This window comes from Drosophila elegans, unplaced genomic scaffold, assembly GCF_018152505.1.
Source record: "Drosophila elegans isolate 14027-0461.03 unplaced genomic scaffold, ASM1815250v1 contig_758, whole genome shotgun sequence".
NCBI classification, from domain to species: Eukaryota; Metazoa; Arthropoda; class Insecta; order Diptera; family Drosophilidae; genus Drosophila; species Drosophila elegans.
The window spans coordinates 55,873-190,481 of record NW_024546112.1 but is presented as its reverse complement, the minus strand read 5'-3'; the positions used below and the strand labels follow the sequence as shown (position 1 = coordinate 190,481).

The 134,609-nt window shown below is 42.2% G+C and overlaps 25 protein-coding genes across 41 annotated transcripts; 10 read left to right on the top strand and 15 right to left on the bottom strand.

The window, feature by feature from the left end:
* Positions 1–10: 10 nt before the first annotated feature.
* Positions 11–1,102, bottom strand: LOC108143652 (protein lin-37 homolog). The gene has a single exon (XM_017268164.2). It carries the CDS (start codon positions 999–1,001, stop codon positions 195–197), a length of 807 nt encoding a protein of 268 aa, XP_017123653.1. The 5' UTR covers positions 1,002–1,102; the 3' UTR covers positions 11–194.
* A 443-nt stretch (positions 1,103–1,545) lies between these two features.
* On the top strand, positions 1,546–14,390 carry LOC108143696 (putative uncharacterized protein DDB_G0271606). 3 transcript variants are annotated; one of them, XM_017268224.2, is made up of 6 exons: positions 1,546–1,867; positions 8,500–10,180; positions 12,307–12,510; positions 12,567–13,184; positions 13,817–13,870; positions 13,938–14,390. In XM_017268224.2, exons 2-6 carry the CDS (start codon positions 8,530–8,532, stop codon positions 13,964–13,966), a joined length of 2,556 nt encoding a protein of 851 aa, XP_017123713.1. In that variant the 5' UTR covers positions 1,546–1,867; positions 8,500–8,529; the 3' UTR covers positions 13,967–14,390. The 3 variants fall into 3 exon arrangements, with proteins under 3 accessions (XP_017123713.1, XP_017123711.1, XP_017123712.1); XM_017268222.2 differs by lacking the exons at positions 13,817–13,870; positions 13,938–14,390 and having other exon boundaries at positions 1,547–1,867; positions 12,567–13,724; XM_017268223.2 differs by lacking the exons at positions 1,546–1,867; positions 13,817–13,870; positions 13,938–14,390 and adding an exon at positions 7,588–7,856 and having other exon boundaries at positions 12,567–13,724.
* A 238-nt stretch (positions 14,391–14,628) lies between these two features.
* On the bottom strand, positions 14,629–16,545 carry LOC108143697. The gene is made up of 5 exons (XM_017268225.1): positions 16,466–16,545; positions 16,306–16,397; positions 16,101–16,237; positions 14,932–16,037; positions 14,629–14,836 (listed from the first exon to the last, which is right to left on the bottom strand). Exons 1-4 carry the CDS (start codon positions 16,488–16,490, stop codon positions 15,440–15,442), a joined length of 852 nt encoding a protein of 283 aa, XP_017123714.1. The 5' UTR covers positions 16,491–16,545; the 3' UTR covers positions 14,629–14,836; positions 14,932–15,439.
* Positions 16,546–18,600: 2,055 nt separating this feature from the next.
* On the top strand, positions 18,601–19,597 carry LOC108143716. Of its 2 annotated transcripts, XM_017268251.2 has the most exons (3): positions 18,601–18,697; positions 18,801–19,114; positions 19,173–19,597. In XM_017268251.2, the coding sequence occupies exons 2-3, from the start codon at positions 18,804–18,806 to the stop codon at positions 19,579–19,581; spliced, it is 720 nt and encodes a 239-aa protein (XP_017123740.1). In that variant the 5' UTR covers positions 18,601–18,697; positions 18,801–18,803; the 3' UTR covers positions 19,582–19,597. The 2 variants fall into 2 exon arrangements, with proteins under 2 accessions (XP_017123740.1, XP_041566026.1); XM_041710092.1 differs by lacking the exon at positions 18,601–18,697 and having other exon boundaries at positions 18,985–19,064.
* A 247-nt stretch (positions 19,598–19,844) lies between these two features.
* Positions 19,845–23,003, top strand: LOC121467803. Its single transcript, XM_041710093.1, has 2 exons — positions 19,845–20,195; positions 22,696–23,003. Exons 1-2 carry the CDS (start codon positions 19,854–19,856, stop codon positions 22,732–22,734), a joined length of 381 nt encoding a protein of 126 aa, XP_041566027.1. The 5' UTR covers positions 19,845–19,853; the 3' UTR covers positions 22,735–23,003.
* On the bottom strand, positions 20,406–22,428 carry LOC108143714 (very long-chain specific acyl-CoA dehydrogenase, mitochondrial). Its single transcript, XM_017268250.2, has one exon. It carries the CDS (start codon positions 22,376–22,378, stop codon positions 20,495–20,497), a length of 1,884 nt encoding a protein of 627 aa, XP_017123739.1. The 5' UTR covers positions 22,379–22,428; the 3' UTR covers positions 20,406–20,494.
* Positions 23,004–23,387: 384 nt separating the features above from the next.
* Positions 23,388–25,646, top strand: LOC108143655. 2 transcript variants are annotated; one of them, XM_017268167.2, is made up of 5 exons: positions 23,388–23,495; positions 23,572–23,663; positions 23,738–23,871; positions 23,923–25,279; positions 25,344–25,646. In XM_017268167.2, exons 1-5 carry the CDS (start codon positions 23,471–23,473, stop codon positions 25,554–25,556), a joined length of 1,821 nt encoding a protein of 606 aa, XP_017123656.1. In that variant the 5' UTR covers positions 23,388–23,470; the 3' UTR covers positions 25,557–25,646. The 2 variants fall into 2 exon arrangements, with proteins under 2 accessions (XP_017123656.1, XP_017123657.1); XM_017268168.2 differs by lacking the exon at positions 25,344–25,646 and having other exon boundaries at positions 23,923–24,469; positions 24,528–24,616.
* A 699-nt stretch (positions 25,647–26,345) lies between these two features.
* LOC108143711 (endophilin-B1) lies at positions 26,346–29,927 on the bottom strand. 4 transcript variants are annotated; one of them, XM_017268247.2, is made up of 6 exons: positions 29,735–29,927; positions 29,117–29,614; positions 28,967–29,002; positions 28,701–28,891; positions 28,328–28,532; positions 26,346–27,305 (listed from the first exon to the last, which is right to left on the bottom strand). In XM_017268247.2, exons 1-6 carry the CDS (start codon positions 29,810–29,812, stop codon positions 27,177–27,179), a joined length of 1,137 nt encoding a protein of 378 aa, XP_017123736.1. In that variant the 5' UTR covers positions 29,813–29,927; the 3' UTR covers positions 26,346–27,176. The 4 variants fall into 4 exon arrangements, with proteins under 4 accessions (XP_017123736.1, XP_017123732.1, XP_017123737.1 ...); XM_017268243.2 differs by lacking the exon at positions 28,328–28,532 and adding an exon at positions 27,878–28,118; XM_017268248.2 differs by lacking the exon at positions 28,967–29,002.
* A 244-nt stretch (positions 29,928–30,171) lies between these two features.
* Positions 30,172–32,763, bottom strand: LOC108143717 (mediator of RNA polymerase II transcription subunit 16). Its single transcript, XM_017268252.2, has one exon. It carries the CDS (start codon positions 32,708–32,710, stop codon positions 30,257–30,259), a length of 2,454 nt encoding a protein of 817 aa, XP_017123741.1. The 5' UTR covers positions 32,711–32,763; the 3' UTR covers positions 30,172–30,256.
* A 792-nt stretch (positions 32,764–33,555) lies between these two features.
* On the top strand, positions 33,556–39,625 carry LOC108143700. Of its 2 annotated transcripts, none has more exons than XM_017268228.2 (2): positions 33,556–33,657; positions 38,490–39,625. In XM_017268228.2, the coding sequence occupies exon 2, from the start codon at positions 38,499–38,501 to the stop codon at positions 39,537–39,539; it is 1,041 nt and encodes a 346-aa protein (XP_017123717.1). In that variant the 5' UTR covers positions 33,556–33,657; positions 38,490–38,498; the 3' UTR covers positions 39,540–39,625. The 2 variants fall into 2 exon arrangements, with proteins under 2 accessions (XP_017123717.1, XP_041566021.1); XM_041710087.1 differs by lacking the exon at positions 33,556–33,657 and adding an exon at positions 35,065–35,351.
* LOC108143699 lies at positions 33,769–36,748 on the bottom strand. Its single transcript, XM_017268227.2, has 2 exons — positions 36,431–36,748; positions 33,769–35,142 (listed from the first exon to the last, which is right to left on the bottom strand). Exon 2 carries the CDS (start codon positions 35,140–35,142, stop codon positions 33,889–33,891), a length of 1,254 nt encoding a protein of 417 aa, XP_017123716.1. The 5' UTR covers positions 36,431–36,748; the 3' UTR covers positions 33,769–33,888.
* Positions 39,567–42,098, bottom strand: LOC108143698 (F-box only protein 42). Its single transcript, XM_017268226.2, has 3 exons — positions 41,672–42,098; positions 40,228–41,612; positions 39,567–40,170 (listed from the first exon to the last, which is right to left on the bottom strand). Exons 1-3 carry the CDS (start codon positions 41,850–41,852, stop codon positions 39,730–39,732), a joined length of 2,007 nt encoding a protein of 668 aa, XP_017123715.1. The 5' UTR covers positions 41,853–42,098; the 3' UTR covers positions 39,567–39,729.
* A 488-nt stretch (positions 42,099–42,586) lies between these two features.
* Positions 42,587–44,437, top strand: LOC108143690 (tRNA pseudouridine(38/39) synthase). Its single transcript, XM_017268216.2, has 5 exons — positions 42,587–42,944; positions 42,998–43,089; positions 43,148–43,630; positions 43,701–44,264; positions 44,327–44,437. The coding sequence occupies exons 1-5, from the start codon at positions 42,661–42,663 to the stop codon at positions 44,404–44,406; spliced, it is 1,503 nt and encodes a 500-aa protein (XP_017123705.1). The 5' UTR covers positions 42,587–42,660; the 3' UTR covers positions 44,407–44,437.
* A 2-nt stretch (positions 44,438–44,439) lies between these two features.
* LOC108143646 lies at positions 44,440–89,874 on the bottom strand. Of its 2 annotated transcripts, none has more exons than XM_041710085.1 (10): positions 89,832–89,874; positions 88,552–88,795; positions 72,156–72,209; positions 56,175–56,973; positions 54,009–54,224; positions 47,385–48,948; positions 45,421–46,691; positions 45,028–45,198; positions 44,851–44,968; positions 44,440–44,783 (listed from the first exon to the last, which is right to left on the bottom strand). In XM_041710085.1, the coding sequence occupies exons 4-10, from the start codon at positions 56,947–56,949 to the stop codon at positions 44,753–44,755; spliced, it is 4,146 nt and encodes a 1,381-aa protein (XP_041566019.1). In that variant the 5' UTR covers positions 56,950–56,973; positions 72,156–72,209; positions 88,552–88,795; positions 89,832–89,874; the 3' UTR covers positions 44,440–44,752. The 2 variants fall into 2 exon arrangements, with proteins under 2 accessions (XP_041566019.1, XP_041566020.1); XM_041710086.1 differs by having other exon boundaries at positions 89,838–89,852.
* LOC108143692 lies at positions 54,271–55,313 on the top strand. Its single transcript, XM_017268218.2, has one exon. It carries the CDS (start codon positions 54,415–54,417, stop codon positions 55,243–55,245), a length of 831 nt encoding a protein of 276 aa, XP_017123707.1. The 5' UTR covers positions 54,271–54,414; the 3' UTR covers positions 55,246–55,313.
* LOC108143691 (vicilin-like seed storage protein At2g18540) lies at positions 84,675–86,778 on the bottom strand. The gene is made up of 3 exons (XM_017268217.2): positions 86,351–86,778; positions 85,961–86,284; positions 84,675–85,417 (listed from the first exon to the last, which is right to left on the bottom strand). The coding sequence occupies exons 1-3, from the start codon at positions 86,394–86,396 to the stop codon at positions 84,861–84,863; spliced, it is 927 nt and encodes a 308-aa protein (XP_017123706.1). The 5' UTR covers positions 86,397–86,778; the 3' UTR covers positions 84,675–84,860.
* Positions 87,397–87,848, bottom strand: LOC108143693 (ribonuclease kappa-B). The gene has a single exon (XM_017268219.2). It carries the CDS (start codon positions 87,767–87,769, stop codon positions 87,452–87,454), a length of 318 nt encoding a protein of 105 aa, XP_017123708.1. The 5' UTR covers positions 87,770–87,848; the 3' UTR covers positions 87,397–87,451.
* A 2,480-nt stretch (positions 89,875–92,354) lies between the features above and the next one.
* Positions 92,355–99,661, top strand: LOC108143645 (cuticle protein 16.5). The gene is given in 4 exon segments (XM_041710091.1): positions 92,355–92,414; positions 97,746–97,925; positions 98,596–98,919; positions 99,322–99,661. Coding segments are annotated over 4 exon segments (840 nt in total). The 3' UTR covers positions 99,598–99,661.
* Positions 99,662–99,750: 89 nt separating this feature from the next.
* On the bottom strand, positions 99,751–103,578 carry LOC108143719 (neuronal acetylcholine receptor subunit alpha-4). Its single transcript, XM_017268255.2, has 8 exons — positions 103,227–103,578; positions 102,341–102,472; positions 102,119–102,271; positions 101,404–101,591; positions 100,810–101,347; positions 100,566–100,706; positions 100,009–100,175; positions 99,751–99,949 (listed from the first exon to the last, which is right to left on the bottom strand). The coding sequence occupies exons 1-8, from the start codon at positions 103,525–103,527 to the stop codon at positions 99,827–99,829; spliced, it is 1,743 nt and encodes a 580-aa protein (XP_017123744.1). The 5' UTR covers positions 103,528–103,578; the 3' UTR covers positions 99,751–99,826.
* Positions 103,579–104,321: 743 nt separating this feature from the next.
* On the top strand, positions 104,322–107,243 carry LOC108143705 (golgin subfamily A member 2). The gene is made up of 4 exons (XM_017268237.2): positions 104,322–104,513; positions 104,615–105,610; positions 105,674–106,186; positions 106,242–107,243. Exons 1-4 carry the CDS (start codon positions 104,457–104,459, stop codon positions 107,043–107,045), a joined length of 2,370 nt encoding a protein of 789 aa, XP_017123726.1. The 5' UTR covers positions 104,322–104,456; the 3' UTR covers positions 107,046–107,243.
* On the bottom strand, positions 107,234–108,903 carry LOC108143707 (shugoshin). Its single transcript, XM_017268238.2, has 2 exons — positions 108,359–108,903; positions 107,234–108,296 (listed from the first exon to the last, which is right to left on the bottom strand). The coding sequence occupies exons 1-2, from the start codon at positions 108,827–108,829 to the stop codon at positions 107,499–107,501; spliced, it is 1,269 nt and encodes a 422-aa protein (XP_017123727.1). The 5' UTR covers positions 108,830–108,903; the 3' UTR covers positions 107,234–107,498.
* A 380-nt stretch (positions 108,904–109,283) lies between these two features.
* On the top strand, positions 109,284–128,024 carry LOC108143681 (WAS/WASL-interacting protein family member 1). 8 transcript variants are annotated; one of them, XM_017268195.2, is made up of 10 exons: positions 109,284–109,407; positions 109,591–109,925; positions 119,659–120,052; positions 120,127–120,410; positions 121,189–121,376; positions 121,825–122,205; positions 122,424–122,578; positions 123,730–124,172; positions 125,042–125,369; positions 126,802–128,024. In XM_017268195.2, the coding sequence occupies exons 3-10, from the start codon at positions 119,659–119,661 to the stop codon at positions 127,119–127,121; spliced, it is 2,493 nt and encodes an 830-aa protein (XP_017123684.1). In that variant the 5' UTR covers positions 109,284–109,407; positions 109,591–109,925; the 3' UTR covers positions 127,122–128,024. The 8 variants fall into 8 exon arrangements, with proteins under 8 accessions (XP_017123684.1, XP_017123683.1, XP_017123685.1 ...); XM_017268199.2 differs by lacking the exons at positions 109,284–109,407; positions 109,591–109,925 and adding exons at positions 119,431–119,475; positions 124,823–124,966; XM_017268194.2 differs by having other exon boundaries at positions 109,285–109,925.
* LOC108143685 (ficolin-2) lies at positions 115,975–117,430 on the bottom strand. Its single transcript, XM_017268202.2, has 4 exons — positions 116,986–117,430; positions 116,861–116,931; positions 116,285–116,792; positions 115,975–116,233 (listed from the first exon to the last, which is right to left on the bottom strand). The coding sequence occupies exons 1-4, from the start codon at positions 117,096–117,098 to the stop codon at positions 116,050–116,052; spliced, it is 876 nt and encodes a 291-aa protein (XP_017123691.1). The 5' UTR covers positions 117,099–117,430; the 3' UTR covers positions 115,975–116,049.
* LOC108143683 (ficolin-1) lies at positions 117,463–118,560 on the bottom strand. The gene is made up of 4 exons (XM_017268201.2): positions 118,473–118,560; positions 118,346–118,407; positions 117,717–118,292; positions 117,463–117,649 (listed from the first exon to the last, which is right to left on the bottom strand). Exons 1-4 carry the CDS (start codon positions 118,542–118,544, stop codon positions 117,490–117,492), a joined length of 870 nt encoding a protein of 289 aa, XP_017123690.1. The 5' UTR covers positions 118,545–118,560; the 3' UTR covers positions 117,463–117,489.
* A 10-nt stretch (positions 128,025–128,034) lies between the features above and the next one.
* LOC108143682 lies at positions 128,035–131,552 on the bottom strand. The gene is made up of 6 exons (XM_017268200.2): positions 131,353–131,552; positions 130,795–131,294; positions 129,283–129,996; positions 129,049–129,212; positions 128,464–128,986; positions 128,035–128,392 (listed from the first exon to the last, which is right to left on the bottom strand). The coding sequence occupies exons 1-6, from the start codon at positions 131,480–131,482 to the stop codon at positions 128,249–128,251; spliced, it is 2,175 nt and encodes a 724-aa protein (XP_017123689.1). The 5' UTR covers positions 131,483–131,552; the 3' UTR covers positions 128,035–128,248.
* Positions 131,553–134,609: the final 3,057 nt, after the last annotated feature.

Here is a 134,609-nt window from a genome sequence, read left to right as displayed (position 1 = left end):
GAAAAATCCATAGTTTGAAAATAAAATTTTATTTTATATATAAAATGGAAAATCATATTAGAAATAAACAATTATTCAAGTCAATGGTGACAGGATCAAGCCTTATGATGATCCTTCCTAGATTCCTCTTGTAATAATCTGTCCTGTTCGTTTTGCGTTCCCCATTTCCCAACCAGATTCCTATGAATGCCTTTTCAGTTCTTGCAGACCACGTCCATAATCTGATCAATAACTTCAAAGCGCTCTTGCTCGTATGTCTGGGCATGCTTTAGCCAATGGCCGCGCACCTTCTTCCAGCGGGCCACATTGGAGGCCAGCAGATCGGCGGCACTAGCTCCCTCCAGAGCCTTCTCCCGCTTCTTGTCCTCCTGACCGAACTCCAGACGGGGCGGGATGATGGGCAGATCCGTGGACTTTGGCTGCGGCAACTGGGTGAGCACCTTAATCTCGCCACTGCGCAGTCTAGACAGGATTTCCTCACCGTTGTCCTCGCGTTTGGCGGCGGCCAAAGATCCATCCGTCTGAAAAGCGGCTACGGCGGGATTCCTGGGCTGATTGGCCATCCAGGCTCGACAAATCGGGTACAAGGGAGTTCCATCCTGGTACTTGGAGAGGTCCAAACTCCTTTCGAAAAGGCGCATCACATAGGACTCACCGGGAGCCTTCTGGGCGACTCCACCGCTGCCCGCGTTCTTCTTATAGAGCATTCTCCTGGCCTTGATGCGTCCTCCACTTCCGCCAATGACGATTCCCATAGCGGAGGTCGAAGCTGTGGCGGTGGCTCCAGCCGAGACCGCCTTTATCTCCGGCTCCAACTTTACCTGGTACTGGCGCTGCTGTTGCTGCTGGAGCAGCAACTTCTTCGAGGGACGACCCCGAATGGGCAGATCCGAATCCGCATCGTCGTCCGGCGGTTGGTAGCTCGTCTCCGACTTTTGCTCCTCTCGGCGTGACTCCCTCAAGCGCAAGGACATCTCCTTCTTCTTTGGTGTGGTCTTCATCTCTGCTGATCCCTACTTTTTGTGCAAAATTGAGGAAAAACAATTTCGAATGTCAAACTCGGAAATCAAACTGGATGGCAGTGCTATACAGCACTAAAACGCGAATCTGTTGTACAACACTGTGGAGTTCCGTCACGACAAAAAAAATACCTCTTAACTAAAAATACTAAAACGTAAAGCGCGTTATATTGTGAATTTGAATTTTGAACAAACATTTTTAAATTACCCGAACCTTCTGTTATTTTATTGGATAATGTGTATGCCTTTGCTTTTACACAATATGAATTTGATTTTGTAAAGCTTAATAGCTATTGATAAATTATTTCAATATATTTTGCTTACTTAAGGCATTTTGTGCATACAAAAATATGTAAATTATCCGGAATACAGAACGTAATAATAAATTTTAATAAAAGTATGTGAAAAAATTAAAAGCATTTTAAATTTTTTTTGGAAATGTTAGATTTTGGTATATTGGTAAAGTAATATTTTAATACTATTGTAATATTTACCAACAACCTTTTTGGTAAATTGATCCTCTTCAACTCTGGCCACACTGCTGTATTGTGATCGCGATCGAAAGACGTGAGAAAATTCGTATAATTAAGTTTAGTGCGACAAATAAATTTAATAAGCAACTTGAAACAAAGCCGAACTTTTAAGTTGATAGTTTGTTGAGTTCTGAGTGCGTGAGATAAGCGAAACGGAAACACGCCATCGAAAAAACCGAGCCAGAAAAGTGAATAAAGCGACTGAGTGAACGCACCAAAATATCGAAATCACAATATTGAATGCCAAAAAAACAAACAAAAGGTCGCGGGCAACAAAGAAAAGTCAGCGAACGTACGTGGAGTTTTAATTATTTGGTGAGTGCAATGGAAGGAAAAAGGATGCAAATTGCGAATCTCTGAATTTTGCTTCTCCTGCTGACACACACATACCACTCATGCGATTTGCACAAGTGTGGGTGGCTCTGCTCAGAGTGCAAATAACAAAATGTGAAAAATAACCCACACACACACACGAAGATCGTTGTGAGATAGTGCAACAAATAAAAGCAATAAATAAACACATTTAGACACAGGCAACAAGTTGTGAATTCGTTTTCCAAGGGGGAGACGTCTCCAAAGTTTCCCAATAGTTGGCTTTTCGAATCGATCTCGTTTTTTTATCTACTATTGCGTAGCTGCCAATGTCACCTGTTTTATGCGCTCTCCCTCCCTCTCTCTCGCTCACACACTGGACGTAGCTGGTTTTTATCTTGTGCCGTTAACACAGCCACTACGTGTCCCTTTCGCACTCGCGCACAGCATATGGCCGTGTTTGTGAAAGTGTGCAAGACAGCACGTAACTGTATGTTACCCTATACGTATACGTATTTCCGCCTGTTGATAACAGCTAAAACTCCCTCGAAATGGCCTTAATTCTTTTCGAAATATGTAAACGAATCGTTAGGGTACATCCCCCTCCCACTACCCTCTTCTCCTCTCCCCGCCCATTCGCCCACACTTCTTATCACAAAGTGCAAATATTGATTTTCTGTGTATGATTTGAGATTTTCTACCGCTATCAATAACAATTAAGCGGTTTATGTTTGTTGTTAATTCGGTTAAGTTTTCGTATTGAGAAAACAAGTTCACAAAATTCATACACTTGTGCGTTACAGAAAAAACATATTTTTAATAAATGTATAATTTAGACCTAATGTCAGATGAACAAATTTTAATTAGAAAAATGCTAATACTAAATACTTTGAAAATTCATTGCTGAGCACAAGGACTTGAACCCTGAATACAGTACGATCTATGTACCTACCCTATTACAATCGATTTAAATATATTCTCAAATCAAAAGACTATAAAAACATCGTTTAAATTTAAAATCGACCTTATATTTCTGCGTGCATATTTCAGTTTCTGTTCCGTTTTGCGCCTTTGTTTATGTGGCAATTTTGTTGTAATTGCGGGAATTTCCCGGCATTTGCACAATTGAGAGTGCAAAAATAAAGCCGAGAGAGCAAGCATCATCCGTTTACTAGTGTTATCTCTATATACTTATTTTATTTTTAACAGTAGACTCTCCCTTGGGATAACAATTAACTTTGAGGCATAAAGACATTGTACACAATCTAAAATTAACCCGTACTCTTCGAACATTAATTTTTCCAAATTCTTTATTACTAGATACTTAATTACTTTTAGTTAGAGCACTTACACTAACTTGAATTTTTTTTAATTGCTTTTATGATTGATGTCTGATATCTGGTATTATAATTTTACTCAAATATTTCAACGCAATGAATAATACATTTCCGAATCACAATTTTTATTTTATTAAAATCTGCTATTAATTTTTGTAAGCGTAGTTCACGACGATAGTCTAAACGGCTGAATAAAATGACTAGTGGGTTGATGCAAGTCTCGGATATACATATGTACTTTGATATTATTATTATTTCCTTTACTTTATGAGTACCTTTTTGAAATATCATGCTGACATGTTAGAGATTAAACGCTTTTCTGATTTAATGTTTATTCTCTCCCTGAAGGTTTGATCTGGAATAAATAATTGATGAATGACGACTGTATCTGTACAGTAGATACTCGCGCCCCCAACAATTATTTTTCCATCAATTTTAATACGTATGTATGTATATGTAACTTATCGCGTTCCACCATGAAACTGTGTTCATTTTTGGAAGGGGTCTACTCGTGTGAAATATGTATATGTGTATGTTCACTGTTGCGAGGAGACACAAATGTCGCGATAAGGCGGGCTTCCCCCCCGCAAAACCCCACCTCACCTGTTTGGATTTGGACACTGCCTAAATATAACTTTACTTTGATTATTTGCCCATTATTAAATCGAAAAGAGCGGCGGCCAGAGGGCCGATAATAAATAAATAAATAAACCTAGTACTCATACTCTTAATAGAATAGTGGGCGCAGGAGGTAGGCGAAGAGATCCACGTTGACTTTCTATTCCCGAACCCATCCCAAGTTCCATATCCCCTCCGATTCCGATTGCGATTCCCATGCCCATATTCCAATCTCGAAATCGGCAATGACGTCAAGGCCTGACGTCTGCAGAAAATTCCGCAAAACGCCTCTTCAAATTATTGGCGAGGCAAGAAAAGCAAAAGGAAATCGCCGAGCACCAAAATACAAATAAGAAATACAAAAAAATATTATTTTCGTTCCATTTTTCGTCTTTTGGTATTTTGTGTGCTGCTTCCATTTCATTTCATGTCTTTGCATTTGATTTATAATTTTCACAATTCACATACTTTTCGTTCCTCTCTCTTTCTTTTCATTTAATTTCCAAATCGTTTTGTTGTTTCAACGCAAAGTGAAAGTTGTTTTCCATGTTATTTACTGAAGACTCTTTTTGGGTTTTATCTTATTTTGCTAGTTCTTAATGTCCATATGTTTTGTGTTTCAAAACCAAGTTGAAGGCGCGGGAAGGATGCCTTTAGTACGTAGTTCCTTTCACAAACTTATTTTTGTATACAAAAATATTTTTGGCAATTTTTTGTTATTTATATATATTTATTTTTTGACATGCCAGACAGCGAGATTTCCGGTCAATATGCATCGATACCTCAAAGACTTTGAGGGCGCCCGGTTTCCATTCAACTGACGGAATGGTAAATCCCCAAGTCAAGCGAAGATTTTATCGGGCTTATGAGATTGATAGTCAAAAAGATTAAAAATTTGTTTGACTTTAAATTCGACTGGATTGGGAAAACACAAATAGCCTTCGTTCGAGATTAAATTAATTCAAATTTATTTTTTTGTTCATAATAGTGTAGAGTGCCGTCGAACATACCGAACAATCCATATTTGATGGCTTTCTTCGCTAAAAAATAATATATTTAAAATTATAAATTTGTATAATATATATATATATAAACTTTAAACTTTTATTAACTACATTTATAATGCGGATTATCTGTGTGATCGAATTTGGATTGTTCTCAGATGTATGAATATAAATATGTCGAAAATGCATAGGAAATTCCCAAAAGACAATTTCATGTAAATGAGCCCCACAACACGCGCTCACATCGCTCCCCATTTTTCCGCCTCCCACCACTATTTTTACAAAGGCATTTTAATGAATGGAAATTTTGCTCAAATAATTACAAGAGTTTCCCCTGCAGCAAATTCTTACTACCTCACAATCCAAAATATCTACACAATCGTGGGCTGCCATAATTTTAATGACTTTGTAAACTTTTTTGGTTGTTTTTTTTTTTTACTTTTGTATGTTTTGGCACACAGTAAGAACTTTTATTTGTTTTTTTCTTATTATTATTGCTCTTAGCAGGTTTTTTGTTTGTTTTGCGTGTCCTCGAAAAAAAACACAAAAAATAAAATACGATCTATAGAAAAAGACAAATGATCTTTTACCTGTGGAATTAGTATATTATTGAAACAGTGCGTAGCAAAAATATAAGTATCAAATTTTAGAAACAGAAATGCGGAAGTCAATAGTGGGTTTGTTTTAAAAAAATAATATAGTTTTTTATTTAAGTTGTTATATTCGTTGTTGGAAAACAATAAATAACTTGTTTATCTAATGTATTTGCGAAACAGATAATGATCTTCGTTGTTTCTGCTTCTCGTAACCAATTAAAAGTTTTGTTATAATTTAGATTTAAACATTCCCCACTAAAAAATGATAACATTTTTCTTTGAGCAATTGCGATTTTTAAAAAATGCAACCAAATTGCTCTGCACCTAAGCGTTTGTATACCAACTTATGAATTATTTTTTATACCTGAGAACCACCTCCAGATAGTCTACCTTTTAGAAACGTAACGCAGTGTACTTATGTGTTTGCATATGAACAAACCATATGTATCCATAGCACTATCATTCCACACGAGTACTCTCAATTTCTTATATGTGTATACTAGTGGCTGCGAAATATTTGACGTCGATTTCCGATTTTCTGCCTTGTGCATTCAGAGCTTTCAGTCTGTATGGGTGTATCTCTATCGCGTCTATCTGCCCTGCATATATCTGGCTAATTGTGAAGGTCGTTTACGTCTGCAGTCGATCGCCCCATTTTTGTTGTTGTTTGTCTGCCACCCGCTATAAGGCAAAAAAAAAGTGTGGGGGGAAAAAAAGTCAGACGAAGCTGGCAAACAAAACGAAGCAATCGAAAGAAAACACAAAATGAATTTTCATTGCCTCCCATCAACCCTCTGTCTGCCCCTCCCCTCAATTTGATCTCTTTTCCTTAAGAAATTCCTACCAAAAAAAAAAGGAGAACTTGTTTATATTTATACGCTAAATATTTTCAAATATCAGATCGCAATTTACGTGTTCCGCTCATCCGCCTATAAGTACCCCACAGAATGATGGTGGATTTTTATGGAACAACGAGAAAACCAAAAGACAAGAAGAATTGTTTTCATAATTTTGTGGGGTTTATCTTTAATGGCTTCTTAATGTGCCAGGCAACTTAAAAATGTTGTTATCACAGGCGAATAAATTCGTTTGCTTTGGTTTTAAAATAAATACCAACTGGAAAGTGGGAAATATAAATAAAGTTATAATTTATTATTTAGGTTTTGCTGTCCAATTTTAAAGGCGCCACCGCTGCGAATTTTGTGGTTTATATTTTTAATGAGTTATACATTTTTTCTATAGATTTTGTGTCTCTGACATGGTTTGGATTCGGTTTGTTATTTGTTTTTATTTATTGTGCCAGAAATAAGTGGAGCTGCGAGGGCGGTTCTAATACTTCGCTAAGCCATTGGCTAATTTAAACGATTTTCATTTTGTCGCTGATGGACAGCAATTAAATGTTTATCCCCCTTGATGGGTTTTCGTTTTTTTATTACTAATTTCCTTCGTCTTTAACTCTTTCACCTTAGCTAGCATATCATTAATTTGTTGCCTATAATTCCTTTTTTTTAGATTGTTTTTGTATGGACGAGGCTTTGTTGTTGCTGCGTTTTTTTTTTTAAATATTTCATTCAATTTTCGTAGCTTTGCAGTGTTAGTGTGAAACACCCACACAAAAATTTATTTTTATACAAGAGAGGCAAAGAGAAAGAGCAACATTTCTTCAACAGAATGGTATTGGTGTGGCAAAAATATTTAATGATTTAATTGATTCGTTACGGGCTCTTTTATTTTCCTTGCAATTATTCTGATAATCCCACCGTAACAAATTGTATTTGTTCCACGGTGCGTATGTGTGATATTTACCATTTTCATGTGCATTAGTTCGAATTTCAATAATTTTTTTTGGGAATAAATATCTATCTTTTGTTTATGCTCTCTCAAACCTTTCCCCACACACAAGCATAAATATATATTCCCTATTCTCATGATCAGTTCAAGATCTTTAGGCTTTTCATTCTCGCAAATGCCTGATATTTGTTTTTCAGTTCATCGCTGGCATTTAAAGCGTTCAAACGCGTTCAAAGCAAATAATAATATTGTGAAATATTCGAAATTATTCGCTGCGCGAGAACTGCGTGAGATTTTTGCAATTAACGAAATAAAATCATAAAAAATAAAATAATTTATCTTTTGTGCTAAACAAGACAAAAAAAAAAAAACAAAACAATTGATTAAGACCAGAAAAAAACGATGAACTTGATATTTATGCATTATATTGAAAAACTACCAAATTTTGGGGAATAAAAATAACATTTACTTAAATGAACAGAAATGAAAAAGTGTTTTTGTGATTGTGAAACGAATAAATCTAAATATCGCAAAAATTAGCATAAATATATTTCTAAAAATCGACCAAAAAACATATAGAGAAATCTCTTTTTAGTAGAGACACTATAGATTCTTACTTAAGATCGTTTTTCAACATTAAAAAAATGTAAGTTCGAATTTATTTAAATCATTTAGCGACGCTAAACAAATGTTACACTTTTAAAAGTAATATTTATTTGTTGACGGCTAACAAACTTTTAAAACAGTTAATACTAATCAGTTAAAATAATTAAAATTTTTTACGCACCTTTTTAAATTGCATAAAGTTTTTTAATAGTCTAGGTACGTATAAATGTATTGGTAGATTATGTATAGTATCATTGCAATACGGCGCCAGTGGTTTATCTATTTCAACCATTGATTGTGTTTACTATATAACGCAGCTGATTATTTATCTTCGCCATCCTTGACAATGGCCGAATCCGTTGGTCAGTCAAAGCGAGATATAGACAATATGGCACGGCTAGGGTGTGTCATAAATATTTTTAAATATCCCATGTCATTTCGGTAGAGAAATCTCACCGCCTCTGCTTATCCGCAGCTTTTTATTATTTCGAAAAAAAAAATAATATTATAAATGAAATAGAAAAGATGCTCTTAACTTGCTTAGTTAGTGTTCTAAATCGGGCAGTGGGGTAACCGTGAGTGGGTGAACCAAAAAATCGATTTGTTTTCCTCCCCCCCCCCCGTCCCCAGTAATTAAATTAGAGACAAGCACCTGACTAATGTCTGTTTATGCATTTCCCCAGGTCTCCAGCTGTGACAGATGATGGCCTAAAATGGCGGCTACACCACCAATGCCGCCCGGATCAAGCACCCACCAATTGAATGGCAAACCGATCGGCAAGGGCAATCCCCTAACCGAGGCGATCAATCAGCACTTTCTGCGAAAGAGCCAGAACCAGAATCAGCATCCGCATCAGAATCAGAACCAGAATCCAAACCCAAACCAAAACCCGAACCCGAACACAAACAGTCCCGCCAGTCGCAGCGGGAGCAATGAGCAGCTGGAGCTGCTGGAGCACCCAACGCATCCACAGCAAGAAGCCACCAGTGGCAAGGCCAAGCCGAGTTGTCATTGCACCAACATTAGTATTATGCACCTCTTCCATGAGATGAAGCAGGAGTTCCCCACGATACCCGATGCCATTGTGACGCAATGCGTCAATGAGAATTGCCATCAGCGCGACAACTGCATCCAGATGTTGAGGAAGGAGCTGGCCCTGCATCCCATCCCAGTGCAAAGCTATCCGGCCAAGGTGTTGCAGCAGCAGCAGCAGCAACAGCATCAACAACAACAGAACCACCGGCAGGCCAAGCCTCCCACGCCGCTGAAGCCGTCGCGAGTAGCACCACCGCAGCCGGAGTTGGGCCAGAGCAATGGAGAGGCCACGCCGCCAAGTGTTGGCAATGCCCAACCCAATCCGCCGGCCAGGCCACGACCCACAACGTTAAACCTGCAGCGGCAGTTTAGCACCCAGCTGCAGCAGAAGATTCAGCAGCGCCAGCAGCGGCAACAGCACGATCACCAGCCGCCCCAGCTGACGCCCACGTCCTTGAGCAAACCGCTGCGCCGGGCACCGCCGCTCCCGCCGCCGACCAAGCCCAAGCCCGGCAGCTTCTCCAACGATTCCTCCTGTCTCACCAGTCCCATGAGCTCCAGCGAATCGGAGCTTTCGCTCAACACGGTCCCCTTATCGTCACCAGTGACAGCGCCAGCGCCAGCGTCAGCGGCAGCGTCAGCAGCAAGCGTCGCACCAGTCCAACAACAACCCTCGCCCGTGCGACATCGCTCAGTCATTACGCTTCAACCGGAGCCGCCGTACGCGCGCGACTTTCGCAGCAGTGACTTTCCGACGCCGACGCCGCCGCCGCCGCTGCTTCCCTCGCCCAGTTCGGCAGCGTCACCCGGGTCCGCTGGTGGCCGCAAGAGCTTCACATCGCTCAACCTCACCTTGCGCCAGCCGACGGGATCGGCGCAATCGGCCATCGACATCACCGCTGGTCCGGCGCCCAGTGGTCAGGGCAGTGGTATCACCTACTCCAGTGTTAGCTTCGACGCGCGCCGCGGAACACACAAGAACTTTCAGCTGACGGTGACGGACGAGGGCAGCGTCTTCAGTGCGGGCTGCATCCGCCCGAGGAGGCCGTACACCGCCGCCGCCTGTGAGCCGGTGGCTAGTGTTCCGGCCAATCAGTCTCAGCCTCCGGCGCCCGCTGCAGTGGTGGCCGATGGCCTTGGTGACACCGAGATGACGTCGGACGTGTTCCCGTATCCCACGCAGGAGCAGAACCACATTGTGGCCTCCAACTACAGCCACAACCATGCAGCCAGCAACAACAACAACAACAACGGGATCAGTAGCAGCGTGGACAGTAGTCCCACCATGCCGCTCTACGAAGGAGTCCTGGAGGATTGCGATCGCGAGGGTAGGTTTACCTGTTATTTATGTATAAACATATATATTATATATGCAGCTCAGGAATTATTGATTCTATAAAGGCACATGTGCCAGTTCAAGTGTTTTTTTTTATGGCCATTTTCTATTGTTTTACTCTAGAGAAAGGTGTTGTAAACTGTAGAACAAGTTGACAAACCGAAAATGCTCAGTTAATCTACATTTATGTCTATCTGATTGGTTTCTCTGCAAGCAATCTTCTTGATTTTGATCAAACACATTTTTTATTAAGTCTGGTTTGGCATATAAACCAGCAGATATAAGAGCAAACAGTTGTTTAAATATTTTAAGAGAATTTCATCACAATATGCAATTCGCACAAATATTATTATTCATTTATTTTTTTTGCTAAATTTCACCGAATTCCCACCTGCAAACAACTGACACTGATCACTTTTTTATTTCTTTAAATATTTTAAATTTTAAATACATATTAAATTGACAAGAGTATGCGAACTTTCGTCAACTCAATTTGGACCTACACTCCACTCCTGTTATTATTGTGTTCCAACGCGTGTTGGATTCCATTGCTTATCGAGCCAACCAGACGACGTCGCAGTTGGGCTCCTCAGTTCGGTTATCAGGGAGCAGGTTTGTCCAATATTGTTTACACTTGATAAGGAAATTGAATTACGCCCCGAAATAGAATTAGCGGGAACTGGGCTGTCTTATGATCCGCAAACATGGAAAATATGGCTGACCAGCTTTATTGTCAGGGTTAAATGCCTTAAGGGAAGGGTTCACAAGCGCACACGTTCAAGGGTTTACCCGAAGTCAAGATCGATAAAGGGGGTGATTCAAGATAAGGGGAAACCAACAACACTTCCGAAATCACTTTAACAATAAAGGAAAGGCACCATATAATAGATGAAGAAACATATTGACGTCATAAAATGTGGGAAAGAGCCCGTTATCAGCAGGAGATAGTGCTTGCGCATAATGAAAAGTCTAGTAAAGAAGAGTCTTTACGGCGATGTATATAAACTAACACTTATTTAAAGGCATTTACCTGAAATTATTGATCTGTTGCATTTGAAATTCCCGCTTGCATCTTACAGATAAATACCAAACCTAATCCATATGGGACGCCCACGCGTTCGAAATGTTATAGATTGAAATGTCTTTTGTCTGGCTTCTGGCTTTGGCCATGTTTCCCCGTTTTGCCACCTTCCCCCCCCTTCTCTCACTTTTCACTTTATTTATACGCTGTTTGCTTTGGCCACTCTTTCTGCGACGTTTTCAATTTGTTTTCGCCGCGAGACATTCAAGTTCAGGGCGAAATGTGTGGGTGGGAAAACCAGAGAGAGAGAGAGAGAGAGACAAAGGAAAAACGAGCGCTACGGAAAACATCTCCGTTTGATCGGTTAGGGTATTAAGCATACGCAGCGTGGGCCCAAAAGTCACTTACACTTTGACATTTAATCACGCGACGCGATCACGAGAAAACACTTTAAATGTCGTTTAGATTGGCAAATCAATTTCCACTTAGAGGGAAATTTGGAATTACGGAATTTGGAAAAGCGACGACCATTAATGAATTAATTTATCAATTAAGATGCCAGGCGAATGCCATCTAATTATGTGCCGTATTTGGCCACATACACATACACATAGATCGCAGGGAGATCCCTTGGCCCACTGCCCTGTTGGCTATTTCCGTTGGAAATCTATCAAGCGTCTAAAAATATTCAAATGAACAGTCGCCCAAATCAAAACACAGAATGCATTTGAAGACTTTGTCTCTTCGTTTTTTGTTTTTATTTATTTTTACCTATTTTTCGCCGGAATAAATTATTATTAGATTGATTTTTGGTTGTGCTTGCTTGCGCATTTTCACTAAATTTATCTATTTAAATATAAATTCTGTTTATGAACCTCTCGCACTCGGTTGGTGGGGTTATTATTTTTAGCAACAAAACAGAGTAATAAAGTGTGAGGTATTAGACAGTAAAAATAAATCTAGCCGTGGGGAATATTTGCAAACGCCAAAGGCAATCACTTGTTGCCAGACCAAGGCATGCCCACCCGGACATTCCGATTCCGATGCCGATCGATTGATCAGTTTTCGTATGTATATCATCTCTATCTCTATTTCAGCCCATGCCGCCACCATCGAGCGGCAGAAGCATCGACGCGACAAGCTGGCCAATGCGCTGAGGGACAACAAGAAGAAGCTGCTGGTCCTGGAGCAGGAGATCAACATCCTGACCGAACCGGTGCCGGTGGGCGAATCTGAAAGACTGGATAGAGATATCATGCAACTGACTGAGGACTGTAAGCGGCTGCTTGACTGCATAAATGGTAAGTGCGTTTACTAAGCTCATGCATTCCAAGGTTAATCTCTGCGTTCCCCACAGAGCCGCCGGCGATGGACTCTGGTCCTGCGGCCAATTCCGCCATGCGCCAGCACCCCTCGTCGCCCAGCAATGCGCCCCAGCAGCAACAGCAGCAGCCACAGCCACAGCCATTCCCGCGCCAGCGCCAAAATGTTCGCGCTCAGCCGCCGCCCAATTCGTTGCGCCTGCACTCGGTGCCGGCGGCGCCTACCTCGCAGCCGTCCCTGGACTTCGGGCAGCACCACAGCAGTGCCCCGACCTCAGCCTGTCTGACGCCCCAGCTGCAGAGCCAGCAGCAGCAGCTGCAGCAGCAGTTTCAGCTGCAGCAGGAGCCGCCGCCCACGTACGCCCAGTACTATCAGTTCCAGCAATATCTGCAGCAGCAGCGCCAGCAGATCCATCAGCAACAGCTGCAGCTGCAGCAGCAGTTGCAACAGCAGGCGCAACAGCAGGCGCAGCAGCAGTTGCAACAGCAGGCGCAACAGCAGTTGCCACAGCAGGAGGAGGAGTTCCTGTCCGATTCCGATGTGGACGAGGAGGAGGAGCCAATGGACTCGTGGGCCTGCAACATGTGTACATTCCGCAACCATCCGCAACTGAATATTTGCGAGGCCTGTGAGAACGTTAGGATCCAGCCGGGTATGATACGCATTGTTCCTACCGGTGGTGGGGCCGCTGCTGCTGCTGCTGCTGCTGCCACGCCCCCCGGCAGCATTGAGCAGGCACAGCAGCCGCCCCAGCAACCGTACGCCCTGCATACATAACCCAAAAGCTGCTGCAAACGATCCCAAAGTTCTCTTAACATGCATGAGCTCGCTTCCGACTGTTCCTGCATGCTCGACTTTGACACTGTGATAGCATTTAAATTAGTAGGCGGCAGGCGGCTTATCCACTGCATGGCTCAACCTGACAAATGAAGACATGTCCGAAACGAAAACGAAATCGAAATCGAAATCGAGAGGACGGGAACGAATTGCTTAAGCGCGACCTGTTTAAATTATTCTATTTGATTTGTGTATGTACATACATATATGTATATTACTTGCAATCGCCTCAGCCTCAGGCCGTTAACTTTACCAATAACCCCTAACCGTTAAACTATCTTTAAGTCAACGAAAAACAGAGTTTACTATTTTTAGCCACCTTAAAAATAAATAAAGAACGTTATTTAAATATTTACACAAGCTTCGCACGTTGTTGTCTTACACGTTGATTGGTAAAACGCAAAAAATACATGTGTGTGTGGGCTTTGGCCAAATGTTTACTTTTAGCCCCTGTGCTGAGTCGGGAGGACATACACATAACACTCTCGCCAGGCGAAAATCGTGAGTATATAGCCCTAACCATCTGATAACAAATCCGAACTGATCGATTTCCGCCCCCGCTGTGCAGGTATTATACACTCCTGGATACTCTCATGACAGTCGGCCAAACGCTCACCATGAGAACATAGACAGCTCCAGAGATATATATCCTAATTATCCTATATCTTAATTACAACTCTATTTCGTTTTGTATTCGGTAACTTATCCTTAGGAATTGGAAAAAAATGTTAGAAAATATTTAGCCCAAATGCTGCTGGCAGCAACTATTGTATTTTCTGTACTAGCTAAGCCAATACCACATAATTTGAATCTGTAAGAAAAGACTTTTAGTAATGTCGCATCAACTGAAACTAGCAAATATTAATTGTAAAAAGGCCGTGTACATTTTCTAAATATTAAGCTGAGAGATAAATGAGTAAGCGCTTTTCTAAACGATAAATAGAAAAGATCAACTGGCAAAGAAAACTTTTGTAAGCTTTTTAAAAGGTAGCACATTTAATGAAACTAAATTGCAAACTAAGAGAATCCTGTGTGTTTTCTATTTTGTACTGGACCATTTCAAGAGGTAATGAAATATAGTCAAATATTTCCTACAGATTACAATTGAAACAATTACATATATAATTCAATTTGAAAGAGTGCAACTATATGCTCATACCTTTGCTGAATCTTTTTTAAATGCTAGTAAAGTATTTGTATCGGCTCTAACGGGTTTTAAAATCTTGTTATTCTAATTTTAAAATAAAGTGGTCAAGTAGTTCTTTTCGACACAAAATTAAAATATTTTGCAAACAGTTTTTAACAAATTTTCTTAAAGTTTTGAGCAGCATTGTTATGTTAACTAAAAGCAAAAATTCAATCCTCTTCGCTGGAGATCATCCCTCAGAAATAATTTTTTAAAGACATCTCAAAATCGAAAGCTGTGCATTTCATTTGAAGTATACCTTCGAACTCCGTTTTTGGAACCTTAAATAAAAAAAAAGTTGTTGTTTATATTTGAATTAAGTAAGGACTAATAGAGTTGGTTGGAAGTTCAACTGAGCTACCAAAATGATCGTTACCATTTCCAGGTGCTCCCCGTCCATAAGCGACCACAGTTCGATAGGCAACTTCCTCTGATTCTCATTGCTTGCGATTTCCCGGCGCACTTGGGCTACGATGTTACGTATCACACTTGCGTTCGGCTGGGAACAATATTCCAGCCGCAGGTGGCTCAATCTAGGGCAGACGCGGAACAGGTGGAGAATCGCTGAGTAACTTTCGCTGCGGTGCGTGTAGCTGAGTTTTTCCAATTTCTTTAGATTCGCGAGCTCCTTGAGCACATCGTCGGTCAGGACTGTGTGGAGCAGGTGTAGGACACGAAGTTCACCAAGCTTGGCAACTTGTAGAAGTTCTTCCCTGGGTAAACAATAAAAGCCAAGTACTTCAAAGTGCTCCAGCTGCTGCGACTTGTGTTCAACCAGTTGAGCAATAAGAACTTGGAACTTGAGGTCTTCATCAACACCGTCTATAAATTCGTTACTGCTGCTTATGGTCAGGCTCTTCAGGCTAGGCAATTGGGACACAAACTCAAAGGTTGTATACGGACCGGCTGTAATCCGAAGCACCGCCAGCGAAGGACAGGTCTTGCAGATCGAAAAGCGCTTCGTCGTCTATATCTGAGTTGGACAGCTGTAACTCCTCCAGCTGACTCTTATTGGCAATCATAGTGTGCAAGTGAAGACCGAGTTGAGGGTTGCAAATCACCTGTATGCTCCTCAGACTGCTGCAATAATCTCGTATGAATTCGGCCAGCCGTTCCGAGTGTTCCGTTTCAAAGTCACCGATCAGGGTCTGTATATGAGCCCCAAATAGTTGAAAGTAGTCTCGAATGTCCCATACGGTCAAGCGCCTGAATTGAATCAAGTCCAGAGATGTGTGCAGACTGGCTGAGGCCTGCAAGATCGCCCTAAAGCGCAGGCACGACCTAGCAAAACGCAGTCGATCTTGCAGTCCTAGCTTGGCCATAATGTGCTCCAAACAATCGTCATTGAGGGCCAAGATGGGCGACGGTCCCTGGTGGTTCACCTCTTCCTCAGGGGTTCCGTAGGCGTCCGGCTGCTCCCAACTGTCGCTGGGCTGTACCATGAATATGACACCATTCAACATGTGAGTGCTCATGAGGGCCCTGGAAATGGGTTTTTGCAAAACTGAGGTCTTAATAAGCAAGCAAGAAGCAAGTCACACTTACCTAGCCGCATCTTTATCGTTGGCATAAAGCACAGAGCCACTTTGGAACATTGATGCATCCATTTCAAACCGAACCGTCTGGATTTGCAGCACGTGTCCAAATTCGGCAAAGTGAGAGCACAAAGTGCTCTCCTCTAGCTGCAGCAAAAAAAAAATCGAATTTAAAAGGGATCTCAACTAAATCTGGACAAACACTAGCTATGAACCTTGGATGGGGCATCGCACCAGCATAATTTCCTTACGCGAATGTGATCCTCTGTGTAGGCAATTGAGTCTTCGAAGTAGTAGTTTTGATCCGCTGCAACGGTGAATTAGTTGTTTTACATATGTACAACATGTTTTTAGTAAGCCATTTGACTAACTTACTTGTACTGCTGACGAAGTATGCCATTTCTAATTGATAAATACGCAGCTATCGATTGACCAGCATGCATCTGTTTGGTTTTCTTTAATTAAGGGATTAATTAGAAATTGCTTTGTGAATCAAGTTCCAAAAAGAATACAGCAGTAGTTAGTAGTAGTAAGCTATGGATAATTAAAAAAAAAAGTTCTCAATGCACAATTATCTCAAACCGGATTACATATGGGAATTTAAAAATCTACAACATAACCGTTTCAATGTTTGGACCCAAGACAAAAAGACCTTCAAGACACTCGATGCAACATAGACATAGATTCCAGATCTAGCGCCTTCAAGGTTTTATGATGGAATATCTCTTAAAGTGGAGAATGTTTTCCATTTTCACTGTGATTACCGATTTCAATGGAAAAATGACTATGTAAATAACTTGTTTAAAACAGGAAACCTTTTGAATTGTAAAAGTGCCAAGTGATACCCATTACTCAATTTAACAATTTCTTTTTATACCCTTGCAGAGGTTATTATAATTTCAGTCAGAAGTTTGCAACGCAGTGAAGGAGACGTTTCCGACCGTATAAAGTATATATATTCTTGATCAGCATCACTAGTAGAGTCGATCTAGCCATGTCCGTCTGTCCGTCCGTTAATATGCAAACTAGTCTCTCAGTTTTAAAGCTATCTGCATGAAACTTTCCCAAAAGTTGTCTTTCTATTGCAGGTAGTATATAAGTCGGAATTAAAAAACAGCTAAGTTATAATTTTTTTCATTATTTTTTTCCGATTGTTCCTATGGGAGCTATATGATATAGTCGACCGATTTTGATGAAATTTAAACCGTAATTCTGAAATATTTAACTATTACTAAATGTCGAAGAACTAAAAAAAAAATTAAAAAACCTCAGAGTTATAATTTTTTTTCATTTATTTTTCCGATTGTTCCTATGGGAGCTATATGCTATAGTCGTCCGATCCGGCTCGTTCCGACTTATATACTACCTGCAATAGAACAATAGACAACTTTTGGGAAAGTTTCATGCAGATAGCTTTAAAACTGAGAGGCTAGTTTGCGTAGAAACGAACGGACAGACGGACATGGCTATATCGACTCTGCTAGTGATGCTGACCAAGAATATATGTATATATGTATATATATATAGGGTCGGAAATGTCTCCTTCACTGCGTTGCAAACTTCTGATTAAAATTAAATACCCTCTGCAAGGGTATAATAACATTTTGCAGAACCGATACAAATGTTTCAGTTTGCTGCGGGTGACCATCGATTATTTTCGCCATTATCGATACATCGACAAAAATCGATGGCTGCGGACTAGACCAAATATTTTTTAATATATGTTATGTTTTTTTTACTTTCCAAAATATGGATCAAATTTTTGTGTGTACTGATCTAAATTTATTTATATTTTTTTTCTAATAGGGTAATTCCACACAGATCCATCCACCTTCTACCATCTGTTGAAGGGATGGTCTATAAGGTTTTGCCGTTCCAAAAACTTCCCAGTTAGTCCGCCGTTAAAATTTGACGGACTTTGACGGACTAATTCATGCGATAGTTAGTTGATGTTTTTGCGGTGCAGCCCTGTTCCAACGCAGTCCTTCTTTAAGAAAAACATAAACAAAGATGGTTGACCTGTTGACTTTGCTTAAGTTTTGGCGAGCCACAGCTGTTCAGATCAGCTCTGTGTTTTGTAAGAATCGGAGTTTCACATCTGTTGAAAATTCCAACCGTTTCCAACAAATGGACTGTGTGGAAAGAGGGCATTACATTCCTTAAGTTTCCAAAGAACGGTTTTCATTGTTTTGTTATGCTTAAATTCATAATAACATTAATTACTATCGAATGTTTAAACTCTCACTATCGAAATTATCGAGTGGGGCACTATCGAGGTTTTTACAGCTCTGTTCCGCACTGATTACATTAGCTTCGCTATTCTGTCGATTCCCAACCCTATCTTCCAGAATCAAACTCCGTTCTAATTTCCAAATATTTCGATATACACAAATTCTCCTGAATTTAAAATTTGGAATGGTCAATTCTCGAGAAACGTCTGATTGGTGTGTCATTTTTGCGAGCAGCATTTGGTCACACTGGCACTGTCAAACGTCGGTTGGCGCTTGAAATGAATGTCGAAATCCGAGTCTAGATTGATTTTACAAGTTTAACAAGTAATTAGAAGCAAAGCAGAATCGAATATGGCTCGGTTTGTGAGTAAGACGTGTAAGTAGACATATGTATGGCAAGTCAGTTGCAGCCTTCGCTTTCCGGGAAATGCACATGTGACGATTGCTGCGTAAAAAAGTAATGTGAAACTCCTTTGCAGCCCATGACAACTGCTACCTCAAGAACTCGATTGTCTACACCGAGGACCACATTCCCGTGCAGAAGCTCTACTTCAGCAAGGTGCCTCCGGAGGTTGCGTCTTTCTGGCCACGTTGTTTGTCCTCTGTGTGCCTGGCTAACCCACTGTCGAGCCCTTTTGCAGCTGAACCAAAGCATTCTTGAGCATCACTTCCGGATCTATGTGCGCGTGCTGCGTTTGCAGATCTTCAAGCCCCGGATTTTTCCGCGCAATGGACGCAAGGACGTCCAGAGGACTGGCTTCGTCCACTACGCGCAGAAACTAGACGCAGCCAAGTAGGTTCGCGAGCACTCTTGAACTCCCAGCTCCACCCTTCTTTCCACTCTTTCCCAGGGCCCTACACAGCCACATCCACCATGTGAACGGGCACAGGTTCCTTGTGCAGGCCAGTTACAGCTGGCACCAGCCGGACGCCTATGGAACACCCCGTGATCCGGCGGTGAGGTTTCCCAACACGGAGCCCCCGCCGCAGCCAGCCATCATGGGCCTTAACGACCTCTGCCTGGAGCATGTGCTGCAGTACCTCGAGTTGGAGGACCAGATTCACTTCGCCAGAAGCTGCCTGCGCTTCAGGGGCGTCTACCAATTGGCCATCGCCAGGCGTCACAAGACGATGCGCCTGACCCAGTTCAAGGGCATGACCGTCTGGGACATGCGCGACTTCTTCAGGCTGTCCTGTTGCCATGTTCAACATTTGGCAGACTTTCAAGGCGCTTCCCCAGCTAAAGGAGCTCAGCATTAAGAATGCATTCACCATTGGTTCTGAGTTCTTCCAAACCATTATCAAGGACAACTCATGTGCTTTGCTGGAAACCCTGCGAATCTCTGTCACCGGGGGCGGAAACTAGGGATTGGTAGCCCAACTGCCCAGCCTGAAGCACTTGTTTGTCTGTACAGGCACGTATTTATGATTATAGCCCGTTGCGCAAGGTTCTCTTCGAGCAGCTGGTTAAGCACAAGGCGGAGCAATTGGAGCGACTGGAAATAACTGGTAAGGCGGTGCTGACCACGGAAATGCTTGTTCACATTTCCAAACTAGTCGGGCTGCACACTCTCTGCCTTAACCGTATCTGCCTGGACAGAGTTCTGGGCGAGTTCTCTAGTCTCGTCAAGCTGGAGCAGTTAACCCTCGGGCAATCGTATGGCGCTAGCGAGTCTGCGCTCCTGAAGTTGTTCAATTCCTGCCGTAAGCTTAACATTTGGAAGGTGGATAGGGAACTCAACTTGGACAAGCTGCTTCCCGGCATCGTGGCCCAGGTGCGCAAGGAGATGGCCAACAAGGCGCTGCTCCGGAAGCTACCTATCCAGCTAAGGACCTATTTCGTAAGCAGCAGCATCAGGAATTCCATCCAGGCGGTAAGTGCTCCAAACCCATTGATGTTTTTTAACTTACCGGCTAGTAGCTATTAGCTAGATACCCTGAAAAGGTTTATCAAGACTTGACCACAATGGTCAACTTCTAATATGAAATTAAAACCTAAAGTTAGAGACCTATTTTGACTAGTTCAAAGTCCAACCTTAAAACGTTTTTAATTTTAGCAAATGAGCGCAACGCACTTCGTTGTATAATTTTTCATTATCTACAGTATTTTATTCGCAAACTTGTTAAAAAAAGAACATTCAAAGGCTTTAAATTCGTATCAAAGTACATTTTTCTAGTTTTGATCTAAGACACCAGTCGTGTTTACACCCCCATTTTCCAGGGTAGCTAAAGCGATTGTGGCTATTTTGTCATTCAGAGCCTTGTGGTGCCTGGAAGTGGCAGCCTGCAGGTTCTTGATCACTCGATCGGAGGCCTGAATGGTCAGTGCCTTGGTCATGTTGAGCTCGTGCTGCGCAGTTGGAAGGTTGAGAGTGACGGCGCGAGACGATCGTGATTGCGTCACGACCATCGAGTATATATCAATGGCAGCGTTCGCCAGTCGTGTTAGCAAAATTTGCTCGTTTACTATATTTTTGTTGTATCGCAGCAACAGTTCTTCCACCGACTGACCGAATAGATCGATGCAGTGAGCCGTTTTCTTGGCATAGGGTAGAAGTTCATCCACCACATGGACACTCAGATCGGTGCCACCCAAACCGACCGTCGAGGCAGCCCGCTTCGAGGCTTCCTTGAAGATCAGTCCCAAATTGGCGGATGGATTCTTAAATGCACGCTGCAGTTCCTTGAGATGCGACCCCGCATACTGGATGCCAGTCAGTGCAATGAACAGCCGAAGAATGTCGTTTGTGCCCTCGAATATGCGGAAAATACGCAAGTCCCGCAGGACGCGTTCCAGGCCAGTGTCCACCATATATCCCATGCCGCCCAGAATTTGAATAGCCTCGTCGCAGACGTACCAAGCGCTCTCCGAGGCATAGATCTTCGATATCGCGGCCTCCAAGTGATAGTCCTTGCTGCCGGCGTCCATGTTCTGCGAAATGGTGAACGCCATCGACTCCGTGGCGTATTGCAGAATGTTCATTTGGGCCAACTTTTCCTGAATGGAACCATAGTTCTTTAGCTTTTGGCCGAATTGAACGCGATTGTTGGCGTGATCGGTGGCCAGTTCGATGCATTTCCTCATGGTTCCCGACAGCGTGGCACCCATTCCGAACCGGCCGTTGTTCAATATGTTCATGGCCACCTTAAAACCGTCCCCTTCCTTGCCGAGCACATTTTCGATTGGAATTTTCACATCCTCGAAGTAAACTTCAGCCGTGTTCGATGCCTTTATGCCCATTTTTTTCTCTGGCGGACCATTAGTGACGCCACCAAAAGACCGTTCCACAATGAACGCCGTAACCTTGTCCTTCTTCTCGCCTGTCTTCGGGTCCACCTGTTCGGTCTGAGCGAACACGGTCATGATTTCGGCTATGCCACCATTGGAGATCCAGATTTTCGAACCATTCAGAACGAAGTGCTTCTGGTCGGCACTCTTCACAGCGCGGCATCGAATGGAGCCGGCATCTGATCCGGAACTTGGCTCCGTGAGGGCAAAGGCCGCGTAGACTTGCTCCGAGGCCACCTTGGGCAGATACTTCTCCTTCTGCTCCGGGGTGCCGTACAGCAGGATTCCCTTGAATCCGATACTTTGGTGGGCGCCAATCGTGATGCCCAGTCCCAGATCATTGGCACCCACAATGGCGCATAGCCTGCCGTACTGGGTGTTGTTCAGACCGAGGCCGCCGTACTCGGATGGCACTTGGATCCCAAAGGCCCCAAGTTCCCACAAGGCCGTCGACGTGGTGTCGTCCAGTTTGGCATTGGCATCGTTCTGGGCGGCGTTGTTGACCTCTGCGAAGAATCGTTCAAACGGGTCTATCAGGCTGTTGGTCAGGTCCTTCTGCTCCGTGGTCAGGACATCCGGGTACGGGAACACTTGGCTCGACTCCAACGAACCCCGGAATATGTTGGCCATGAAAGACTGATTCTCACTCGCCTTCTCCTTGTTCCGATTGGTTTCCGCGCCCAACTTGGGACTGTGCGTCGCAACTCGCCTGCAGAATGTAGCATTTCCTGCTAATTTTGTGCTATTCAGGATCGTATGCCTCCACATAATTTCCAAGTGTTTGTTAAATCGCCCTTTGGACTAAGAGTTTTAAGTGTGACCACATTCCCGATCATCAACAAAGATTTAACAATTTGGTATATTTTTCTGAACTTGTTGATATTAAATGTTTTGCATTTTAATTAACGGTACTTAAAACCCAAAGGAAATATTTTTCGGTTTTTAACCCAATGGTTTTTTCTAGATTTCTGAGAGACTTTCGGTTAAAATTTTGGTAAGGCCAACACTTAAATAAACATGTTTGTTGATGACAAAAATCGATCTATTTTTTCAATTATATGATAAGATTCCCATTTGCCTTTCAGCATCCAGATAAAGTTCCCAAAGAGATTATCCAAATATAATTGAAGTCCCCTGTTGATGTCAACAGTGACAGTGAGGATGACTTTGATACGGCAGTTATGAAATTATATGAGTCCGATTTTGACTCTTAAGCGATGACGATGAGGATTCGGATTCCGACCCGGCCTTTGGCTACGTTTATCATTCGTAGTTAAAACTGTTCTTCCAATTTCATTTCTTTTGATAAACACTCCAGATTGATTGTCAACTTATTTAAACATCCACTAAAATTAAATGAAATATTTAGTGAAAAAACATAAGCCTTAATTTTTGTATGTTATTGTTGCCGAATAAACAAATGAACGTGAATAAGAAAAAAGTGTTTATTTAAGATAGAATTTTTTAATACTTCTTATATGATATTTAAGTCAATAATTTGATGCTATTCCCAAAATTTTGACCAATCAACAACCTTTAGATGATTCGGCGTTTCATAAAAACAACAATGGGAATTCCATAGTATACCAATATCGCCGCACGCAATTGACATTATTTTAGTGAGTATTATAATAGATGTTGACAGATTACTTATAAAAAATTAAAAAAAAATCATATCCTGAGAATGTATTTTAGGTAGTAACGATATAGTCAGCGGATACCCTAACTGTTTAGTCCCACACCACGGGGCGTGGTATATTTTTTGCCTTTCACCATTCGGTCACATTAAAACTCAGCTTGGCGCTTGAAACAAACGTCGACTTTTGTGTTCTGTGAAAAATCAGTGAAGAATCAATTAATATGGCATATTTCGTGAGAAATCGGAGTAAGTTTGATAAATAGCTGTTTATTCTAGGTGTATGTCGCTGCTTAGTATGAAAACTCTCCCTCTCCCTTTGCAGTGGAACGAAACTACTACTTCAAAGACAGGATGGCATACACCGAAGACCACATCCGAGTTAGGAAACTGATTTTGTGGGATGTTCCATGCAAGGTAGCTCCCGCTCGTCCAGATGGACGGTATTCTTTACGCCAGTCTTCTCTTTTATCCCTTGTCATTTGGTGCAGTTGAACAAGATTATGTTGAATGCACATTTTAGTGACTTTGGACGTGTGGGGCGAGTCCATTTATCAAGGAAAACCAAACAATACACGTATCGCACGGTCAATGTGGTATATGACAAAGCCGGATGTGCAGCCAGGTAAGTGTGACGCGCTCGAACACAAGGACCTCACTTCAAGCCCATTTCCAGAGCCCTCCGCGAGAGTAATCATGAAATAGATGGGATCGAGCTATGGCCATGGGCCGGCGACAGTTGGAAGCAGCCGGATGCCTACGGGACCAATCGGGAACTGCGCCTTCACCGGGGGCCATCGCCCATCTTGGACCTCAATGACGACTGTTTGCAGCACATTATGGCACATCTTGGACTGCAAGATCAGGTGCGATTCGCCAGGACCTGTCTGCGCTTCAGGGCGGTCTACCGCGATGCATCAGCCAGGCTGCACACTTCTGTGGAGTTGGGCCAGTTCAGGGACATGACCGCATGGGACATTAGTGACTTTTTCAAACTGTCTGGGGCTCATGTGCAGGTCCTTTATGACAAACCAGATTACGAAACAAGGCGATACGTTCATGCGGGTTGTTTGGCCGACTCCATAGCGGACCAATGCATGAATCTTCGGTCCCTACGCCTGTTTAACAATCCCCAATTGGAATTCCATTTGAAACTGACGCTTGCCAGGATGCACCAGCTAGAGGAGCTGCAGCTTGAAAGTACAAATGCATTTGCTCCATCGGTACCGCAAAATCTAAAGCACCTTAAGATACTGAATTTAAGCTGCAATTCATTAACAGGCAACTCCTTGAGGAGAAAGCTACCCGTTTCCATCGAGGTATTGGGACTTAATGAATGCCGGAACTTTGATGCCAAATGGCTGCCCGGAATATGCAAGCGTTTAACCAATCTAAAGGAGCTTAATATACAAAATGTTATTACATCGAATAAGGAAATCTTTAAAGCGATGGTAACGAAAAACTTGTGTCCTTCGCTGGAGACGCTCCGGATGACGGCCTGCCGAAACAGCGGATATGAGTTTGTGGCTCAACTGCCTAAGCTGAAGCACCTCACCATCTACACTCACCGCAACGATCTGGACTTTCGTGCCATTATAAGTAAGGAGCTAATTGATCAGTTAGTGATGCATAAGGCAGACCAACTGGAGCAATTTGAGGTTTTTGGCAGCTACCACTTATCTCGGGAACAACTTAAACAAATTGCCAAGCTTACTGCCCTTCGCGTACTCATCCTTCGCGACATAGATCTGAGCAGCGATGAGCTAGAGGAGTTTGCAAATCTCAAGCAGTTGGAAAAGCTCTGCTTCGGTCTCCCAAGCGCCACAAACTCCATAATTCTGCAGGTGCTGAGTGCCTGTCCGAAGTTGAACTACCTGCGCCTACAGGCAAACGCTAAAACAGACGCTGAGCTGGTGCTTAGCATCGTGAACCAAGTGCGACAGGAGATAGCCAATAAGGATATGCAGAGAGAGCTTCCCATCGAACTGTGGTCATCTATGAATGACGAGCAAATTAAGGAGCTGATTCTGACAGTAAGTGTGCCATACTTTTTTTTATTCTCTCATAATTGAAATGCAATATACATTTCTTTTTTAGAGTTCTGAAGTTGTGCCTGAGGACATTATTCGAATAAAATCCAGCGAGGGAGAGTGTGGCCGCCTTAGCATGGACTATAAGTGGACTTTAACAGGATTGAAAAATGAATTCCATATGGAGATGGCCATTGACCGCGACTCGCCAAGCGAAGATGATTCTGATTCCGATTTGGGCATAGACTCTTCCAGCGAAGATGATAACGAGGAGCGGTGATTATTAGATAACGTGCTGATTGGTTCAGACGGTCCTGGTGTAATTTTACTACTTTTACGAAAATAAACGCAAAGTGTTGTTAAAATTAAATTCAGCGGTCGAGCGCTCACATTTGTTTGAGTGATTAGCACCCCACTCAGGGGAGTGGAATCTTTCAAAAAATACTTATATACTACTTCAAATACCAATTTTTACCAATCATTATAGCAAATACTTCTCCCACTCAAACTGTGAAATTATTCTATGGTTTAGTAAGGTTTTTTAATCTAGAATATTTTGAGATGGTTGTGCCAAGATTTTAAGTAGATCGGATGTAAGCTTACCAAGTTGTTAGATCGACCATCTCGTTTTTATCTGGAAAATCACGGAGCTTTTAATTATAATTTTTAACTAAAAAAATAAAAAACAGAATAGAAAAACTTCAAAAATTGTGATGCAAAAAAAAAAAAGTAAAATTAATTTTTGTTTACCAGAAGAATTCCGTAACCTTACAAACCACCTTTTATTCGAAGGGGTACATTAGAGCATTGCCCACTTAAGAAAAACAAAATTAAGAAAGTAGCCCATTTTTGGTTTTTAAAACACTTATTCCCTACCCCAATAAAGTTAAAACCTTTATTGCAACAAACGGAACTTAACTTTGTTTTTCACTTTGATCATATATTTGCAATTGTTAAATACAGTTTGTGTTTTAAAAATTCGCTTCTAGACGCTTTTCCGGTTACAACTTTTTGTTTCTTTTCTGAAAACCTAAAAATCATCGTTGTTTACTTTGTAATTATTGTATTGTACGTTTTCATCAATATATTTCAGTTAATTTGCAGCTACTAAGCGCCTTGGTGTTTCAGGGTTTTGCCTTACATTTAAGAAGCAACAATCATTTAATTGACTTTCGAAAATTGCACGAAAAATGTTTAAACATAATTGCGGCAGGATTAAATATATTTAATAAACATTAGCCTAAACTGGAAACGTCTTCGCTGAATATATAGTTAATAGGATCAACAATCTCATACATATAGATATAATTATAGGATATATAGTAAAGCACAGAGAATTTCGTTTGTTAACTAAGATAAAGACAAACATAACACAAATATAATACTTTTTTGAGTGAAGAAAAGCTTAATTAAACAGCATTTTCTCTTTAGATATGCAATAAGTATTAACAATTATAAAATTGAGAATTTATATATATGTATTTATAAATATAACTTGACGGTTATTCAGGCAGCAGAAAATGTATATTTGATTACAGCTATGACGCGCGTGATCTGTGCAGGTGAGTAGCTAGCTGTTTGGGCAAGAATCAGGGCTTAAGGTCCAACGAGGCCTAAACTACAATGCTCTACTTCATAACACGCCCATGAACGTATGTATATGCCTTGTATATATTTATGTAAGTATATTCTAATAAATTATTGTACTCTCTTGCTAGTGCCAAGTGCCAATTTGGCCGCATCTTATAATTGTCCAATTGCCTCGCCCTCCTCTCCTTCAGTTCTTCCTTCTAAATGTATGAGTATTGCTGTACCATTACTTGGAGTATTTTTCTTGTTCATTACTTTTGGTTGAGATTATTGATTGATTGATTGATTACTGCTGAACAACTTGGATGGCTTAGAGGGTGATGTCGTGCTCTTCGTCGAGCATTTCGACAAAAGCGCGTGGTACCAGTCCCTTCATCAGGCCCTGTTTTCCGTACATGTAATCCTCGTTAACGGGCGAGCATTCGGTCACAAAGATCACCTGAAAAATGTTAAATAATAGGGTGTTTAATAAAGATTTGGATGTGCTGGTTTTTATATTCGCTTTGTTGAGTTTAACATATATATTATTTTAAAATTAAGCCATTTTCAGTTCAATAAAACAAGTACATTATACTCTCTAATGTCCTTGTCGGCACACTTTAATTTTATCCAGGGACCTCTATTAGCTTTTGCATAATTATAATAAAAAAAATTAATTAAAAAAAACATTTTAAAACTTTTTAAACTAAAACATTTTTTGTCGCTTTAACTTTAAAGTTATGGCCCACTTTCTGATTTTAAAAACTTTAATTTTATATATTAATATTATTTTCCTAATTAATAAAATCGGAGTGCCCAATTATTTTTCTTTTATAAGTCTGCTAAAAAATCTAAGTTGTTTGCAAATAAATATTTAAAAACAAGATTCCTTTCCAAACTTAAAAAATATAAACATCACAATTGCAGATTCATTTTTCGGAAAACACTCATCATGTTAATTGTTGTTGTACCACAGAGATTACAGAAATTTTATTATTAAAAACCGCCCATTGGCGGTTCTAAGCAGCTCACCTCATTTGCGCTCAAATTAAGCTCGGTGTGATCCTTGGCATCGTAGGAGCAGAGGACGCGTGCCCGCTGCATCTGATCCGTGCTGACTTGCATGGGCTGATGAGGCCTATGGCCAGGGGCCACCGAGTTGGCGGAATGGTTGCTGCCGGGACCACGGTCCGCGGCTCCGGCCGATGAGCTGGACTTGCTGGCAATGGCCTCGGATGCGTCGAGTGGAATGTATGGTGTGGGGCCTCCCAAGCTGATGGAAGATGCAGAGTTTAATGAGTTTTTGATTCGGTTCGATTGCGAGGCTCTAAATGGAGGGATGAGCTGCTGAAACCTAACTGTTTGAGGTGCGACAACTACGGATAACAACAGCCTAACTAGTACGTATAATTAAAGGTTAATGTTAACTGGCACGAGGTCCGATTCGAATTTCAGGTCAGGCCACTAACAAGACCCCTAGACTGTGGAGACGGCAGTCGTATCGAACTCTATGTGAAAGTCGTCCAGCAGGTTCGTTAGGGACTTGTCCAGATCGGGATCTGGGTCGCTATCTAGGGCTAGGCCCACTAAGGAATCGGAATCACAGGAATGCATCGACACAGAGCTGGGAGGCCCACCATCAACGTCTTCGCTATTGATGCGCAGGCGTGGCTTGGGATGCTGCATTCTGTAAGACCACAAACAGATAACATAACGCAGAGTGAGATGACCAGAAGGGAGCACGGGATGCAGCAGGGATGGGGCCTGGTGCTTGGGGTGCAAGGACAGGTACTTTTGGTGCCTAGTTGACAGTCTCAGCCAGAGTCAAATCCCCCAACGTCAACCTTCAACTCACTTGGCCAGCTCGCGCTGCAGCTGCTCCATGACATCGCCGCACTGCTTGTAGTAGCGCACCTGCGTCTGGATGAAGGCGTGCAAGTGGCGCAGGTGTGAGGCCTGCGAGGTGCTGATCCCGTCCAGCAGCAGCTTGGTGATCTCCGACTGCCGATCGAACTCGGCCTGGGCCACCCGCAAATCCCGTTCCGCCTGCGAAAACATTGAGAATTACTAATCCGCATATTGACTGACCATAAATCCAAAGCTTGGTCAAGGTCCCGATACCTGTTCCAAGGCGGCCTCTGGCGAGATGCCATCTTTCTACACATTCCGAACCAACACAAGGCAGCAGAGGACAGAAAAAGACCGTGAGTAAGATAGCCATTACGAAACCCAATCAATCCCCTTCAACTAAACCCCACAAAAACCACTCACCGACTGCTGGCCGAGCATGCTGCGCGCCTTCTTCACCCTGGTCTTGCAGGCATCCAGATCCAGGCGCTTGGACTCCAGAATGCCGCGTTCCTTGCCAATGGTCTTCATCTCGCCGTCGAGAAACTTGCGCAGCGGCTGTGTGAAGCAGATGCCCGAGGTGGCGATGAAGTCGTGCTCGCACTGACCCAGTTTCTGCTCCGCCTGGCCGGCCTTGATCAGCGCCTGACCGTAGGGCAGATCCTGTCCGAAATCCCCGCCAGCCTCGATCATGTCCAGGGCCAGGTGCTCCAGGTTGCTCAGCCGCTTGGGCTTCGACTTCTCGATCTTTTCGAAGATGAAGTCCTCGACCCGGTTCTGGGGGTTGGGTATCAGCACCGACTCCGTGTCCCGCACTATCTTCTCCGTCCACGTCTTGGTCACATCGGCCCGCTCGGCGAGATTCTGGAAGTGCAAGTCGTACTCGGTGCGCTCCGTGGTGCCCAGTTTCTCTTCCGTGAGCTGGAAAAGCGCAGTGTCAACGCAAGTGCTTGAGCTCGGGCTGGAAGCCACCTCCCCCGAATGATGGCCCCCACCCGCTTTTCTCCTGCCATCGCCACCCAAAATCATTGATTTGTTCACCTGCACCACTCGTGATATCGTGCTGCCCGCCTCCTTCACCAGGTTCTTAACGTTGAAGTTGGGCAGATGAATGTTCATCTTTGCAGAGTGGTTCTACAACGCTGGTTTCTGCTTTCAAAATTTTTAATTTAAGCTCAGCTTTGCTGCCCAAATTGTTTGTATTTATCCAGTTTGCACTGCACCAGTGTGACCGTGTTTATAAACCGTTAAAATACCCCACTACCAAATATACCGAAATCTATAAGGGTGTGAAAAGTCTTGCGGTATTTTCGCGTGGTGAGTTGGAAATTTAAAAATGTAAATTTAAATCGATTATATTTTATAAATAACTCTAAATAAATAGTCACTTCATAGTCGTTAGATATAAACAATTATAGAACACAATCAGACAATTCGTGTTAAAACAATTACTGTTATTTGAACTTATAAAAAAAATATTGTAGTTTCTTTTAAATTTTATTGCAAGCTAGGATTACACTTAAGACTAAATATACTGCCGCTAGAAACACAACACATTTAAACCTAGTGGATCTGCTTCCAAAAGCCGCCGCAGTGACAGTGAAGCCACTTGCTGAACCACGCTTTCAGCGCGGAGGTCTTGGCCACTTTGCTGGCGTTGTTGACGAAGACGAATCCGCAGCGGGCGCACCGGCGGATGGTGCTGGGTCGGGCGCCCAGCTGAAGATTGCTCACACCATCTTTTACCGATCGCGCGAAGACCACCTCCTCCGTTTCCATGTCCTGCAGGCAAGATGGCTCCACCAGCGAAGTGAACTGCAGGTGCCCCGACTTGACGGCTGCGAATCCCTGGGCACTGAGCAGCGTGGTGGGGCTAAACTTCGTGGGCCGGGGAATTAGCAGTTGCTTGGACAGCAGACTGCACTCGTCCAGCAGCATTTCGTCCGGCTCGGCGGGATTTTGGGCCAAGCGGGTCAGCAAACGAAACAGGATCACCAGTACATCAATGTTATCCATGGTTTTGGTGTAAACGGGCAGGCACTGGGTGTTCAGCAGACCCCAGATGCGGATCATGACCAGGAGTTCGCGAAGAGTGCCAATCGCAACGATGTCCCTGCTGATATCATAGCTTGGCCGCTTCCCAGAGAGCTTGCTCTTCATTACCTCCTCGGGCAGGCGGTGCAACATGTTGAGCGCTAGGTCGGTGACCCACTGAATTAGCTGCTGAAGGCTCTGGAGCATAACTGGCTCCACGGTAAAGTCCTTGGCATCCAGGTTCAGCATAACGGTGTCCACATCCGGTATAGATTCGGCCAGTTTCATGGCCAAGTTGTCGGCAGGTCCTTTATCCTGGAAGCCCAGATCGGAGGGCCGCAAAAGGCTCTTGAATGTGGTGGATATGGCGTGCAGAATGATCAGATTGTCGAACTCCTGCTGTTGCACGCGGCACAGATTGGATTTAAGGGCCAGAAAATTAGCATAGTAATAGTGCCGCACATACGAAGGTTGCCGCGTAAAGTTGTCCGTTAGCTTCTCAACCAGGACCTCCAAGTTTCCCAGATTGAGGAGGAGCACATCACTGGCATCGCAGCCCGTGACGATGCAATATTCGAGCAAAAGCAAACTGGAACCTGATTGCTTAAGAAGGGGAGCCTGCATGGCGTGCAACTGCGCGTGGCTGTCGAAGATCAGGAGCATTTGGCTGGTGGGCGTCAAGTCGCCGCTAACAAACTTCACTCCTCCACTGGCGTCCGATAACTTCTCGAACTGGGTGTGATTAAGTTGCTTCAGCGAATTGGGCTCCAGAACCTGGACGCTGTTGTCCTGAAGAATGGCATACACCTGGCAGCAGTCCGGTGCGGAAACCGATAGACGGGTTACGCTTATATCAGCCAAAGATGCACTAAGCTGCACTTTGCCCACCTGCTCCCAGCTTTCGGACTGCACGAACTCGTTGGGCTTGCTATTGGCGCCCTGCAGCAGGGCGTGGACACTCTGATGCCTGCGTGTCAGCGTCCATTGCTCCAGTTGGCTGCCAGAACCGTCCGGACAGGCGTAGGCTATGAAGATCACATCTTCGCTGGCTACTCGCGTCCATTTCAGGTGACTGATCCGTCGTCCATCGAGAGGGCCCAAGAAAATACTGGCCTGTGACTCCGACTTGATGGCCAGATGCTGCTCCAGACCCAGTTCACCTTCCAGGGACAGTGAAACCCTGAAGCACTGCACCAACTGCTGCTGCCAGCCGCAGCTGAAGGCAACACTAAGGGCTCCCGATGGACTCGGCGTCATGCTGCAGTGCTCAATGAAGCTGCGCGAGATGCCGATGCTGTGAAGCGTGGGCGTCAGTTCGACGATCTCATGGGCGGGGCCTTCTGCTCCTCCCCCGCTGGCTGATGTTTTCTGCAGCACTGGCAGGCAAAATGCGGCCAGAAGTCCAGAGGAGGTGAGCAGCATGCACCCCTCGCTGGGCACTCCACCAAATCCGCTGAGAGTGGGCTTCTGCTGCTCCAGCCGCTCAAACTTTTCGGCATAGTAGGTATGATCTTTTTTCTGGGGATTAAAGACCACCCCCTTGCCGTTGTGGAAGAATAGCGCCTGGACGATGTCCTCGCTGGGCACGGTGGCGTGATACTGCAGCAGCCACAGGTTGATGGACTGGTTCCTCGTCTGCCAGATCTCCACGCGCCCGCCGACGAAGCCAAGCAGCAGTTGCTCTCCGTTGGGACTCCACTGGAGCACACTGATCAGCGACTTGGAGGAGCACACCTTGTAGTATTCCCAGGGCGTCACAATGTCGCACACGTACACATGGCTGTTGCTGGCACCCACGGGCAAACCCGCTCCCGGCAAGGATCCATCGCCGGCATCTACTCCGTGGGCCGACGGAACTATGGCGCTCTGCAGGGCGCTGAACGCCACAATATTCCGAGCCGACACGGAGCAGAGGACCATTTTGTGCGGGAAAACACTGTCCTTGCTGAACTCTTTGCCCTCAACTTTGTACAAAATCGTCATTTTTGCAGCATAAACAAAACCCGTAGAAGACTTTTATTGTTTTGGACGCAGCGCCTGCCAACACTAATTCAACCCTTTTGGAGTTTTACAACACTCGTCAATCAGCAGGGCTTTTAAGATGGTTGTTTTCACACCAGGTTTTGTGAATTGGATTTTCGAGACTTAAGATCTTTCCTGGCCTACGAAAAAGTTGCGTTTTAAAATGGCTATAAAAAAAGAGTGATATTTAAAAAATAATGTTGTTTTCTATAGCTCTATTTGCTCTTATTTTGCTTGTAGTTGTACAGAGAAGTGCTTTCCGTTTGGAGCCATTTTCGCATATTTGAGCATAAGGAAACATTATTTTTTATAAGATAGTTTTCCAAGCAAATCCCTTAAGCAATTGCATCAAGTCTTCTTTCTCCTCTTCCAAATCAGCAAGAAACATTTATTTTTGAGTTCAACGAACCCAGATAGGTTATTCTTGTCACTCTCATATCTGTATAAAAATGCAAATAAGCTAAATGTGCCAATGGAATAAGGCACATTTAAAAGTCCACTAATATACCAAGGAAATCAGCATTTAACGTACAACATATTTGGATTGGACCATGTTCTGAACATGAATTGAATTCGATTTCCACATAAGCTTAAAGTAAGAAGGTTTGAGTTTTCGTTTTGAATTTATTCTTGTATCATGTGAAATGACCTAGAGAATACCCCTTAAATTTTCTTTTTTTAAAAACAATAATTTTGTTCAACCTAAGTTAAGTGTGAATATTGTATTTCCCGACTAAGTTTTTCCTAAGGCCGCAAAAATGTCGCGTAAAATCACTACCCAAACCCGGTCACTCTGCCTGGTTCCGCATTTGTTTACATCGGCTTATCTGGTTATAATTTCAGATTTAAATCAATGTTTGTTGTCATTTCAATGCCGCAGGTGGCTTGATCTGTGGACATAACAACAGGTGAGTAAAGTTCCCGTTCCCTAAACCCCAACTGCGCTCATCGATTGAGTTCGACAGCCTCAAAACAGAAAGCCCCTTAAACCGGCTTTTTACGCTTATCGAATCCGTGGGTTTGAAGCGATCTACTCAAAGTTTATTGAACTCTGAGGCAGCGTACATTAACTTAGGGCAATAAATACACACGCCTTACGAACTAACTTATTATGGTATCGAGTATCGCATCCGGAGCAGCTACACCAAGTTGGCGTAGCGTAGTCCCTTGACGAGACTTCCGCTGAAGCTGTCACCGTCCGTGAACAGGATTCCGTCCGCCTGGCAGGACTGCAGGCTGCACGGGTACTCCGCCCCGTAGGCACTGGTGTCCCAGCGGATCTGCAGCTCGTAGGTCAGCTCCGGATTCAGCACACATGCCTCCTCGCGACGCCAGCTCAGGTGGAGATCGCAGTTGTACTTGGTGCTTTGGCCTTGGATGACATGGCTCCACACGCGCGCAGTGGCCGGACCCTCATTCTCGGCGGGCACCTCACATAGGTCCAGGCGCAACGATTCCCGGTACTCCAGCTGCTGGACGTGGCCCAAACGGTTGGGGGTCAGCCGGCTGTTCAGCACCAGGCCCATCAGAGAGATGAACCTGGAACATTTGAGGCGCAAGCGGAACACCGGAGACTCGGCATCCACAGTAAATGGCCGGCAGGCCTTGTAGTAGCAGCGTTCCACGGAAACCACAGGAGCTGGCGCAGGAGATTCCAATTCATTGGCACCCGAAGCCACGTGCCAATCGCTCGACCCTCCACCCAGTCCGTGGACCACCAAATCCGCATCACTGGGACCCAGGCCAAGCTGCTCGCACTCCTGACGCGTCCACTCGTAAACGTACCAGATGAGCAGCTTGTGCGGCTCCTTGCAAGCGGCAATGATGGCCTTCACGCACTCCTTGGACACGTGCACGTAATGCTCCTTCAGATGGCTCTTATACTGTCCATTGTTGACACAGCAGCGCATGAAGAAGGTCATGCAGACCTCCAGCAGGCCGTCGAGGCCCATGCAAACACTCAACTCCAGAGCCGGCAAGATATTGTCGAAGCGCAGCTTGCGGGTGATGGCCATCAGCGTGTCTGTGATGAGCTCCTCCAGCAAGTACTTTTCCGCCGCATAGTACAGCTCGATGCAGGCCACCAGCTCCAGGCCGTTATAGTCCACGACGCCAGTGTAGATGTAGTTCACCAGCACCTTAAATATGGCTTCACTAATATCATCGATTTCAATTTCCGGCTCGGGATCGTTGTTCTGCAGTGGCCCAAAGAACATGGCCTCGAAAACGGGACTGGCAGTGCTCAGAATGAGTTTGTGGCACTTCACCTGCTCAGCACACACGTGGAACACACAATCCGTGTGTTTGCCCCCGTGGAGCAGCTGCCCGTAGCGCCTGCTCAGTACACCAGACATGCTGGTGGCTTCCTTGCGATCCACCGCCGAGATGCTCATCTGCGAAAGGGACAGAGAAAGGTTTTGAATATTTATGAGCCATTTGAGAACCAGTTTACAATTTGCGCGTGTGTCGTGGGGGTCATCAATCATTCAAGAGATAATGGAAACTATTTCGGCGATGGCGAATAGAAAGCGAGTCGAAAAGATTGAAAAGAATATGCGAACTCTCGTTCAAAAGAAAACAGCAACAAGTATTACCAAAATAGGTAAGCTGGTGCCAAATTAAATAGTTTATTTTATATATATACTTCTTCACAACATTTTGTAAATAAAGTGGTTTGCTTGATCAGACAATTTATTTTGAAAATTGACCAACGAATAATTATAGGATCTTTTGATAACTTTTAAAATAATTTTTATTTAAAAGTTTGTGTGTCTCATAATCTTCTAATCTTAAATGTCCGACAACAATATCTGCCTTGAAAATATTATCTGTAAAGTATGGGGCCTTTATTCGCGAATAACAAACGTGACGTAATTCGAATTGAATAATATCAATTGCCCTGCATGCATTTGATTTCCCAAGTCATGGCCAAGATCGCGGTGTCGAGTGGATGCAAACATTTGTGTATTTATGTATGTATGAAGCTATATATTTAGACAATCCCACTCATGCCAGACTTTTGTTTATCAATAAACCGAAATAATACTACGACGTGACTGTTAGCAAGCGAGTTAGTTATTCATCTATTGCCGGCTCGAGTTCGCTTTTTGCGTTTTGTTTTGGGGGGTAATATAAAACCGGTTTAAACTGTTTTTACAGATTTTAGTTGGACAAGTGTGGTTTAGGCTAAGACGACATACATATATGGTGTGCTTTACAAAATTAGTGCAAAGCGGCTGTCAGCCTTATCAAGTCGATAATTTATGAGTAGCTAAAACGAAGTTTACTATGTAAATAATTGACAATAACTCCTAACTGGCCAACCATGTTACCCATATTGATATCCAACTAATAAGCTCTATCTACCAGAAACAGGGTACCCCTTAAATGATTTGTAAACAGCGGGCTCTGCTCAGAAGTTGATCGAGTGCTAATCTCCGATTCCCTGCTTTCAATAATCCCGAACTGATCTCATGCAAATATTTATCCCCTTCGAAAACTCAATCAATTATCTGGGGATCTGCTGCGCACATTGTTGTTTACCCGACTCGAATCGTGCGATTCAGTTGCGTAAAATGTACCTTACCAAGGTGGGCAAGGGTTCACACACACGCGACCTTAAGGCTAATTTATGACTTTTTAGAACATTGGAAATGTATACATTTCCAAGAGGAAACACACCTTTTGGCACTGTGACAAATTCTTTTTCGAATAAGCACACGAACGGTTCGGTTCGTAACAAAAGCGATCTACTATGTATATTATGGTATTAGATGATTTGCGGTTTACAAAAACTAAGTTCGAAAATTAAAAGTGAATTTCACGGGTCCCTTTGGCGAGGCTAATTGAGATGATCGTCGCGTCGCGTCGCTTTGCCGCCTGAACTTGACCGATATCGCGTCTTTGCGAGCCACACGACTCGACACAGAGGCACAGCTGTCCCGAGAGATCGGAGAACTTGAGCGAAAGCGAGAACCTGAATAGCGACAACCGTCTAGCGCAACGCGCCACCTTCAACTGATCTTACTTGGTAAGGCAGAACGTTCTCCCAGCGGTTTGGGTTTGGGTTTCGGTCTCTGGCTTCTCTGCCTTCAGTTCACTCTCGCAATATGCGAAGCGATCTTTGGGCCTCTGTTGGGGCGATTTCTCTGGGGATTTGGTAGCTCATTTCCTGCAGTTTTATTTTATCCTGCAGATAGCCCAAATGTGGTGTTGTTGGCCAATGGGTTTGGCCAGTTTTAGGCGTCGTCCTCACCCATCTGCCATAGTTCTAAAGAATTCACTGGGCGATCAGGAAATGGAAAAAGCTCTTTTTTAGAGCCCAACATTTCCAGTTCACTCGGAATACCGGAGCACTAACTTTATCTTCAGAACTTTATCACCAGAACTCCAGAACTTATTCTAATCACAATTGATTTAAGAGTACAAGGCAAAGGCAAGAGTATTGGAGGCTTTGGAGGATACCAGCGGTATCTTTATAATGGCTGCTCTCCCACCTTCCCAGAGATTACAAATTAAGCGTCTGTCCGTCTTTTTTTGCTGCCAGCGATTGATGGCCAACCTTGAACCCATTCAATTGATTCTTCTTCAGTTCAGCTGGGGAAGCCAAGCACACCAAAGTTATTTCTGTAGGCTCCAGTCGATTTCATGCTCTTCTTACTACGTGGGGTATATTCGCTTATCTCGACAAGAAAATTCAAAATGATTGAGGGTAGTAGTGTTAAGGTAAGCCCATGTGTGTTAATTTAGCGTCGGGGATTTGGGGTCAATGCAATTTTGAACACTGGGCCTTTTTATTTTCTCGCTATTTAAATGATTTGAATTTTTGTCCCCCTTTTTTGTTTGGGAAAATCAAAGGTTGATTTACTTTTCAGCGATATTCTCAAAATCTATGGGTTTAATTTTAAGTAAAATTTCTGACAAGAAGCTTGAATTAACGCTTAATAGCCTGGTTAAGAGTGCATATTGGTCTAACCTCGGTGAGGGGATCAGCTAGCAAAATAGTAAAGAACAGATTTTTTAAATCCAGGCATAATTATGTTCGAATATCGCTAGATGTTTCCTTTCTTAAAATTGAAATTGAATTGAAATTCACAATGGGAATAATGTGGTGTTGGGAAAGGTACTAGTTTTTTGGAACAAAGATGTCCATCATCAAAAAAGAGCCGACAACAAAAACAATCTTGATGTAACAATCGAAATAATGGAAGCGAAATCTATATGTGTCAAATTATATTACCTAATTTTAGAACAAGGTGAAGCCATGTTACATTGATTTGTGTGTCCTAAGCACGTTTTAAAAACAAAGAAAATAACAATTTAATAAAGAAAAGAAACTATTATATATCCTTATTCCTCCAATCAACCAATAATAAAGCTCTATACAAATTTATAAATTACAAACCTTTAAATATGGTTGAAATATGTTTCCCTATATTTATAGAAGTATTAAAACTATATACAACACAGTATGAACTATTTAAAGAACCCTGGAAAAATATATAAGTTGAAAGAGTATAAATGCGTCGTTTGGGGGTATTTCGCACTTACTTCTTTGGCTCGGAGCTCGAGTCTGGCTTTGGCATGTGGCTGCCAAACAGGTAATGAGGCACTGGACTGGAGGCTGGGCCCTCACGCACATTTCCCTCAGATACACACACGTGTGTCTGCCTTTGTTGTTGTTTGCCAAGCCCTTCTTTGCCAAACCCTTTTAACATCTCCCGTCTCTCTGCCTTTGCAGCCCCCTGTGATGCACCTGTCGCCTGGGCAACTGAAAGTGGTGCTTATTCTGGCCCTGCTGCAGGAGCTGCAGGTGAAGCCTCAGAGGAATGTATTCCAGGAGCTCCTTGAGAAGGATCTGCGAGTGTGTCCTGCCTGTTTCCCTGACCAGCGTGAGCACTGTGAAGATTTCTTCCGTCGAATTTCAGAGCCCTCGGATTGGAGCCGACTGACGAAAGCCGTCTCTCTGCTGTTTGATAGACGAATGGTTTACTTCGTGGAGCTCAAAGAGGAAGAACAGGTAACCCAACTGGTGGCGAAACGCAAGCACATTGATCAATGGAAAGTCAAGAGTGAAGACCTGGAAAATGAATTCCTTGAGCAAAAGGAGCGACTTGGTGGTTTCCATCTTTGCCGAACTTTTGCAAGGAAACCACGTTTTGTTAGCTACTTGGAGCAGCGTGGATATGCCTCCACCAGTGTCTGGTTCTACATGATGCACTACGTCAGTCAGCTGCTCATGCAGGAATTGTACTCACTGGATTTCCCTGTGCCCCGCACTTTTGCCTCCTGCGGTCTAACCCATTTCCAGTCCTATGCAGGACGTAGTTTAACACATTATGTGGAAGCCAAAGAGGATCTGCGCCTGGAGCTGGCCAGTCAGTTGCTCCAACTAGCCCTTAAGCTCACCTTTGGCTTCTCAGACTTTCGCATCTACTTAACCGACTTCACGGCCGATAATTTGGCCTATGACGAAGCCAGCAAAAAGGTGATTCTCATTGATCTGGACTCCTTGGTACTGGTGGATGCCCAATCCACCTCGGGACAGGTACAGAAATACGAACCCTTGCCTGACGAGGGGTTCACCTTCGACGTTTCGGCATTCTGTTCTGGCCAGCAGTTGGATGCGAATATCTACCAGGCGTGCCTTCTGGTGCGGGATGTCTTGCTGAAGAATGTGGACAACAAGAGACTGCAGCTGCTTTTGGAGCAATGTGTTTCGTGCCAAGATGACCTCTGTGATATGCGCTTTCAGAAAGCCTACGACTTGATCAAACTGCTGGACAGCTAGAATTAGAGCCAAGGTTTGGAGATCCACTGGTAGTTAATCGTTTATAATCATAAAACACATCGAATACACTCAATTTACTGTCTAAATGAACGTCGGCCGAACTTCTTTGAAGGATTTTGGGGGAGAGGGTAGCAGCAGGGTAGTCTGCTATCCGGATAACTTAGGACTAGGACGGGCGTCGGTCCGGAGCTTAGATAATATCACGTGGCACACTCAGGAAGTGTATGGAATTGGACACATGGTGTGTGATGTCCGTCAGTGTCTCCTTGTGTACGCCCCCGAAAAGGATGAGTTCACCGTTGCCGGCAATGAGGCTGGAGAGGATTAGCCGATCCGGAGCGCCCTTGAGCACGCCGAAGTTTTTGTATTCCACCCAATCGAGGGCTGGCTCGCTGCTCTCCAAAATGTTGGAGATGTCGCACACGAACAGTGACTGGACATTGCAGCGCAATCGTTTCGGTGAAGGGGCACGCAGCGGTTGTGGTTCCACTTGCGCGGCAGCCGGTGCACTGCGTCGCGAGTTCCGGATGGCGTTCATCTTCTCCTCCATGCGTCGGATGCGCTCGTTGTGATCCCGCGACGCACTCCGCGACCGAGTGGGCACATTAAAGGCGGCCATACGAAAGGGATCCTGATCGAAAATAGTGATAATTAAGATGCTTTCTATCAGTATACTTTATCCCCTTACCTCGTACAGCTCGTCGAAGCGTTTGGGAAGCCTGGGTTCATTATCACGACAACGTAGAGCCAGATTTCTTTGCAGACGCTGAGCGGCATCCACATCGCCATCGGCGGGAGATGGAGGAGCATTTGGTCGAACTGGCGGAGATGGGGGAGAAGCAGCAGGAGGTGGGGCTGGCGGTGCGTGCAGGTCGCTCAATCTTCCCGAGCGTGGCTGGTAATTGTTGTTATTGTTGTTAACATTGCTGTTGTGCAGGAATTGCTGGGCCTGCTGCATATGCTGGTTGAGAATTGCTCGCCGGTTGGCCAAATACTGCTCCTGAGGTCCTAGTGCCGCAGCCGCCCCTCCCACTCCCACTCCGGGACGGATGTTCCCTCCGCGATTCTGGCCAGGCCCTCCCATTCCACCGCCCAGACGACGATCCGGCACCGGTATCCGCAGTCCCCTTGGAGGTAGATTTTGAAGAGGATTCGGCGGCGGCGGTCCACGACCGCCCACGACAGGGACTCTGCTCTGCTTCATCAACTGGAAGTCCTGCGGCATGTTGGGCGAGGGTCCCACCACCACCAGGTAGTTGTTGACCTTGCAGCCGGGATTGCACCACATGTGGACGGCTCCGAATCGCTTGTTGCGCACATTGAGTGACTTCCAGGACCACACATCCCTGGTCATGTCCAGCAGCCAGGCATCGGTGTACACCCGATTGGCGCCGCCGCATCCTCCCACCACAAGCAGGTGGTTCTTGCCCAGCTCCACCTGGATTTGTCCGTACCGCGGACTGGGTCGCGTGTTGCCCACGAAAAGCGGCTGCCACCAGCGCTGCTCCGGCAGGTCAAGCACCCACGTATCGTTCGAGTTCACGTTGACATCGTCCTTTATTTGGTAGCCGCCAAAGATGACCATGCGATCGCCGTGCACGGTGGCCGAGTGTCCAGCCATGGGCGGTGGGCAGGACAGTGAGTTGCGCAACAGCCAGCGGTTCTTGGCCAGATCATAGTAGTGCAGCTCGTCGAACAGACACCACGGCTGGTATGGCGGATGCAGCGAAGGATAGCGCCAGCCGCCAAAGAGCACCAGCTGATCCCGCCACGCAACCATGGAGGCGCTACCCTTGGGCGACGGATACGTACCGGTGGCCACCGGCCGCGCCCATCGCATGTGCGTCAAATCGAAGCGCCAGAGATCGTTGAAGGTCGTGTCAGAGGAGGACCCGCCGCCAAACACGTACATCGAGTTGTCATGCCGCACGGCCGAATGGGCAAAGCGTCCGGCGATAAAGGACAGGGGTGCTCCTGCCACGCCATTGGCGTTCTGCTGGGAAAACACCTCCCAGCGGAGCTGGAAGTCGGTGAGTCCCTTTTTAAGGTTCAACTGGGAGCGGCGCACGAGATCTGGGGAGGGCAATAAGTATGAATAGAGGGAACAATGGCCTTCAATGCTAGTTACCCACTCTTTACAATGGCGTGCCAGCGCTTGCACACCAGACTGCAGTGCTCCAAGTCCCCGTAGGGAGGCAGGTAGGTAAAGATGAACTCCAGTATCTCATCGGGCAGGACATTCAGGTTCACTGGGGCCAAGGTCGCCTCACAGTTGTCGTTCTCGCCATCGACCTTGTGGCTGCACGCGTCCATACTCTGCGATGTCCTTGCTGCCTTCCTTCCTTCCTTCCCTCCTTCCTTTCAGGCGTTCGTGGTGCCCTTCACCTTCAGATGCTGCACCACAGAAGCAGCAAATGGCAGCGAAAGATCTTATGTCGCTTGGAATGGCAATGGGACTCTGCTCTGGCTAATCTCCAGATGATTTCGGGTTTTTTTGAGGCAGCTAAAATAAATTATAAACAGTAGCCAGCGAACGGTGTGACCGTGCTTGGAGTCACGAACAATACCACGAGGCACCGAAAAATATACCGCACTTCTAAGAACCACACTAGGAATATACCGTAACTATTGTTTTGGTATTCTCCTCACGACTGATCTGTCGAAACTTTTCCTTTCGGTCAGCTGTTCTATTACATTTTGGATATTCCCCAAACATCTGAATCATTTTGGGTATTGCTGATGATAATGTTTTTCTGTAGATTAAAACATGGTGCAGGATGGAGGACAGTTTGGTCCAGTCTTTGCCGTTTAGAAACTCTGCCAAATAGTTAAAATTGGACATATTCCGATAAAGTGATCGACATTTTCAATTTCGCGAAGAATACAAAAGCTGCATTCGTTGTTTGAAAAGTTCCAATGGGGTCTATAGCGGCAATATATCACAACTAGCTCGGCAGATATGGGTGTGGAAAGTATAATGACAAGATAGTGGAATCGAGCCATTAGCTATGACAACAAAAAATGCCCTTCTCTAATACCCGCGTTTCGTTGTGAATGGCAAACAGCTTGTTCGAATTTCACATGTAGCTTTCAATTTGTTTATTTGCATTTTGCGGCCGAAATGAGCGCAACAAGTGACAAAAGGGTTGTAATAAACAAACGTTTAAAATGTCTGCCCCGAGAGGCGCTGGAAAAACTGAGCCAAACGGAGCTTATTGACAAGGTTGTCCAACTGGAGGCCTACAACTTTCAGTTGCGGAATCTGCTACAGAAAAAGTTAACTGAACAGGACAAAAACGATGAGGAATATTCTGTATTATTTGAAAAAGATGCGGAAGAGAGAATCTCTAAGGAGACAAAGATATCCAGCAAGATGCAGAAACAACGAAAGTTCGATTGGAGCAGGTAAGTGGTTGTTCATTTGGTAGATTTATAAAGCTTCATGGATTCCCTTTCAGTGTCCACAGGCGACATGTTTTGCTGAAGATTACCTACTTTGGTTGGGATTATCAGGGGTTTGCCTGCCAGGAGGACTCCAATGATACCATCGGTATATACCTCACCTAGCTGCTAGTAAATTTGTATTAAATTGTTCCTCCTTCCTATAGAATCCAACTTGTTCCGTGCTCTCAGTCGCACTTGCCTCATCGAATCCCGTGCCAGCTCCAATTATCACCGCTGTGGACGCACCGACAAGGAGGTGAGTGCCTTCTGCCAGGTGATCTCCATCGATCTGCGCAGCAAGCACTCACCCAAAACTCAACTGAATCCCGATGCTCTGTTATCCGAGATCGACTATTGTGGACTCTTGAATCGAGTGCTGCCCAAGAACATTCAGTGTGTGGCCTGGATGCCACTCCGTAGTCCTGTTTACAGCGCTCGTTTTGACTGCATTTCGCGTAGCTATCGTTACTATTTCCCCAAGGGCGATCTAGACATTTCTGCCATGCAGGAAGCCTGCAATCTCCTAGTGCGCCACGCGGACTTTAGGAATTTCTGCAAAATGGATGTGCACAACGGAGTGACCAACTATATGAGAAATTTGCAATCAGCAAGGGTGCAAGCTTGTGAGGAGAGGCTACCAAATACAGGTAAGTACTGGTATTAAAGTCACATCTAACCTCTATGAATCCGCACTTATTCTATTCATATTTCTCAAAGGCTACGACATGTACTACTTGGAGATCCAAGCCAATGCTTTCCTCTGGCACCAGATTCGTTGCATCATGGCAGTGCTCTTACTTGTTGGTCAGGGGAAGGAGAAACCAAGCGTTATAAGCGACCTGCTTGATGTGGACTGCAATCCCTGCAAGCCTCAGTACACACCAGCCATTGGTCTGCCCTTGAACCTTTTCCGTTGTGATTTCCGAGACAAGACCACCAGAAGTGTAAGCCATCCTGCTGGCGCGGATGCAAATGAAGAGGCCATGGATACAGCCCCGGAGGAAACCGAAGGCTCGAATGCTTCTGATCACCAAGAAGAACGCGATCTTACAAACTGGATTTACAGTGAGGAAAATTTACAAAAGCTTATTGAAAACACTCAATGCGAGTGGACGCAGTTTAGTGTGAAAAGCACCATGATAAAAAATGTGCTTGAGCAACTGGAAAGCTTACTAGAGGAGAATTTTAAGCCCAAAGAGAAGGTGCTGGCCCAAGTGATCCTGCTGCAGGATTCAGTCAAACCGCGTCAATATCAGCCTCTCTTGGAACGCAAACGTTGTGGTAGATATTTCCAATACATAGTATAAACAAGGCTTTATAATTAACTTTTTTTTTATTAACAGAGAGCTTGGAGAATCGGATAGAACATTTTGTAAAGAAACAACGACTTATTGTCAAGAATGAAACGACAACGGGGGATTAGCTGTAATAAACTTTCAAGAAAACAAATCTTATATTCAAGTGTATTATTGCTCTTCAGGTAAATATATTTCACTTGTATGTATTTAGAACTTGTACAACGTTTCGAACCTTAGTCTAGTCTAGAATGAGTAAATAATTTAAAATTGTAACTCCATACAACTGCTTACATACTATTTGGGATTCTAGATGCTACATTTATAGAGTCTGTATATAAGTATAGTTCTTTCAAGGGGCTTTGTACGATTACGAAAAAAGACTTCACTTAATTAATGAAGCTAACAATTAAGGGGATTAAACAATGCAGTTTATCAGGTATTATCATCGGGATAAGTCAAATTAGGTATTAACTAGCAACCCATTGATTTTGCCTTCTGCAATCTGTAAAACGGAAAATGAAACGTTAGAATCGTATTTAAGAGATTAAGATTAGCTATGCTGTACTTACTTTCTTCTCAAGATCTTTAGCACAAGGGTGCCTTCTCTAACATTCTTAAAGAGTCCTATGGTTTCAGCATGGCTCATTCCCTGCACAGAGTTGCCATTGATCTCCACTATCTCATCGCCTGTTGGGGATTAATTTTAGTTTAAATTTTGTAATTTTGTTTGCTCATTAAAGATTTACCCGCTTGCAGTGTGCCATCATCGGCAGCCTGACCCGAGGGAAACACGGTCTTCACAAAGATTCCCATATTGCCCTTGGGCGAATCGCGACCTCCCACAATGCTGAAACCCAAAGATTTCAGTCCAGGTCCCTTGAAGAAGGTAATAGTCTTTGGGGTGCAACGACCACTTCCTGGAATTTTAAAGAGTGTTTAGTTTTGAAAGGGAATACAAACCCATGTGTCATGTTTTGTTTTAACTTATCAGTTTTGTATTAGTCACTTTCAGTAATTTTAGTTGAAAGGGAATAGCTTTTCATTATCACTTCTTTCCAATTAACAGTCTCAAATATTTAAGGTAATTGCTAATCAGTCTTTTGGAGTACTTAGTGGTTTATTGGGTTACTGATTCTCACCCTCGCTCATGGACGCGCGTATGACCTCCGCCATTTCCTCGTCGCGTATGGTTAGCTTGGCCACCGGCAGCGATGGCCTGTGATGCATTAGGGCGGCGGCAGGCGGTGCCAGCGATGAGCCTGCTCCGGCCGATGTGGATGCCGATGCTGATGCTGGTGAGGATGAGGATGAGGCGTTAACATAGGGATTAGGCGAGAACAATGAGACGCTCTTTGGCGAGTGCTTGATGTACAGTGATTGGTGTGTCTGTTGCTGGTGTTGCTGGTTTTGCTGCCGCTGGTTAGTGAGATCAGTGGTGTTGGTGGTGGTGTCTGTGTCTGTGGCTTTGGCTGTGGAGGATGGGGAGTTAGCCCCGTCCCCGACGGTTAGACTGTTAGGCGGGGCCTGCATGAACAGACTGAGGCGCGACGAGCTCAGCCGCGAGTGGGCAAACCGGAGCGAGCGGTAGTGCGAGTTGGCCAGGTTAATGGAGTTCCTGGCGTAGTGGGTGCGCTGGCCAAACTGCTGGGGACTGGGGGCCGCGGACAGGGCGGCTCCCTCGGAGCAGCGCTTCCGGGCCAGCAGCTGCCACTTCTCGTCGTCCGCCAGCGAGGAGGCCACGCACACGCTCGCCGCCCGGCTTGCATACACCGGCGTATAGGAGTCGGTGTCTTCGTTAGCGGGGTCGTTCTCGCTGTCCAGCAACCGGTGGTTAGGGGAGGAGGAGCAGCTGCTGCTGCTGCTGCTGCTGGCAAACAGCGGGGTCGGTGTTAGAGCCAAGCTGCGCTGACCTGAGGAGCTGCGGGCCCGCCTCCGGAGCAGCTCGTGCTCCGGCCCGCCCACTTCCAGCGAGTGACGCGGCGTGGAGCTCCGGCGATGCTGCATCAGCGGCATCGGAGTGGGCAGCGTGCTGACACTGGCCAGCGATCGCGCATCGCACTGATCCTCGCCCTGGCCATCCGGTTCCTGGTCCTGGTCGTGATCCTGTTCCAGGTTCTGGCCCTGGATCCTCTCCTGCTGCAGCTGTAGACTCTGCATGCTGGTCAGACTGTCCGTGCTCTGGGTGCGCTGCACGTAGCTCAGTCTGTGGCGCTGCGTGCTCATCCCATCGATCCGGATTTTGGTGTAGAAATCAGTGACGGTGGTCACCTCATCGTGGGCGATCACCAGGTCGATGCAGTTGTCCACGAAGCTGCTCAGCAGGCGCTGGACCTCCGCAAAGGACTGGATGCCGCGCAGGTGCTTTCCATTCACGTTGACGATCTCATCGCCCAGACGAAGGCGGCCGTCCCTAAAAAAAATGGTGTAAAATATGTAAGTATAAAATAAATAAATAAAACATGATACCAAATTGTAAGTTTGTCAAAAGTGCATCCTTCTTTGTACAAAAAAAATCGTAGCTAGTTATATACTTAATTATGTTTTTAACGCGGTTTGACAAAAAATAGCTACATTAAAAGATATTATTTAAGATATCTTTAAGAGTGTGTGATCCTATTAATTAGGACACTTAAAATTAAATTGCTTAGATGCCATTGCTTATATTTGCATTGCAATTTCCATATCTTAATTAAAACAAAAGTTATGAATATTTGAATAGATGTTCACCTCTTTTTACAATACTTTCGTGTGGTGAACAGGCTTAAGAAAATATAAAGAAAAATGACTAAATTTTAATATTATACATGCGTGTAGTGGCGGCTCTTTTCTATTTATTTATTATTTATTTAAGATACTAAACACTAGTGTAAGTCAAATTTTGTAATTTATAGATTATATTCTTTCTGAATATTTTAATAGTAACTTTTGAGATCACTTATGAGAGTGTCTAAAAGTATGCAGTAAAAAACAAAACGTGGTTATTCGGAACGAATTCATCAGAGTTTCAGACTAAAATATATCGCTGCATACTTTTAGATTTTTGGTTATTTAATTAAAAAAAAAAAATGAAAAAAAATTAATTCCTCATTCTCTTTCTACTCACTTCTGTGCCATGCCATAGGGTTCCAGTTCCACGATGAGATACCGATACTGCTGCTCATTGCTGTTGGTCATCACCGTCTTGGGCGACAGGACAATGCCGATGTAGTCCTCCTGGCACTTGCGCTCCAGCTTCAGTTGCCTGAACCTCCGCCTTATGGTCTCCGTCTCGTAGTCGTAGTTGTAGCCACCCAGCGAGACGGGGGCACTGCAGATGCTGCTGTTCCTTGTCGACGGAGTCGTCGCACCCATTCCCATTCCCATTCCCAGTCCTAAGCCCAGACCCATGCCCATGCCCATGCCCATGCCCACGCCCTCTGACGAGCTGAGGGAGATGAGCGAGTTGCGCTTGAGCGTGCCCGAGGCAATAGATTCGGTATCTCCGCCGGAGATGCTCAGATTATTGCCCAGCCGGGCACCCGTCGCACCCCCATCGCTGTCGTAGCCGGACTCGTTCGAACTCAGGCAACTGCTTAATCTTTGGTAAAGTGGTTCCCAGTCCTTGGAGGTGATGCTGTCGTTGCGCGACACGTTGCCCAGCATCGCCTGTTCGGGGGAGCGTCGCTGTGGCAGGGGCGACGAGGCCTGCTCCTGCTGCAGGAGATCCCTCTGATCCCTCTGATGCTGCTGGTTCTGCTGATGCTGCTCCCGCTGCCGTTGTACTTGCTGCTTGAGGTGGTGGCCCGGTCCGTTGCCGTGGTTCTCCTCCGGCAGGACGGAGAGGCGTGACCGCAGGAAGGCGTATGGAAAGGCTCCACGTCGCGAGGGATCGTGTTGGCCACTGGCAACGGCTCCTGCTCCAACTCCCGCACTTGCTCCTGCTGCTGCACCGCCAGCTGCTGATCCACTGGGAGGAGATGCCAGGCTGCCGGCAGCACTGTCAGCACCGCTTGTGCTGGAAGTCAGGCAACTGCTCACCTTGGCTATGTCGTCGCAGCTGCTGGACTTCAGGCTGGCAATCCGCGGCAGGCGCTGCTCCCGCTGTTCCCTGTGGAGATTGAGGCCCTCGGTGGGATCGTCGCACTTGACGTAGGAGCAGCTGGACAGCTGGCTGGTGGAGCTGCTCCTGTACAGCGTGGTGGCCGCCGGCGTGGCCTGCTGTGACGCCTCCGAGGCCTTCAGCAGGTTGTGGGAGCGGTGGTTTAGCATGCCGGTGGACCCGATCCGGTGAAAGAAGTTCTTCAACGCCTTCTGTGGGCGGGCGGCCGCCTGGAACTGATGCGTGGGCGTGGACTGGGCACTCTGGCTCACCTCCTGGGCCAACTGCTGCTGTTGCTGCTGCTGCTGCTGCTGCTGACGCTGCTTGACGGTCTCGATGGGCCCCGACTTGCACTTCTTGAGGGTGCTGGTCGTGGAGCTGGAGCTGGAGCTGTTCTGCTGGCCACCAGTGGAGGAGGTCGAGGGCTTCGCCGAACTGGGTCCGCTGCACCCACCGGATCCACTCTTGTGATGCGTTGGCGAGTGGAACAGACTCCGCAGATCCGAGTGCGATTTGTGGGCGGCGGCGGGCGAGTCGCTGCGCTTCAGCAGATCCAGTTTGCGACTCATGCGCTTGCCCCAGGTGAAAACTGCGAGGGGAGAAGGGAAAAGAGCAGAGGAGCAGAGGATTTGCAATCAGAAAGCGATTTCTAACTTAATTATAACACTTCAATAAATCTCAACGCCTCGCCACAAGTTGCCACAAGTCGCCGCAGTTGACCTGACAGATGAGAAATGTCCATGGACAGGGCTCCACATGGACTTGATCTTGGACATGGCCCATGACAAACCAGCAATCCAGCAATCCAGCACTTCAGCACTCCAGCTGCATTGTGATCAGCCACGGCCTGCCACGTGTTTGTGAAAAGGCATCCGATTTCAAGGCATTTGCGGTTGGATCTCCCCCCACAAAAAGTCGCAAAAAAAAAGGGGTTCGGCCCTAAAGATCTTTCGAACTTAAGTGACGGTGAAGCCTCTTTACAAGAAATGGTGCTTGGGCAGAGTTGAGATAGTCATATTTAATAAGTAAGACTCAAATATTTAGTGCCTCTCTCTGCGATTCTCAAAGTTTTTACTATGACAGTAGATTTCAAATTCAAATGGTTCCTATTAAATTCGAATCTCCAATTCCATTATAAATTTGATGGCTATAGTTTAATCCAAAAGCGCTAAAAATAAACCATAAGAGAAATATTCTATAGATGCGCAGATGAGCATCTCTTGGTCATCGAACGATCGTGATTCTGCACGGCTATTGAGCAGTAAACACACCTCAATTACTAATAGAGCATAACCAATCATTAAATGGACTCGTATTGCCCATCGCCCAATGCATATCTAATAACATCGTAAAATATTTTAACGTTCGGGCCTTAACAGCAATTGCAAACACTTAAAAATGCAAACAGAATGGGCGCTAGAACGCTCCTCTTCGAATCTGATTAATAAACAAATTTATGCGCTTGTTCCATATTTATCGCCCGAAGATGAGGTGGTGGGCCAGCGGGACGAGGACGGCGACTGCGACGGGAACGGGGCATTTACGAACAATTAGCATAAAACATGAACAGCAAAAGATTCGAGGGATCAAGAAGGCTTCGCATTGCCATTGACTTCAAAGCGCATTATACGGCTCCCCAATAAAATTTCCAAAACTATTTCCATCAAAACGGAATGGTCGAGTGGGTGGGTGGGGAGCTGTTACCCAAAACCGTGACCAGTGATGCCAGCTAGTGACTCAGGTCACTGATTAGCCCACTTCATAGACGCAGGATTGCGTTCACTGCGAGGATTCAATACACGTTATTTGAAAAGCATCTGGACGACAAAAACTAAGCATTTTTATGTAAAGTTAAAACCATTTTAAATCTTAAAAAAAAATTCCTTTCAAGATGCTGTCAAAGTTGAAATCACTGATACAATTTTTGCATAGCATTACAAGCACAACTCTAGGCCCTAAAACTTTGGGCTAAAAGCAATCATGGCGACCTATAATGTATGATCTGATATGTATTGTATTTTAAATTGATAAAATGCTTTAAAAACTATAATCTTAAAAACTATAATCTTGTTTTGAAGTGAAATTATATCCTGATAAAAAGCCTTTCATCTTTGCTAAGCCAGTATTTATTTTTTCGACTTGTCATACGTTATAACCAACTAGATAAAATAAATCATAAACCTCTACTGTGTGAATAAAATAAAAATAGCAGGAAGATAAAGTCAAATTTCATTGTGGCGAAATCCCTCTCAGATGATTTTTTTCATTGCCATTGAGTCACTGCCTCCAACCAGTGGTCACTGGGTCTGCTGTGAGACATCTCTGGCATTCTCCAGCTTCTTTCGCTGACTCGTGCCAAAGTTGTTTAATAGCCGCAGCCCAGCCGCGGGCTTTGGTCCGTTCAAATTGCCCTGGCTTCGGCCATGTGTGGGCGCAGTGGCTTGGAAGCCGGGAAGCGGACGCAGATGAGGATGAGGATGATGGTGATGGTGATGATGATGATCAGGAGGCGCTGGGAGGGTGAGGGGTGGTCCGATCCGGAGCCAATGCAGGTTGACAGCCGCTCCAAACGGCACAACTCCACCCAAGGCCTGACCGAGTTCGCCTTTGATTAAAGTTTTCACCATTGCAATCACACAACCGAAGGAAATGGGGGGCAGGATGAGAGGGGATGGGATAAGATGGGATGGGATGGGATTGGATGGGAGGAGCGGCAGCAGAGTGTTAAACAATAATAGGAAACGGCGCGCGGGCATCAATTATATGACAACCTCAGCCACACTCCAAAAGACTCTGCCGGTTTCCCTCCCCATCTCCATCTCCATCTGCAGTCACCGCCGGCCACATGCCACAAATTCTACACCCACTTAACTTTCAAGACGGTGTCAAATGCCCGCCAGCCAAGAGGCCCGTTTCCACCTCCCCTCCCCAGTTTTCCATTCCCCCCTCAAAAAGTCGCTAGGCGGAGATGGCTTTGTTGCAATTTTGCCGGCTGACATGCAAGCGATGTTGAGGCAAAAGCATTTGAGACCCAGAGAGCTGGAACCAAATCTTAGAACTGAACATCTGAAGTGGTCCAGAGGAGGGGGAAAAGGGGTTGGTGAAGGATGAAGTGGAGTTTTCCAGAGTTGCCAGAGGATAGTCCCAGAAATCTAAGCTTACTTGCAAAACATTTTCTTAGTAACTGACTAAATATTTCCAAGATATATATAAAATAAAAGAGCTATCTGAAAAAATTCATTATTTATATGGTTTAACCTTTTTTAAATGAGTTTTTAAGTTAACAAATTACAAATACATTTTTTGTTAAAATTAATTGAACTCAAATATAATGTGCTACTTAGAATGCATTTTCTTAAAGAAACAAGGGTTTATTTAAACAAAAATAAATCATTTAAAGAGTCATGAGCATGCAAAAAATACCATTATTCCAATCTCAATTGATATGCATCAGAAAATCCCGCACAAAAACATATAAAAGTGCCCCAAAAAAGTTCAATAACCAAAAGCCATGGGAAAGGCGGAATACTTGAGTACTTTACTTTATGCAAATGTGCACGCAAAAGCCGCGACTTTGTGCCACTTTCAGATCAAATGGAATCGACATCGACATCGACATCATCATCTGAATCAGAATCAGAATCAGAATCGAAATCAGTTTGGGAATCGGGCAGAAACCAAGTGCAGATGGCATGCAGTAATATCTCACGTACGAGTGCCAATGCGAACTGGGGAGAATTCCTCGACTTGGCAGACTTGGTTTTCCATAACGGAATGGAGTCGGCGGGCAGTGAGAGATCGATAATCGGTTTTGAAACCAAGTCGACGGGAACATGTAATAAGCGATAATCCACAATAAATGCGCATGCGTGCAGCGCCAGCAAAAACAGCATCAAATGGGAAGGAGCTAAAGCTGTAGCTGAAGCTAAAACCATCCTCGAACATCAACTGGATCGCGAAAATTATAGCATTTATGCTGATAGAGGGGCGCAAAGTCTTTATTGATTTCTCATCATATTTTTTTCGAAGCTTTTTCCTTGGCTTTCGATGAAAGCAATTTACAATTGCGAAAATATAAATGTTTATTTAGCTATATCTGGTCTTTATAAACATTAATTGACCTTGAGGCGGCGGCACACTTGGCAAAAAATTTTAATTAAAGCCAATTAAGTCCGGCATTAGAGGCGGCAAAAGCTCAACGAACTTAGAATGCGACTTTAACATGCAATGGCGATGGCGATGGCGATGGCTTTAAAGTGGCTTTCGAGTGGCTTTGAAGTGGCTTTGGAGTGGCTACAGCTTCTGCTTTAGCTACAGCCCCAAGATGAATGAATCTTGCGGAGCAACAGCTGCAGATTCGAGCGGCACCTGATAAAACCTGCGCCATATCTTCTGGCCCGACTTGCAGCTGTTTGGCCGCTTTTGTCAGCCGGCATCTTAGAATGCAATCATCAAACGTTTTGCGGTTGCCGATGAGGGGTAGAAAACATTATTTGGATTGCCGTTTTGCTATAACTCGGCCTATAATGACGCTCTGCGGTCGTCAGAACAGCCGTGGAAAAGTGAAATCGGAAAATGTTTGCACATAGTATAGATAGATGGTTCTTGCTTTCTTTCGTTGCTCACATTTTTGCCATATTTGATTGGCTTTTCTATTTTGATTTCCCAATCACTTCATCAGCCACTTCCTGCCCTCATTTCTTCGCTTACCTAACTAGCTGGCTCCAATACCCATACCATTTCTTTTTCACAACTCCACCCATCTGAACAACGCTAGACCTCAATCACATATCATATCACATAACCGGCAAAAATAAGTAAAATACTCTTTGTGCGAATCATTGAAACTAAACTGAACTCAACTGAACTGAACTGCACTGAATAGCATATAATGCCCGGCTTTGTCACACTTGGTCGGCTGTTGACTGGGAGCTATAATACACTGAGAATAACACATGTTTAAAATGTAATGCTCTAATAATGTGTATAACTAGAAATTGAAACTACATTTCCAAATCGACAGATAAACTAATGTTTCTGCTCATTCTTTTCATGAATTAAGATGCTTTATTGAACAGAACATATTCCCTTATTGATTGTGTATTTTTTCGCGTGAAGTATAGGCTTTTGGTTGCTCGCAAAATGCGAGACCACAGCCAGTCCCAGTCCTCTTCACTTCCAACTCGTGCCGAGCTGAAAACAATACGAATTCCAGTTGCAGACATCGGATCGCATTACGGCGGCAAAATCGGGTCAATACGGTATTTGGGAGTGTGTGGCATACGACAAAACACGCATCGTATCGATGACAATTGCAACTGATTGGCACTGATTTACACTCCGCTAAACACGGAAGCACTGGGAGTGCTGGCTCCTATGTTTAGCTTCGGAAATTAATTGTTTCAATTAAAATGTGCTCGAAATTGAGCTCTTAATACCTGCCGACTGACAACACACTCTCAGCGGGCCTATAATTTATGGCATCGTTTTCCCCAACAGCATTGTTCAGGCAAAGGTGCCCCTTCCAATTGGCTCGAAAATAAAATAAGTTCCGTAGAGGAAAACACTCGAGGCGCCGCCACTTGATGGGAAAATCAATTTCCAGGCATTTTCCCGGATTTCGGTTCTATTTTTGGCCATGGTACTTACCATTCCTTGTGGTGCTGGCCAAAGAAGCGGAGCTTCCACTGTGTGAGTTGCTGTTGCTGACGTCATGGCTGTTGCTGTTGCTATTGCTGCTGTTGATGTTGCTGTTGCTGTTGCTGCTGCGACTCAGCTCATTGGATGGCAATGAGCTCGATTTGTGTTCATCGTCCAGGACAACAACTGGCACCGCTGTCACCAATTTGTAGTCGGGCAGGTGACCTGTGGAGAACGAAGGGGTCTCAGTTTTGTTTGAGAAAACAAGGAAACGAGTACCAGGCCATTGGCCCTTTTTATTCGGCGGGGATTATCACGAAAGCGGGCGATAAGGGCGAGATTTCAGGAAATGCTACAGTGAAATCTGAACAAATAAAGAATTTATAGATCAGTATAATTAAGATTTTCCATCGCAATGGTCGTCCACATCTCAGTCATTTTATTACTGGGATTAAGTTCGTTTTTAAGCCCAGTTCAAGCGGTGATTAGTGGCGATATATACGGACCTCTGGTTGAACTTGTGGTCAAACACCTAAATGGCAGTCATTTGGATTGGGATAATTGGACTACGAAAATGAGTTTGACTTTGGAAAGTAAACAGCAGAAGCGAGTGGCATGGAATATTCCCTGGTCGCACTTGCTGGAGGATGAAAAATCACCACTAGAAGTGCAACAACAACTTAGTCCCGGAAATTCTTTTAAGCTGAGGCTTTGGATGAGCTACTATTGGTACCTACGACGATCTCAGCTCATGAATGGGATTCTTCTCGCAAACTTTGCCCTGGAATTGGGGAAACTCCAAAGAAATAAACCAGAAGTATGGAACAATGATGTCCAAAACATGTGGCAGAGTTTGCCAAGATCTCTGAGGATATTATTGAAGAGTCGCACCGTATGCCTGCAACACAAAAAGGAGATGTTGTATGTGGCAGCTGAAAAACAACTGATCTTGGGCGCCAATAGCAACTGTAGTATGTGGGTGGTTGATGATAGGAACGATCACCAGCTAGAACTAATGAATTTCTGTGATGATAAAACCACTTTATTCATCAGGACGTTATCACCTGACGGATCGCATGTCTTGCTCAGTGTCCGCAACAATTTAGATAGACATTTTTGTGTGCTAAATGGCATGAGTTTCTATGAAGAAGTCTCCGAGGCGTCAGAAATGGAAAGCCGTTGCCATTGGCAAATAAATGATTGCACCTTTTTACCTTTTACATTTTCAGCTTATAATAAAATCTAGATATTCGGATATAAAAATGTACTTAATATCAGGTATCAAAATTAAAATGTTTACTTCTATATTGTATATATTTGTATCTTTTCAATCTCGGTTTTTATATCAAAATCTATTTTATTGAAACAAAGACAAAGTTAAAGTTACTGTAAAGTTTTTTAATATTTTTAAGCTTTTAAATGATTTAAAAACAGAGTAGATATCGATTAACTGGGATATAGCGAAAGGAACTTAAGATTTTGGCTCTGGTTCTTATAAAAATAAGAATTTTAAGGATATTTAAGAGCCAGCTCTTATGCATTTTAAGAACAATCAAATTTATATTTTTTTTTGGAATTTTTAAAGAAGGTCAATCCCGCAGTACCCCCTATAACATTGTTTTAATTTGGTATTTAATGGAAAATACACAGTGCAACACGGAATGTCTTCGCATTTGAATGGTTTCCAAACCTAGTCCTATTTTGGTTTCAGCGGCTAAGGCTCTATCTTTTAAGAACATTTTCATATTTTGCATCTTATCTTTAAAATGATTGCATGTAAAAATATATGTTTTAAAATGTAAATTTTGTAATTTTTCGCTTATTCATAAAAAAGACTTTAAATTTAAAAAAAATACAATTCCATACACAAGCTTTCAAAATTTCATTCATTCTTAACTAAATTTAACTGTTTAAAGAAAAAACATATGGAACAAATTGTGGCCGTTTCGATCTTCATTCAAAAAAAGGGTTTATTTTAGAATATTTTTTATTTTTTCTTGTTTTCTAATTTTTTGTTTTCTTGGATATTCTGTTTTATATTATATTTTCGACCTAAGAAAGTAAGTAAGAGAAAAATCTCCTTTAATTTAAAAAAATAACCTTAGGGGGAAATTCAAGGGTAACTTTAAGATCAAAATAAGGGTCTTTGTTTTGAGTGCAAGAGGTGTTACTCACCATTTGGGGTCAGGGATCGACTGCTCTTGTTGCTGCCCGCCCCTCCGCTGGCGTTGGCCCCCTTCTCGTATAAGCAACTGCTGGAAGCGGCGTGCAGACGCTGGGCAACATATTGCTGGTACTGGGCAGCGTGTTGCTGCTGCTGATGCTGCATGGTGGCAATGCTGTTGGTGCTGCCATAGCTCAGCAGCAGTGTTGCCGAGTTGCTGCCAGTGTTGACATTGCTGCCAAGTTTCGTGGGCACTGGCACATAGATGGTGGGTGGCTGATGTTGTTGCTGTTGTTGCTGCTGTTGCTGCTGTTGGCGATGCAAACTGGTGGCCTCTTGAAGCGACATCACCGATATGGCCGATGGTGTCTGCCGTCCACTTAGTAGACATGTGGGCGTGGCCGTGCGTAACGGCTGCTGCTGCTGGTGTTGCTGCTGATGCTGCAGCTGTTGCAGACCGCCGGCAGAGGTTGCTGCTGTGCCGGTGGCTGTTGCTGTGACCGCTGCCGTGGCGGTGGCTCCATTGCTGGTCAGGGTGGTGCAGCTGAGTATCATGACGGGCGACTTGTCATGCAGATCAGGCAGCGATGAGGAAATTGCGCTGCTGCTTACAACGCTCTTGTTCAGTCGGTTGCTGCATGTTGCCGGCGTGTGACCTTTGTTGTTGCTGCTGCTCGGGCAAATGCTGCTGCTGCTGCTGTTGTCGGCTTGCTGTTGCTGCTGTTGTTGCTGAGCGGCTAGTGTGCTGTAGGTGTCCGTAGATTTGCGCGTTTTGAAGAGACGCATACTATGTTGCTGTTTCTGTTGTTACTGCAATTGATAGAAAATTGTGGGTTAATTATCGGGAAAAGCGAAATTAGAGTAGAGCTCTTTTTGGCCAAAAATTTGTCTGCAATCTCCCTCAACATTCCCTATTTGTTCGCAGCTGTTGCTTTTTTCGTCCAACGGAGCGTATAATTAACGCAAATTGCAGCAAATTTTGAAGTTTTGCTGCTGCCACAGTAACTTTAGCAAATAGCATGGCCATTGAACGACTATTGATTTCCTACTTTTTTGGCTTCGATATGGAAATGGAAATGCTCCAGATAACAGTTGCAAGACGCTGATTAATTCCCAGCTCAATGGGTTTATTTACAGAGCGGTTGTGATGAATTGCTCTATTTATAGAGTAGTTTGTTGTCTAAAAATAAATGCAAGTACTCCCTTCGCCTATCAACCGCTTATCAGCTGGACGGTACTTCCCCGTAAGCTAATGGATCTGTCGCCTTATCGGTTCAATAAACGCATTAAAGGTGATTATCAGACGGTAATAATAAATAACCGAAAACACACTGTACATATGTACATACCTGTTTTATGTGGTCTTATATAATATTTGCTCAGTCGTCGGGGGCTTTTGTTTTTACCCACTGCTGGCATGGCAATGTTTGCTTGACATTTTTTCTTGTGACTAGCGTGGAAATCAAGGAAAGTCAACGCCAGGCGGCGAAGGTCAACCAACAGCTGTCGAGTGGGTGGCCGGGCGGGCATTGAACCACTCAACCGCAGCGCAACCACAACTGGAGATGGCCAATTCACCCAACTGCCTTTTACTTTTCAAATAAGCCAACCTAGTCAAAGTTAATTTGATGTTTTACGAGCCTGCTGCCCAACTAGCCGGAGCTAGCTAGCCAAGTTAGCTAAGTTAGCCAGCTGCAATCACCGCATCTTGTGGCCCTCAATGCGGTTAATTGATGTGACATGTGCGTGTGCATAGGCGAACGCATTTTGTGCATGGACAAAAATATTTAGAGTGATCAATATAATCTGGCGTTAGAATTATACAAATATACGAATATAAAAATATCACTTTTTAAAAATATTCGCAAATAAATCAAAATTTAAATGTATTAAAGAATATTTAATTTCTGCAAAAGCTGCAAGGGTATAAAAACGTCGGCTTGTCGAAGTTTGCTTCCTTTTTTGTTTGTTTGGTCTTAACTCAAGTTATTATATCTCTCAAAAATGTTGTCACTATGTTTAAAGAAAAATAGCTTCTTAAATATCTGCCCGATTTTTCTGCGATAACTGTAGTTAATGAAGAGTTTAAAAGTGTTCAAAAGTTTAAATCTTTTTTTAAAATCAGTGCCCTTCATAACTTAAAATTACTACACCAATCGTTATAAAATTTTCAAAAATTTGTTCTGTACCAAATGTATTCTGCACTTTTAAAGTGTTTTTTTCGTGTGTAAGTTTGTTTACTGCACTCTGATATCAGAGCACTATAAACTATCAATGTTAGCCATTAAGATAAGTGCTTAATAGCAGTACGACAAATGAGATGAGCTTAAGCTTCAAATGTTTTGAAAATACCCTTATCTTATTAAACAAACGTTAAGCATTTATTGCTTTAAGCTTGAATAGTTTATAATACAAACTTTATATTGGAAAAACTTATATAAAAACCGAATATTCCATATCCAACTCTAATATTTAAGATTTTCATTAGAATATTTAAGGTTATAGTTATGGTTCATAAAAACTTATAAAAAATTGTATTTAAGCTTATTTAATTAAACACATCTAATGATTTGATTGTAGAATTTAATTTGAATACCATTTAATCGTAATTAATACCACTGTCCACTGCTTGTTGGCCAAATCAAATGATTCCGCCATTCCTTCCTTGCTTCTTTGGCTTCTTTGACTTGATGATGACCCCCGTCTATTTGTGTATATCCCCTTATAAATATCCCCTCTCCGCCGTTTAAAACATGCGCCATCGCCAGTTCCTCCGGCTACTGTTCAGTAATAATTTCGCTAATTTTATCAGAAGCTTTGAGACTTGTCTCTCTGATTTTTATGGACGCTTTTAAGCATGGGCCTGCGGTTTTGGAACTGAACAATTTGTTGTCGTAATGTGCATTTAATTGGTCTGTGAGAGGTCATTGCCGTAAATTTCCTTCGTGTTGTCTAATTAATAGTGCAAAATTTTAATGGCCAGAAGATGGAATCGGAGTCGGATGCACAGCCGGGGTCCGAGTCCGAGTCATAGTTTTCAGCGGCATTATGGAGTCCGATATCCAGGCAAATGGCCGTCTTGTTTATGGGGCGAAACCAGTTTCAAGGACGCGCCGCTGGCGCAATTCCAAGAACCTCACTTGGCTCATTACCGCATGACGATGATGCGGACTAGATGGAGTGGAGTGCCATCGGATCGGGAACCAGGGATCCAGGGCTCCAGGGATCCAGGGAGTGGGCAGCGAGAACGTGACTCTCTGTCCGCGGGGCTGACGATTGCTAAACTATTTTTTAAACTGTCTTTCAGTCGGACAAGGACAAGGCTAAGCCGATGGCCTTTCAAAAGACCCCTCCCCTCCACCCTCCACCCTCTACCCACTGCACTTATTTTATTTTATTTTAGTTGCCCTCGCTCGGTGTGTTTATTTTTTTCTTAATAAGTAATAACAACATTTTCTCCTCATCCTTTAAGCCCACTCCGTTGGAGGAGCCGGCTGCCCCGCCAATCGCCACCGCATAGTTGTAAAATTCCTGTAAACAAGCCGGGCTGCCACAGCTGTGGCATGCGGCATGTGGCAACTGCAACTGGCAACACACACATACACACACTCACAGAAACACTCCAACGCACACTGATTCAGATGATCCCGCCAACAATTGCGGCAATGCATTTGCTCCACGGGTTTCCACAGAAATTAGCAGAATTGTGGAGAAGCTGGAGCTGGGTGAACTTTTTTTTAGCTCGCAGCACAATTTTTTTTAGAAAAATGTTAAAATTATTGTTATAACACTTTTATTTTCCAAGACAGTTTTTAAAGTTTTTGATAAAATAAGTTTCCGCAATCTTGATGTTAAGAAAACATTCTCACGGTTTAGTGAGCGAACAAAAATTTTAAATGTTTTTACAAACAAAAATTTAAATCAAACCATTTTAATATCGCAAACTAAAATTTGTTTAACAAAAAAATACAGAAAACCAATTTTTATTTTGAAAATATATTTTGTATATTTTTGTACATTCCTTAAACATTTGAAATTTAAATTTAAAAGAAATAATAATTTTTTTGTAGGTTCAAGAACTATTTGAACACCCCACTTGGTGGCTTTATCACGGGGCAGCGCAAGAGTTGTTACCTTTTGTTGCCACAAACTTTTTGAGTTATTTTTTCTGTGCATGCCTTACATATAGCTGCACACGTATATATTTATATATATATTTTTTCGATATGGCCTATCTACCGAGCGCCTACATGGCCCAGTGTGAGTGCGAGTGCGAGTGAGTGTGTCTACTACTGGCAAGTCCGCATTCTTTTAAAGGTTGCCAAGTTGGCCAGGCCGAAACCAAGACACAGTCGGAGTCGGAGTCGGAGTCGAAGTTTTGGGCCCCAGACGGAGCGGACCAGTTCGAACGAAACCTAAACCAAAACCGAAAACCAAAAACCAAAAACATTTGCCCAGCGGCTGCCTTGAATGGTGCGTCAGTGACTTTGGCGCATGCGTTCAGTTTTCAGTTTTCATTTTCGTTTTAATTTGCTGCCAAGAAGGCAGCCCAAAAAAAACGCAGACTCTTGTCTGATTTGTCAGAACTTTAAGCACTTTTCGGGCGCCAATTAAAACTTTAACTGCTCTCCGCACTCCGAAATCAAAACAGAATTGCGACTAGAAGCGAGCCAGCCACCAGAAACCGGCAATTTTCTGTTGTGCACTGAAAAGTGGCTGACCTTCAGGTGGCACCTGTTTGCCCAGTGCAAGAAGATTATCGGAAACAGCCAGCCAGTGGTCGCTGTTCCAGCTAATTAAGCATATCAATATGATTATCCCCAAGTGTGGCTTCTGCTGTGACTCATCCGCTGGTGGAAAACGCGGACTGGAATGTTGCCGGCGTTGATGCCGCATCGCATGGCTATAAATAGTTAACCTAATCAAAATGCAGGCGTGTAAGCAAACCATTTGCATAGTTGTTGATGTGGATGTTGCTCTTGTCGTTGTTATGCTGTTGCTGCCGTTGCTGTTGCTGTTGCTGTTGCCGTTGCTGTTGCATGTTGCTCGTTGGCAATTAACTTTGGCATGCGCAGACATTGGTCTAAATGTCAAGGTAAATTATGATGCATTCAGCTATTACGTCTAATAGTCCGAAATTCATGCACGTGTGCAACTATTTTTAGTTGTTGCTGTTGCCATTGCTGCTGCCATTGCTGTTGCCATTGCTGTTGCTCTTGCTCTTGCTCTTGCCGGCAATGACAGATCACTAAAACCTGCTGCAACTCCACCTCCTCGCTCTGTTGCTGTTGCTGTTGTTGTTGCAGTTGTTTGATGCATGTCTTTGGCTGCGCCCTTTTCTACGCTAATTAAGCTGCGTCTTGGACACAGTCTCAGTCGAAGTCTCAGTCTCAGTCTCAGTCTCAGTCTCAGGCCCAGTATCAGTCCCACTCCCAGTTCCAGAGCTTTATCTGCAAGGCCTCTACGATTGCCATCTGAAAAGATGAAGATGACCAGGTGGGGAGGGGATGAGCCCGCGGCGATTGCAACATTTAATCATCACATTGCTGCAAAAATCGTATCATTAGCGTTTTTACGATTACGCGCTTTATTAAAAAAGATGCGGCTGCAGCAATAGTTGCCGATTACAGTGTGTGAGGCACCATGGTTGACATTGGGCAAAAAATTGTAACAAAATCATTGTTTTGTTTCAAAATACCTTCTCAAAATTATATTTCTATGATCTCATGAAAAAATCATCTTAGATTGCTATGGGAATTCTCAGCCTTTAATTTAATTAATTACAATAAGTATTTAAAATTTTTTTTCCTGGCTAAAATTTGTGTTTCAAAATCCAATACTATAAAAAATTCATTTTTTCGAACATGTAGCTTTGACAGGAATAATTTAGTTTAGAATTCGTGTAGCAATATTTTTAATTCGGTGTTTTTGGATAACATATATTTAAAATGTTCCTTTTTAGCTTCTTTTCATCCATTGTACCTCAGGTGATTACATATTTTGTGTCCCTTCTGTGGAAAATTGCTCGCACAGACACAAACTGCGGCATACACATATGCGCTTACAAAGTGAAGCGAAAAAGGAAGGCGGGAAAAATTCTAATCAATGCTATCAGCAACTATGCTGCGGCTAATGTTGCTGGTGCACTGCTGCCTGGCAGCAACATTGTCGTTGCCGCAGCACGTACATGTAATTTTTTTAATTGCGGGCAACAATTTTGCAATTGCACCGCAGCAGCAACAACGGTGCACCCAAACAAAAATCCGAAAGCTTAAACATAAAAATCGTTGATTTAAAAATAAACTTAATTCACTAGTAATTTGTATATGTATACTTTGTACACTAAGCAATATGAATTGCATTCTAACATTTCTGTTAAATTATTTAAAATTTACACGAAACGGTACAAATTTAATAGCAAATGATATATTATTCAGACTAAAGAATATTAAAAATGACCTAGGAAGTATGGGTGTAACTTTACCAAGTGAGCTTATCAGCACAAATCCACTGCCATACCTTCATATTGAAAGTCGGTATAACAACAGCAGCAGCAACGGCAACAGCAGGCTTGCAGTTATGATTTTGATGATGGACATACACCCACAACAAGCAGAAACTCCGAAAATAACTGCTCAATTGTGGTCAGTCAACAACTGTTGCCTGTAAGCTAATACTTTCACTGCTGTTGCCGCTGCACTGGCGCCAGCAGCATGTGTTGCTGCTGACAAGCAGTGACAGGACGCCACATCCTTGCGGGCTTCGCCACTCGCAACACGACACCAGCAACATGTGATGCAATAAAAACGAGCAACAGCAACAGCAACAGAAACAGTCATGTGATGCTTCACTTAATCAGGTGTTGCGACTGATCCGCCACGACAATTACACACGAGTGCTGCCAATGCTGCAATGCTGCAATGTTGCTGCCAGCCCATGTCTCTGCTTGTAGCAATTATGCCTTGAACTTGTTCTGACTGCACAACAGCAACATCAACAGCAACAGCAACTGCAACGCTCTGAAATGACAATTTCATTTGGAGCCCAGTGAGTCGACTGCGGAGGTTGTTCAACCCACCTGGCCATAGCTCCGTGGCTTGTCATTAGCTAATGCATGACGGCAGTGGAAAAGTAGAATGCGACTGTGCGCCTCAATTAGTTTTAAATTAAATTGCGGCTAACGTTGAGTCTCAACTATCAGGATCAAGTTCGGCCAATGATGATCCTTAGCCTCCTGGAATAATTGTTATACAGTCCGAAATCAAAGCTTTCGGAGATCAGTAGTTTAAATAAAATTGTAATAAGAGGGCGCTTGAAGATTGGAGAAACAAACGACTTTTGTATAATGCAGTGATACATATATTGAGAGTGTATTGCAGCAAAAATAAAAAAAAACAAAAACACTAAAACATAAAAGTTTTGAATTATTTTTTAGATCGCGGATACTGTAGGTGATGGGAAATAAGTTTGAATGGGACTTTTACTAAGAAGTAGAAATTTTGAATACGAGAAAAGTGACTTGAAAAAACAAGTTTATAAACTAAATTTATGTTATGTTTATGTTATTGGGTAATATTCATTTGATAATAATATTTCATATTTAACATAATAATTTCTGGGCTCTTCTAATGAACTTAGTTGGCATATAATTCGTTGATTTTACTAACCTTCTTAATAATACTTGTAATATTTATTAGTTAATTTGGATTTTGTTTTAACTTGTTCTGACTGCACAACAGCTATGCAACGCTCTGAAATGACAATTTCTTTTGAAGCCCAGTCAGCCGTCTGCCGAGGTTGTTCAACTCATTTGGCCATAGTTCCGTGGCTAATGCTTGACGGCAGTGCAAAAGGAGTGCTTAGAATGCGACTGAACCGCCTGAGAACCTCAATTATGAGTACACATGTGCAGTTGGGGAATGTGTTGCATGTTGCAGCTGTGCCGTTTGGCGATCCTTCTCCGTTGCCGAAGTGTGAAGTCCTAAGAAGAGCCGGGTTGAAAAGTGAAAGGTAAACAAGAGGGCACATTCCCCGCCATTATCCCTGCAGATTAGCAGGTCCAAGTTTACTTTGTGTCGGATCTCTGTCAACATCTTTACGCCGATGGCCGCCAAGGGGATCCAGGTTTATTGCGGCAATTCGGGCCCTCGGTTAGGAAACAAACACATACTCGTAAATGTTGTCGCTCACTTTTGACACCTCAATGATTTTGTGTGTCAGGCAAACAACGACACACCAGCCAGCCACAAATTCCACGACTCTAAAACAATAAATACATACGTATGGGGTTTTGTCACTTTTCACTTTTCACTTTTGTTGCGTCTGTGTTTAATGTGCTGCTCTTGGGGCAATAATTTATTGGACATTTTCTTTGATAGCTGCTCATTAGCTAAGAACACAAATCACTGGCAAAGGCTAACAAGCAAAAATAAGTCTCCAAAGACCGCAGGAACATCAACAACAAACCCGGCAGCAAAACACGCACCACTCGGGGCGAAAGCAATTTCCTTGGAAAATTGCTGCCTGCAATCTCTCAGGATGCTGGCCAAGCCAAAGTTTTGCCTCCGAGAAGAGCGCTTCATCAATTTTTATATCGATGAAGACCCATTTGGTTGATAACTCCATTTGTGGCAAATGTTGCGCACGCGCGTTTTAGTTGCTCTGTCCGCTGATGATGTTGCTGTTGTTAATGTTGTTGCTCCTGCGCCTTTGCCGTTAGTAAATTTCGCGCGAAAAACTTCAAAGTTGCCTGCACACAAAGAAAAAAACCTGTACAGTAGACCCTGAGCTTGAACGTAACAAAGATTTTCTTTAGTTTTTCTTGGAAATTCAATTATTCTAGTAAAGTGTTTTATTTGAAACAACACGTTGTTTTCTTTTTCAAATGTACAAATCTATGGTTATGTTTATAAATTTTAAGACACTTGAATTGGTAAAAGGATTCTTTTAAACAATTGTTGTATGTCAAATAACACCATTTCTAATAATGTAAAACCTTGATGTAATATTAATAATTTTAGAGAGTGTTTTTCCTTTTAGTTAAATCATAGAAAATAGCTTGAATAGCTTGAAAAAGTAACATATTTATATAAACAATTTTAGGTTAAAATATAAACTACAAAATTTAATTTCAAAAGAAAATTTTTGAATTTTGAAACTATTTTTATCAAACATTTTAAAATATTAAAAAATGTATTAAACCTTAATGGAGAATTTTTTTATTTTAGAAAAGGAAAGATAGGTCTTACTAAAATCGAATGATATTTTGACTCAGAATATAAAATATTGGAAAGAATCGGCTAACATTTTCAACATTTTAGAAAACAATTTCCAAAACTTGGGTTCAGTGCCCAGCATATCTAAAACGCTGAAAATATTTTCGTTATTTTAAAATGTTTTCTAAGATATTGAAAAATATGTTTCAGAAAATACAAACAATAATTATTTGAGTGTGGCCAAGCACCTTTCAATGCTGCGGTTGCTGCTGCTGCAATTGCAAAAGGCAACGCACGTGTTGCTATGCCCGCTATGAGGATGTTGCTGCCGTAACAGTTGCAATTGTTGTTGTCGCCGGACTGTCACTGGCCGTTTAGGCCAAACTTGGTAAATTGTTTTGTTGAGCACTGAACGTTGGCCTTTCTTTTCAGTGCGCTTATATGGCCAGCAGTTGCTGCTGTCTCCGAGTGAGAGTTGCATACTAATGCCATCGAGTATTTGCTGCTGCTTACTCTTTTTTTTTTTGCTGGCCAGCGGTTTTAATTACCACATTGGGCAGAAAGGCTAAGAGGCAGGCAGGCAGCAGGCTAAGAGCCAGAGCATTGATTTGGCACAATTTACATATCAAAGCGAGCGAAGCAAACTTCCTGTTCCACTCCCAAACACTACAGCAGCAGCAGCAGCAACATCAGCAGCAGCAGCAACATCAGAGCAGCCAGCAGCAACAGTCGAAGCAGATGTTTGCCATGGGTCAAGCCCGAGTTGTTGGCCATTTACAGCAGCCACTGAACTGACTTGGTTGTGATGATGATGCGACTGCTGCTGCGAGTCCATTGGCCCTCATGCTGTTTACTTGCACCACTTTTTGTTGCTTTGCTTTTTCTGTTTGCCACATTACGTGTTTGTTGCTCCTCGCGTTGATGTTGCTCCTGGCATCTCGCATTGATGTTGCTACTGCTGTTGCTGCTGCGCAAGTGCTCATTGCACTGGGCAACTTCTTTCTGTGGGTATTAAAATTACTTGGCATGTAATTAGTTTGGCTTTTTTGTCGTTGCATCTTGTCGATCGCTGCGTGTGGCCCCCCGTCCGAAAAACGTTTCCCAGTGATGGATGCCACTTTGTCTTCGCCCGATGCAGCAACTGAAGGTGTTATTTTTATGGCTTTATAATGTGAGTCAGCCCGAGTGTGGCTCTTCCTTGGCTCTTGCCCCGTTACGTGGCATGTCAATCACCTGGACATGGCTTTGTAATTCGCACAATGGCCAGAAGTGAAAAGAAGCCGACCTGAATGATACGGAATGTCTTAACGAGAACGAAAGCCTGGCCATCGATCGATATTGATCTAGAGATTGGGTGAAATTCCACAGAAACGTATTATTTCAGTAGGACAAGGCTCTCACAGAAAGAAGCTGACAGAAACAAAAAATATGACACGGCTGCAAACAAAGTTTTTTTTGTTCTTCTGTAATCATAATGCATATTGATGGATGCTCTGGGTGAACTAGAGAAGCTTTTCCTGGAAAGAAGTAATTAACTAGAGAAGATTACGAGCTTAAATGGAGAATAGTGTAGGCAACTCAAAGAAAAGATTTCAAAGGAAAACGACAAAGACTAGAATACTTAATTTATTTAATTAAAATGGTGTTATATTTATTTCTCAATAAATTTTATAGCTACTCAGATTAATTTCAAGCAATGCAAATCGGTGGAGAATCGTTTTTAAAGCAGATTATTTTATTTTACAATCTTTCCACTTGAAAGAACACTCAGGGGAGAAAGTAAGGCCAGGGAAATCCAAATGAAGATAATTCTTCGACTAGCTTGAAGCGTCTTGTGGATACTAAACCATCATTAGTGGCAGCAATCGCTTTGGATTTGCCTGTACAATCGCTATTCTTTCTCAGTTTGGTTCTTCTGTCCATCGTCCATCAACAATTTGAGGCTTCGATCAGTCCCCTTTCCCCCATTTTATGGCACATTTACTGGCACATACTGAGGTTTGGTCTCGTTGTTTCCGTTTGTGCCACTTGTGTCCAGTTGAGTTGAAAATTATTGTGATTATGGTAAACTTGTTGCTCTCACTGCTGCTGCTGATCTCCAGTTGCGCACCTGCTGCTTTTGTGGTTCAGATTCCTTTGCAGTTTCGCAGTTTGCATATATGCGCACATGCTGTTTTATGGCCGTCGTTTCCATTGTTAGACTCGTTTGTCCGCTTAATTGCCGCTTTGGATTCCGATTTGAATTCTGTTTGCTTGGCTCTTTGGCAACGCCTTGCTAAGCACTTGGGATGTGCAGCTGCATTTGCTGGAATTCTAAGAGGCGTGACTAATCAATCGAGGGCTCTGTGCCCTTTTCCTGTAAATCAAGAAATCATGCCTGATTTACACAATGTTTTCGTGGCGTTTTATGAGCCCAGCATTTTCCTTGATTGGCACTCCAATGTCGAATTCATCACTGGCACCATCTTTAGTCATTTTTTCAGTTTTGGGTTTATGGTTCAGACGCGCCCTAGTCGAAACGCATAGGCGTCGGAGATGATCGAATTGCGTGCCTTCAAAAATATTTGTTTGCTCTGCCATTGCACTCGAGTGGGGGTAAAAATCAGATGTGTAGTCCCAAAAAAAAAGAGACCCACAGTCAGAAATAAATGACGAAAAACCAAAAAGATTTATCAAAAAACTCATTTAAACACATTAAAACATTACAAAAATGAAGCATTTTTAAATTAAGTTTGGTTTCATTTACAAAAACTTGCATTATACTAAAAAAAAAAGTAGATTTTAAAATAATATTTTCAACAAATTTAAAATTATAAAGACCAAAAAAAATAAATTTCTAACCTTTTCATTTATACTTACTTTTTAAAATAATTTTATATTGTTCAAATGTATTTGCTATAAGTCGATTTCTACATTCCTACTCAAAATGCATTCCCCACCGCAACTTCATGCAACTGCTAGATAAACCTCTTACATAAAGTGCGCCCAGACACTCAAGTATCTCTTTTATTCCGTCCCACATCTGAGCTTCCAAAATTTGATGCTAATAAACAACGTTTTCGACTCCGGCGAGACTTTCCCAAAAAACCATTTCGGATCTGACCTTCAAATTCTGTTCATCTTGATGTTGCTGTCGTGTCTGCTGCGTGTTGTTGTTGCTGTGGCTGCTGATGCTGCTGCTGCTGCTGCTGCCGCTGCTGCTACTGCTCACGCCCAGCTAACGAAAATATAAAAAAGTGGCTGCCATTTCACTCAGCCAAGTTTGAAGTCGAAGTTGAAGTTGAGTTCTTCACGACAGACGTGCAATCCATCAAAGTTGTTGCTACCACCCCGCAGCAAGCACAGCAACATGGCGAAAAAGCATAATACATAATAATATTTGTGCAAAGTGTTAAGGCAACAAAACAGCAGACAGTAGCAGACATAGTCAGACAGCCAGGAGGAGCAGTCCAGTAGCAGCAGCAGCAGCAACAGCAGCAGCAGCAGCAGCAGTAGAACATCTAAACAACAGGTAACCAGGGGCAGGGACGGGGGGCAGGATCAGTCGCAAGGCCCGAGGAACTCTTTAGGAGGAGGAGACGACGACAACGTTTTGTTTTAATTTACTCGACGCCGCCAACAACGACATAGTTGTTGTTGTTGCTGCTGCCGTTGATGTTGCTCCTACTGCTGTTGCCGCTGCTGTTGCTGTTGCCGTTGCTATTGCTGTTGGGTTTCCTGTTTAGATAGCTTTTTGTGATTTTATGCGATACACCTTCCATGTACAACTGTTAGGCGGGGAAGTCAGGGACTAGTCCACTTTGATGTACGTACACTTTGAAATGTTGTTGATGAGTACGCGAGATTTTTAAAAGATTGCAACGGCAGCAGCGGCGGCGTCGGCAGATGAAGCTGCAACTGCAACGGCGACTTTGTTGGCTTATATAATAAATTTTAATGCACGCCCGCCCTGGACATTCCGGACAGATGGACGAACATGGTACGGATAGAGCTGCCTGCTTACAAACTGGCTCACAGTGACTTTAAAGTGAGTGAATAGGTACTTGATATGCTTCACTTTAAAATTTTTAAGCAAACAACGCACAAATAAATAAAATTTACTCGGTGTTGAACTATATTGGGTTTAGACTTGCCTACGGATATAAATGGATTAAGTTGATATTAATAAATAATCTAAAAGAAAGTAGATTTTTAAAGAAACAGCAGAAATCAAATTTTTGCAACCAGCTGTGTTTAAATAGTGATTGTAATAATAGTCTTTTTTATTTTACCAATAAATCGAATTTACAAGACTTTCTAAAAGAGACTAGCTATAGGTTTAAAATTATCTATGTGCTTGAACTTATTAATTTTAATTAAAACCATTAAAATGTGATCAAATTAATTTACCTTTTGAAAAGATTTAGGTTGTAAACTAAATAATTTGCGACTTGCCATATGTCGTTTATTTATTTTGATTTTTTAAATTTACTATTTAGCTAAGGTACATGCAAATACAATTTTAAGAAAAATAAGTTTACCCTAAGTTTCAATGAGTTCAAATTTGAAATGCAACCCAAAGATGCTGCTATTATTTGTTTAAAATATTAAAAGCACCAAATATTTTGGAACATGTATTTTTTATTTTTTAGCAATTTAAGCAGCATATTTACTAGTGTATTGTTTATGACTCCACTGTGCAACAACTGTGCCAAAACCAAACTTATCTTCGCCCGTTGTCGGCTGCCAGTTTGCCGGTGTTTTGGTCTTTCACTCTGTTCGGATATATGTGTTTGCCTTGTGTTAGGCTGACACTTGGTTAACCAACTAAGAGATAATCATTAACTTGGCGTAATTTATGTAGAACCAGCGGCAGTTGACGGCCAAAACAAAAGACTTAGGACACGAACTTGACGAGAAGAACGTCAAGCATGCAACAAAGTAAGCCAAAGTTAAACTGCAGAATTATATCAATTAGGTAAAGGCCAGAATGGAGATCAAAGAGAGAGGGCAGCAGCAAAGAAGACGGCAACTTTGGGGGTTGGTCCGGGAGACGCCCAAAAAGACCAAGTCACTGCCAACTGCCAACTGGCGACTGCCAGCGGCAATTATAGAGCATAAAACATCGATAATCATAATAATTAAGGATGACTGGGCAGAAATGTGGCCGCAGGAGCTGGCTGTGACAACGCACAGTAGCCACCAGATTACAGACTCCGATGGAGATAAAACCATTGCCGATGCCCAGGATGATGCATCAAGTTGATGCTGCTGCTGCTGCTGCTGCTTTTGCTGCTGCTGCTGGCACTGCACATAAATTGTTAATTAAGGCCTATTTAGGTGTTTTGGAGCCCGAAATGTTTATTTTACAGCATTGAATTCTTCATCCACTACCGTGATTTGTGCATTTAGAAAGTATTCTTTCTGCCTCCCCTTTCGCCAGCCATTGTATGGGAAAGTCGTTTAACTGGAAAAGAACCAACTATAGAACCCAGTGAATAGAGCATTCCTTTCATAACTCTCAATCAAGAATCGTTTCTGGTCAGAAAATTGAAAGCTTTTGAGTGGGGAATCTATAAATTTCAATTCTTTCAAAAGGCTTATTTTGGTTCGAGACCTAAACAAAGCACAGAGACCCAAAAATAAGTCGCAGAAACTGTAACAAATTATTTATGAACTTCGGAGCACGTTTGCCCGCTTTGTGTTACCTTAAAAGACTTTTTTTGCCTTTGATAAATAATTCAGTTTGTTGGCTTTGGGAATTAGCAAAACCTACAATCCGACAACAATTGGCAATTTGCTTTGAATTGTGTTGACACAATAAAGGAAACTGATATTGAAGTGCGACACGAGGAGAACCCCGAAAAAAAGACGATAGATGTGCGAAGTTTGGCTGCAGGCCAGAGATAAATATCTAATTAAACATCGCTAATGAGCCGCACAACATAGTTGTGGCAAATGATTTCAGAGCTTGGCCAAGGCACAAGTGATTCATGTGATTGGGCTAAGAGTGAACCAACAGAAAACAATAAACTTGACCCAAAAACCACGTGAATCACTTTTCTTTTGGCTTTTAAAGGGGGAAAAAAAACGTTAACCATAAACAGCAAGTCTTAAATATATGACTAAGTAAAAAGAAGGGACAAAAAATGTTCAGGTCATGAAATAAAGGCCCAAATTTGCGGATGATTTATTCCTTACAAAAAAAACGCCAGGATCCTTCGAACTCGGCCCTCATTTACAGCCTTAAAATCCCCATTTTATAACCCATTAAAGGCCTGATCGCTAACTTTACTCAACCAAAACCAAAAGCCAGTTTCAGTTTCACTATGGCACCCATTTTCATGCATGAATTGCTAGGGAAAATAAACCACAATTTTAGTAATTTTCTTTTTGCGTTTGTACAATTTTAGTTTCTCAGATTTTCACTTTTCCCTGCAACAAAATGTTTGACATTTTTTTTGTCATTCGTGAAGGTTTCTCCGACGTTTTGATTAACAAAACCCAAACTGGTTGTGCAGTTAAGCAAAACCATAAAACGCAGCAGAATTAAAATGTATCGGTTTGTTGTGGTGGAAAGGTGCATGAAGATCTTGAACAAAACGGTCATAACTGGAGCATGAATTAGCTTATCTAACCAGACTCTTATTGTGACACATTTCACTTCTTTCTGGGTGCCCATCTATTGACCAGACCAATGATCATCGGCACTAAACATAAACAAAATTGTTTATTTGGCAGCTTTGTTGTTCGACAAATACCTCGAGCTGTTAAGTACTTTTATGAGTTGGCACTTACCACTTAATGGGTTTCCAGTGATGAGTCCAGTGTTAGAAGGGAGCTGCCAGGAATCTGCAAGTAAAAGAGACTCCAATTAGATTTTCCAAATCGATTTTCGAAACCCACTTCCTGTGGGCAACGGCAAAGCACTGGCGACAGCCTCATAAGCACATAAATCAGCAAACTTCATTAACACGACTGCCAAAATCTACGAATATAAATCTAAGTTGCAAGTGCAACTGCAACTAGCAACGTGCAACGTGCAACCTGTTGCTGCTGCCAATACTCAGTACGTGACCGTTCGGTCCAGGAATAAATAACTCAATTTGGGATCGGCAAAAAAGTGTTAACTTGAAATCTGGCAATAAATCAATGGCCTGGGGACCCGTTGAAGGCAGCTTGTGATTAGCACCCGATGGCTTATCTACTGCGAAAGTAATTCTCCCCTTGCGATTCCGGAAGACTTCTTTTCAATAATCAGCGGGAACCAAAAAGGCCCCCTCCAACCAAAAAAAAAAAAAAAAAAAAAGAAACAAGAAATCCGAGACACCACAACGAGATTGGGCAGCCGTCACTTGGCCTGACAGGCAATAACTTTGGCAATCTTTTTCGGCCGCTTTTTGTGGCCAAAAGCGTTGAGTTGTTTATTATAAATATTGCAGAGTCGCGGCAATTTTGCATGCTTCACGCTTGTCTCGCCCGCAGATCTCAATTAATAAAATCTCAATCTTAATAAAATTAAATTGAAATTAGACTGTGATCCGTTTTGACACAACTTTAAATCAAATTATTTTTGGCTTAAATTGTAAAATTAATTGCCAAAAGGTTGGGGATATTACAGCCAAAGGTAAAATCCTGTGGCGATTTGATTCTGGGTCTGACTACAGTTCGTTTTGAACTGTTCTTAAATCCAACCGGTTCTGATATGATTATTATGCTCCAACCGGTTTGCAAGGCAAACATTTATAATTTTATTCAGTTTTATTTTGCATTTCTCGTTTACTTTTTGTAAAATATTTCGTTGGATTTCTGTTCATTTTCGTACGATGGATTTATACATTTTAAACGTTTAAACATTTGACACACATGCCGCGCTTTTGCCCATCTTGATTTAACTGTTAAAACTCAGTTTATTTGGGTGAAGCTTCCGATACAATTTTCGTTTTTTCTTTTCGCTTGGCTGTGACTTCGTTTACATAATGTTGGCATGAAATTAACTCCGATATGGTCAGAGATAATGAACTTTTGTCCTATGGGGGATTTATTAGGATTGTTTTCCATCTCAATCGTTGGTTTTTGTGGCCTTTGTGCCAAAAGCTTGTTGTATTATCATTAAAATGGCACTAATGCGAATAACTTTCTTAACAATCTGCGGTTATACTTCAGAAGCCTTGGCTGTAACCAAGTTGTTTCACTTCCTTCTCACTCGATTGTGCCTTCCGCATATGAAGAAAAGAAATTATGCTTACCGCAACTGACAACGGCCCCACACACAAAACAGTTTAATTTATTACCCCGGAAAACTCAAGGTTAACTCCACTTGACGTCTTTTCCTCAATGACGCGGCTTTTCCCCGCCAACTTGCCACTTGCCACTTTTCCACTGCACTCCAAATCATTTCCCATGCGAAAACATTGCGAAAAACACACAAAAACAAAGGAAAATCATTAAAATCTCAAACATACGAATGTGCAACTGTTGGGCAAAAACGGAGAGAAAGAAATCCGATTATATAGCCATATATAACCGAGGAAAAGAAGAGTCAGCATCTGCGACTGCGTTAATTATGTGCATTTAATGCTTTAATTAATGTTTTCTATTGAAAGATGAGACAGCTTCGATGCAGTGAAAGTTATAAACACTTAACGGCAATGAAAGAGTGAAATATTTTGCTCGTAAATATGCTTCAAATGTTAATTGATAAACTCGCCAACTTGTTGTGCGTGTGTTTTGAGTGGGCAGTGGCCAAAATATTTGATTATGGTCTGAAATTGAAGCGGGTGAAATTTGTAACTCGTTGAGATTGTTGTGGGATGCAAAAGAAATGAGATCTATATGGTTAAATGGACTGAAGAAAGTAATCTCTCCATATTTAGCACGTTTTTAAATGAAGAGCACCCAACGTGATTCAATTGTTGATTGCTTATAAACTGTAAAAGAACTGAGTATTTGAAGAAATTCTTTCCATTAAAAAACCAATTAATCCCAAAACCCCATTATTAGCTGCAAAATCGATTCGCAGATGGCTTTTAAAAGGGTATAAAAGCAGATATAAATACCTCGTATCGCCAATGAAACGGTAGTTTTGTTCTAAAACTTTTGTCTAGGAAACGCATAATATAAACATTGTATGTGATTATAAATCAATCCAATTTTTGGTTTTGTTTCCATACAAATATCAACCGATAGACGGCCAGGGCCAGCCACTAATTTAAACCGATGTTTTATTTATGAACTCGGTTCTGAAAAGCGTTGACACGCAGAACCCCAAGAAAACAGACAGTTTACTCTAAGGTTTACCTGGCTGTAACAATGGGCTATCTTCGGGTCGTAGCCGCAGATATTTCTGTATCCATTCGGCACCTGCTTATTAGTTTCTGGTCCCATTATCCACACAGGCAGATAAAGACGGAAAGAAATTTGCAATTTTAATGACGTTCGGTAAGGTAAGGTAAGGTAAGTTAAAGTATGGTTTTGCCGAACCGCAACCTTATATAACCCGGCGAGTGCGAAAAGAAACCTCTCCGCCGCCCAGGCAGAGTTAGCTCATAGTGGCAGCGCACAGTTTATGGCCCAAACTAAACGTGCACTTGGCTCGAATCGGCTCTCGAGTCGGCAGTCGCGGCTTTTGCTTTTCCTCGGCCATAAACCGAGAAACAAGAAATTTCAATTTCAAATTTAAAGCGTCTAACTTTCGCTTTCCTCCTCAAGGAGAAGCCGAGATTTCTCGTTTCTCATTTCTCGCCGAGAATTCCTGCGCTGCAGTTACCACATTTTCCGACTTGGCCAATTCCAATTAGCAGACAGGCCGCAGCAATCCACACAAACAATAAATCAAAATCTAATAAAAATAATACGAAAATTTGTTGCATGTGCTAATGTTTCTGTTGCTGTTGCTGTTGCACTAATGCAACCGGTTGCAGCCCAGGCAAAAACGAAAAAAAAACATACTAAAACCAAAAAAAATAGAAAAAGAAACACCAAATGAAACCCCCAAAACAAAACTGCAAACGACAACCAGACAACGACTTTCCATTTTCAAATGTGTTTGGGAGTGTGTTTCTATATTTTGCTGGGTCTGCAGCCTTCGGGCGGCCAAAAGATACGCCGGCAACTGACCACTGCAACACCAACAGCAACAGCAGCAACATCGCAGCTTCGACATCGACACAGCAGCAACAACTTTTCATTTCGTTTTTCACGCGGCGCATGCCAAAAAAAAAGAAGCAACTGGCAAAAGATTATGATAGAGAATCGAGTAGGAGAAATCGGTACAAGAACTTTGGCATATGCTTGGTTATTTTATACCCCCAAATGGCAATTCAAGGCTTACAACATGTATTTTTTATTGATTGGAATTGCTGTACTTTTGTAAACAATTTTCTCTTTTAGTGAAAGGCTACATAAATGTTCAAGTCCTGAACATTTAATTTAAGCTTTAGTACGCCTAACTAAAAGGTTTCATAAAATATTTGAATAATTGTATGTTTACTGTGGTCTTATAAGCCAAAATTTTTAATATTATTGTGTCTATAGATAATTCCTTTAACATTATTTTATTACCTACTTCTTTATAATTTGTATTTTATATAAACCCAATTTAAGCTTAGTAGTTTTTGTAAAAATTATTTTTTAATTAAAATGTACTTCCCATTTCATTTGACTTATCAATTTTATAAGAATACATTTGATGTTTAAAGCTTGGATTCGGCATAATACATATTATGTTACATATCTTTCCTCATGTTTTAATTTCCAAATGATTTTTTACCTTCTCCTTATAATTTTTACTTTACGTAAACCAAATTTAAGATCATTAGTTTTTGTAAAAATTATTTTTAAATTTAAGTTTACTTCCCAATTCATTTGACTTCATTTAAAGCTTGCAATCGGCATAAACATAATTTATATTACATAACTACATTTCCTTGTGTTTAAATTTCCCAATCATTTTCACTTCAAGGAAGCGTAGACACACTTCGACTACGAGACTGGTCTATTGATGTTTTTGGAAAAGTGCAAAACGACGAGGCAGCTTGGACAATGTCTGAGCTCTGTCTACGCAGCTGGATGTCTCTTAGCCCCTCCATGCCCCACTGCCCAAAACTCTGGGGAGTTGTAGTCAAAGTTGTGTGGCAAGTGGCTGGCTGTGTTGACAATTTCCAAGCTCTCTGGCTGCCTCGGTTGACCGGTCTTTGCCTTTCGTGTTGGCAAATAAAAACGAAGAAGTTGCCACTAAGTTGTGGCCACTCGTGCTGTCCCTTTTACCCAGCCATCAGCCAGTGGGTTATTGGTGGGCGCAATCGAAGTGTATTGCACTTGTTGCTTTTGCTTTCCACTCACACTCAATTATAATTGTCGAATGCCTTTTTTGGCCAAGAGCAGCGGAAACGTTGGTGCTGTTGCTGCTGTTGCTGCTGTTGCCGCTGCAAATGCAATTGTAATTGTAATTGCTGCTGCTGATTGTGCACTTGCCATAGAGAAACGCCGACGACAGGTTGTAACTTGGACTTGTTAATAGTTTTGACCGCCGTAGCGGTTGTTCTGCCTTTGAAAACGGAAGCAAAGCCCAAACAAAAAATAAAAAAATAAACACCAAATACCAAATACAAGACACATAGCCAAAGCCAAAGCCAAAGCCGCCAAAGTTGCTGTCGATGGATGACTCAAGCATAAAATTCTAAAGGGTCTTTACACTTTGTCTGCGGGTCTTTGATTATGCGAACCAACGCGAGTCGTGAATGTACTTCCGTCGAAGTCGACTTTGTCTGATCTTTCCTATACATATATCCGACTCTTTAATGTTTAGAAGAGGAGGAGGAAGTCTAAGTGCAGCGGAAGCTGGTTAGGTGTTGAGTGTGTGTTGAGGTAATGCCATTAAAGAGCTAAACAAAATCCCCTTAAAATGTACGTTATCCAAAGCGATGGCAAGCTTTCCATAAATCTTCTTCACATAAAAATATCAATTAAACTCGGGACGACAGCTTTTAATGATGTTTTACCTGCATATAGCCTTTGGCTTAATATTTATGAGAATTCGTGATTGTTCAACCATTTATCATTTATGAGAGTCGCGTGGGCAAACAGGTGAAGAAACAGAACAAAGAAACAGAACTCTTATTCTTACACTAAACTAAAATACAGTTTCTGGATTGAAATTTATAAATTTGTAAAATTAAAAAATATGATACAACAATTAATTTTGAATAGAATAAAAGAACAAGAGGAATGCCATAGATAATCTTTTTTAAAAATTTCAATTAATTGTGTTGTCTTCCCAAATGAAGATTGATTTCAATATGACATATATTTTTTTCCGTGTACCCTTTAGTACAGTTTAGTGCAGTTTTTTGACCCCTTTGCAGTATTTACTAATTAACCGTTAACATTACCACCAGCACCAACTACCTATTCAACCTGCTGACAAATTTCCTTATGAGCTGTCCAAGTCTGACAAGTTGACGCCTTGGAAATTGTCAACGTCATCTAAGCCAAGCTAATGTTTATTGCCGCTGCTGTGGGGCATGTTTTTTACCGTTTGTAAACTGTCATATTTCTTGTGGCAGCCACAGCAAACGAAGCAGTTAATTTGTTATTATTTTGACATTAATTTGTTGATGATTTTTGAATGGTTTTCACTGCTGCCGTTCGACTCTGCATAATTTATTCAGATGTATAAATAACAAAACTGGAAATTCTATTTCCCCAGGGTACAAAAGAGATGGAAATACATAACTGAAGCGGAAACTTTTGGGAGAAAAAGTTTTGAAATCATAGAACCGAGAAATCATATTAAAAGTTTAATTTAGAACTAGTCAGAAACAAAAATGAATTTGTTTGTTACTTTAACTAAGTTTAAAATAAGAGTTTTCTTTACCAAGCTACAATATGTATTTTAATCAGCTGTCGGCTGCATTTAGTTGTACAACTCACTTAATTTTATCGTTGTTGAAAATTCGTTACCCATACATTTGACCTTTAATTGTATATTTTATGAACGCAAGAATTAAAAAAAAAGAATGGCGGAAAAAAAGGGACCAAATAGTTTCATTTAACGTATTTTATTTTTGCTGACGTTCGCCTACCGAAGGTTAAAGCACAAATTATGCAAAAGGTTGCGAATTAATGTATTACCAACTATTTTCAACGTTGCAGCAAATATTCACGCAATTTCCTGTCTCCGTTGCCAGCTGGCCAAAAAATGCGATCATTTTGTGTGGCATGCGACAGCGAACGTTTTTCGTTTTACCAACGAGAAATATTTCTGGCTAATTACGCCACTCGCTATCATTAACACATTTCTTAGTCATCATTCTTGGCCAGTCCTCCGCGGCTCTCTTTCTGTTGACCCAATTTTCCTGACAAACAAAATAACAGTAGCCGTCCACTGTCCACTTTGCCCACTTTGTCCACTGTGCAACTGAATCAAGGCGACTTTTACCCGCGCATTGAAATTAACATTTTTTGCTGGATTTCTTCAAGCTGCTGACAGTTGCAAGTCGCAAGTTGCCATTGCGACTGCAATTGCCTCTTGAGCAGCGGTCGAGCATTGCAATTAAATGTGAGATTAATTTGTGGATCAGCAACTTGTTGATGCCCAGCGGCGTTTGGCGGAAAATGCAAGTGGAAAAAAGCTGGTGGCTGGTGGAAAACGAGGGTGTTAAAATGGGTTAAGAAATGAAAATTGGATTGCGGTCGGTGGGAAAGGAGTTCAGGTGGACTGCTTGTGGCTAAAATATGTTCAAACATAGTTTGGATTTGCTGAGAGTACTGGTAAAATTGAAAAACTTTCAAACGGAGCAGCTAATTTATTACAAAACGCCTTAAAGCGCTAAAGAAAATTCGTATTTTGGTCAAAAGCATCGACAATTTTAGCTTAAGTAATTTACTCTTGAACTCAAGCATTCTCAAAATAGGTAATATCAAAGTTGTATTTCTAATAAATAAATCAACAAAAATAAAACATTATTCTGTAGCTTGTACATTTTTAAAATTGATTGTCATTTTTTTTTTTTTTTTAATTTTTGTACTGACAGCTCTGGCCAAAGAAAGGTGCCTTGCCATTTGATAAACTCACCAAAGTATACTTTCAACGGAAACGATTAAGGAAAATGGAAGTGACGAAGAAAAACCTGACTCACCTTTGGCCAGAAAAACGCCCCAATCGACTGGCACCTGGAAAAGCGAAGGCCAGAAAAAGTGTCGCCAAGTGTCGCTCATTGTCTGGTTCGACACGTTAACCGCGGGTTCACACGCTTTTTATGGTGGCCACATTAACGTGGCCAACAAATGTTGCCAAACGTTTCTTGTGCTGCGGATTCGGCAGATCATCATCATCATTATCTTCATCAGAAGCAGCAGGCGGCAATTAAAACGCGCGCGAAAGTAAAACGTTTTACAGTTAACAAAAGAAAATAAAAGAAGAGATACATATATACATATATAAAGATGAAGAGGTTGCAAAAGCAGCAACAAATTGCATATTCAGAAGTCATCAACAAATGGTTTTTATTGCACTCATTACCACCGCAGTCTCTCGCTTTTGTTTGCTTTCGCTGGACTGAACGAAAACAATTTTCGTGCTGCATTTACCAAATGAAATTGAGCGAATATTAATACGTTTTTTTTTGTTTTTCAATCATGTGCAATTAAATGCAAATCAGTACGTAATAGCCGCATGGCCGGTACTCCGCCCCAAACTCAATTAATCTCCCGTCCGCCAGATGAGATATGAAATATTGAACAGTGTCAAGGCTTTAATTACTTTATTACCCGAGATTCCGCCTGAGGAAAAACGGGAAGAGACAGGATCGAAGGCGGTGGCCTTAGCGGTACTTTGACTTAAGGGGCCGACAAAAAATTAACCAAAAGACAAATCGCTTACGCCCTCTCTTCCAATTTTGATGTTCGGCTTCTTCCTTCAGGAGGCCGACATAACAATTTAGTGTAACGCTGTCTCTACAGCATATAGGTTCATAAAAACGAAAGAGATATATGCACATGAAATATAATTTAATTTATAACAAAGCTCAGGCGCAGGACATGCACAGTGGAAACCGGTTCTCAAAATTTTTAAAGGATCAATTTAAATCTATTATACCATTTTTTTGGGATTCATGTTAAGGTGTTTTAATTGACGAAGAAATTAAATATAAGAAACGAGATAATTCAGATACCTTTATCAGTCTGCTTTTACAGACTTTTCATCGATAGGTAAAACGACATGTTAACTGATTATAAACAAAAATTAAGAACATTTTCCATTTTCCATAAAGTTTGGTTAAGACCTCATAAATAAAAAAATGATAAAAGAGTATTCACGAACAAATTAAACATAAGAACGAGATTGTTCAGATATTGAATTAAAAATTTTATCAGTCGGTTTTACGGACTCTTGACGAAATAGAAACTGATAATAAAGTTGAGAATTTCTAAAGTAAATATGACAAAACAAAACTTAAGAACATTTTCCATAAACTTAAGAAGATAATTGTTTTTAATAAGAGACTAATAATGGAGTATTTCCTTTAAATCTTATATATCCCTTACACTCACTTTACATGTCCTCCTAATATTACAAAAGTCTCTTTCTCTCCCAAACATCTCAAGAATTTTCGAACCACTCCCATGGCTTTGGCTCCACTGTCTCGCGTTTCAATGCGAAATTTGACGATGGCCACACAACAAATAAGCTGGAGTATCTGGACAGAAGGCAGCCGAAACCGGAGGCCACACACAAGAGGCGGATCCGAAAACCCCGAAATGGAGCCCGAAAAAATGAGAATTAAATATAAAATGCTGCCAGGGCTGAGCTCAGCTCAGCTAAGCTCGGCTCCGAAAACTGAGGTTCAGCTGTCGGGCTTGGTCAATGAAAAATTAATTAAAAACCCTGCCCATACGTCGGCCAAGGAAAGTAACTAGAGAAATGGCTCATTACAATGATTACGAATATGAGTACGAATGGGAAGACGAGTGAGTCAGGCTACGTGCACTGCAAGCCAAGTGGAGAACCACAACGCGGAGAAGGCCTAGAACAAGTCGCACCGATTGATTTGCGAGAGTGGAGCATGGCGAATTGACCCACTGTAGCCGAGACGAGAAGAGACGGCTGTGGAGAATTGTTATAACTGCGCTTTGCTCGGCTAACTGTGGCAAGACCTCAATCCAGATACAAAACGCCGCTTGGCACGTTCGCGCCCGCAGTTCTCTATTCTCGATTCTCGATTCGCGGCTCTGAATTCTCCAGTTTCGATTTGTTCAAAATAACCCCAAAAGGCAAAGCGGCCAAGTGGCCAGTTGGCCAATTTGTTTAATTACTGCAACGCTTATCAAGTGAGAGTTCCAATTTGTTTTGGCGGGGAAAGTTGCCAGTCAATGAACGGAAAATGCCTTCTAAAAGAAGTCAAACGGGGGAAAAACTGGTGACTGAGAGCCCAGGTCAATAAACTCTGATTCATATTTCATAATTGGAGGGCACGAATATCTGGTATTCAATTTACCGACTTTGTGGAATAAATCTCGTATCATCTTTATGCAGTACCATAAATAAAAGGGAGTCCCAGAATTTAGAGGCTGTAAATGCTTTGTAAATGTAAACGCTATCACGAAAAAAAAATCTAGCCACCGATGCAAATATTTACATGCAAGACCCGATAAGACACGATCTAGATTTAGAGTGTAAACTCATAAAGTCAGTTGTAAACGCATATTTGCTTTGATAAATCTGAGATAAGTGCTTTGTTTTTGAGCAGAGTAGATGCAATCGAGGGGATTTTCATGACAATGTGTTCCAGTTAAATTGGAATTTCTGCTGCTGCTGCGGCTGCATCCCATTTCCATGGGCAACGCCCCTGCCCGGAAGCCTTCAACTGGCGGTGTTGCAACTGGGTAAATGCAGCTACTTTTACTTTAGACCAATCTCTCGCTCTCTTTTTTTTCGAGCTGTGCTTGCATAAGATACTTGTTGGGGCACGGGCATGGATACATAGACACACGCCCCAAATAAACCACTAAACCGGTGACACTCCGCCTCCGCAGCACTCTTCTCCTGCCCCAAGTCGTCCCAAGCGCTCCACATCCACATCCAAGTCCACTCCAATCCACTGCAAGTCGGTGCCCCGCGAGCCGCTAATTCAAACAAATTGCAGCATAAATGCATTATAAAAGGCAGAGGAGCTGCTGCGGACGACACAGTGTGACAGTAATAATGTCACTCGCAGTCACAAATGGCCGATGGGGAGGGGTCTGGTATGGATATGGATGTGGATATAGGTGGAATAGGGGATACCGAAGCGTGAATGCCAGTGATAAATTAGCTAGCTTCAGCGGGCTGGTCATGTGTGGGCACTGTACAGTGGTCACTGGGACTCGAGGGCCGGAATCTAGTGGCTTGTATGGTTCTTAAAAGTTCAAATCCTTTTCTTTTTACTTATTTCCTATCATAGCTTCAACTTCTCAAACCCCCATTTGAAACCCAAACAAGTTTAAATAGGCAAATTTAGATATGTAAACGGGAAATTATTATAGCCGTCACTCGTAAATTAAAAACTGTAAAAGGTAATAAGGTAGAAGGAAGCGATTCAGACCCTTTAAATAAATAAATATTCTTGAACAGCATCAAATATAATGCAAATATAAAGAAATTAATCAGCAATGTTTGGTTTAAGTGGTGTCACAAAAAAGTTGTATATTGTTAATTAATAAATCAAATATATAAACTATATGCTTTGAAAACAAAATTCCTTTATTTAAGAACAATTAACCTTTATATTAAATAAGGAAAATATTCCTAAATTTATTGCAATTTTTCCTAAAATCAATAAGTTAGGTTTCCTGAGTGTAGATGTATTAAAATTTAGGAATTATCTAAATAGCCCATCATAAACTATAAAATGTTTGATTACCACTTAAATAATAAACTTCTTTAAAATAATGTGAATCTAGTGCTCTTATTATACGTTTATTGCCAGTTAAATTTTATATTCTTCCATTGGATTTGCCAGTTAAACCGGCAGTAATCAGTGCATCATGATCTAACATCTTAGATTTTTTTAACATGTTTAGGAATGCAATTTGACCACATGACGCATTTGAAGACCCATCAAAAATTGAATGGCACGCACGCTGGGTAGATCCCCTTCGCCAGGTCATTGAACCCCATTGAACCAGAATTCTCTTCGCCCTGCCAGCTAATTGATTGTTCTACTCCATTTGATAAGCTCTCGGCAATTGCTCATTTCTGGCACAATCGCGGCACTCATGGTAATGGTTAATTACACTGACGATCTAGCCACATGCGACCCACTGTGCCGCATTGCAAGTTGCAACTGTTGCCAGTTTCTAGATGCTAGATGCTAGACGCAACTGCAACAGCAACAGCAACTCGGTGGCTGACAAGCAAGTGTTTTGTTGTAGTTGCTGCTGCTGATGTTGCTGCAGCTAATTTGATTAATGATAAGCCCGGCTTAACTGAGGACGATTATGATTCATTATGTGCGCACAAGCCGGCACACTTAGCGCAGAAGATACAAATGCAGATACAGATACATTGGCCGAGGCCGGTGATCCGGAGAATCTGTCTATCGGTAGCGAAATTTCATTAAATAGATTAGGGGGCCTGCCACCAAACCAAACGAAACCGTGGCGAATCCAAGAAAGAACACTACTTTATTGCGATGAACAACAAGTGGTCGTTGTTATGCGAACACTGTTTGGAGCACTGTTTGATGCGTAATTGAAGCCACAATTGAATTTGCTCTGGGGGCCCATTCTATGCCATCTGCTAGATACAATTTCGCTGCCTTTGATTACATGCAATGAGCCATTTCCTCTATGGCTCACTGTTTACTGCCCCACAGACTGTAAATGGCAGCTCTTTACTCGGTGCTAACACTTGAAATCGGGCTTTGGGCCAGCATTTTGTTGTTGCACCTCATTTGGGCCAAAAACAGAGCGCTGGCTTCATGTGGCGAGGCAAGCTGTTAGTAAAGTGGCAGAGCGGAGATATATGATTAGGCTTCCTGGTCGATTTGGATTGGGCAAGGTTTCTCTGATCAAAACATGTTCTTATTTAACAAGGAGAACTTTACTCGCATTTATGGGAAAAATAATTATATATTTCAAATGTTTATTAAAATTTGAATGGATTTATTTATCTGGACTTTCATTTAGTTTGGAGCCCAATAGTTTAGTAAAATGAACAGACTGGGTAATACTGGTAATATATATTTTTTTGAGATCAAAAGGAATAGGTTCCTCCTATAGGAATAAGAATCATAACCTTCCTACTTATAAAAACAGAACAAAATTGTCTAATGATTAACTCCGGCCAACAGCAAAGAATTTTGTTAATTTATTAAACAGTATTTCCAGTGTTTTGGGGCTATATTCTTTAGGTTTTTTTTGTATTTGCCCGACTTTTTGTAATAATATAGTTTCTAGCACATTCTAATAGCTGATGTGGTGTTACTGTAGGTAAAGTAAATTGAAATTGCCTGAGATTTCTTAGTTTCCAGCTGCCTTTCTGGCCTTTTCGGCCTCTTTCTCGGCCTTCTCCTTCTCCTTTTGCTTCTCCTTTTCGGCCTTTTCGCGTTCCTTGCGCGCCTTTTCGCGGGCTTTCTCGCGCTCGGCCTCCTCCTTTTCGAGCTGCGCCTCCGTCTCTTTGCGCTTGCGGTCGCGCTCCTTGTTCCTTTCGGCCCTGACCTTGGCCTTCTCCTTGCGGATCTTGTCGCGCTCCTTCTCCTGCTCCTCGAGCCGCTTCAGCTCGTCCTTCTCCCACAACTCGAAGGCCTCGCGCTCGGCGGCCAGCCGCTGCAGCTCGTCCAGCTCGGCATCGGTGATGCCGCCGTCCATGTCGCGCTGCATCAGGTCCACCTCCCGCTCCATGGCCACCTTGGCCCGCCGACGCCGTACGCCCAGCTCCTTGGCCTCCACTGCGTCCTGGTGGCGCTCCTCGCGCGCCTCCTTCTCCTCCCGCCGACGCTCCTCCTCGATCTCAAAGTCCTCCATCTCGTCCTCGGTGTAGGGATACTCGGGTATGGTCCAATTTAGACACATGATACCTGAGGTTAGCGTGGTTAGTGTAGGAAAGTGCAGGAAATAGCGATCGAGGAACGAATTGATCAAATATATCTCGACTTTCAAAATGCAATTTTGGATACTACTACACGACTTATTAATTTCCGCATTAATTTGAGAAACTACTAAAAAAATTTAATTCTAAGATTTAGGAAATAAAATCATAATATTTTGTTTTCTGAGTGAAGATGTATCAAGATATCACATTATGAACTGAAATGTTTGGTGACCACTTAAATTAATTAAGGCTTCTTTAAAATAGCGTGAGACTAATGCTCTTATAATAAGTTTATTGCAAGTTAAAGTTTATGATCTTCCATTAGAAATATCTGTTAAACCGACTGTAATCAGTGCATCTAAGAGTTGTATGCAATTTTCAAAATATTTTTAAAGTATTTTTACCAAAATTGAATGGAAACCGATATTTTTGCCAACCGTGATAATATATCCCAGTTGAAAACTAATAGTATCGATTTAAAATCAAATCGATACAATTTTATGCGTACTCCATACTCAGATATTCCTACCTGATGACAAGGCATAGCCCAAAGATCCCCCTGCCGCCAGGGCACCGGAGATCAGAATAAGATTATAGCGACTGTTCTTGGCCGACCAGGCCTTCATGAAGTCACCCTCCGGCTTGGGGCAGTCACTAAACACCGCGTGCTGTCCTCCGCTGGCAAAAGTGCCCGGTTTTCGCTTCTTCTCGCCACCAGGACATTGCGGCGGCTTGGAGGACTTGGGCGGTGGCTGTGTGGCCTTCACGAACTTGGGTGGCGGTGGGGGAGTTGGCGTCTTGGCCGCCATTCGCTGTAGCCCAGTGTTGTGGATCAACATCTGGCCAATGCGTACTGGAGGGGAGGATCAGGGAGGTATTAAAAACCATTTTGTACGAAAATCATGCGGCTTTTACTCACATCCCCTCTGGAGGCGCTCTTTGGCCGTTATTATAAATCGCGACATGGTTCTTTCTCGTCACTACCCGCGAATTCTCTTCTCGACCTTCGTGGTCTTGGGAAACAGTGATTTTCAAGTAACCAAGTGTTTGTCTACTAAAATATAAAATTTGTTCCAGTGACTAACTTAAAAATCAAATCGATGACAAAATCAATTGTTGCTGAGTTCAGATGAGGGTCTCCTTCGTTCGTATTGGCCGTCCTGAGCAGATGGTTTTTTTACGTAACCGTTAAAAAATTATGCCGTCCAAGATTACTTGCAGCAAATTGGTGGTCTAAAGAGTAAGTGTACACAAGTGACACATATAAGAATTTACGCTAACACTTTTTACCAACAAATTAAGAACAGTCAATAAAAAAATTAGTAAGCTTATTTAATGGATAGATGAAAGACTACTTGATCTAGCTATCAGACAAACAAAAATCCATTTCAACCAGTTAGATCAAAACTTCAGCATGATGTGTTTAGGGTTCTTAGACTTTTTCCTTAGAGGTAAATCGAAACATTTTCCAAGTACCGCAAGTTCTCAAAATCACTTTTCCCGAATTCTCCCAAAATGCAGTAAACCAGTTTTTAGCAGACTGCACTTCGTTGGTGATAACAAGCGAGATACACAAATGTACAACTAGGAAAAATTGTGTACGATAATTTACACAACGGTTTTCGTGTAAGACACAAAAGTTCGGCCGATAAGAATAACATAACCCCAGAAGACCCCAGAAGACCCCGGGACCCACACCCCATTAGCATGTTTCTGAAAGAGAATTTCACGGAAATTTATGATGCCCGGCAGAGAACACACCTCGGAGAAGGTGTCACGTGCGCTGTCAAAAATCGGTTGGTCGAGACGAATGCATAATAAAGAGTGGACAGCCGGGCAGAGGCAGACACGAAAAGTGGCCAGCAGATAAAGAAGCTAAGGCTAATCGCAGAATGCGGTCAACAAACTGGTTCCGATCTGGCTCAACAAGTGGGTGGACATAGTCGCCGAGTGGGTGCCATGCAATTGGAGCCATGAAAATATACACTTTATTCAGCGAGCAATCGTGGAGAAAAGCAGATCAACGTCGGGGTAACATCGCGCCGCGTTTGTAGATTCGGCGCCTCTTCTTGCGGTCCTGGCGTATGGCGATAATCGAGATGAATATGAATCCCAGATAGACGACGGCGGTGACGAAGCATCGGATGGACACTGTGTGGTAGGCCTCCTCGGCCCTCGTCTTGAAGTCCTCCGGGTCCCTAAAATTAGACGGCAAGGGGAGGTCCTTCAGCAGCATCAGCGACCGGACGAAGAAGAAAATTCCTAGCAGATTCAGCATGATGAAGGCCCAGGAGCTCATGAAGAGGCAAAAAAACGAGCACTTTCGGCCACAAACCATTCTCGATTCTCGATTCGACCCGAACTATGTTCGACAGTGTAGGCAAGTGCTGCTCTGACCGCAACAGGTGCCAAGTTTAAGCCGACTTCGAAAGCGAAACCGAAATCGGAATGTGTCGGACCCGCTATATATATCTACATACGGCTACGTACACGTACAAGTACAACCTTGTGCGATTTCAGCGGCATTAGATCTGAGTGGTCGGATTATAGAGTTCAGGTGCCGGTGCCTCTCGCTTTCGGTGGCTTTGCGGTTGAGTTTATTCAACTCGAATTGGTTCAGTTTCGATCTGAACCATTGATGGACAGCTGAGAGAGCAAGTCTTCGATACCATATATATCTCCGGCAGCTACGGTTGCGGTCAAAATACTACCAAGTCGTAAAGCAAGAAAAACAGTAATATAACATCTAAACCAAACTTAAATTTTTTTATGTTATAGGCATTTATCTGTACTAAAAAAATAGTATAAAAAAATATGTCTAGTTTAAAACTATTACGAGTCTCAGTTGTTAATAATACATATTCTATCATACTTTTAAGTGATATTAATAAAAAAACGAAAAAAGGACATTTATTTTCTGCAATTTGAATGCTATTATTGTAAAATGATTTTCTATTTATATCACTTGTGCACTTTGTTGGTCTGAATGTAGGCCAACGCAAGTAAGAAGCTGATTCATAAAAGGGCAGATTTATATTTAAATTTTTCTCTTAAATCATGCTCAATATATTGTATTTAAATAGCTAACCAAATAATTTAGCAATAATTAGCACAACTTACCGCGAATGCTTTACGTTCTCCAAAAATCCGCAAAGGGGCAAAAAAATCTTGCCGCGGTTGCGAAGAAGCAGAAGAATCCACAATAAAATTTTTACCAGTTTCTTGAAAATCCGTTACAAAACATCAGGTTGTTGTGAAAATTCGTAAGTCGTTTTCGCGGTTGCTAAACTTTTTTTACACTCTGTTGTTTTTTTAACGTTTCTTTTGTTTGTTTATGTCAATTATCGTTAGCTTTTATGGGTTACTAAACAGGACAAATAGGACACAAAATACAGAATTAGGAAAATTATAAAAAAAAAATCTTAATTATTATAAACTTGTATATATTGTTAACCACATGGTGCAACTTGAGACAAAAGGCCCCAACTCTAATTGAGTAAATATGTTTTTGGTAACTTAAGCTGCGGATTTCGTAGAGCCCCCAAAAATGGGGGTCAAGTCCATTAGGCTAAAACCCGATCCCAACGCGAAAGACCTTGACATTAGGGCGTTTGCTCACTGAGCTTGGTAATTACTTAGGTGTCTCGAATTCCCTTTTGCACAAATCAATCAAGCTCTCTTTTTCTTTATTCCTCATACGATTGCAGAGAGGAAAAAGATAAGGAATATTTAATGTTACTTCCACAAAAATGTACTTCCATAATTAAAGCTCATAATATTTAACTAACCAATTAATTTCTCTCTTTAACTAAGAATGACTTTGACTTATCTTGTTTATAGTAAAATTAATTTTGTTTAATTTTCTTAGGAAACTTTTATAATTGACAAAATATTTCTTAAGACTTGCTTTTTTCTCAGAGTGTAGTTTCAGTAACGGTTTAATTGTTGTTATTTGACATATTTGCTTAGCACATTCTTCATTGCAATTGCACACACACTTGTTTCTTTTGTTGTAAGCTCAGTTATCGGAATAATCAGTAAAAATATTTCGATGGAAAAAAAACAGAAAAACAAAAAAAAGAAATGCTGAGCTTTCTGTTTGTGTGTTCGCCTGAACTTGTTAGCGTAAATGTTAAGTAAATAATCTAAAATGAATTTGTTATTTCTGAATGTGTTTTATTTTTGGTAATATTCACTTCTTATTTTTATTTAATTTTATTTTTGATTCGCCTTAAACTTTTCGGGTTTTTTTGTTTGCTTCGCACTTTCAAGCACTTTTTAAAAATTCAAACATAACACTTTTCTGTGAGTGCGGTTTTCCAAAAACCGGTATGTCAATCCAAAAATCACTGAAAATTATGAAAAACTATTAAATAGTATTTTTCGAATTCTTCGTGCACCTTTACTTCGAATTTTCGACTCCGGTCCGACCGCCGCGCTGCGAAAACAAAGATTGAGCGCGAGTTTCGTTGCGATGTGGTTTAAATAGTTGGGGTCTCCCGCTCTCTCCCCAACGCACAGTGGAACGGCTCTCATACGGTAGGCCCCAACTCTTACAGAGAGTTACAGTGAGTCGAATTACTAGATAGAAGCATACTATTTAACTCGTAAAGTGAGTCCCGCATTTCTTAATGTGTAAAAAAAAATAAAAAATATATTTTAAAACGAATTTATATAGATAGATATTTTGAAGAATTTTAAATACTCATATTATTTTGGCTCAACACAAATAATGAAAATCTTTCACTCACATGACTGCTATGATTATTGACTTATTCTATCTTATAAAGAGGATATCGACACAAAGGAAAGTCTACATGGCTTGTGAAGCTTAAAATTGATTTAATACAAAAGAGGAATAAATGTATGTTTTTTACAAAATTAAAATTAAAATTTAAAGCAATTTTAAAAGTATATTAAAGTTATAAGTATTATAATATTTTTGATTTTTTGCGTCTATCTGTTTCACTGTGCAACGCTCTCTGTCCATTGCTCTCTTTCACTCAAAGGCTCTTTCAAGAATAATGGCTCTCTGAGAGCAACAAGTGGGAGCAGTACTCTTTACTTCGCTGGCGAAGTTGTGGGTGTTTAAAAGCCTGGAGAGAGAAAGATTGGGAGAGAGCTTAATGGTCCATTGAGTGAAAGAGAATTAATAGAAAGTAATGGGTTTACAAAACAATCATTATTTTTCTGGTTTAATAAAAAAATAAGAATACAATTTACAAACATTATAAAAAACTGTTGGACTGATTTCTTTGAAAATTTAAGTAATTAATTTTTATATTTTGGTTTGATTTAACAATTTTTATAGTATATAACAGCTTTAAACATGCTTCAAGATGAACAAGAATATTGAAAAATTGTATTCCTTAGTTAAATCATGTACTTAAGTTTTACATATGTAGCATTATACAATCGATGTCTGTGAATTATTAGCTAATTTTTTCATAATTTGGTTATTAACAACGAATTTGCCACAGGATGCTCTGGAATTATAATAGAATTAAAAGCTCGCTTTATTAAATGCAAGCTGGTGCACTTAATAATCAGTCATTGGCCAAGTGCTTTTATCAACTCAGTCGCTCAATTTGTATGTAATGTCGTAGGTAAAAGGGCACGTGAAGGACATCTACTGCCCACGGCAGAAACACCACCCACCTGTTGGGTGGACTTCTGAATGCAGTTCTTTTGGCATTCACATTTCGTTTAAAGGGCAAAGAGCACCTGGAAATGTGTTTTACTCTTATCTCCCAATGCCAGCTACATAAACTTTTCATCATATTCGTGTGGTAATGCACTGAGAATAAAAGTAATAAGATTTAAATTCAAACTTTATATTTAAAAAGAAAATTAAATATGTTGGTAGAAAAAAGAACATATTCCTGATGAATAACAAAACCATAAAACTAAATTCGGAATCAAAAACTCAAATGAATTGTTGAAACCTAGAATAATATCTCAATGATTAGAAACTCTTTAATGTTAATTATGGAATTTTGAGGAACTATTCTATAAGTATTAAAGAATTTGTAAATTTAATATGAGTTTGAAGTGAAAAACCTTAAAAGTACATTCAAAGTTTTTGTTTATTAAATGTATAGCTATTTCTTATTTATAATTTTATTTCTATTTTTTTTATAAGAAATATTGTTATATACTTTAACAGGGTTTTTTTCTTTATTCATATTGTGCTCTTTTGGCAAACACTTTCCTTTGTCTATGCTCTTACGCTATTCAAGGTAGAAATATTCCTTATTAATAACTTTATTATATCTTTATTATAAGCAATATTTTTATTTATTATACCAGTGAATTTTGTGTAGTCCATTCATATTGTGCTCTTTTGGCAAACACTTTCCTTAGTTAACACTCCCACTCGTCGGCTAATTAAAGCCAAACTTTTATGGCAAACTAATCGGGTTATTTAAGCCTTATTAAAATCAGATCTCCGTTCGATTCTGTTCCATTCTGTTTGCTACCGAATTGGCCAAATCCGCTTAATAGATGGCCAAATAGGGCCGGCGATTGATGTGGGATCGAAGAGCACTATCGATTACCCAAAAGGCTAACAAAAGTTTTCGCATCGCGGATTTCCGCTCCCAAGCTACTAGAATTTCCATACTTATCCCTATTCGATCATCAAGTGGCGTCTCAGATCAGAAGAAGGTCATACGATACCGCCGCCAGGATGGGAAAAGGGGGGTAGCCCTGAGTTTACCGATTAGCATGTTAGCGGCGGCTGCTTAAGGTCTATAATTAAGCGACATAAACTTGGGTATTAGGCGCTAAATACACAAAAAAACAAAAAAGTAAACCTCTTGAGTGGGAGAATAACAAAGGATGGGGCGGGAGGGGGGAGGGAGGTGCGCCTCTTCTCGATTTGCATAACTGTTCGTTTGGGCCCAGAAGTCGGGGGATGTGCCATGGGTCTGGGTTTGGGCCTGGTTATGGATATTGGAGTTGGTGTTGGTGTTGGTGTTGGTGTTGGTATTGGTACTGCTATCGGTATTCGACTGCATTCGAAAAACAGACGGACGGCAAATGAAAACGGAGGCAAACATACGCACACACCTGAATTTACCTGGGCACTGCACCTGTCCACATAAGCGACTTCTACGTTGGGCTTTCATTTGCTGCTAAGAAAGAGTAAACAGCGCGCGTCGCTGCTTCTTACCCGAATATACCCTTAATATTACAAAAACGAGGTACTTAAGTTCTCAAAAACAGCTCAGAGTTATTGCCTTACCAAACATTAGCACGACAAAAGAAAATAATAATATATTATATATTACTAAGTGTTTGGTAAATTTGTAGTATATTAAACATTGAAACTTAAATGTGTATATCTCATGCAATTAATATGAAAATTGTGATATAAAATGTGTACCAATTATTACAGTTAATATTATTCTTGCCAATGTTGAGATGAACTAATAGAACATGTATTACAATATTTATAGTAAATGAAGTAAAATTATATAACTAGTAAAATACACAAAAAATACCTGCTAGTTTTGTCTTGTGTGCCCTAAGGGCATTAGAAATTCGACACTGTTCGAAGTTTTACTTTCTTCATTCGTTTTTCTTTCCGTATAACACAAAAGAATTTCCATCAATAATGTCAATAGTGCTGCAACAACAACAACAACAACAACATTGACACTGCACTAGCAACAGCAATAACAACAAAAGCAATGGCAACAACACCACGACACTCCTTTTGGCCCTTGCCTTTGGGTTCTACTTCTTCTGCGGCCAAGACGAATTATGGCCATTAAAGCTGCTTGGGGTTTTAAGTTATTAGGCAACTTGAATTTCAAACTGCACTTGACAAACGCACAAAAAAAAAATGTCCAGTGCGCAGTCAGTCAATCAACGTAGTGTGTAATTAAATAGTTTATAATCTAGGCTTAAAAGTTATTACTTATATTATAATACTTATTGTTTTCATAAAAGTCCTCATCAATCACTCTGAGGGAACTATTTTTCAACACAACAAGTTTAAAATTGGATTTAAGGTCAGTGCTCAGCAAAGTCCATCAAACCACCCATCCCACCCACTCATTCACCTGTTGTGTTATGATGGGAGTAAGCCGATGACCGCCCTTAAACCCCTTTAAATCGTCGACACCCCAAAGCTGGGCTGTGGATTGCTCATACGTCATTAACTTCAGTGACTTTGATCTAAATTTGTTCGAGTCTCTGGGTCTTATATTGATTGGGGTGCAGATTATTCTATGGGTGTGCTGCGGAAATCAATAAACAAAGGAATGGTAGAGTTAATGTGCGAGAGATTTTTAATAAATAAGAAAAGGTTGAAAGAATAGTTTTTAAATGTTTATGCTTATGTTTATTTAAAATGTAAAATAAGTTAATAGGTTTAAAGCTACCAAAAAAAAAAAGAAAGGCATAACAAGAGAGGAACTATAGAACGACGGTGTAGTGAGTTATGTTATATATATCTTAACAAAAAAAAACAAATTTATCTCAGTTTTCCTTCATTGTGCTTTATAATATTTTATCTAATCAATTCCAATTACTTTTCAAATTTCGACATGGTATGCAACAATAATAAAGGAAAAAAATTAAAGTAAAATATAAAAATAAATTTATTTGTGTCTTTTTCTTTACCTAGTAAACACTTAATTTACATTGGGTAGTTGAGTATCGCCATCTGTGGTTGAGTATCGCTAGCTTTAGAAAATGTCTGTCAGATGGCGCCACTAAACCAAGCTTATACCTAAGCTGCAAAAACCCAGAAAGCTACCTTTTAATTAAAGCTTTCAGCCAGCTCAATCTAATTGTTAGTTTTTATATTTTTATACCCTTGCAGAGGATATTATAAATTTCAGTGAGAAGTTTGCAACGCAGTGACGTTTCCAAACCTAAAAAGTATATATATTCGGGATATATAGCCAAGTCCGTCTGTCTGTCTGTCTGTCCGTCTCTCAGTTTTTAAGGTGTTTCACGAATTATTCCCAAAAGATATACTGTTGCAAATAGTATATAAGTATGTATATACATAGCTCTTATAGGTTCCTATCGTGGAACTGTTTTCTTTTTTTTTTTGTTTTGGTTATTGGAGATGAAGCAATGGCTTATTATTTAAGAATATCGCTTTAAATTTGATTAAAGTCGAAATATTGAAAAAAATAAAGACAAAAAGTTAACTTCTTTCCATTCTTTTCTCTATTTCTTTTAAATAATACGCTAAATAATTACGCTTTTAATTTTATTAAAATCGATATCATATAGCTGCCATCGGAACGATCGAATAATTGGGCCGAAAATCATCATAGATTCAATGTCTTTAAGCATAAACGCATGTGATTCGAAATTAAAGAATATTTAATTTCACTTCTTGTTTAGATAATTTGACCAGAACCCATATATAAGGGCCTTAAGCCGTTGTATATAAGTTTCTTTAATTTTATTTAATTGTATAAAAAGCATTCAATAGGTTTTAGGAAAGTGCATCTTTAACGACGACCACAACCACATTCACTCCATCTGCTACCACGGCAATAACCGTTTCACAACCGACCACCTCGATTCAGTCATCCCATAAATAAGCCACTTACCACCAATCCTGTTGACGAAAAACAAACAAGAAGGCGAGAAAACCGTTGGCAATTTACGGAGTGGAAACTGTCATTGGTTCGCTTTAGGTTGGGATTGCCAAATGCAAAACGGTTTCGAGATACATTCCAAAAAAATATAAGGTAAGGTTTTAAACCTTTTACAGTGCAATTAAATCTACATTAAAGGGTAATATTTTCCTTATCTTTTTTTAAATTTTAGTGTGCCCATAAAAGTGAGACATTGTCAGTGAAAAAAAAAATTAAATTAATCCAAAAACTCCAAAACCTGCTCCTGGGCATAGTAAAGACTCCCGGTCACGTCAGATGCGAGGCTCGAAGTCTGTCAGCTCACGAATCCAAATCCACTTCCATGTCCACCACGATTCATTCATTAATTCAGGCAAAGCGTCATAAATGCCACGCGGTTTTCATTTGGCTTTTCTGGCTAGTTGAATTAATTAAGCAGCGTTTTTCCAATCGGCAATGTTTTTCTCGGCCGTTCCGCTTGGCATTTGCAAGTCAAAAGCGTCGGCATTAATTAATTAAGGAATTCAGCGCTTGCGCGCCATTGGGCAATCGTCTCGAATTCTCCTCCATTCAGCGGCTAATGGTTAATTAGGCCCGTCATCCAAAATCCGCGGCACTTTGCACCCATTTTGGAGCGCACACCGCCCCACTGCCAAATGCGGCTATAGACTCGTCTCTCGTTCGATGCCAAAATAAAGAGGGGAACGACGAGTTCCTTAAATCGGCATTTAGTGTGTGGCAATCGGGCATTTGACCTTGCCACCCTTCTGGCCCAATCGATGGCTGGAAAATTGCTTTCCACCTGGCCAAAATGTGGGGCAGTGGCTGGGAAATCTTTTATTTATAAGCACAACGATCTGTCCGCATCGAATTGGACATGGAACACTTGTTTGGCAGTCGCCGACCACTGGCAACAATTGCTGCTATTGACTTAATATTTGCTAATAGATTTCACATAAATCACATTCCACTGCCATGATTTATGCATGGACTCCGATCGCAGGTGACTCTCTGTCTCTGTCTCTCTCTCTCTCTGCCGTCTCATGCCGTCTCTTTCGCCCCAAAAGCCAAACATTTTCGAGATGTTGCTGTGGTGTTTTCGAGGCCTCTTAAGAGGAAACTCCACTGAAGTGCCTGCAAGTTGCATGCGCCGATCCGAGAGGCATTACGAATTATTGCAAATTTCTGTGACTTAACACTTGGAAAGCAAGGGAAGCACAAGAAAATTTGGAATTTCGAGGACATTAAAGATCGAAAGTTTATTTAATAATGTGGTTACACATTATGTTTGTCTGCGTTTTGGACCCTTTATTATAAATGAGTATTCATAGGTCTTACGTTTTAAGTCGATCCTTATCTTAAATATCGGCCTCTTGAAATTTCCAGATTTTTTGCATACAATTTTTTGTATATTTTACTTTGATGAATATTTGTTTAATTAATAATCAATCATTTTGTAATACCCTTTCATTTTGTATTTCTCTAGATTTGCACTCAGGACTATCGCGTTTCTAATAAATTAATAAATTAAATCAAGTAAATTGCTTTTTAATTCTTATAATCTTTTAAATACTAAACTCATATAATTACAATTTTTTAAGATGTTACGTTAATAAAAATTTTGTTTTGGGGTACATTGTCAATACCGATACTAAAATAGTACAGAGTTATTTACATAAACGTTAATAGGTTTTATTAATTGTATGCTTATTTACCATGCGAACAAATTTTCTAGTCAGTGTAAACGACGTCATTAACCTGAGATAAGAATGTTGTAAGTCCAGGGCACATTTTCTTAGATTTGTAGCACTATTAATGTTTTGATGACCCAATGCCATCGCAGCTTGTCATCGCTACGAACCCCCAACCACCCCATGGGGTTAATCATGGCGGCAATAAAAAATCCCACGAGTTGCCAGATGCTCAACCGGCGAATTCAGTCCGAGAAGGGGCAGACCCCCGATCGATCGATCGATCGATCCACCGATCGACCGATCGCTTTGTCGATCGATGGAGAGCTGGCACGGGGGAGCTGGGGCATCATGCCGATCCGATTCCCCGTCCACCCTCAAGTGTCCTCGAGACGAGACGGCGTGGCTGCGGCTGCGGCTGAAATCGCCCATCCAATATGGTCAAATGTGGCACGCAGCGGCATTCGAGGCACGAAAAAGATAAATATGAAGCTCGCCTAGATATTCGGCCCGTTTGGGCTGGCGTTCGCCGATTTGGCAAGCGTCATTATGCAATTTGGGGAGAATTTCCCAGCGACACCGAGAATTCTTTCGAGAATGGCTTCGAGAACAATTAGACGGCATTCTCCGCTGGCTAATTAAGTCGTTAGTGGCAAGGCTGGATGTTTTCGAGAGGTGTGGTGCTGTCCAAAAGTGGCCAGCTAATCAGCGAATTCAATTAGCGCGCGCTTTCCAATTCGAGGCACTGGGGGTGCCCCCAGTGGAAAAGCCGCCTTTCCTGCGACTCCTTAGTCGGCAAGTGGTCTGCCTTCACATCGGAGATCGCAGATCCGAGCTCCTAGCTCCCAGCTCCCAGCTCCAGGTCGTTGCGTCATCAGCGCACGAGAATTGCAGTTTCACCTCAGCCGAGATACTTCACAAATTGGTGCTGCTTGGCCCGCTTTGTTGACTGCTCACTGACTGTTTGTCCGAAGCTCAGATCGAAATCTAGTCAAGATCTGTCCGCTCGTCCAAGTGTCGCCCTGTCCGCCGGTGCGCCGGTCCACCGGTCCGTTCGAGAGTGCGAGTACCAGTGCGAGTGCGTGGTCTGCCGGCGAGGAGTATAAAAGTAACGCAATGCACGCAATCCACTTACAGTTGCAGTTCTCCCTCCAAGCCAAGTGATTCGTAATCCAGCGCAAACATGAAGCTTCTGGTAAGTGAGGGGATGCGAAAGGATCGTCGGGCTACGGATCAGAATAGGACTATATCGCACAATAGGAATTTCCTATTAGATCCTTGCAAACTTTTGCTTGTCCCTATACATTTCAATCTGACATCAGGACAGAGCTAGGACTAGCAGATCAAATCACTAATAATTGAATTAAAACAGTGTTAAAGACACTTTGCTACCAGCAGGATAAAGAGAAGGATAAAAAACAAAAATATGTATATCCTTATAATAATAAATCGGTTCAAATAAATGACATTTTACCGTTACTCCTAAATAACAATTGAGCCTCTCGTCCTTAAATTATAGTTAATCCATTTTCTTTGTAAGTAAGAATGTATATCTCTTAAAGTGTATCTCTGAAATAGTCTGTCCCAAGTAGGTCTCTAAGAGCAAAGGAGCCATTTCACATACCGCTTCTAGATCTTATTTTGGTTTTAATGAGCCTATGCGTAAAGCAATCATTTTTTACATTAGGTACCACCTCACATGCGCCTGGATCCGAGTTCTCCTAGATACTCATTATTTTTTTACTATTAAATAAGTAGCCAGTTTAAGATTGATCTGTTGGCGACATAAATAAATATATAAAATATATCAGTTAAACTTTGCTTTTTTTAGTTAGTTAACGTTCTTGTTCGATTTACTCCACCAGATCCTCACCACTTTGCTGGCTGTGGCACATGCCGCCCCTGGACTTCTCGACTATGGACATTCGGCACCGGACTATAGCTACGCGCATGCTGCTCCAGCCATTACCTACGCGGCTGCAGCGCCAGTGATTAAATCCTACGCTGCTCCTGCCATCACCTATGCGGCACCAGCTCCAGTGATTAAATCCTACGCTGCCCCGGCCATCAGCTACGTCCATGCTGCTCCCGCCATTAGCTACGCTGCACCCACGGTGGTCAAGTCCTACGCAGCTCCAGTGGCTGTCAAGGTGGCTGCCCCGGCCACCAGCTACTCCCACTTCAGCTCGGTAAGATCCCGATCTAATTAAATCAATGCCATTTAAAAGGATGGCTTTCTATATGATAAACAGCCTCACAATTGTAGTCAACCATTCCCTATTGGAATCCAACAATATACTATAGGTATCTTGATATACTAATTTGTAATTGGTGAGAAGTTTAGCCAACACGACACGTACATGCATGTTTCACCAGACAACCAGCTCAGCTTCTGCTACGCTATAGTTCCCAAATGGTTCTAGCTGCGTTTCGGATTCTGATTGGCTCTCTGGTAAAACCTGCAAGTTTAGCAACTTCTCACTACTAATTAGGATTAGTTTAAAATAGGATGTGTTTTTTATAGAGTTTAAAAACTAATTTCGGTTAAAAAATATTATAACAGTGCTAATCTTTTTATTACTTTTCAACAGGTTGTTTCCCATGCCACGCCCATTGTGAAGTCATACGCTGCGCCGGCTATCAGTTATGCTGCAGCTGCTCCGGTTTACAAGTCGTATGCCGCTCCGGCCATCAGCTATGCCCATGCCGCGCCTGCCATCAGCTACTCTGCTCCCACGGTGGTCAAGTCCTACGCGGCCCCGGCCATCAGCTACGCAGCTCCGGCCCTGGTGAAGTCCTACGCCGCTCCTGCATTGTCCTTGGGCGGCTATGGTGGCTACGATGACCACGGCTATGGCTACCACTAAGACAGTAGGCTCCAATACCAAATCACTCCAGGTCGATCCCAAATCGGGGATGGAGTAGATGGAGCACAGACCTGCGAGGAGTCGCAACAGCCGAGGCACGTAACCTTTCGTTTTCCCCCGCACTTTTCCAACCTGTAGTCGAAAAATCTTCACTCTCTGTACACTTCTTATTTATTTAAGAAACCATTAATATTCTCTCAAAGGCAAAATAAAGGAAAAATTCTATTTTTCAAATTCCACTTGTTATGTTAATGATGCCGAAGGTGACGATGACCGCAATGGAACTCAGGTTGTTCAGGATCTTGGCGAGTTGGGGCCAGGGCTTCTCTTGAATTTCACAATAGTCGCTGGACTGCAGAAAACAATAATTATAATAGTATCTCGTAATTCAACATTTCATAAGCCACTCACGTCCGTAAATCTCAACCCTAAAACACATCGCAGGATATTCGAGTTTAACACGGCAACCAAGCAGTCTGGAGCCTTCGTCCTGGGTGGGTACAATTCCAGCCAAATTATACAAATGTGCAAAATGTAGCAATAGCTGCTGGCCATCATTACAATCTTGTACGCCGTCACTGTGGGAAAGTTAATGTTCGATTAATAAATGGAAGACAAACCGTCTTATTGCCGTTTGAGTCAATGTCATTTTAACACTGAGTTAAATTTCGTTTTTGAAAACATTTACTTTCTCAACCGAAAACTATTATCTGGAGAACATTTTTAAGCCAAAGCTTGTCGGTCCGCATTTCTAAATTATTTCGGTAAGAATAGATTCTAAGGACTTGTCGTTCAAAAATTAACTGTTTTGACTGAAAGATTTCAAACGAATTTCTTAGCATTATATAGTGAATTTTTGTTTGTTCAGTACTCTTTTTTTTAGAGGTAGTGAACTATGAATTAATTATATAATTTAACCATGGATTTAACTAGTTTTCCCCAACAATAATGATAAGTTTTTTTCTTACTTAGGGGCGGCACATAGTGTGGCGAGGCGTGGCGTGTCATGTACATAAGACCCCAGGCAGTTATCAGCAGGGTGATGAGGATAAGGGCACTTCTGCGGGTAGAACGCAACACAAACGACATTATCAGGAACATCTGGCAGGCTGAAAGTAAAAAATGATATATATTTTCAAAGAAATTTAATGATCCTATTGTTTAAAAAATAATTTTTATCATAAATTCATATTAAAATTTAAAAATAATTACCAATCAGCGGCAGATAGAAGACGGTCATGTAGAAGCTCCTGTTCCGCTGCAGTGTGGCCTCGATGGCCACATCGCCGGCCACCGTTTGGAGCATGCCTTTGGGGGTATATCGTCTCGCTGAATCGTTGCCCACCGGCACCACGGACATCTCTTTGAATGTCCAGCCGGATGGCGTGTTCACGTGCTCATTGGGCGCAATGGGCTGCTGCTGCTGATCGTAGATTAGCGCCACGTTCCCCTGCCCCTGCCCCTGCTGACTAATCAGGCCCAGCTCGATGTCACAAGTCACACGCTCGTTCGGCCAGTTTCGGGCACTGTCCACACACCAACTGGTCAGCTGCAGGTCGTGGGCATACAGGGTGATGTTTCCGTTGGCGTACACCCTCAGCTCGAAGGATCTGAGGACCTGACCCATAGAGTCTAGCGCACCGTTCAGTGCGTTCATGGTCGGCGTCCATATCCGCAGGTCGGGATGCTCAAAGGACTTCAGATTATCGAATTCGGCGGGCTTCCAGCTAAGTCGAGTGTCCTGCCAGTGCTAAAATAAAAAATTTCTGATTTTATGTTCTTAAGGATTAAGGGTATCTCAGTTACCATCATCATGTGCATGCGGGTCCGGAGCAAGGAATTGGTTTGTTCGTAGGCAATGGACTTCATCTGGAAGTGGAACAGTATGGAGCTGAGATTTGCAGGCAGGCTGGCATTCTCCGCCTGGAAATTGATTTGGTTCAGCAGTTTTTGAGCCACCGTTGGCTTAGGCTTATCCGGATCTATTTCCTTGCCTATAAAACGAAATCTTTTTAACATGGTCTTTGTAAAGCCAATAAATATAAATAAATATTTGACTACTGTTCTGGCAGTCCTGCATGAAAAGTGAAAAAATGTTCAAAAATCGCAAGTTCGATTCCACTTTAAAAATATATACATTTTTTTAGTTAATTACAATAATTTGAATTTAAATAAATCAATATGCGGTATAATTCGGTTCTCGCCGATGGCCACAAATAAAATATGTAAATATGTATTTTTTTAAGATATCTTAAATTTGCTTATTATCAGAATTTACTTATATGAATTAAAATAACATAAAATAAAAATGTATTTATGTGTTCTGGTGTAATGCCTAGGGGACAACAAAAACTTTTAAATAATTTGATACCGTTATAGTGAAAAATTTATATTAACATAATGCCACTTGTTACGTTTCAAAGTTTTCAAGGTGAAAAGCCAAGTATCACACAAAATTTGATACATAATTTTATGCGAATAAGTGCCATTTCGTTTAGATTTTTTTTCTGTGTATCCTCACCATAACCATCGAAGTCGCAATCGTAGAACCACCGCGCTGTGTTGGTGCCAAAGGAGCTGAAACTGATATAGTTGATGGTCAGCGGCGATTCATCGATGAACTGCAGCAGGGGCTCCTCCTTGAAGCCGGGTATGTAAACAAACAGCTCGCCATCTGTGAATTAAACTGCCCGGTGAAGTGGAGTGCAGATAAGAGCCCAAGCCCGGAGGGCAGGAGACTCACTCTGGGTCTGGACAATCTCAATTGGCGTTGGCTCGTACAGAGATACCAAGTTACGATCGTGATTCGTGGCCACACGCCGCAATCCCATGGCGGTACGGATAGCGGAAAACGTATTTCCGCCGGCGCCTATCACTGCAAGCGAAATCAAACAAAAACATTATGCAGGAATGTCACTAAATTTCATTCCATTGAAGGTCGCAGTTTTGGATAAGCCCATTTTATTTCTGTATTACAAGTAGATTGTTTTCCCTTGCATGGTAGATGAGAGTGTGCCAAAGATAGTAACAGAAGTTCAATAGATATAGCAGCTATGTTTAAACTGGTATGAGGAAATGATTTAATTTGAAAACCCGGATAGATAGCCAAGGATAGTTATTAATTCAGATTTACTGTAAATGGAGACACATTTTTTTTTTATTCTATTTTTTAATTTGCTTGGGTTGGTTGAATACTGTTTCTAGCCCTACAGGAAATTGTTTGAGTTTTAACGAAATTTCACGAAAATAAAAAAGAAGTCAAGAAGTTTAGCTCCAGAAAATATTTAGTTTAAAAGGCTGATTTTACTGATTTACTGGTTTTACTAAATTAATCTCATTCTGCACTAAATAATAAAATTATATAAAACCATCTTAAATCAGATTCAGAACAAATATAATCCCTATAAAAATGTATAATGGAACACAAATACGCAGTACCAAAATTAACAAATCCATCCAAGTGCAATATGGCTATCTTTTTCAAAAAAACTAATTACAAAATAAAATATATTTTTTTGTGTTGATAAGTTTCTTCCAGAAAATGTATCTCTATAATAATTTCCGTCCCCAAGCTCTTACAGAAACATCTGAGTGTACTTTAAATTATAAGTAATTCCGATTCCACATACCAATCTCGTAAACGCGATCATTTGGCCGCAGACGATTCGTAACCGAGAGCAGGATGTGGGCATCCATGGAGGTCATAACGTAAAACTTCAAGTGTAACCGCTGACCGGCCTTTATGTTGTTGTTACTCAGGGTGTGGACCATGAAGAAGTTCCGGTATCCGTATCCTATTGGAACCATGTAAGTCTCGCAGGACTCCAACTGGGAGAAGCTCACGTTAAATCTAGTCTGCGACCCTGCTGATTCCGCCCGGTGAATCAGTGCCAGGCACAGAAAGCAGCACCACTTGATAAGGTTGTTCATCGTATCTTCTGTGTTCCTCTTAGCTACGTTCAAATACGACTAAAGCGCGGATCCGACTGAAATTAACTAAAATATGGCAGGGCCATCCATCGATGAATTCGCATTCCACCGATGAAGCAGGGTATTACTTTTTTTTGTTTTGAGAAATGGACAAATTAACTTTAAGCTGCGTTTTTATTTCCAAAAGTGCAGGTTCTTGGATTGATGATTTATTTTTCTTATTACATTTTTTTGCTTGCTTCTAATGTATTTTTTTATAAAAAACTCCAAATTTGTATATTAATATTTACCCTTTAGCATACTTAAAAACAAAGTCTCCAGAATTATTGTATTTTATATTATTTATATTTTATACAACTATTTGTTTATTGAAATATGTTAAGTTTTAAAAAGCTAAAAATTAAAATGCTTTAACTAAAAAAAATGCACCGGTTTAATTTTTTCTCAAGCGTATGTATATTGTATATTAAAAAAGCTATTTCGAAATTTCTCAAACGACTGAAAGCAACATTGGTCCCAACATGGAATTACCGTCCAATATAAGCTCATATGAACATTCTTTATTATAATATCAAATAGTTCGTCTTTTTTTGCATTTCAGAGATTCAATTTATTTTTATATGTTCTAACTAGCTTAATTAAAACTAGCTATAATTGATGTAATGCAGTCTAGAAATGTAAAGCAATCATGTTCAAAACTAGCTATAATTGTCTAGAAAAAAAAAGCTGGGCTTTCTCCTCTACCGCCAAGTGTGACCGTGCACGCAGTATATTGGCACTTGTCGCCTGCAGCCACACTTTTCCCCAGACCTGTTATCAACATTCGGAATTTATCACTTTTGCCTTGTATTATTTAAATTTTTGGGCTCGCCTTTTGAATCCAGGTGACTCCAGGCATCGCAAAGGTGCCGCCACTGAACCCAAAGGACATGCCCGATGACACGCAGGATGCCAAGGCGCAGAAGTTGGCCGCGGCGAGGAAAAAGGTGCGAGAACCAGTGCCACACGCATTTGTTTTGCTCTTGTGACGTGGACACATATTGGCCCACTAATATTGATTTTGTTTAACACGCTTATGTGGACACAGCTGAAGGAGTACCAGCAGCGGGCCAGCAACAACAATAGCCAGCAGGGAGCGGAGGAGCCGGTGGCCTCCACCACGCAATCGCCCTCGTCCACAGTTAGCATAGCCAGCAACCTGTCCGAGCGCTCCGACAGCGAGCTAAATGTAAACGGAGGGGGAGCCGTTGCTCCTTTGCAGCAGGAACAGTTCGTCCTGCCCACAGCCGCCTCCTATTTCACCCAAAACGAGCCGGAACCTAATGGTGGACTAGCTGACACCTCGAATCTGCAGGCCATCCAGGTGATCATTGCGGAAAAGGCCCAGCTCAATGCCGAGCTCACAAAGGTTCGGTTGGCCTGCCGGGAACGCGAGCTGGAGCTGGAGGAGCTGCGCACCGTGAAAGACCAGAATCAGCTGCGACTGGAGCAACTGCAGCAGCACTACCAGGATCAGCAGACGACCGGCGAGGAGCAGCGGCAGAAGTTCGTCCATCTACAGGCTCAATTGCAGCAGGCGCAGGCACAAATCGACGATAACGTAGCACACCTCAACGAACTGACGGCTCACCTCAAGCAAAGAAGTTCACGTCAGGAGGAACTGCAGCAGGAGCTCTCCCAAAAATCCAACGAGCTGGAGATGGCCCAACTCAAACTGCGTCAGCTGTCTGACGAGTCTAGTGTCAGCACCGACAACCGAGTTGAGTCGCTGGTTCAGACCCAGTACATGTACGAGCAGCAGATCCGGGATCTCCAGGCCATGGTGGGCCAACTTACGCAGGACAAGGAGCAGGCAGCTGCCCAGTACCAGAATTATGTGCAGCATCAGAGCGGCGAAATCGCCAAGCTCAACGAACGGAATGCGGAACTGGCCGAGGAGTTAAACACTTTAAAGGAGCGGGAACGGCAGCTAGTGGAGCATGTGGGCTGCTTGGAGCGGGACATACAAAAAAACCTCAGCCTACAGGCCCAATTTAAAGAGGCCAACCAGGAGCAGTTACCCAAGGAGGGATCCAGCGATCAGGTAAACACTAAACCTGGTTAACCAGAAGAATTCCATTTTTAGCATTAACTTGTTCCCTGTTAGAATGGCTTAAAGGAAGAACTAGCTGCCTTGAAAGAGCGCATCGCCGACTTGGACTTTGAGCGCCACGAATTCCAGCTGAAGATCAAGTCGCAGGACGACCAGCTTCAAATCAAGGAGTCCGCTCTGGCTGAGTTGGAACAGCAGCTCGACCGCCTGCAGGCCGAGCAACCGGATCAGACAAAACTGCTGGCCACCATGGAGTCGGACAAGGTGGCCGCCTCGCGAGCACTAACGCAGAACATGGAAATGAAAAATCAACTAGACGAACTTCAACAACGATTTGTCCAACTGACGAACGACAAAGCCGAGCTGGTCATCCGTCTGGATGCAGAGGAGTTTGCCAACCGCGAGATCCGCCAGAATTACACCAACATGGAGCAGAAACTGCACGCCAATGAGGAGCGCTTTAAGTTCAAGGACGAGGAGATGATCCGTCTATCGCACGAAAACGTAGAACTTCAGCGTCAGCAGTTAATGATGCAGCAACAGCTAGATCGCCTGCAACACTATGAGGTGGGTATTATATTTCAGCTGCTCTAGGAAATAAAAATAACTATCATATTTTTAGGCCAAGGCTTATCATAGCCAAGAAGGAAAACAAAGGGAGGACGGTGGAGATGCCCCGGTAAATGAGTCTGATAATCCGACGGATCATGGACATCTTGGACACTCACACGTTCACCCACAGGACCATTCACACGATCACGCACATGAGCATCAACACGATCGCTCTCCAGAGCATTCCCACGATCATTGCAATGATCATCATGTTCACGATAATTGTCATGATCATGCCCACGATAATTCTCATGATCATGACCACGATCATGCGCAAGGTTATGCCCACAATCACGACCACGGACCAGCAGGCAAAACCCTTCCCACGGCTGAAGCAGTGGAACGCTTGCAATCGCGCTTCACCACGCTGATCAGCCAGGTTGCCGACTTGACGGAGGAGAAGCACAGCCTTGAGCACCTGGTACTGCAGCTGCAAAGCGAAACCGAAACCATTGGCGAGTACATTGCCCTTTACCAAACACAACGGCGCATGCTGAAGCAGCGCGAGTATGAAAAGGCCGCACAAATGCGACTTTTACAAGCGGAACGGGAGCAGCTGCGTGAAAAGATCGAGGCGCTAAACAAGCTGGTGGTCAGTTTGGGCGTGGAGCTGCCTCAAGATCCCGGCCAGTCACAGCAACAAGAAGCGACCGCTAATACCGAACAGCCAGCTAACGAGGGCGAGAACTCGCAGCAGATCATTAACAAAATACAGGACATTATCAGCGAGATCAAGGAGAACACGGAGCAGCCGACACACAACCACGCAGGCGATCATCTCAACTGCTGCCTGGGCAAGTTTGAGGTGGTCTAGAAGATCGGATGTCGCTTGCCCGCAAAGTGCAATTATCGCCTGCTTACGTAAAATCATTAACTTTTGCTACTGTATTTTAATGTATTTGTACTTTGGTCCCCCAGAGTCTTTTGTAAATGTTTCCAACGATGTGTCCGAATAAACCTAGTTTGCATCTAAGACGAATCTATACTTAGCCCAACAAAATGTATTACCAAACATTCAACACAAAAGTTGTTTTATTCACACTGAAAATTGTTCTTACAGGCAATCTTATAAAATCTTATTGGCATCTTTGGATGATGATAATGATTATGTTCCTTAAGGTACGATCCGACACATTACTTGAGTTGGCTAAAATTCAAAGGTTTTATTAACGTAAAAATGAGGATGGTCTGATGAGTTCAAAAATTGATTAATAATCATAAATAATATAATGGAATACAAAAAAAAGAGTAAAATGGGTAGTGTTATCTATTTTTTGACATTTCCATTTCGCAATTTGTTCCTAAGGCTGGGCTCCACCAAACTGGTGGGCCGGCAGCTGCGATTAGGCCGTCCGCTGGTGCTGAAAAATGTGCTGGACATTTCAGTTTGTTCCGATTTGGTATGTACCGTAGTTCTGTTTCGTGTTTTTTTAGAAGGCAGCTCCTCGATGCGAAAGGATTTAGGTGTGCTGGTGCTGCCGGCCACTTGGCAAATGCCATTGAACCGGCTTTGCCGCGGCGTGGATCCTATAAAATCTGGAGAGATCCCGGACGAGTGACTGGGCCTAGGAACAGCTAGTCTTGCAAGCTGTATACTCGGCTCCTGCACCGAGTCCTCTTCATTTTCGGAAACGGTATTCCTGGATTTTGCCAGCTGCAGACTCTGCTCCTGCACGGAATCCTCTTCATTCCCGGGAATGTTTAGCCTGAATTTTACCGTCTCTTTCCGCTTACTTAATGTCACCGCTTCCAGCACATTGGTGTCAATTTCCCGGAGAGCTCGCCCACAGGGAGTGGCGGGGGTGTTCCCTTTGGGCGGAGTACCTTCTATGGTAGTGTCACAATAGATGGCTTCACTGGATGAGGAAGCTTCCGATGTGTCATCGTCGCTGGCGCATTCCTCTATGATGCTGAAAAGACGATCGTTCTGCTGGCTGCCGTCAGTCTCTGTCTCCTGATTCTTGTCACATTGCTTGTGCACTGGGCTTTCTACATAGCTGGAATCTTCGCCAGATTCGTCTTCGTCGAACATAAGTTCCGTTGGCTTTCGAGGCTCAAGTTTATACTGTATGCAAAACAAATATACAAGCGTTAGCTAAGGAATTTTACAATTATATGCCGAGTTACCTTGTTGTTGGTACAGTTTTCTGGTGCCTTGGTGGCCTCCACTTCAGCATGCACAGTTGCAGAGGAACGGCGACTGGTAGGCGAAATTGTACTGTCCATCGAATTGGTTCTCGTGGGCGAAATGGTTCTGGTGGTGCGGGCCAAACTGATGGTCTGTCGCATATCTCTGCAGATCTCCTTGGAGCTGCGACGCTGGCCACTTGGTCTGATCGGCACATCTGGCGGCTCCTGCCGCTCAGCTAGGCAGTCGTTCTCCACATTTAGGCGCTGCATGAGGTCCCTCACGATGCTGATGTTACGAATCCGCTGGCGATCGTTCTGCAAGACGTGTTCTTCCCGCAGATCCATGTTCTCGCGCTCCAGCGCCACCATTCGCTTCCTGTACTCGCCTATCTCCAGGCGCTGCTTCTGCACCTGCTCCATCAGTTCCGCGTTTAAAAGCTTGTACTGCTGCTCTATTTTGGTCCCCATTTTATCGTTTATCCCATTTACGAAATCCAGACAGACGCCAAAGGCGAAGCTTGTTTTGAATTTTATTTTAGAGTGACCGTGGTTGGGGTTGTAAAATATACCATTGTTTTGGAATATCTGGCAGCATCAAGAGCAAAACAAATCAACTTGTTTCCACATACTCGATCCAAAATAGTTCTTGTTAAATTGCCAAACAGATGACCATCAAAACTTGACTTGTTTTCAGTTTTAAAACTAAATAAAATTTCTATTTGCATTGTTGTTTGTTAATTAGTGCTATTGAATTGCTGAAATTTTCTGGAGATTAGATTTTTATGGAACCGTCGCTTAAGAAATACCACATGTATACCTCTAGTGTACTGTAAATATACGTGAATAGTGGAATCCGGGTATTAAATGGTATTTTTTGAAGAAGAAAGTTTGCTTTGGTATATTTTTGCTGGTCGAATTCACAAAGTCATCGGTCACACTGGCAGCCAGCAGCACAATAAATTTTTTGTTTTCTCAACCGATTGCGACGAAAATCCCGATATCCAGAGCAGATAAACGATGCTGCAGCGCTAGGCCGTTAAATCGAAGTAAATTGACGTTTCGGGAAATGTTGGATACCTTAAGGACCCCGAGAATCACACGAAATCAAAAGGCTGCTCACCTGCCAGTGTGTGCGTGTGTACATGAGTGAGAGTGTGCCGTCGCAGTGTGCGTGTGTTTGTGTAAAAATGAAAATCAGTCAAATTTGTTTGTCGTTCTACGTCTTTTAGGCATTTAGGCGACCAGCCAGACTTTTACACATTTCTACAAATATTCCAAAACTGGGAGGGATTATTCTGGGGCACATAACACGCCACGCACCACATACAACACCTGCCCACATAAGAACGATCCAACCAGGCAACCAGCCCGCGGAATATAAAATTCATTTGGATTCGCAAGGCATTTGGAACCGCCTGCTATGCTGTTTCATCTTCGCTCCTTTGTTCGCCAGAAAACAACGACAAACACCTGCTGAAAACTGTAGATCGCTAACAACCCAGAGATCCGAGAACTTCATTCACAGAAGCAAAAGCCCCAGTCGAAAACAGAAACCCGCTTCAAGGTGAGTCTGTTTGTAAATCCAACCCGTTTGTTTCTGTACTCACTCCGCTGATTAAGTGCATCCGAACCCCCGAGTAGTGAAAACTTATCGGATGGGCTTATCAAACCTACCTATGTATTCGCATGGCGCCTACATATTTGGTAATTTATGGAACACTCAGTGTCCACTTCGGTGCCTCTTCCATAGACCTGGCCTGGCCATTTTCGCCATCATGTGTGTGCCCAATGATTGTGTGTATGTAAAATTGCATTTGCCAAGATACGGTTATATCTTATGGAGTATGTAGAAGTACACAAAAACTTTTGCAGATACTACTAACTTCAAATATAATACTTAGTTTTTTAAATAACCCCATGCACAAGAACTCGACTATTCATTGTCTGATTAGATTCCAAGTAATTTTGAAGGCAATCTAAATTATGTTCATATGGAGATAAAACTATTGTTATTGTTATTATGTATTAACTTTTTGAATGTGAGCTCTTACTATTTATGACTTATTGAAAAAATATTAAAGTATTAGCACATAATAATAATTTATTGATTTTTTGTAAGAATTTAATCTTTGACAATACTTTGAAGTAAACATGTATTAACATGTATTTTTCCCTGTGTATGAGAACACGAAAAGCAATATTCCACCGTCTATCGGCTGAAAAGGGTGCAATAAACTCGGTCCGCTTTGATTTTTTCTTCTTGTTCCAACAGCGAATGCACTTCGTTTTGGTTTGCTGTCGCTTTGTCTTAATCACATTAAGCAAAACGCCTGGCACGCGACGCTTGACGAAAGCAAGTGCAACAACGCCACCAAATAGCCATAGCAAACACGACCTCCCATGCCACCCCATCACTGACCTACAAAGAGTGCATTGCTCGGCCGTCGAAAAAAAAACTATATTCTCTGGCTAGGGGTTGATTTACTTGCATAGGCAATGCCACAGATGCGAGTGCGAATTGTGACGGTTGAAGTTTGACGGTATGTCATAATCTGAGTGCTTACTAAAGCTATTTGAAAACATTGCCATAATCACACATGTTTATCGTCTGACTAACAAGCAAATACTTAAATACATGTGTTGGTTGTGAATACTGTTTAAAAGTACAAATTTGTACTGTACCTTAGGAGCAAGAGTGTGCAGCCATCCCCCAAGTGTGAAAGAACTTGCAACTCCTTTCCGTAATTTTATGCATTGCAGGGCAAAAGGGCGCCCTCGGTCGCCCGGGTTCAATGTCATTGGCGTGAGGTAGGCCAGGGCAGCCGTCACTGGGGCCCTATCCCGTCCAGGAGTCTGCCTGCCTGCCGGTCTATTGTCGAGCCCATTATCCATCCCCCACTGCAAGTGCACACAGAAATATCGAGTGCTGCTGCTGCTGCTGCTGCTGCTGCAGTGACACACGCAAAGATCAGAGGGTGTGCTGGCGGAGGAGAGCGGAGGAGAGCGGGCACTTGTCGTCGGCCTTGTGTGCGGCCATTTGTCAGTTGAATTCGTTGTCATGCATTTTTCGAGCACTGCATCACACGAGGCCTGATTGGCACGTAGCGGAGTGGCGGCCGTTACTTGCTGCCTACATTTCTCTGATTTATGCTGCACTTCCTTGTGCAACCTGGAACTGAATCATAAAACTACAGTGGGCCCTCCAGCGACCGCTGTCTGACTTCAGTTTTGAGCCCCATGCCGAGGGTCTCTCGTTTCCCCGGTGTGGATGACTCATAGTATGTGTTTGGTTTTGTTTACATCACTTTAGCAGTTACACTGCAAACAAATTACACTATCTGTAGCAATCTCTATGGCAATAAAATTGAGTTTTTTTTTCCTTACGAAATGATTAAGAGAAAAAAGGTAGCCATTAAAAAGAATATATCAAAATGTGTCAAACTAACTTATGACTATTCGCGCCCATAAAAAAAATCATTTTTTAATTGTTAGGTGTTTAAAGTGGATAGCTGTATCCAGAAGTCTTGGAAGATTGTTAAATTTTATAGTTTATATTAATATAGGAGTAAAAAAAATTGTTTAAGCATACAGAAAGAACAAAAAAGGATTTGATTATGTGCGTGTTCTTTTATCAGGACTAGTATTTACACCTCATTGTGTTTTTTTTTCACACTTTTGTTTAGAAAACTGTGCTATGTGCTGTGTATGCAAAATACCGAACCCAACACCGTTGTTGTCATTGAGTTAATCGTTGTTGTCTCCGCTGATGTTGTTGTCTCGTCTCCGGCTCTTATTATGTGTTTGCGTTAGTTATTTAAGCATTGTGCGACGACGCTGAAAACCGCATTTAAATAAACCCTGCGAACGCCAAACAACAGCAGGAATATCAACTGCAACAGCAAGTGCAACAATGCAATATTTATCTGGTGTTGTGTGTTGGTGCTGACGGTAAGTGAATATGTGCCTTGCATCACACACTCTTAGTAACCGATGAGGTAGCCGATGGGCGATGTGGCGGGGCACAAGCAGAAGCTTCAATTACAAAATGCAAATGCAAATGCAAAATGATGCATGGTGAAACGCTTAGATCAGAAGTAATTCAAAACGCAGTGCTTAGGCTGATTGAAGGCAACGCGATGTGATGTATTCATTTATCATATATGGGATATATACTCAACTGGAGCGATACAAGGTTGCAGTAAGGTTGGGCTAATCGAGGAGCATATGTGTATGGAGTTAACAACTTGTCTAGAAGCAAACAGATGTCAAGCTACCGAAGTATTTCAATCACTTTTTAAATGTTCTTTATTCAATTCTCTCAAATTATGACTAATATAATTAGAAACCAGTTTTAGCTCGTAGGTTTGAGCTTAAACATTCATGAGTCATTTACGGGATCTGAAGAATGAATAAAGAAAATTGCATTTATTAGACCTTTGACCTTTGTGTAGCATATTTAAAATCTGCCGCACAAAATCTTTTTGTGTACCTCCTGAATTAGATTCACCTCAATTACGCTCACCGCAAAATGTTTTTACGTCAGCGGGCCTCTAGTATAAACGGTCATTCACAAAAAATTATATACAAAATCGTCGTGGATGGGCTATAAAAACATTGGCATAAGAAATGGTTGCGAGTCGTGTTGTCTTCTGCATTTGTTGCTGCGAGTTATTTGCACGGCGGTCACATACTATTATCGTACCGCTTGGCTTTTGGAATTTCAATGATGCGGCGACCAGCTTCCCCTCCCTTTGAATTCATCAAAAGCAACAGCTGGCACGACTTGCAATTGAAATGTAAATGCTAATTGTTAGTCCAACGGTTTTGGCTTTGTGTAATTGGAACTTGGCCACAGCTAAACGACAAAAATAAATTAAAGAAATTGAAAGCAAAAGTCTCTGCACTTGTGTGGCCAATTAATTTATCAGATTGTGTGTGTATGTAAACTGGTTTTTGCCTTAAGAACCATGTATGTAGAACCTCAATGAGTCACAGGGCAATTTACATTTACATCTCAACCTCCAACTGATTCAAAGTCTGACACATCTTGGTCTGTTTCAAGTAGATTTTAGGTTCCTTTTAAATATTACATGATAATTCAGGATTGGTTAAAATAATCCAAAGCTTGCCAAATCACAAATCCAGAACATCTTATTCCGAAACCAATCTTAGAACCTTAACAGCAATGAAACATTTGCGTAAATTTCCAAGTAAACAAAACGATGAGCTAAACGAAAGACAAGTGAGTCAAAGAAAACACAGTCAAGAAAAACCTCAGAAAAATTACCATCATTAAGAGAACTGGGGAGCTGACTAAACTGTCGCAGCAGAAATCCGACTGGGGGACACTTTGTGGCCTGACTTATACAACTTGCGCCATCTCTTGCGGTTACTGGGTGTTTGGGTGTTTGGGTATCGGGTATTGTCTTACGGAGCGTTTCCAATGGGCGTGCTGAGCAGTTAACACCCAATATTTGACTTACATAATGGCCGGCACTGGAAATGAGTTTTGACAGTCGAGCAATTTGTTGCTAGCGTGCCCGGAATATGAGTGCAAATGGAATGGGCAGGAGGTTTGATTTCCGCGCTTTGATTCAATTTGATTCGATGTCGTCCCATCCCTCGATGTCGTCGCAACACGCCCTTGTTTATATGTGCATTTGGGGCAATTAACCTGATGACAGTTTATTGGGGCAATCCGAAAGCGTTCTTCCGGACTCTGGGGAGAGGTGGTCAAAGTGGCGACACACCTCAGAAACGTTAATTGAATGTAACCCGAGGATAAGAGCAGGAGCTAAAAACAGGACCATAAGATAAGCCAAATTGTAGGAAAGCCAATATGGAATCGGCCAACAGAGTGACTCATTTCCCATATCGGGAAAGAAATTGCTGAAGACCGCCGATTTCAATTAATCGATTTGCTGTCGTTGAACTTCCATATCAATAGAGGTTTATAAGTAAGGAATATACATTTAAGTATATTGGGAATTAATTGGGTGCGTGGCACAGTCATAAAACTGCCCAAAGCTGATAATCCAAATCCTAAGAATGGTACCAAGATCGAGTTTAATGGGAAACAAAATGATTCAGGTCCGGCTTTTATCTGCTTCGAATTTCTCTGGAGATAGTTTTTCCATGATACAATAGTTCAATTGGGCTTGGGGGTATTTAACTTTATAAAACACCGCTTAACTTATCAGTTTTATAGTTATGGAACTCAGTCTGCTCTGTAATCGACCCATCAAATTTGTTTTCAAACAAAATTCTTTTATTTTTTTGCCAAACCGTAGTGTCTGATAAGATATAGCCACTTTATAAATACCTCGGGTCTTATGCTTTAAATTTCCAACGAACTCGTTAGCTTATGAATCATTATTGAAAGCTAATATTTGACAGTTTGGGGATTTTTTTATAGATTAACCATTGCAAATAAAAAATATGAATATGTCAATATTTAAATCAAAAATTAGAATGAGTAAAAGGAAGTCATTCTGTTTATCGAGCAACATAAAATTATATAAAACATTTGCAATTTTTTTAGATTAACTATTGCAAGTAAAAAATATAAAATAGAAAGAAGTCATTTAGTTTTTGAAGCAACAAAAAATTATCAAAACATTTTTTAGAAATTCTTTCAAAACTCATAAAATTTGATGGCCCACAAACTGAATTTTGATATTAGATTTATATACTATATAAAAGTAATATTTAGGGTCAATAATAAAAAAAATTCGAATATTTGAATTTTACTGGCTCATATTTTAAAATTAACTGAAAAACATATTCTCAACTATCGATCCTATTAAATCACATTACAAATTGTTTTACATATTTTTATTTCCGTGCAGCGGAGGCCAATTTCCCCTTCACAACAGCAGCTGCCCAAGCTGTTCAATTAAGCGACAATCCGTCTGGGTGAATCAAGCTGAATTGAGTGATTCATCCGCGGCGGAGGCCAGAGAAGGGAAATCGCAGTGGACAGCAATTAAGGAGCTGCCGGTTTCCAGCAGACCTGTCCCACTGTGCCACTTTAATGAGTCAAGACCGCCGGGCATTTCGCACGTTTTGCTGCCCGACAGGCTTTACGGTTTGGCCTTTCTTCTGCAGATCTTCTTCTGCAGATCTGCACATCTGCAGATTCTTCCCATCATCATCATCTGGGCTGATGACAAGTGCGGTCTGCAATTGTGGTTTCTCTTTGTCTGGGCTTCTGGGCTTTGTCTCCGTCTCCGTCGCTTGATTCCATAGCCGTCGCAATAGCCGTCACATGGAGCCAGCTGTGACGTCAGACGTGGCTAATTTTATTTTTATCAATGTGTTCACTGTTGAGCCCCCCCGATATCTCTCTTCCTCAGAGTTTTACTAGCGACTCTCCCTGGGTCTTTGGTTTCTCTGTTTGAATTTATCGCTGGGGCATCGCATGCGCGGCCGTTGGAGCTCCTCAGTTGGAATTCAACTTGCGAACTGAGCGCAACGCGCGTTTCACTCAAAAACTTAATTATATATATATATAACACCAAAAAAAAAAAAACACTTTTGTTTACGTGCGTGTGTGAAAAAGCAGCGTTGAAAAAATCAACTAATAATACAACAAATAAATTAGCGGAAAACGGTTTTTATCAAAACGTAAATAAAGCCCCGAAATGTTGATAGTGTTTATCAAGAAATAAAACGATTTCGTGTGGAATTCAATGAGCGTTGAAGGCATTTTGCATGCGTTGCCTTTGTAGGTTGTTCGAACACTTGGGTCTGATCATCATTTGTGTGAATTTGTATCCGTAATCGTAGCCACGCCAGCTCATCCAGGTGATCCCGCGTCCCGAGAGCTTGGGCTCAAATCTGCCACCCTCCAAGTATTGACCATTAAGATTACTGAAAGGGAAAACAGATAAATATGCCAACAAAAAGTTCTATTTCACTTACCTCCTCTGACACTGGTCGTACCACCAGGCGCCCACGTACATCCTGGCACATCCGTGACCCAAGACATCGTGATCAAACGTGGAGAAGGGTTTGCCCTTGTGGTACTTCAAGGAGTCGCCAGCATCTCCTGAGTACTTACCCAAAACCGAAAGCGCATAGGACTCGGAAGCATTGCCAATGGCAAAATCATCGTAGAGGGCGTCGTGAATTTCCCCATCAAAATCCATCATATAGACATAGAGCTCGTAGGGTTCGGCAGCAGTAAGAAAATGTAGTTTCTCCAAGCCCAGAAAAAATTCTCCGTTGAGATCGCCAAATCCTTGGGTATACTCCTCCCAACTGCGGTAGAAGTTTTCATTTCCATCTTGACGACGCTGAATGACCGTCCATCCAGATCCCGCCAGTCGAGTGTCACAGGAAACCGAAAAGGGCTCCAGGCCAGGCACTTCAATGACATGGATGCCGTTTGTGTTAATTCCAGCAGCCAGACAGGAGGAGGGATTAACCACTGCTGGAATAGAGATAAAGATTGAATTAATAGTAGTCCAAAAACAGATGTAAATATCTCATTCTTGCCCTCATAATGTTCTTTCTGTGGTGCCAACTCAATGTAGCTCTGTTTTAGCTCTTCCAGCTGCGTTTTAAGACTGAAAAGAGGTATTTAAAAATCAAAAAGCATAAAACCAATTTGTAATGCCCACTTGGCAACAATTCCTTCAGCTTTGTTGAAGACAGTTTCCAAATTATTGCTTTGGCCATTGGAAAAGAAGCGATCACAGCTTAATAATAAAACGCAAAACATATAAAGCTTCATGATCTAGTCTCGTTCCTTGTTCCTACCAATCTACATTATAGAGATTTGTTAATGCTTCTCTGTAATAAATTTCTATAGTAGGTAAATATAGTTCGATTGCATTATCAATTGCATTGAAAAATCGTAGGTCAAGTTTGCCATAGCAGATAGAAAAACAGGAAATTGAGAAAACCAAACGATTTCATTGAACACTACAGTATATTTTGCGTTCCTGTTTGAGATTCCGATTAATGGTGCTTGGCAAAACTGTGATGATTCAATGACAACACATTTTGCATATTAATCAAGTACATAACAAATTGTTTTCACGTTGATCTTGAAGCCATTAAACCAAAGGGAGTAAACAGCAAACGAGTATAATATATTGTGGAAACGCCTTGTCAAGAGTCAGTCAATGGTGAATCACGGGTACATTTCGGCACTTGGGTCGTATCAACATTTGGGTGATTCTGTATCCATAGTTGTGGCCACGCCAAGAACGCCAGCACATGCCCCTGGCAAACAATTTCTCCTCGTATTTGCCACCGGGCATATACTGGCCATTAAGGTTGCTAAAATAATGAGGTAAACATTACCATTGTTTAGAAAGCTTTCATTAGAGTGTGCAAGTGGTCTCACCTATCCAGACAGGCATTGTACCACCATCCCCCGAGATAGTAGAACGCACAGTTCCTATTAAACTCACGATCGTTGTCCCTGTCGTAGGTGGAAAACTTCATTTTGCGATGCGATCGAAGGGAATCACCTGCAGTACCGGAATACTTTCCCAGTGCATTCATAGCGTAGTCATCCTCTTCGTTTCCAATCGCAAACTCATCGAACTTTGCGTGTTTTATTGTGTCATCAAAGTCCTCCAGATGGATATACAATTCGTGGGGCTCCAAAGCAGTCAAGGCACGAATCTTTTCGAGACCAAGAAAATACTCATCCATTAGATCTCCAAATCCACTCTTGTACTCCTTCCAATTACGAAAGAAACTAAGGTTTCCACTGAATCTTCTCTGGATCACAATCCATCCGGGACCAGCTAGTTTATTTTCACAGTACACTTGAAATGGACTCAAGCCCGGGACTTCCAGGGTATACAAACCATTTTCATAGACTCCTGAATTTAGACAGGAAGTGGGAAATACCTCCTTTGGGTTTGTATGTGAGCTGTCATTAGTTTGGGATTGCAAAAGTGCCTCCTTTAAACTGAGGAACACAAACAGTTTGCACTCAGTTTACTTTTTTTGTCCACAACTTACCTGGAAAGTACATTTTCTGACTGCTCATAAATAGCATCCAACTTTTCAACTATATTCAGCGTCTGTCAAGGGTTTGTTTTATTTAATTTTTGCAACAGTTTTCTTTCAATACCCTTTTTAAGCTTACCTCTGCATGACAAAATGTCATCAAATGGAATGTAATGGAAACAGAGAAACGAAACCAACCAGTGAACCTCATTTCGACAGCGAATTGATTGGAATATAGTGATTTGCAATTCGCTAAACATTTTAATGCACAATGGGGGAATAGGAATTGGCTTTGTTTACGTGCCGTTTCTTATCAGTAGCTGCCTTCCAAATCACTTGATTATGATTTCTTGATAATTATTTAGAGCTTTTAATTTCCATTCACTGAATTCTTTCTGCGAACTCAGTGCGATTTAGAAAGGTTGCTCGAAACTCAGCTGAAGAAATTTTAATTGAAGACAGTCAGTCGAAAAGGTGATCAAAACAAAGTGTGTATATACACACATATTTTAAGATCTGTTCGGATCACGTGGGATTGCCTGGTTTGGTTTCAGTGGGCTGTCCCAGTTCATTTAAAACTGTGCTGTTTTACGCGCCGTTTGAGCTTGAAATTTCTTATTTTGGTTTATACCTTTTCATAGGGGTATAATGAAATGAATAACTTACTCGCATTAGTTATGATAAATTAAACTATTTTTTATTTTGTTTATTACTTACTGTTTAAACTACTTGCTTAACCAAAGTTTATAGTTTAGGCTAATTAAATAAATAAAATCATAGAAAACCAAGACTCTTAATAAATACCGAAAACTAGAGAATTTCAGGCTTCGGTGCCTTCACATCTCTTGGTCTCTTTATCGAGGCGTCAATCTGAAGACAACAGAAAACATGACATAAATAATAAGTATAGAAATTGTATTATAAACACCCAGCATGTGTGTGTGCTACGGTGTGTGTGGGTGGTGACAGCGGACTTGGCTTTGGAAGTCGCTTGATGAACGCAGAAGTGTTAGCCAGTCTTAAGTCAAAGCTTCGCAGAGGCGGACGAAGAATTCGTGGACTTATCAGAGCTCAAAGATTCGTATTCGTATTCGTATAAACGCATATCAGAAATGCGATTGAAGCGAAGTTCCAAGCAAAAAGTACAATCATTAAATTCATGCTAATGAAGAAAGCATCTTAAATATGATACCCATTAATTCACTTATATTAAAGAAACATATCAAATTCCATATCTATTCTATGTGCTATTGCTGTTGAGAAATACTTTGTGATTCTGTGTTTTTAAACACCATTTAAATAATGTTTTGTCCTTTTCGTTTTAGATGGCCATACCGCCACCACCGGGACCACCGCCGCCGCCAGGACCTCCACCGCCTCCGGCGATGGGTGGTCTCAAATTGGGCGGCGGAGGAGGAGGAGGGGCAGACATGCGATCCGCCCTGCTCAGCTCGATCCAGAAGGGAACCAAGCTGAAGAAGACCACCACGGTGGACAAGAGTGGACCGGCGTTGTCTGGCAAGGTTTGTGGGGCAGATGGCGGCGGAGGAGTTGGCGCCAAGCGGACCCTTAACAACAACAACAACACCAGTACCAGCAACCACAACAATAGCGGCAGCGGCAACAGCAATGGCCTTGGCAATGGAACCCCCAAACTGGGAGGCCTGTTCGAAGGCCTCTCGCAAATGCCAAAGCTGAAGCCCGTGAACGGCATTCGCGGTACGTTTACTATATTTTTTTTTTATGCAAATAAACGTTGTTGCTCAACTGATTTCCGTTTTCCGCCCACGCAGCAGCACCATCCAGCGGTTTAGCAGCGGCGACGGCAACAACGACATCGAGGTCCACAACGAACTCGGCGGCCCAGCAGCGGAGCAACAGCCCGCCGGCCGCGGCGACCGCCTCGAATGCCAGCAGCGGACCCCTGGACTTCAACACGGAGCTCACCAAGCATTTAACGCTGAAGCGCCAGAAACAGCAGCAGAATCAGCCACAGCCGCCGGCAAGCAACACACATATCAACGCAACAGAAGCAAATCTGAGAACAAATCGGGGACCACCACCACAACCGCCGAAGGTGAGGGATGGACCCATGGCGAGATAGATGGTTGGGATCCCCTATAAATAGCCGTTTTGGGGGGAGTTGTTTAGCTGCTGATAGGGGTTTTTCTCACGAATGGAAAGCATATTAAATTCATAATTAGGATAGAGAAGAATATGATACTCAAACATAATTAATTCTGTAAAGTAAGAGAATTCGCAGGGAAAAGTCTGTATATGTCCATTTAAAATTCCACTTGTTTCAAGTAGGAGAATCGATGTAGTTCTATTCAAGGTTGTAGTCATTTTTAGTAAGAAATAGGTAATTTTAAAGTACAAAGTTGGGGTAAAGATATAATGGCCAAGAGGTTACACAAGTTTTAAGAAAATGTTGTATATTAACAGAATTTTCAGTAATTATCTAAACTTATAAGGTTTAAAATTTGTTGGCATATTTTTAAAAATAATTTCTTTCAGTGTTTATAATGTGTTGAGAGTATATAGCAGATATATCCCCTATAGAGATTTTATGTACCTTAGAGTCCCACAAATTGGCTAAACTGACGCTTAAATATGCTACCGGTTAACCTTTAAGAGACTTTTGAAAAAAATGCCGCTTACTTAAATACGAGTTAAAAAGGTTTCTGAACCTTTTATCAGCATAGCGCGTTTCTCATAAAAACAGATTAGTTTGAAAGACAAATTTGTTAAACTCCTGAAAGGTATTTACTATTGTGGAACAGAATGTGTCGCTCGCAATCCCATTGTCAACGCAGCTAATCCCAGCATTGTTCTTTATTTCTTTGCCATCGCAGCCAGCCAGCTCGAGTGATTCGATCTTGGAGCGCATGAACATCCCCCGCACAGCGCCGACGCCCCCCTTCGCCGCCAGTTCGAGTGTCAAAGCGGCATCGCCCACGCTCTCGGATAGCGGCAGCAGCGGGAGTGGAAGCGGTAGTGGGAGTGGAGGTGGAAGCGTCAAGAGCAAGGCGGCCAACCTGAAGTAAGTGTCATCTTCTGGCCACGAGCAGCGCAAATGATTGGTTTCTGGCTAGTGGGTCTCAAGTCTGCAGTTTTTTTGGAATATGATGTGATATTTCATTTGTATTATAAGCCATATTATACAGGGAATTCTTAAACATTCCTTTGGTTTTAAACAGTAATTTGGTACTTTCACATACATCAACTCATACACTTTTATTTTAGAATGCCAAAAGGTTTGGTTCATACAATTCCATTACACAAATTCCAATTAAACTGCAGAAAAAGACCCCTTAATCTAACACTGCCTGCCGTTTGGGATGGTTATATGTTTTGGTTTTTCATTTGTACAATATTCGTTAAAGTTTCTCTTGATTTTCTTCTTTATTTTCGGATTACTTTTGGACGGGACTTTGTGGTTATCCTCGCACACAAAACACACACACACATACACCGAATCCCACCCACAGTATCTCGTTAGGCAATAGTTTTGTAAATAGTTCAAAGACAACCACGAGTGCCTCGACCACGTCGCTGAACTCCAGTCAAACGTCATCGACGGGATCGCTGCGCAGTCTGGCGCCCAACAAGTCCACATTGTTCGGCGGCAGCGGTGGTTCTAGTTCCGGATCAGTTTCTGGTGGTGGTGGTTATGCAACCGTGCAGAAGTCCTCACCGCCCTCGACGGCCGACAGCACGCCATCGGTCACGCCCACACCGCCCATGAAGCCGGCCATCAGCTTTGGCAAACCCAATTTCGCCCCGAAGCCACCGGGTCTGAACCAACTGGCGCTGGCCAACGGACAGCAGCGGCCGGCGGTGACCAGGCACCACAGCATGAAGTCGCCCAGGTATACCGATACAGATACAGATTCAGCCATATCAGCTACAAGCTTCAGTAACCCATAATCCAGCACCGCTGCTCCCGCTCTTCTGCTTTCGTCAAACTCACTTTGGGGTTTGCCTTGCGCTTATGCTTTTCTTATTGCTTTTTGCTTTTTGCTCTGCAAATAAGCCATGATTGGTGATCAATATTAAAACCAACCGTTTACCGTTTACTCTTTCACAGATCACCGCCCGCTGCTGGCAGCCTCAACGGTCCCGTGTTCCCCACCCAGCAGCACTTGGGCACCCTGCGTGGCCCACTGCAGTTGCACAGCGGCGAGTCCGGCGGCCACAACACCAGCGCCGGCAGCATGCGATGTGCCCCCAACCCGCCAAAGTGTAAGAGTCCTATTCTTAACAATCACAGCTTAGAGAACTCAACTTTGACCATTACTTTGTTAAATTTAAATGAAATTGCTTCAAAGAGATTTGCCTTAATTTAGGTATTTAACAAAAATAATTCGTTAAGATTACAAAAGTCTTATACAACATATCATGTAAACGACTATTTAACCATTCCACTTGAATAAGCAGCCCCAGTTTCATTTTACTGATATTAAAATTAGAAAAATTTTAAATAGGTCAAGGAGGTTTCATTCAAAGATTGTTTTAACAAAAGATTTAACAAAAAATATTTTTTATAATTTAACTAACTTTTTTCTATTTATCTACTATCTATTTAAAAAAGGCACTGATATAATTAAAAAACAGAAAAGATGATATGAGCTTTTAAAAACAATTAAGAGCCCTGCAAAAATACACTTTGATGTGTGAATTTCAAGTCAAGCAAGTCAAGGAATGGAATTTATAGTGACATACGACTTTATAAGTGATTTCCAGTCACCCCATCATTTGGTCGTTTTAAAGTGAACCCTTTAATTTATCGATGATTATTTTTGAAGCAATTGATTTTTAGGGTCAAGGTCGAAAAACCTTCGATAGACCCTGTGTTTTCGAAAGTCATACATGCCTTTGATTACTTTACAAATTACTTTACAATCTGCTTCTGTGGACAAATGTAATTTTACTATATATATTTATACCTGATCAATAGTCAAGTCGTCTGCCTGTTTGAATGAAGTTCGAGGCCTCTTAAAGTATAACTTACCAATTATTTTTATGCCTACGCAGCGCAGGTTTATTTTAAAATCGTTAAATTCTGTCATGTCACTTTGAGACATGTTTTGAGGTCAGAGGGCGGACTATGTTATATACCGTCAAAATGAACTATTATTTTAAAAGTTTTGAGCATAATTGTAAATGTTTGCATAGTATTATAGCTAAAACTCGATTGGTTTTTGGTGGCTTATGTTATTTAGAATTGGTTAACTGAGTAGGAGTATCTATTAGTCTGAGGACTCGACAAAAAGCTTTCCTTTCCTTTTTTTCATGGTCAAATAACTTTTTTGTTAATTCGAGTCTTCTTATGCAGGGCCTTTTAACCTATATACGAAACCCCAAATAAGTTATTTTTAAATATTTATGTGCAGCTCGCCCATCGGTTAAACCCCCGCCACCGCCCACGCCGGCCCGCAGCTTCTCCAACAGCAACCTAAACAACATCGGCGGATCGGCGCCGTTCAGTGCGGTGAACACGACTCTCGTCCAGAGCTCGGCCATGACCACGCAGGCCCCGTCGCCGCCCATCACGCAGCCGCCCTCCTCCTCCAGCAGCAGCAGCAGCGTGGCCGCCCTCCGCGACCAGTTCCGCGGTGGCGCAGCCATGTCCAATGGGGCACCATCGCCACCACTTCCGCCGACGCCCGCGCCCGCCCCCACCTCCAGCTCATCCTCAGCCACCGCCAGTCCCAAGTCGCTGCTGCGCGACAATGTCAAACCAATTATCCTCAACGGAGGTCCTCTCAATCCGCCAGCGCCGCCACCGCATCGCAGCTGCCCACCTCCGCCGCCTCCACAGCGACAGTCGAGCAATGTGAGTAGCCACGGCCACGGCCACCATTCAAGCAATAACAATGGTCCACAACAACAGGTTGGCCCAAAGACCAGGGGTGAATTTAAATGGAGTTTTTGCTCAGAGCTAAGCAGAGAGTCAGGATGCCATGTTAATGAAATCAGGCGTAGAGTATAATGTTTAGATTTGGCTAAAAGTTGCTAGAACTCCTACTTGTTAGTTTTAACAATGTGTTAAGGAAAAGGTTAATACAAGTACACTGGAAAGTGAGTAAGACATACAGCCCATAAGTATTTTAGTGTCAAATGGGAATTAAATATGATATTGGAGGTAGTGGGTTTATAGGGTCAATCTGCGAACCTATCCTAAAGTTTGGCATCCAGCTTTGCGCAGTGCATGTGTTGATTGCTTTCTCCCCATCCACCCCATCTTAACGATTTTGATTGCGATTCTCCCTGCGCCTGCGCTCCACCTGGTTGTGAGCACTCCTGGCTGCGCACTAACCGTCCGTGTCAGTCCGAACGAGTGTTCCGTTTATAACTCACCTATTTTCGCGTTGAGCGGGGCGGATTGATTTTCCAAAATCGAGAGACGTTACCAAAACACAGGGCCCGTGCACACAACCCATTGCCTTGAGCGAATCCCGTGGCCCAGTGGCCCGCACTCATGAGCTCCTCCATCAGGACCAAGTGAGGCGCTGGATGTGCAAGACTCTGGGCTCGATAAGGCAGATAGTCCGTCTAGAACGCCAAGGGAAGCACGGAGGGCAGCCAGTCAAGGTTATCAGAATGCTGATGCTTAACAGCAAGCGCAACGTAACTACAGGCTATATGCTAGTCCCCCCCTCAAAACCAGTGAAATCAAACTTAAACTCTTATTGTCTTTTGCAGGGTGGCTCCGGATCGGGATCAGCGCCAGTGCCACCGCAGCGACACTCCTCCATTAGGCCCAACGCCCCATCGACGCCACCCACGCACATGGCCAACTCTTCGCATCAGTTTGGCAGCAGCTCGGGATTGTCGTCGGGATCCGGTTCAGGTTCGGGATCAGGATCGGGAGCAGCAGGAGCTGGAGCAGGGGCCAGCGTGGGTCGCCTGGTCAACGACTTGGAGACGAAGTTTGGCAAGCGATTCCACAACGTCACCGAGTTTCCCAAGCCGCCGCCGTTTCTAAGCATACACAAAGTGTATCCTAGTCGCACGTTTAAGGCCACCAACGGTATGTAGTGCAGTGTGTGAGCGAGTGTGTGTTTGTTCTGTGAGTGTTTTTTGAACTTAGTACATACTGATTTAGAAGCATATGTAACTGCGATTATTGTTATATGCACACACAACACCACACCACACACCACATGGAATGCTGTTATATAAGTAATTGTTTCTTAAGGCACACGCTCTGGCATTTTAGTTTCGAACTTGAACGATACATACAACGATTTTTATCTCTACATAATTATAGTTTAAAATGTGTATTACAACTATTATAGAATACTATTAATAATATTGTTTACAAGGGGAAGCCCAGCATACAATCCGATACAGCATACGCATATGTTAAAGCCCGCAGAGTTTAGGAATCTATTTGATTATTGTTGTTTATTTTACTGTTAGCAGAAGTGCGGAAGTAATTGTTTAAAACGTAGCGGGAGAATGTTATTTTGTATATTGCATAATACTAAAGTTGAATAGCTTTATCCAAACATTATATATTTTATACCATTTAATGTTATACTTTGTTAAACTTCAAAAGGGAAACGAAACGGAAGCTTTCCCCTTCGCGATATTACTACTAAGCACACACTCTATTATTACGCATAGTTTTTACGTTAACTAAACTTCTATAAACTTTATTTGTACGTGTATATGTAAACCGAAGCCGATCCATATTGCATTGTACTCCCCACACATTTCTCTTACATGTAGCGCATGCTTTTACTTGTACCCCGGCTATCATTTGATATATATATATTGTACCTATGAACATCTCTATATATACACACACATATTTTACCCGATGAATATTTAATTTTTAGTATGCGACAGGCACATTACGAGTAATTGTTTGTTTTAGTTTTGAAGTTATCTTTTGAAGAAACAATAAACCAAAATTCGTTTGGATAATATACATAAACTTGCTTCATTTTGTTTCATTTTGTGTTTCAATTTTTCTCCAATTTTTGGGCTGCCATGGAGGAAGATGTCTTCGTTTGGTTATTGGTTTGAATATCATTTGTCCGTTGAATAGTGGTCATCAGATTGGATTGATTAGAAGGCCATTACTTTCTATTTGTTACGAACTATGTACGACTTTTAAGTGAAAATCCTTACCAATCTTATTTTCAATGAAAACAGGACCTCTTCCTATTTAATTTTCTAAATTAATTTGATCTATACTCGTTTTGTTTTCCTTTCAGCTCGATGGGCTTTAGTTCTTTAAACATTTCTTACATTAGTGTGATTTCCACGACGCTTTTCTTTAGCATTTTGCACTACCAACCACTTGTACGTTTTCGCTAATTTCGCTTGTCTTTATCATTGCAGTTTTTGCTAACTTAGCTTAGCGCATTGTTCGATCTTCGCTATCCTCTATATCTATCCATATTTGTACATATCTCTCTCTCTCCCCGGCCCTTTGATTCTTCCGTAAACAGCGCCCGGAAACAGCAATGTGAACAACAACAACACCGCGGTGGCCAGCAACAATAATGCGACAACGAATCCCAATCCCAATCCTGGAGGTTCGGGAGGAGGAGCAGCTCCTCCAGTGCTGAAGCCGGCCTATGCACCACTGAAGAAGCACCGGGCTCCGGCACCACCGCCTCAAGCGGGCGTGGCAGCCGCAACGGTGTCCGTTATCCGGCAGTCGAGTTTCCTCTACGGCGGAGCAGCAGGTGGTTCCGGTGGCTCCTCTGGCCTACGACCACAATCCCAGCCGGCGGGTATCGGACCACGTAACTCCACCGTCTACTGATCCGAACGAGGCGGCTAATAAACACAGGCCAGTGTGTTTGATTTGTATATAAGTGTGCAAGTGGAGAGTGTTGTGTTGCGTTGTGTGCGGGTGTGTTATGTGCCACAGGCAATTGTTCAAAAGTGCTTAGAATAAACCGAACATAATGGCACACTGAAAATGCGAAGGAAAAGCTTGTTGAAGTCAAAGGCAGGCTTAATCAATAAAAAAAAACCCCAAAATTCGTTAGCGTCTTCCCAGGCTGCAATTAAATAGTTAAAGCAGACAGTGAATTATAAACCCCAATCAAAAATTGTATATAGAACTAGCACCGAGTTAGTGAAATTATCAACAGCATCTATACCTTTTGTACGCGGGTGTAAATGATTGTATGATTAATTTTAGGGGCGCGCCTCTTTGCATAAATATCTTACTAGACTGAACATGTTAAAAAGCCCAACAGCAACAATTAATTAATGTAATTATATACGATATTTAGCATCGATTAATGTACGACTTAATCCCCTAGAGCAATACACACACACACACACAAGAGAAATATGTTAACAATGCATATTAATATTGAAGCACAACCGAGAGCATTTCAACAAAACTCGCTACATTCCATTTTTCGATTTCTCGATTTCTTGAGTTCAATTTGCAATACGAGAGTTCGTGTGATAATCTCCAGAATATTAGGGTATTTATCTGTCATCTGTGGTTCGGTAAACGTTTGTTAAACTCTTTTTTGGACGAGATGACTATTGGAAGTGGAATATAATACACACACATTAATATTATTGTTCTTATTATTAAATTCAATCATTGTTGTTGGACTTGGTGTCATTAGAAGTATTATTCAGCAATTGCATAACATTTTATTCCGAGTCAAAACCATTGCAGTTATAAATAAAATTACAAAGTCATTCAAAAATTGAGCAATTTTTGTGGTTTTTATTGGGTCAAACAAACTGGTAAGCGTTTCTACAAAGCTGTGCCTTGTATTTGAGTAAGTGTAAATGCTCACAAGCCATAACAATTTTAGCCTTATTCTTATTTCTAGTTTAAATGTAGAGTAAAGCCTTTTTTTGGTTACATTTGCTAACAAATCGCACTTGTTCGTATTTAAATACTAAATATGGCTGCTCTTAGGCCACCTCGTTCTTGGTTTTGAGACATTGCACTGCCTCCTGCAGAGCCTGATCCTCGCGTTTGCGTATTCGATCGCATTTCGGACAAGGCTGCTTGTCATTCAGGCACTCGGCATGGAAAACGGCTCCACAGGTCAGGCACTTAAAAAAAAAAAACGTTTAAAATCGTTAGAAACTGAAAACATCGATCTCTGGCAATGTATGTGTCTTACCCTAAAGGTGGTGCTAATGTGAAACGGATAGAGAACCCTGGGACTCTGACAGATCTCGCAGATGAATCCCTTGAGATGGCACAGTCTGCACTTCAGCACATGCGCTTCGCCCAGCTTGAATGCCTTCTGCAGCTGCTGGCACAGTACACCGCGCTGAATCAGCGCCAAATCTGCTATCGAGTACAGGTGGATGTGTTCGTACAGGTATTCCCTGCCCGAGAACTGATGCTGCAGCAGGTCTATGCTGCTCGGAGCACAGGTGTACAAATAGGCCCGTATGAAGTTCAGTCGGATACGCAGGGATTGCAATTCAGCCATGGCATCGGAGGCAAAGTAGATCCTGGGGTTCAGCAGCTGCATGTCCAGGAAGGGGTGTGAACGGAATTCGGCCAGAAAGGTGGCTGCCCGCTTGCTCACGCTGTACTTCCGGAAATCCCAGTTGTAGATGATGCGAGCGGGTATCAGTTGCATCTCCACATCCATGCAGCTGCTGCAGTAGTAACCGCCACTAAAGGCGCAAACTCTTAAGGGGAAATAGTTAGCTATAGTTGGTTGAGAATCGTGGGAATCTAGCTTTATGCTCACTGAAAGTTGGAGTAACCTATGCCCAGTGGGTGCTGACAGCTCTTGCACAGGAATCCCTGGGCATCCAGACCCGGCTCACGTGGTAGCTGGCACAATTGGGCCACCATTTGCTGCAGTTCCACCAGGTCAAATTCGGAGGTGAGCAGCTCGAACTCTGAGTTGGTCTAAGACGGGGAAAATACGTTGTTTTTTTTAAAGTAGTTTTGGTTAAGAAGTAGTTACTCTTGCACTCACATCCAGTGACTGCAGATCACTCAAGTCTTCCGAAACGGGCGGATCGCTCTCACGCTGCGGTTGGGCCACATTCGGGTTTGAAGCACTGGCCCGGAACTTCTCCCAGATCTCAGACCATCCGGCTCCACTCTCCCGGTTGCTCTCATGCTTTCGAAGCAGTGCATTGTAGCTGCACCTGTCCGTGTTGGGGGAACGCAGACTGACGGCGCTACTCACGCTCACAGATCGCTGGAAGAGCCTCGATCCCGATAGATCATCGCTGGGTGAGGTGGGTGTGTGTGCTGTGTCAAGGTCGCCAGACCACGAGGTCTGCATCAGATTGGACAGTGAGTTGCTGCCCTGGGGCAAAAGCAAAAGACTGGGTTTCTCGAGATCCAGTTCGGCGAAGGAGTGTTCCATTTGGCGCTTGGACTTTTCGCGGGTCCTCAGCTTGCTACCCGATGGAACGTCCGGCTCTACAGCTTGACTCGCTTCCGCTCCCGCTTCATCGGGTGTCTGCTCCTCGCTTATCACATCCATCTCGTCGAACTTCTGTATCAGCAGATCAAGGTTCTCGCGCTGGCTGAGATCGGGCACGCCGAAGTTGCCGCTCCGGCTGAAGGGGCTGTTGGAGATGGAGTCCGTGAACAGCTCGTTGGTCTGCAGGGGCTGGGGCGTGGGTATGGCTATGATATCGGAACCCAGGGAACTGGCCACGTCAACGCCGCTGCTTATCTGCAAGGGAAACACTTCATTTAATTGACTTCAAAAGGGAAAAAAGCTGGAGTTTCTCCTATAAGTAATCTTGTACTTGTTCTTATCTCAATATATTTTTAAAACGTGTTCGCGATAATATGGCATACCACATACTGTTCTTACTTCTACGTTTATAGAAGACTAGCATAACACATATTATGTGTTAGGTCAGTTTATAAAATTCCATTTAAAAATCTCTTGAAGAAAAAAATCTTATAACTTGAAAGCTCAATTAATATTTTCATAAAGCCCAGCTCATCCATAAAAATTAAAGTTTAAATTAAACACTTTTGTCATTCCCGACAAGCGGATGGGTATTTAGTTGATAATTCTCTTATTTACGAGTTAGCTAATAATATTAATAATATAATAATCTTAATATTAATTCATAAATTTGAATCTTAAAAGGTTTTTCCTATAAAAGATTCCAAATCAATGTAGGTAAAGCTTACTTTTAAAGACTAGTTTGACCTAAAAGACTAAACTATTCTAAAACTTAGGACTTGGTAGTTCACTATAGTCCCTTAAAGAATAATTCTAAGATAGGATATTCTATTCTGTACGGGCTAGGATTATTTATAAAAGGCCTTTGTGGGTTTTCCCAAAAAAGCATATTATATAAATTTGGATAAAACTTCTTTTAGAGGAATTATTTGACCACAAATATCTAAATATTCTAACACTTGGGCTCACTCCGAAAGAATACTATACAGACATGATACTGGGAGCATTAATTAAGGTATCTAAAGGGAAGTAGGATTAGAATGCCGAACCTACCGGACAGGATTTGAGTGCGGGCGTCCAGAGATCCGATAGTTGCAGCGAGTAGTCGGGCCAGTTGTTCAGCAGACTGGAGTTGACCGGCAGGTCGAACTGCACGTAGGCCTCCAGGCTCTCCATGATCTTGGCGGCCGTCTCCAGGCCGTCGGAGTCCCTGACCAGGGCGTTCCGCTTGTAGTACTGCGACAAGGCGGACCCGTTCTTCCGCATGTTGTTCAGGTAGGAGGAGAAGACGGACTCGTTGAGGGACTGGCGCACCCAGGCCCGGCACTGGCCAATCTCGGAGGTGATCTGACTGAGACCCTGCACCTGCTCGATCACCTGCTTGTGCATGAAGACCATGCAGGGCGACCAGAAGCTGGGGTCGGGCCTGCGCTCCACGTCGCCAGCGATGACATTGAAGGTGGCGGACAGGAATGAGTCCTTCAGGCCGTGCAGGAACAGGGCTTCCAGGGTGGAGCACAGCGCACTGGTCTGCTCGCACAGACCCAGGACCTCTGAGAGCAACAGACAATTAATGACCATCCATTTCCGGGGGAGTACCCACAAACTCACCCAAACTCTTCTGCTTCACCTCGAACTCGATCTCGCGGGCATTTTCGTTCAGTGTATTGATGAGCGCCTCCTTCACGACATTTTCACGCTTGGACGAAAAGTGGTTCAGGCTGCGGAACAGGGAGCTCATTTGGTTGTCGATCCTCAACTTTTGTTGTGGTTTTTCAAGGGCCAATGCAAATGAGTAAAAATTCTGCCCCAAAGTGTGACCGTAGACGCGGCCCCAAATAAACAAAGAAAAAATACCAGAAATCAGTTAAGAATACTATTACATTTTATATATCTCATTTAAAGAGTTTTTTAAATCGTTTGAGCTTTTACTATAATCCATCCAGTTATCTGCTCGTGCAACAACAAATACATGTTTTTGGAATCATTTATTGTGTAACTTTGAAAGCCCGCCCAATAGAATGTTATCGATAACTTTCAAAACAAGTTGGTACGCTGCTTGGTCACACTACCGTTTACAGTGGTCAAAATCGACGGTATTTTGCACACCGTAACGGTTTTCACATAAATCAAAAATAAATTAAATTTTCCTTATCTGCAAGCGAATCAAACGGAATCCATTAATACCTGCAAAAATGCTCGCCAAGGCAATCAAAAAGGTCAAATCTAAGACTTCAGGGGACTACTCTACTCAAGCTACTCAAACCCGTTCTGGTTATTCTTGACTTTCTTCTCAGATCAAAGCTTATGTGTGAACGCTCGATTATGGGTAAAAAAAACCCACGCAAATTAGCATCAACTCACAGAGAACTCGTCAACGAGACAGAATATTAATTGATTTCGTTTGTATCTTTTCTATCGCCCCTTGTTATTGTCTTGTTATTGTGTTTGGGTATTTTCGGGTTTTGTTTCAATGAACCGCCATATATTCTGTGCCCAAGCCAGGTGACTCATGCAGATCACTCGACCGCCAGGGAATTTTTATTAATGAAAGACCATCCCGTCTCGGGGGACCAGAAAAAAAACCCGATGCACGTAGTCGGTGGATATAATACTTAAATTAAAATTTGTGTTAAGGTCACGGTGACCAACAAAAGCAAAAGATTTTATGTATACGCATATGTATGGCATGTGGTTGCTGTTGTTGTCAACGCATTTTTCAATATTTTTGCAATAAAAATGTTGTTGTTTTTACAGAAGATGCGCCCGATGTTGTCGTTGTGAACCAACTGGTTCAGCATTCAAAATGCAAACTGGTCCCCGCGCGCTTTTTCGTTTGACTTTTCGACTGTTTTCGGCTTGATGTTGTTTTTCGAAAACACATTTTCCATGTGGGCTGCACTCGACGAATTGCATTTTATTGAATTTTATTGATACGAAACTGGTTGCGAAATCGTTAATAACATAAACAATTTGGCAAACAGTAAGTACGAGGCATGTTCATTGTTGAAATTGTTGTTTTTGGATGAGCCTTCAAATACTCAAAGTAAAACTCATACAGAATTTTAAATAAAATATCACAAACCAGAAATACATATTGGTTTTTAATTTCAGCAAGATAAATGAAGATGCAATTTGTTTAAATCAATTACTTTATAACTGATACTTTACCGAATGTGAGGATTACTTAAAGTACTTTTTTTTTATAAATATACCCTATATTATGCAAGTATTTAGTATACTATAAGTATATTTTAGTATTTATTTATGTTTATAGACTATGAGGAATAAAATTAGTGATCACAGATCAGTAATGCAACTCTTCTGTAGGGTTAACAATTAGAAAACTTATTGTAATAACTTCTTGCCCAAAAAACATTTTTTTTCAACAGATTTATACTTCAGTTAGCAGTTCCAAACTATTATGGTAAAAACGACGAATTAACCAAAATATTTAAATTTGAAATTTGCAAGTTTATATACAAATAGGTATATAATGGGCTTCCCCCATTCGAACTGTATGTCGAATTTCGCATGAAGCAAAACCGTTGGCGTTTGTGGTGTGACATTAATGACGATAAACAATTAATAAGGCGCTTTGGGTGAAGGGTCGCGGCGACATTTCCCAACTGAGCCGACTCTATTAAAGTAAATAATATGTGGCGCGCATTGTTGCTGCTCTGAGCTGACTTTGCAGTTTCCAAGCTGCCAGCGTGTTGCCATTGTTGCGGCCAAAGAAACCAAAGAGGCCAAACAAAACGAAACGAAACGAAAAGAAACGAAGCGGGCTGAAATGTATAAAAACGTTTGTTTTCGTAATACAATTTTGATTACTTCTTCGACGCCAGACGCCCATTGATGGGCATTGTCTCAGCTCGGCCCCTTTTGTGCGTCCCTAAGCGATTTGATTTATGGGCGGAGGTGCTCGCGCCGAGATCCACAAAGGCCCCCAGCTACCGTTGGCCATTTGCCGGGATCGCAGTCCATTTGGCAATAGCTTTGTTGTAATTGTAACAATAATAACAGCCGTGATTCCCGACGCCGATGCCCCAGCCAACTGGGCAACCATTGACATCGCAGTGCGCCCCAAGGGCGTGGGCCAAAGGGGGTGGTAATCTGAGAAAAAAAAACAGTTTAATATTCTCCTCAATTTTTACAACAATTTTTATAAGAACTTACCAGATAGAATTAGCTAATTTTTTCCCATTAGCTCGAAACGTCCTTGAAGTACTAGATACTATGTTGTATTGATGTAAGTATGTTAATTTGTTGTCCTATTATTTTTCTTACTTTTGGACCGAAAACATTATTTTGAAAAAAAGAACCAAGGGTTTGGGCCAAAAGGAAGTGTTAGTTATAAAACTAAAGAAATCTGCATGCGCTAGCATTTTGATATAAAAAGTTTAAAAATACAAATCATATTCTAAATGTTTGTATATTCAAAGGGTATACTTGCCGTCATATAAAACTGCCAAGCTATGAATTATTTACGATAAGTTTTTAAGTCTTTTAGTTCGTTTTTGTATACTTTTAAAGATTCATTGTTAAACTTTGTATTATAATTATTTTTATAAATTATTTTTTTTATTCAAAAGTACATTTTATCAAACCTAAATTATATTTATTCTTACCTACATATTTACCTTTTTTTTATACCATAAACTTGTTTTGATTGGAAAACTTCAATCGTTTTATCATTATTTTAAGCGTAAATCCCTTTTTGCTAAATCTACGCCCCTTGCTGAACCATCAAGAGGCTAGGAAACTGGCTCTTGGATCGTCAAAAGCCAAATGCCGGTACAAATGCTCAAATGCGGAACCAATAAGCTGACATAATTTTTTGTGATGGGCGAGAAAAAAAGTTTTGC

Excerpts from the sequence above, each read along its gene's own strand:
- LOC108143652 (XM_017268164.2), bottom strand. The coding sequence starts at position 1,001 with ATGAAGACCACACCAAAGAAGAAGGAGATGTCCTTGCGCTTGAGGGAG.
- LOC108143696 (XM_017268222.2), top strand. The coding sequence starts at position 8,530 with ATGGCGGCTACACCACCAATGCCGCCCGGATCAAGCACCCACCAATTG. Across the intron at positions 10,181-12,306 it reads GGAGGATTGCGATCGCGAGG|CCCATGCCGCCACCATCGAG; the intron begins GTAGGTTTACCT and ends TCTCTATTTCAG. Across the intron at positions 12,511-12,566 it reads GCTGCTTGACTGCATAAATG|AGCCGCCGGCGATGGACTCT; the intron begins GTAAGTGCGTTT and ends CGTTCCCCACAG.
- LOC108143697 (XM_017268225.1), bottom strand. The coding sequence starts at position 16,490 with ATGGCATACTTCGTCAGCAGTACAA. Across the intron at positions 16,398-16,465 it reads ATACTTCGTCAGCAGTACAA|CGGATCAAAACTACTACTTC; the intron begins GTAAGTTAGTCA and ends TCACCGTTGCAG. Across the intron at positions 16,038-16,100 it reads AACGATAAAGATGCGGCTAG|GGCCCTCATGAGCACTCACA; the intron begins GTAAGTGTGACT and ends ACCCATTTCCAG.
- LOC108143716 (XM_017268251.2), top strand. The coding sequence starts at position 18,804 with ATGACAACTGCTACCTCAAGAACTCGATTGTCTACACCGAGGACCACA. Across the intron at positions 19,115-19,172 it reads CAGAAACTAGACGCAGCCAA|GGCCCTACACAGCCACATCC; the intron begins GTAGGTTCGCGA and ends ACTCTTTCCCAG.
- LOC121467803 (XM_041710093.1), top strand. The coding sequence starts at position 19,854 with ATGCTTGTTCACATTTCCAAACTAGTCGGGCTGCACACTCTCTGCCTT. Across the intron at positions 20,196-22,695 it reads TCAGGAATTCCATCCAGGCG|CATCCAGATAAAGTTCCCAA; the intron begins GTAAGTGCTCCA and ends TTTGCCTTTCAG.
- LOC108143714 (XM_017268250.2), bottom strand. The coding sequence starts at position 22,378 with ATGTGGAGGCATACGATCCTGAATAGCACAAAATTAGCAGGAAATGCT.
- LOC108143655 (XM_017268167.2), top strand. The coding sequence starts at position 23,471 with ATGGCATATTTCGTGAGAAATCGGA. Across the intron at positions 23,496-23,571 it reads ATATTTCGTGAGAAATCGGA|TGGAACGAAACTACTACTTC; the intron begins GTAAGTTTGATA and ends CTCCCTTTGCAG. Across the intron at positions 23,872-23,922 it reads AAAGCCGGATGTGCAGCCAG|AGCCCTCCGCGAGAGTAATC; the intron begins GTAAGTGTGACG and ends GCCCATTTCCAG.
- LOC108143711 (XM_017268243.2), bottom strand. The coding sequence starts at position 29,812 with ATGAACATTCATCTGCCCAACTTCAACGTTAAGAACCTGGTGAAGGAG. Across the intron at positions 29,615-29,734 it reads CGATATCACGAGTGGTGCAG|CTCACGGAAGAGAAACTGGG; the intron begins GTGAACAAATCA and ends GCGCTTTTCCAG. Across the intron at positions 28,892-28,966 it reads CAGAGGCCGCCTTGGAACAG|GCGGAACGGGATTTGCGGGT; the intron begins GTATCGGGACCT and ends ATGTTTTCGCAG.
- LOC108143717 (XM_017268252.2), bottom strand. The coding sequence starts at position 32,710 with ATGACGATTTTGTACAAAGTTGAGGGCAAAGAGTTCAGCAAGGACAGT.
- LOC108143699 (XM_017268227.2), bottom strand. The coding sequence starts at position 35,142 with ATGAGCATCTCGGCGGTGGATCGCAAGGAAGCCACCAGCATGTCTGGT.
- LOC108143700 (XM_017268228.2), top strand. The coding sequence starts at position 38,499 with ATGCACCTGTCGCCTGGGCAACTGAAAGTGGTGCTTATTCTGGCCCTG.
- LOC108143698 (XM_017268226.2), bottom strand. The coding sequence starts at position 41,852 with ATGGACGCGTGCAGCCACAAGGTCGATGGCGAGAACGACAACTGTGAG. Across the intron at positions 41,613-41,671 it reads CTGGCACGCCATTGTAAAGA|ATCTCGTGCGCCGCTCCCAG; the intron begins GTGGGTAACTAG and ends TGCCCTCCCCAG. Across the intron at positions 40,171-40,227 it reads GCTTCGACGAGCTGTACGAG|GATCCCTTTCGTATGGCCGC; the intron begins GTAAGGGGATAA and ends ATTTTCGATCAG.
- LOC108143690 (XM_017268216.2), top strand. The coding sequence starts at position 42,661 with ATGAGCGCAACAAGTGACAAAAGGGTTGTAATAAACAAACGTTTAAAA. Across the intron at positions 42,945-42,997 it reads CGAAAGTTCGATTGGAGCAG|TGTCCACAGGCGACATGTTT; the intron begins GTAAGTGGTTGT and ends ATTCCCTTTCAG. Across the intron at positions 43,631-43,700 it reads GGAGAGGCTACCAAATACAG|GCTACGACATGTACTACTTG; the intron begins GTAAGTACTGGT and ends TATTTCTCAAAG.
- LOC108143692 (XM_017268218.2), top strand. The coding sequence starts at position 54,415 with ATGGTCGTCCACATCTCAGTCATTTTATTACTGGGATTAAGTTCGTTT.
- LOC108143646 (XM_041710085.1), bottom strand. The coding sequence starts at position 56,949 with ATGCGTCTCTTCAAAACGCGCAAATCTACGGACACCTACAGCACACTA. Across the intron at positions 54,225-56,174 it reads TCGATCCCTGACCCCAAATG|GTCACCTGCCCGACTACAAA; the intron begins GTGAGTAACACC and ends CGTTCTCCACAG. Across the intron at positions 44,969-45,027 it reads TGATGGCACACTGCAAGCGG|GCGATGAGATAGTGGAGATC; the intron begins GTAAATCTTTAA and ends AATCCCCAACAG.
- LOC108143691 (XM_017268217.2), bottom strand. The coding sequence starts at position 86,396 with ATGTCGCGATTTATAATAACGGCCAAAGAGCGCCTCCAGAGGGGAT. Across the intron at positions 86,285-86,350 it reads AGAGCGCCTCCAGAGGGGAT|TACGCATTGGCCAGATGTTG; the intron begins GTGAGTAAAAGC and ends CCTCCCCTCCAG. Across the intron at positions 85,418-85,960 it reads GGGCTATGCCTTGTCATCAG|GTATCATGTGTCTAAATTGG; the intron begins GTAGGAATATCT and ends CGCTAACCTCAG.
- LOC108143693 (XM_017268219.2), bottom strand. The coding sequence starts at position 87,769 with ATGGTTTGTGGCCGAAAGTGCTCGTTTTTTTGCCTCTTCATGAGCTCC.
- LOC108143719 (XM_017268255.2), bottom strand. The coding sequence starts at position 103,527 with ATGAACAACCTTATCAAGTGGTGCTGCTTTCTGTGCCTGGCACTGATT. Across the intron at positions 100,176-100,565 it reads ACACTATGTGCCGCCCCTAA|TGACGGCGTACAAGATTGTA; the intron begins GTAAGAAAAAAA and ends ACTTTCCCACAG. Across the intron at positions 99,950-100,008 it reads TAGGGTTGAGATTTACGGAC|TCCAGCGACTATTGTGAAAT; the intron begins GTGAGTGGCTTA and ends TGTTTTCTGCAG.
- LOC108143705 (XM_017268237.2), top strand. The coding sequence starts at position 104,457 with ATGCCCGATGACACGCAGGATGCCAAGGCGCAGAAGTTGGCCGCGGCG. Across the intron at positions 104,514-104,614 it reads TGGCCGCGGCGAGGAAAAAG|CTGAAGGAGTACCAGCAGCG; the intron begins GTGCGAGAACCA and ends ATGTGGACACAG. Across the intron at positions 105,611-105,673 it reads AGGAGGGATCCAGCGATCAG|AATGGCTTAAAGGAAGAACT; the intron begins GTAAACACTAAA and ends GTTCCCTGTTAG.
- LOC108143707 (XM_017268238.2), bottom strand. The coding sequence starts at position 108,829 with ATGGGGACCAAAATAGAGCAGCAGTACAAGCTTTTAAACGCGGAACTG. Across the intron at positions 108,297-108,358 it reads AAAACTGTACCAACAACAAG|TATAAACTTGAGCCTCGAAA; the intron begins GTAACTCGGCAT and ends TTTTGCATACAG.
- LOC108143685 (XM_017268202.2), bottom strand. The coding sequence starts at position 117,098 with ATGAAGCTTTATATGTTTTGCGTTTTATTATTAAGCTGTGATCGCTTC. Across the intron at positions 116,793-116,860 it reads ACAGAAAGAACATTATGAGG|TGGTTAATCCCTCCTCCTGT; the intron begins GCAAGAATGAGA and ends CTATTCCAGCAG. Across the intron at positions 116,234-116,284 it reads TACGACCAGTGTCAGAGGAG|TAATCTTAATGGTCAATACT; the intron begins GTAAGTGAAATA and ends TTTCCCTTTCAG.
- LOC108143683 (XM_017268201.2), bottom strand. The coding sequence starts at position 118,544 with ATGAGGTTCACTGGTTGGTTTCGTTTCTCTGTTTCCATTACATTCCAT. Across the intron at positions 118,408-118,472 it reads TGACATTTTGTCATGCAGAG|ACGCTGAATATAGTTGAAAA; the intron begins GTAAGCTTAAAA and ends AACCCTTGACAG. Across the intron at positions 118,293-118,345 it reads TCAGAAAATGTACTTTCCAG|TTTAAAGGAGGCACTTTTGC; the intron begins GTAAGTTGTGGA and ends TGTGTTCCTCAG.
- LOC108143681 (XM_017268199.2), top strand. The coding sequence starts at position 119,446 with ATGCGATTGAAGCGAAGTTCCAAGCAAAAA. Across the intron at positions 120,411-121,188 it reads CACCACCACAACCGCCGAAG|CCAGCCAGCTCGAGTGATTC; the intron begins GTGAGGGATGGA and ends TTGCCATCGCAG. Across the intron at positions 122,579-123,729 it reads TGCCCCCAACCCGCCAAAGT|CTCGCCCATCGGTTAAACCC; the intron begins GTAAGAGTCCTA and ends ATTTATGTGCAG.
- LOC108143682 (XM_017268200.2), bottom strand. The coding sequence starts at position 131,482 with ATGAGCTCCCTGTTCCGCAGCCTGAACCACTTTTCGTCCAAGCGTGAA. Across the intron at positions 128,987-129,048 it reads ATAGGTTACTCCAACTTTCA|AGTTTGCGCCTTTAGTGGCG; the intron begins GTGAGCATAAAG and ends TTTCCCCTTAAG. Across the intron at positions 128,393-128,463 it reads ACATTAGCACCACCTTTAGG|TGCCTGACCTGTGGAGCCGT; the intron begins GTAAGACACATA and ends TTTTTTTTTAAG.